This window comes from Vicugna pacos, chromosome 22 (assembly GCF_048564905.1).
Source record: "Vicugna pacos chromosome 22, VicPac4, whole genome shotgun sequence".
Classification (NCBI taxonomy): domain Eukaryota; kingdom Metazoa; phylum Chordata; class Mammalia; order Artiodactyla; family Camelidae; genus Vicugna; species Vicugna pacos.
The window spans coordinates 32,438,262-32,568,011 of record NC_133008.1 but is presented as its reverse complement, the minus strand read 5'-3'; the positions used below and the strand labels follow the sequence as shown (position 1 = coordinate 32,568,011).

Genomic DNA, 129,750 nt, shown 5'->3' with positions numbered 1-129,750 from the left:
TGAAGCCGGTGCCAGGTGGGTGGGTGGCTCCGGGTCCTCCCCACCCCACCTGCCTAAGCACCTCCAGCTCAAAGAACCGGCCACCGTGTCCGCTTGTCCCACTCTAGGGCGGCTGCAGCAAAGCACCAGAAACTGGGCTCCTTACACAGAAGAACCATGTCCTTAAGGTGCTGGAGGCTACACATTAGAGACCAGAGTGTGGGCAGGGCCTTGCTCCTTCCGGAGGCTCCATGGAGGGTCCCCCTGCCTCTTCCAGCTTCTGGGGGCTCCAGGCATCCCTGGGCTTGTGGCTGCCTCCCTCCCACCTCTGCCTCCGTCTTCATGTGGTTTCTCCTCGGTGTTTGTCTCTCCGCTTCTGTCTCTTCTAAGAACTCTGTCATTGGATTCGTCTTCATGGACTACGACCACATCTCAAGGTCTGTAAAGCAGCTGCAGCTGCAGAGACCTCTTCTCCATGTAAGGTCCCATTCACAGGTCTGATAGCAGCCAGAGAACCCACTGCACCATTCCATCCCCGCCCAGGTCCACGCTCCTCGTGCCCTAGACCCACAACACACATCAGACAAGGAGGACCCTCCCTCCCTCCCTCGCTGAGATCCCTGCCAGGGCTCCCTAGTGCCCTGAGGGCAAAATCTACACTCTCACTGCCAGTCACCACCTGGGGAGCAGCTGGATTTCAAAACTCCCTCTCAGAAAAATGCACATAAAAAACTAAGCTGGAACATTTTAGCGATGGACAGATGGGTGGGACAGAGCATGAAAATTCCATGCCCTCTCCTCTCCCCTTGTCTGTGAACTTGCAAGGTTTTAGAACAAAAAGTAGAGAGCAAACAAATCAAAACAGACACCCTACGACGGGACAGCGGCTGGTGTCCTGAGCACGAGGCCCCGAGACAGGACGGCTGGGGACTGTGTGGCATGGGAAAAGCACGCCAGGTGCAACCACAGCCCAGGCAAGGGCTGGGGGCAGGGAACAAGGCCAGCGAGGCTGGAGCTAAACCCCAGGGTAGAGGGAGGGCCTGAGGCCCCAGGGGTCAGCGGGTCCAGGCCTGGGGCTGCAGGAAGAATTTGGCTTTTGCTTTGAGAGCTGCTCCTTCCCTTTCTTGTGGGGCTGCCAAGCTGGAACCATGCCTTCCCTGCCCATCAGTATGAGGAACTCAGGGCCCCTCCCGGGAGCCTGCAGGCCTCCTCCAGTGGGGCAGGGTGGGGCGGGAAGACCCCGTGAAGATCTTGACTCACCCACAGCCCCCAGCTGAGGGCAGATGGGAAGCACCACCCAGCCCAGGCCCTGCTGTCTGTCTCTGCCCGCAGGCCCTGCGGACAGTGAGCCAGCAGGGAGCCTGGGATGCCCGTGAGCTCATGGAGAGTGAGTCGTGCGGTAAGTGGAGCCGCCGAGGGTGACTGGCCCCACTGCTCTCCGCAGCCAGGGTCAGAGGTGCCAGGCAGAGTACAGGACTGCAGGCCGGCCAGTGAGATCTGAACTTCTGAGGTACAACAGGCGATTTCAGCAGATGTATATGCCAGATACCACGTGGGACACGCTTATACTAAATCATGACTGATTTTTTAACAACGTGAAATCCACATGTAACTGGGTGTCCTGTGTTGTGGTCGGCTATGTCCAGCCACCCTGGAGGGGGTGATCCTGGAAGGCCTCTTCTTGACAGACGGGCACAGGACTCTCCTGCCCCGGAGTGGGGCCATGGAGTGAGCAGGGGCAGCGAAGGCTTTCCAGGGAGGGCACTGGACTACTGGTCTTCAAGGAGGCACAGCGTTGTTTTGTAAACACAGACAAAGGCTTCTTGCAGCCCTAATATTTCCCACGAGATCAGTCCCCAGCCCAGCTCTGGGAGGGCAGGGGGCGTGGAGTTCCGCCCAGGCCGGGAGGTGCTCTAAAGCCAGCTGGCTGGCTGCCTCCCTCATTCCGCACGTAGCCTTCCCACCCCACTGGGTGCAGCCTAGCAGAGCCTCACCGCCCCAGGCTGGGGCTCCGAAGTAGGCTGGGAGGCTCCTAGGCCCTGCGAGCAGGTCTCCGAGGGTGGAGCCCTCCCAAAGCTCACAGCCTCCTTGTCAGTGAGTCCTGGCCCGTCTGCCACATCTTTCCAGCCTTTGCCCCCAGCGTCCCCGCAGCTGACAGACTGTTCTCAGACTCACAGCTCACACCTTCCCTGGCTGCTACTCCCTCCTCATTCACATGTCACCTCCAATGGCATCACATCCAAGAGGCCACCTGACCCTTGATCTACAGCAGTGCCCCCTGACCCACATCACCTCATTTTTTAAATTGAGACGATTCACTTACCGGACAACCTCCCACTGAAAGCATAAATTCAGTGGGTGTTGGGACATGCACAGAGCTGGGCATTCATCAGTACGATCAGTTTCAGAATGTTCTCATCACCCTGAAAAGAAGCCTGGCCCCATCAGCAGGCACCACCACCACCACCCCCAGCCCCTGACGACCAGGAGCCCCCTCCCTGGGTCTGGGGACTGGCCTGTTCTGGACGCCTCACATCCGTGGACTCACACGCTGTGTGTCCTTCTGTGTCTGCTTCTCTCCCTGAGCACCGTGCTCTCAGGGCCCGTCCACGTGGTGGCAGGTGGCAGGGCTTCTCTCCTTTCCAAGGCTGAGTAATACTTCGGCGTGTGGACAGACACATTTTCTTTATTCTTTCAGTCATTGATGAGCATTTGGGCTGTGTCCACTTTTGAGTGTGGTGACTTGTGCTGCTGTGAACATTCCGGTGTAAGTGTCTGCGTGGATGTGAGTTCTCAGTTTTCAGACCTAGGACTGGCACTGATGAGTCAGGTAGTTGCGCCGTTTCACCTTTGCAGGAGTGGCTGCACCATTCCCCATCCTCAACAGCCCTGCACCGGGGTTTCACTTTCTCCAACTTGGGATTTTCTGCCCTTCTGATGACAGCCACCGTGGTGGGTGTGAAGTGGTGTCTTACCATGGTTTCCGCTTGCACTCCCCTCAGTGCTTATTGTTAACTTGAATGTCTTCTGGAGGCAGGTGTATTCAGATCCTTTGCCCATTTTTCAGTTGGGTTCTATGTCCTCTTCAAAAATTGGGTTGTCAGACTGAAAAATTGTGCTCTACACTGGAATCTGACACAACATTGTAAAATGATTATAAATCAATAAAAAATGTTAAAAAAATTGGGTTGTCAGAATATGAAAACGAATATATGTAAATTCAGGTATGACTGAAGCATTGTGCTATACACCAGAAATGGACATAACATTGTAAATTGACTATACTTCAATTTAAAAAGAAAGTTTAAAAAAAAAAGTTAAAAAAAAATTGGGTTGTGACGGGGGAGGGATAGGTTAGCGGTAGAGTGCGCGCTTGGCATGCACAAGGTCCTGGGTTCAATCCCCAGTACTGCCATTATAAATAATTAAAAACCTAATTACCTCCCCCTACCTGATGAAAAAGAAAATTGGGTTGTTTGTTCCTTATATATTCTAGATACAAGTCCCTTGTCAGATATGTGATTTCCCAGTATTTTCTCCTATTCTGTGCAGTTTTTTTTTCACTTTCTTCTTGGTGTCCTTTGAAGCGCAAAAGTTTTTAATTCTGATGAAGTCCAGTTTATGTCTTTGTTTTTGTTGCTTGCGCTTTTGGTGACACATGTGAGAAACCACTGCCTAATCCAGGGTCAAGAAGATAACGTACCCTGGTTTTGTTTGAAATTCTTTTGTCATTTAAAAAAAAGTATTTGTGTGAAAACACAGGGACCTCAGGGTGCGTTTTCCAGCCAAATGCAGGCCGGCCAGTTACATTCGATTTCCATTCAGATAAATGGTGAATACGTTCCTTGCACAACCGTGTCAAACCCCGCACGGGACATTTACACCAAGAACTTACTCATTCTCTACCTGAAAGTCTAACCTAACTGCCATCCAGGTATTTTTATTCGCTACATCTGGCAGCCTCGCCCCAGGGGACACATCCCACCTGTTCACAGGGATCCCCAGGGCCTCTCTCGATGCTTTAAAAATTTTTTTTGTACTGTGGTAAAGTACACAGAAATTGAGCATTTTAACCACTTTGAGCGTTCAGTTCTGATCTCACTTCCAACTTCGTGGAAGAAGGAAGAGAGGAGCGAGGCTCCCCGCCCGGCCTCGCAGGCCCCGCCCCCGTTTTCCAGCAACGTGGCCACGCCCCTGGGCCGAGGGCGCGGCCCGCCCCAGTGATCACGTGGCCCCTACCGATCGGCTTCCGTAGCGCGAGCCCGCCCGGGTCCTTGCCTGCGTTCGTGCTTCCGTGCGCGTGCGCAGGCGGTGGCCGTCGCGCCGTATGTGAGCCCCGCCCCGCGACGCCGCCTGCGTGCGCGCGCCCGCCGCCTGATTCTTATATCGCCGCGGGCGGCGATTGCGCGGGGAGAGCGAGACGGTGGGACGGGGACATGGCGGCCGTGCGGCTCATGGTGCTGGGGCTCGCGCTGCTGGGCGCCCAGGGCGGCTCCGGGGAAGGTGAGGGCCCCGCGGCGTGGCCCGCTGGCGGTGGGGGCGAGGAGCCCTCTAGTGGTCCGGCCTGGCTAGGGGCGGCCCTCGTCCGCTCCACAGGAGACCCTGGCCGTGTGGGTAGGGAGGGAGACCCCGGCCCCGGGGGTGGAGGGGGAGACCCCGGCTGAACGAGGGAGACTGGCCCGGGGGTCCGGGTGGGAGGCCCCGGGGCGGGAGGAAGACCGCCGGCCTGGAGCCGACCTGGTCGAGGCAGCTTAGGAGGCAACTTTCTGCTCGGTGTGCTGGGGAGGGGGGCGCAGGGGAACCCCAGGGCGCCTGGGCCCTGGCTGACATCCAGGAGGTGGGCTCTTGTCCCCAAGGGGACGCTGTCACCCAGGCATGTGACGGCTCCTGAGGCGGGCCGGAGGGATTGTCATTCTTCCCAGGATTTAGGTCCCGTGTCTTGCTCTGGCTATGCACCTGCCCTTGGGGGTCGCCCGAACGCTGAATTCCTTGTAGGAGGGCAAACGCTTCCTTTCCCTTTTGTCTGGTTTAAGGGTCTAGCAGTAGATGGCGGCTGGTCCACCCGCCTCCTTGTATAGGGGTGGAAACTGAGGCCCTGACCGGGAGCAGAGGTATTCCAAGGTCACCGTGAGCTACCCGGTTCAGAGCAGAAAGTGCTGCGGGACGGTTTTTACGGACTCTTCTTAAACTGTTTTCAGAGCTCTGGACGCGAGCGGCAGCCTGTTGGGTGGGCAGACGTGATTTAGAGAATGGTCACGGCAAAATGGATTAAGGTGTATTTTTCCAGGCGAAGGCAGGATAGCCTCTTTTGCCTGAAAGAGAGATTTTTTTTTTCTTGTATCGATGTAGACTTCCCCTTTGGTGCTGGGTTAACGATTTATAGTGACCTGCTTGTAGAGAACAAAGTGCAGATCAGCAGGGTCTCGGGTTCTTCCCAGGGGGGAGGTAGGAGCCAGTGAGCCCTGAGTCCCGGTGGCAGCTGTCCTGAGCCCTGATCAGGGGGCCACTGGGGCTTGGGCAGAGCCTGGGAGGGGCCTGCTCTTGTGGAAGCTTCACCGGCTTACTCCTGACCCACTTTCAGATCTGGGTCTGTCTCTTTCCTCTTCCTTATCATCAAAACAGCCATTTATTGACCACCTCTGGGCGTGGCCCGGGGCAGGCATGCTGCCCCGCTAGAAGCCCCAGCCGGCAGGGAAGGAAGGCCCTCGTCCTCATCAGAGAGGGTGGCCTGTGGGGCTGCTCTTGGGGACTCACCGTGTGGGTGGGCAGTCTTGGATTATTTACATTGTGTCAAATCCACCCGGGGCTGTGTCTGTGCTTTGTCTTCCTTTTTCACTTTCCACCTTTCTAGGGACTCTTGAAAACATCTGAAAGTCTGGGTCACTCGTCTTTTTTGCCTGGGATGAGTGAATTACTGGCAGTGTTTGCCTCTCCTGGCCAGGTCAGTTCTCCAGAAACGCTTCCGGGGACTCTGCCTGGAGCGGGGGTCCTCGGCACCCGTGTCAGCTGCGGCCCCAGGACGACCCTCCTGCTGGGGGACCCCGGCTCTCCAGGATTGTGCAGGGTCCCAGTGTCCTGGCGGGGCTAGTGGGCTGGGCTCGGGCTCGCTGGCTGGGTCCCTCTGAGCCTCAGGTGAGGGATTGGGAGCCCCCTCCTGGCAGGGTGCAGGGGTGAAGAGCCCTGTGCTGGCATCCTGGAAGGGGTGTCTCCTCCCTGAGCTGCCTGCGGTGGGTGGCGAGGATGGTAGGTGGGGAGGAGGGCGATCGTCTGCTGCCTCGTCCTGGGCGCTCTGGGCTGTTTACCACCAGGCCTGCTTGGCCCTGCGCCCCGGCCTGCCGCCGAGTGGGCATGGAGGAGGGCGGCTGTTTTTAGATGAAGGTGACTTTACTGGAGAACGTGGGTTCTGGTCACATGGCCAGAACTGAGCTTGCGCTGTTCCGGGGTGGAGGCTTGAAGGCAGCTGCCTGTGCCCAAGGGTCCCTGTGAGTTTGGGGTGCTCCCTCTGGGGGTTGCTGTGAGTGTACTTTTCACCCTTTTTCCGTCCTCGCCCCCTGAGGAGCATTTTGAGGCATTCTTCCTAGTGGCCTGTCCCAGAGACATTAGTGTCACACATGTTATATTACTTGTGACAAGTCTCTGTGGTGGCCCTGGGAGGGCCACAGACCCCGAACTACCAAGGGGCCCCGTTGAGAATGCACGACTGGGATGTGGCAGCTCCCAAGGGGCCCCTCGGGGGATGGGCTGGCAGGTGGCCAGGTGGGGCTTGGTTCGGTCTCCTGCTGCCCATGTGGCCCCTGGGCCAGGGCAGGGGTGTCGGCCTGTGGGTCCTGGACCAGGCTGGGAACTGCACTGGCCTCTGCAGACCCCCTGTGGGGGGCAGTTGGGGGCCCACCTTGGGCCCCTCTCTGAGAGCCCAGGCCCCGCCCTGCTCCCACCTGGAGTGGCCCATCTCCCACCACTTCTTTCCCCTCCAGCAGGCTGGGTGGGGCCTGGATAAGACCTGACTGGCCTTTCTCGCTGCCCTGGGTGAGGGGACAAGGGCACAGACTGAGGCTCTAGGGTGGAGACAGGCTGGCCGTGCCTGGGAGAAGGGCTGCCTCTGGCCTCACTTCCTGCCCTGGCTCACCACTCCCAGCTCTGCGTGGAGCTGCCGGTTTTGCAGCCTTGGAAAGTCTTGACTGGAGTGTGTGGGTTCCCAGGAGGCCATCCTTTGGGAAAAGTGGCACAAAGGTGAGCTTCCAGCTTCTCACCCTCGGGCTATAACTGCCTGGCCTGACTCAGCCTGTGAGCTGCCTGTGTAGGCCTGGCCTGGGGCCTCGAGGCCAGCAGCAGTGTGGCTCCACAGCCCGGGGCCCTGAGTGCATGCACCTGCGTGAGGGCACTGCTGTAGTGTGTTCCCCGGGGCAGGCTGAGCAGCAGAGGGGCCTCCTGGCTTTCCTGCCTGACTCACCGCCCTCTAGTTTGTGCCGATTTGTCAATCTCCTGGAGTTCTGAGACGCCGTGTCTTTTAAAGTAAGAGCCAGCAGATGGCCAGAGGTGGGGCAGTGAGGACTGGCCCCGCCTGGACTTACTCCTGTCCCTTCAAGGTGGGACAGGGTGGGGCCTGACCTCAGACACCTAAGAAGATGGTGAACTCTGCCCGCGGTCATTCCAGAAAGCAGACCAGCTGTGGTGTCTGCCCATTTTAGTTTTCTTAGCGGTAAGTGTCCGCATGTGGATGCCGGTGTGGTCTGTGTGGAGGGCCCCCTCTCCTGCGGTTAGGACTTCTTCCCTCTGGGCTGAGGTGCTGGGCATGGCACGGAGGTTTGCTGGTGTCGAGTGTCAGGTGGCCAAGATGACCGTCAGACGGGCCTCACAACCTCTGATTGGGTGTTTTGTCTGTGGTGGCCCAGCTCTGCCATCACAGTCACCGTGTGATCCCAGCACGGAAGCAGGTCTGGGGGTGCCAGAGCCCGCTGCCCGCCCGTCGTTTGCGTTCCTGTCCCTTCTGCTCTGGCGCTGCCTCCATGCTTGGCTGAATCGTCTAGGATTCGGTCTGGCGTTCTGCTCCTTCAGCTCCCCTCCCGAAGAAGGCTTCTCCCTGGGCTGATGCACATGTGCCCGAGTCCTGTGGGCACGGGCTTCTGGAAGGGCTGCCTTTGGGTGCATGAGTGCAGGTGACGGCTCTGGGGAAACACTTCAGATCAACTAACAATTGCGTTGACACCACTGTGCCTCGGACCTGGCTTTATAAAGTCCCCACCATCAGGGGATGGTGTGGGCTGGTTTGACAGGAGTTGTCCCCACAACACCTGCTCCCAGCCCTGGGATGGGGCTCTGATATGCCCAAGTGGCCTTCCTGCTCCACTGATGGTCAGCAGCTGGGGGTTCGGCCCTACCCGCAGCGGCAGGCTTCTCATTCTGGCCTGTTCTCCTGGCCTCCTGCCTGAATGCTTGGAGGTCTGGGGTCTACCACCTGGTCCCTGGAGAGAAGCTCTCCCCAGCTCAAGCCCAGTCTCCCGGCTCTCCAGAACCGCCTTTGTGTTCTCGGCGTCTGACTCTCAGTGATTTCACATTTCTGTTCTTAAAGAGAGCGCCCTAAGTGAATGGGGGAGGTTTGTCTGGTCGGAATTTGAGTGGAAGGTCTGCTGGCTGTTCCCAGGGCTGCTGGGAGTCCACCCCGGCATCCCGGACAGGCAGACAGATGGTCATCGGTGTGGAGGCTCTGTGGCCTGTGTGACCTTCTGGTAAACAGGCATCTCCAGGACAGGCCACCTGGAGCCCCCGTACCACCTCGGGTGGCCTGGCAAGACCAACAGGAGGAGTGGTGAGGTGGGCGCTGATAGACTGTTTCTAAAAGGGCATTCCGGGCCTGTGTGGGGCTGGACCCCGCTGTCTCAGTCCTTGTTCCAGGACCGGGGTGGGCGTTGCTCCTGTTCCCACACCTGAGGCCCAGCCAGTGAAGACTGTTCCCAGCAGAACCCTGCGTCAGGCAGGTCCCAGTCGAGGGCCAAGGGCCCTGAGGGGAGGTCTGTCCAGGAGCCCTGTGCTGTTCTTGGCTTTGTAAACCAGCCCAAGGCTTCTCTCCCACTGTGGAGGCTGTGGAGTTGGGGCCACTTGGCTGTGCCTTGGGGGCAAGTGGCAGGCCACTTGGGGTACTGGGTTCGGTCTTTTTTTCCCTGACCCTTTTCTGATGTCTTCTTTGGCTGCCCAGGGAGCAGGATCTGGACTTCCATAGACGATGTTGGCTCCAAGACACGCCTCACCTGCACCTTGAATCAGAGCGCCACTGAGATCGTGGGCCACCGCTGGGTGAAGGGGGACAAGGTGCTGAAGGAGGACACACTGCCTGGCCTGAGGACGGAGTATGAGTGAGTGAGGCCAGAGGCCAGACCTGTCCTGGCTGCAGAGCCTCTAGTCAGCCAGAGTGAAGGCTGTATTCAGGGGGCTGGCTTTGGACAGATGGTAGAAGCATGCCCTGACAGGGGTTTGGAGGCTCAGAGGCCTGGCATCCAGGGAGGCATCCAGTGGCTGCCAGACTCCACCACCTCCAAGACCCTTCCATCCTTTCTGGGGGCGGGAATCCCAGGGCAGGCTGTTCAGGCTTGGATGGTGGCCGGGTGCAGGGCTAGGGACGTGGGGTGAGCCTGCTGGCACCCCCCTCCACGTCCTGGTACCACCTTCACGGGGAGCAGGTGATATGGCCTCCGGCCCTGCAGGACCTGGTGGAGCCGCCCCCTTCACTGCAGGGGTCTGGATGGACCTGCTTTCTGGCTCACACCTCCCCCCTACGTCTGCTTGCAGGGTGGACTTGGATGACCGCTCGGGCCAGTACTCCTGCATCTTCCTCCCGGAGCACGCAGGCCAGACCAACCTAGAAGTAAAAGGTGGGGGCCACGGGGCAAGGCGGGAGGGGCGCATCCGCAGGCCCCACCGCGGAGGAGGGCGGTGCGCGGTGGGTAGGGCAGGCTCCAGTCAGCTCTTCTCCCTCCGGTAGGGCCCCCCAACGTCAAGGCTGTGAAGAAGTCGGAGCATGCCACCGAGGGGGAGACCGTGGTGCTGGGCTGCAAGTCGGACTCCTTCCCGCCCGTCACTGACTGGCTGTGGTACAAGATGAGCGACTCTGGAGACCAGGTGAGGCCTGCACCGGCGGGGGAGGATGCAGGTCCCGCCTCTGTCCCTCACAACGTCTGCCTGCCCCCAGGTCATCGCCAACAGCTCCCAGAGCAAGTTCTTCGTGGTCTCCTCGGAGTCCAAGACGGAGCTGCACATCCCGAACCTGGACCTGGAGGCGGACCCCGGCAAGTACGCCTGCAACGGCACCAACACGGAGGGCACCGGCCAGGCAGTCATCACGCTGCGCGTGCGCAACCGCTTCGCCGCCCTCTGGCCCTTCCTGGGCATCGTGGCGGAGGTGCTTGTGCTGGTCACTGTCATCTTCATCTACGAGAAGCGGCGGAAGCCGGACGAGGTCCTGGATGGTGAGCCTCAGTCTCACACACCTTCTGCTCCCCTTCTGGGTGGGGGGACCCCGGGCCGGAGCCGCTTTCCAGGAGTGTGGGCCTAAGGGTCTGCTCGCCTGCACAGACTCCCTCCTCCCCAACTGGGCTGCCAGCGGGCGTCCTCCAGGGTGAGTGCCCCCTCCTGTCTCTGGCTGCTTGGGACCCAGGGCTGTGGCACTGAGTAAGGCCCAGACCTTGGATGGTGGGGCACCCGGGGGCCGAGCGGGGTGCCTGCCTGCCTGCCTGCCTGCCTGCGGGCGGGTCGTGGGCACGGGCAGGGCTCCCAGGTGCCCCTCACACAGCCGCCTCTGACCACTCTTTTGAGGGCGCGTGTGCCTGGAGTGTGGCTGGCTCCCCTCGGAGCCCGGCAGGACAGGGGCCGCCCTGCAGGGATCACTGCTGACAGCCCTTTCTCCTCTCTTGCATGCGGCGGTACATCTGTTCAGATGACGACACCGGCTCTGCTCCACTGTAAGTCCCGGCCTCACCAAGGCAGGCATGCCCCTGGGCAGGGTCTTTGGGGGGTGGGTGGGCGGGCCGCTGTGCATCCTAAGGCCACAGAGCCCCTCCTGTCCGCAGGAAGAGCAGCGGGCACCACGTGAACGACAAAGGCAAGAAAGGCAAGAACGTTCGCCAGAGGAACGGCAGCTGAGGTGAGGGGGAGGGGAGAGGAGGGGAGGGAGCGGATCCTGTTCCGCCAGCCTGCAGGTCTGAGCGCCCCCTCCCCCACAGGCTGTGAGGACCAGTCTGCACAGGCGCCCAGCCTCCGCCTGGAGGAGCCCCGAGTTTCCCGGTGTTTGCACAACCCCTGCTCTTTCCTCTTAAGGAAAGCCACCCTGCGAAAGCAAACCAAGTTGTGCATTCAAATCACACGTTTTCTTTCCTTTTTAAAAAAATCTAAGCTGGGGTTTGTACGTGTAGAATTCTGTCCTTTAGGGGTTTGCTTTTCTTTTTTTAGACATTTCACGAGTACCCCAGGGTAGCCATGAGGTTTGTAAGGCCTCTGCTGTCCTCTCAGCCCATCCTCCGCCTCCTGCCTGTGCCCTCACTGGACCCCTGGCCTGTTCCTCCACTGCCCCCACCACCCCTCCCCTCATGTCCCCTGGGCCATGGGTCTTCTAGTCTGTCACTGGTTGGGGTGTGGAGGAAGAACGGGCTTCCCACCCCAGGTCCCTCTCCCGAGGCTGCTGGGCCATGTTGGGGCTGGAGCCAAGTCCCTGCCCTTGGTGGAAGGTCACAGGTCATGCGCAGGCCCAAGCACCCGCTGTAGGAAGCCAGCGTGTCGGTCACCGCAGGTCTGTGCTGTGGCTCCGGACGGCTCTGACGACACGGCCACCCTTGGGGGCATCTTCCTCACTGCTCCCCCTCATCCACCCACGTGGAAAGTGGGTGGTCTGGCCTTCCACCTCGGAGACAGAGCTGCTGTGATGGGCCTCCTCCTCAGCTGGGTGTGAACCCCCCACCCCACCTTCCTGCTCACCAATAAAGGCTGACCCCTGTCCTCTCCCGTCTCCTGTCTGCACCCGGCCTGGGTTTTACCAAGAACGCTTACGGGAGGTTCAGTGGGAGGGGCCAAGCACTGAAAGGTTCCGAGGCCCAGAGTGAGGCTGAGGTGCACGGGGCAGGATAGACGGGGAAGGCAGGAAGTGGGGGAGCGCCTGGCAGCAGCTCTGAGAGTCAGGATGTTGAGTCACCAGCTGGTTCTCCAGGCAGTAGCACTTTTCTCTAAACCTGCTTCCAGGCTTCAGAGGACCTGGACAAAGCCAGGGCATGCTTCCCATGGGGCCCCCAGGATGGGACAGGCAGTCCCCACACACAGCTGCCTGTCACCCACCCATCCTGGGCAGAATGCTCCCTGCAGCTTGGGAGATCCAAGGGGCCTCGCTCTGATGGAGACAGTTCTGTCCAGAAGGGTTAGCTGCCACTGGGGCAGCTGTGGGGATGCCCATCTTGGGTCTCTAGCTGAGGAGGGGTGTGGCCGAGGCCCAGAGACCCCAAGAGCAGCTCCACGGTGGAGAAGGCAGCCCCTCCAATTCACTGAGGATGGGGGTCACCTGCTTGCCTGGCCTGCATCCCAATAAATGGAGCAAAACGGGTGGGGTTTAAGGGCAGGAAGCAGGAGGTCGCAGGAGGCAGGGCCAAGCCTTGGGAGTCCTGTAGGCACCACCTAGGCCTCCCACGTGGTGCATCTGGGGAAACCAACTTCCAGAGGGGAAAGGGCTCATCTAGGGCCACTGTCCCCACATCTAGGGGGTGTGGTCACCCCATGTCCCCGCTCTGGACACAGGCCAGGCCTTCAGCAGGTCTGGGTGAGGGTCTCAGGCTGACTGCTGAGCAAGGTGTGGCAGGGGACTCCAGGAGTGTTGGGCCAGCTCTTCCTACATCTCCAGAGGAGCCAGAAATCTGGGCTTAGATGTGAAATCAGCATTTGTCAATGTTGACAAAAAAGTCCAACATACAGTGCCAGAAAAACTGAAGACACCCTTTGCCCACCAGCCACCAGTTTCAGGCTCAATGGGTTCTGGAATGGAACGGACAAGGCCCCTGCCCTGCAGAGCCCACAGGTCCCAGGGGTGAAACAGGCTGCTCTGTTTGCTGACCGAGTATCTGTGGGGAGAGTAGGGGGTCCTTAAAGGACCCTACTCCCTGTTTATGCTATTCCCTGAGGGGAACTGCCTGCCTTTCCCAGGAAGGGGGCGCCAGTCCCAGAAACCCCAGGCTCGGGGCTGGGGGCCCGTGGCTGCCCGGCCCTGCCCTCCAGCTACCACCAGGGGGCGCAACGCGCACACTCCTTAGCGGGACCTGGGGCCCGCGAGGAGTCGGGGGAGCGCGTGTTTACCGAGGGGTGTTGGGACGGGACGCACCTGCCTGGTACTGCGTGCCCCTCGCTGGATACACCCTGGCCTTGGGCCCTTGGCCCCGGGTACCCACCACTTAAACCTCTGGTTCATCCCCGTTTGCTCACTGGTCAGCGGAATGGGGCACTGACTGCCTGGGGCTGGGGATTCTGCGTAGACAGCCCAGTACGGGAGAAACCAACCCTGATGAGGTGACAAGGCTGACCCCTCACTGGGAATGCTGCCGGGTGCCAGGGTTCGGGTTCCACGTTGGAGGGCACGAGTGGGCGTTCTCGCTTGGGGTCTGTCACCCGCCCAGGCCAAGGCTCTGCCCATCTTGGTTCCTGCTGCGTCCCAGGCACCCCTGCAGCGCCTGGGGCTCCAGGACAGAAGTGGTTTCCTGGCGTAGACCAGCTGACCGGCCCGGGCCCCCAGAAAGGGACCCTGCTCACACTTAGAGGAATCTGATTAGCAAACATGGGGCCACTTGGCAGCTGGCTCTGTTCTAAGTATTCCCGTTAGTTTTCTCAGCAAGCACTCGACGAGTGCAGGCAGCATGCGCCCTGGGCTGCTGGAGTGGGGACCCCACTGGAGCCTGCCTTGGTTTCCCCAGGAGTGGGATGGAAAAGTCACAGCAGGGAGTCACAGGTTCCAGTGAGATCATCTTTGGCAAATGCTTAGAGGGTCAGGAATGGGGGTCCGTCTTTGGGACCCAGCCCGCTGAGGCAGAGGGCAGGGCTGGAACAAGCCTGCATTCCTGGGACTGCTTGGGAAGGTCCCACCCTCTTCTCTGGGCCCTCAGGCTGGGCTGCCCCACTTCTGTGGCACACTGCCCCCTGGACTGAGAGCCCTGTGAGGGCAGGTCTGTGGTGGGGGCCTCCCTAAGCCTGAGCCTCGTCTTCCCCTACTCTGCTGCCGTGATGCTGAAAGCACCTCTGCTGTATGCTGGGGGCACCCCCAAGGTTCCACAGTAGTTGACAGCAAGACAGGGATTTGGGAGTCTGACCTGGCAGCAGAGGGCAGAGCTGAAAAGGAATGAGCCGGGGGGCACCAGATTCTGGTCCTCCGATGCCCTCCCTGCCCTGAACAGGGGCCCAGGGGGAGAGTGAGCCCCACAGGGAAAGGAAATTCAGGTGAGTCCTGGGTCAGCAGAACTGCAGGCCCCGCCAGCATTTTGCAGATGCCGGGGAGACTGAGGCCGGGAGGAGGGACGCTCTGCCTAAGGTCGCTCGTTAGTGGGGGCTGGACACCAGGGCTCTGCCCAGCACAGTAGCATTTGTGTGGGCAGCTCAGCCCTGGACGGTGTCACCCCCATCTCTAAACCAGTGGCATCTGTGGGCCCCCAATCCTGTCACACGAGGCTGACAAGACAGTATTCTTGAGTGATTTGGTGGGTTTTCCAGGCAGCTCTCGAAGCTTAAGCTCTGGGGCCCCCTCTGGTCCGTGGCCTGCCCTGGTCTAGTTTTGTCTTCCTGGTCTTAGACTGTTTCTCACTCAGAGGGTCCCCAGACTGGGCTCCAGGGCTTCTGAAATGGACCTGCTCCAGCTGAGCAGGAAGTGCAGGCTTACAGTTGAGGCTATGGAGGGGTGGATGGGGGCAGGACAGGCTCCTCAGGGCCTGACGAGCTTGGCCTGTTGGAGACTCAGTGGGCTGGAGGCCTGTGTGCCAAGTCATCCAGTGCCGGAGAGAAAGAGTGAGGGGCAAAGGGGCAAACTGTGTGGGGAGGGACTGGTTTCCTGCCAAAGGCACCGGGAGTCTGGCAGTCTAGGGTGACAGACCATTGTGCACTGACTTCCAGTTTCATATGTGTCTGCACAGTCTAGTCCCACCCTGCCATCTCCGCGTTCTCATCTCCAAAACCCACCCCCATGTCCTTAGTATCCCTTTTTCTCACACAAGCCAGGCACTGTCCTGCACCAGGACCTTTGCACAGCCCATGCCTGCTGGATGCTCTTCCCTCTCACAGATGTCCACGTAGCACAAACCCCCTGCCCAGGCCTGGATGTGGACACACCTGCTCTGCGAGGATTCAGACATCACCCTTGGCAACTTCTTATCCCCCTTCCTGGCTCTGAACTGGGTAGCACTCACCACTTTCTAGCAGACAATACGATGTCCAGTAAATGTTATATCTCCTGTGCTGTTTCTTCTGCTTGCCTGTCACCACACCAGGGTTAGGGTGGCCTGTTAGGTTCACTTCTGAATCCCAGCCCCTGATCAGTTGCTCAATAAGTATTGAATGAATGAATGAGTGAATGAATGCAAAGAAAGCTCTGGCCTGGGCCAAGTGGTGAGAGTGGGTGGAAGAGATAGGGGAGGCTGGTACCGGCCTGGTCCAGGGCAGAACCTGTGGGCTGGGAAGCAGTCTTCAGGAGACAGGCTGGGACCCCCTAGTGCTCTGTGGCTCTTCTGACTCCCCCATGGCCAGGCGTGGTGGGTCCTCAGGCCAGGCTGTGGGCCCGCCTGCTCCCCGCGCTCAGCCGAGAGCCCCAGGGCTCTGGCCGTCTGCCCAGACTGACATCTCCCCAGGGCAAGCATAAAAGATTCCCCTTCAGCTGGAACACACATCTGCCTGGGGCAGGCCACAGCCTGGCACTACCACCTCTGCTGCCCTCCCAGCCTTGGGACAGACAGCAGCCCTGCCTGTCCACCCATCTGGCTGAGTGTCGGGCAGGGTCTGGCCAAGAGCTCGGCAGAGGTGGCCCCAGGGAGCTGGACCCTGCGGGTGGGGGGCCCAGAGATCCCCAGGTCTCAGGACAACCTGGAGGGGGCTCAAGATGGTCCAGCTCGGCCCACCCCTTGTCCACAGAGGCCCATTCCTCAGCCACTGTTGAGTTCTTACTGTCTACAGGGACATCTCTGCCCTCATGGGCCTGACATCCTGAGACATCAGGCCTGAAAGTGCTAAGAAGGCTGGAGGGTCCCTGGAGGCCGGGGTGTTCCTCCATCCCTCCCCTGTTTCTCTAGGCCCTTCCTTATCTCTCCTCCTGTCTCTCCTTTGTGTAGGTCTCTGTCTCTCCATCACCCTAGCCTTCTCTCATGACACCTCCCCCACCCCCTGGTTGAGCTGGGGTGGAGACTGGAGGCCAAGAACAGAGGCCTAGGTCTGTGCCCCCATGTCACCTGACACCAGCCTGGCTCCAGCCCCAGAGGCAGAGCTGGGGGCCTCGGGGCTGGGGGCCGGCTGGGGCCTGAGCCCAAGGGGGAAAGAAATGGGGCAGCAGGAGGGGCTCACATGGGGGCATCAGTAGGAAGGGGTGGCGGACCCTGGGTCTCCCTGTGTTCCCGGGCACTTCCCCACTTTAAAGCCCACCAGCCGTGTGGGAGATCCCAGCCCCCACTGTGCCATAGGGCACTGTTTGAGGGTAGGGATCACAGTAGTCCTGAGTGTTTCTTCCTATTGGCCTCATCTAGCCCATTGGGCCTCAGTTCCTCATATGCAGGAGGTGGGGGCGAGGGGGCCACTGTGGGACGTAGAGACTCTTGGCCTTGACCCCACTTTGCCCCAGACCACAAGTTCCTAAGGGTCTTTGTACAGGGCCTCAAGGGACAAAGCAAGGGCTCTTGTGGCCTTTTATCATGGAAATTCTCAAACATATAGAAAGGATAGAGGCTGGCATGGGGGCGGCCCCCCTTCTCTGAGCCCCAGCATCAGCTGTGACCGCCCTGCTGTGCCCTCTGGACAGAGGCAAACCCGAAGCGCCAGCAGAAGGCCCCTTGTCAAGGTCGCGCGCAGAGGCCCCAGCCCCGTGGCTGGGCTCTGTGACCTTGGGAACGTCCTTCTGCCTCGCGGGCCTCAGTTTCCCCGTCTGAGACTAGGCTTCATCGGGTCTCCAAGGACTGGAGACACGTGACCTTGGGCCGTCCCCGACCCCGCGGCCTTAGTTTCCTGGAGGAAGGACCGGGGCGGGGCGCGACGAGAGTGGGCACGGGCAGAGGATGGGCTCCCGCCCCCGCCCCTCCCCCGCGGCTCCGCCCCCCGCGGCTCCGCCCCGCCCTACCCCCGTCTCCCCCCCTCCCTCGGGCTTGGGCCGGCGGCGGTGGCGGCGGCTCCGCTCCGCACTGCCCGGCGCCGCCTCGCCATGGACGCGCGCGGGGGCGGCGGGCGGCCCGGGGAGAGCCCGGGCGCGACCCCCGTGCCGGGGCCGCCGCCGCCGCCGCCGCCGCCGCCCGCGCCCCCCCAGCAGCAGCAGCCGCCGCCGCCGCCCGCGCCCCCTCCGGGCCCCGGGCCCGCGCCCCCTCAGCAGCCGCCGCGGACCGAGGCGGCGCCCCCGGAGGCGGCGGACGAGGGCGGCCCGCGGGCCCGACTCCGCAGCCGCGACAGCTCGTGCGGCCGCCCGGGCACCCCGGGCGCGGCGAGCACGGCCAAGGGCAGCCCGAACGGCGAGTGCGGACGCGGCGAGCCGCAGTGCAGCCCCGCGGGGCCCGAGGGCCCGGCGCGGGGGCCCAAGGTGTCGTTCTCGTGTCGCGGGGCGGCCTCAGGGCCCGCGCCCGGCCCGGGTCCCGGCCCGGGCCCGGGGCCGGCGGACGAGGCTGGCAGCGAGGAGGCTGGCCCGGCAGGGGAGCCGCGGGGGAGCCAGGCCAGCTTCATGCAGCGCCAGTTCGGCGCGCTCCTGCAGCCGGGCGTCAACAAGTTCTCGCTGCGGATGTTCGGCAGCCAGAAGGCCGTGGAGCGGGAGCAGGAGCGCGTCAAGTCAGCGGGGGCCTGGATCATCCACCCGTACAGCGACTTCAGGTACAGCCACGGGGAGCGCCGGCGGGCCGGGGCGGAGGGGCCCCGCGCGCGTCCGCGCGCGGGGGCCGTCCTTGGAGCGCTTGTGGAGGGCGGGGCGGCGCGCCCCGCGGGTGACCTCGGGGCCCCTTGGTGACCTCCGACGCATCCGGGACCCGCCTGAGAATGACCTGGGCGCTGGAGGTTCTGCCCTTGGAAGGGCACTGGGAGGCGCACGCCGACTCCCACCGTGACCCTGGAGCGCCCCCTCCCACGCATCCTGACACTCCTCGCCCTTCGAGGTGGGCGCACGTCACGGGCCGCAGGACCAGGGTCTGAGCTCGAAGGGGCGGAGAGGACGAACAGAGGGGAACGTGGGCGCCGGGAAGGCGGCGGAGCGGAAGGAAGGAGGAAGGAAGGGCGCCCGGGAAGGACGCGCCTGAGAGAGGCTGGCAGAGAAAGGGTTAAGCGGACACGGCGGGTCCCACGGTCTCCACCTGCGCCCCACGCCACGGGGAGGCGCGTCCTGTGTCCCTGGGCCTGGGTATGGCGCGAGGAGGGGGCGCTGAGCATGCTGCGGTCCCCAGACTGTGTCTTCTTTGAGCCGCATCAGCTGGAGCTGCTGGGTGGTATGCCCAGGTGTCAGTGTTTGCGTAGATAGCGATGTGAATTAAGCCGGTTGATGGCTCCAAACAAGGCCAAGAGCAGGGTCACACCGTTTGTGTCTGCAGTTCTCTTTCTTGGGCGTGTGCTGTTGGCCTGCGAGTGTGAACGGTGCATATCACTGCAGGCTGCGTCTGTGATCACAAGCATGTGACCACGAGGGGAGCAGGGGTCCTGGGGGCGTGGGCCGAGTCATCTAGGGGGTGTGTCTGGATGGTGGATCACTGATGTGTATTGGGGAGAGATGGGCGTGTGTGTGTGCATGGTGTGTGTGTAAGGTGATGTGCCCGTGAGTGGGGTGTGTGAGCCAGGGTACAGAAAGTCTATGTGGCTCCCCAGGCCGCCTGGCTGCGGCCCTCAGGGCGGGAACTGTTTCAGCACCACGGACAGCAGTCCGGAGGCGGCCTGATCCTGTGACGCCGCGGCACTCCCTTCTCCCGGCCTGAGCCCCGAAGTCGGAGGTCTCTATTTGCTCCTGGACCCCCACAGCTGAGAAAGGGGTCTTTGGAACTCTCCCTTCCCTTGGCCTTTCCTCAGCCCCTGCGCTTGACAACTGGGGAGACGGCACACAAGTCAGGGACAGGCTGGAAGAAAGTCCAGTGTTCCAACTCCTTACCCCTCAGACCTCCTGGGAGGTGCAAACAATCTTGACCAGTAGCTTGGGCTATGGGAGACGCCAGCGGTGGAGGTCCTGGGGGGGTCCAGGTGGGGTGCCTCTGGATGGTCCCTACTGCATGGGCGCTCAGCACTCCTCTGTAGATAGTTCCGGTCTGTGAACCGAATGGACTTGGCTTTTAGGGCTCCCTGGCTTGCCTGGCCGGACTGTGAATGGGGAAACTAATGCTAGCTGGCTGGAAAGGGGCATGGATGTGTGGGCAGGTGCAGGCGGCTGCAGAAATTAGCCATCCCCCGTCCCCTCCAGCACGTCTGTGTGCTGCGTACCCCTGGTCTGTAGGTGCCCTGGACTTCCTCTTGGCTGCAGAAAGGGGTAGTGTGCGGCTCAGGGTGAGGGGTACTGGGAGAGGGAGCTGGGCATCCCCATCCTTGTTCCTGCTGATCACAGTCGCCTGCAGGTTCCTGCACAGGCTGAAAACTGGGGGTGAGCAGTGGGGTTGGGGGGGTGACTGTGACCCATAGTTGGGATCAGATGAGCCAAAGTAAGAAACTTAAGATACCAAGCTGGGGGTGCTGCAGGGCCTCCATGACCCCCCATGTTTGAAGAACCCTGCTAGACCACTCTGATTCAATGTGGAGACAAGCACAGGATCACAGCAAGGCCTTCAAGCCACCCCCCTGGGCCAGACACTGTCCCAGCACCTTAAGAATATTGATCTAGTCCTCACATCAGCTGTGGGGTGGATCCTGCTACCACAAAATTTTAGGTGGGGAAATCGGGGCACAGAGAGGTAAAGTCACTTGCCCAGAGCCACACAGCTAGTCCTGGGCAGAGCAGGGATTCATACATGGGCAGGCTGGCCCCCAGGTCCACACTTTTGACTGCCAGGCAGCCTGGCCGCTGGCCACGTCCCGTCCAGGCCAAAAAGAAGCTGGAGAGAGAAGGCCTCCTGGGGGTTATTCAGCTAAGGGGGCTTGGCCATGGGTCACCTCTGCGTTTATGTGTGTGTGTGTTAGTTTTAGGAAACTGTGGAGCAGTGGAGCAGGGCCTTTCTGGGTCTGCTTGCCCACACTTGCCTCCTTTGTCCTCATGACCTGATGGTACAGATATGTCCCTGGAATGAGCCCTGGACATGATTTAAAAGGAAAAGGGGGTGAGGCTCCCCGACCAGTGCCTAGGGCCTCACCCAGATCCCTGCCCAGGGCCGCGGTGTCTCCACTTCCTTGAACTAAGACTTTGTTCAAGTTGGCCCGGCACCCATCTGGCACAGAGGATGGGACAATCAGTGTTCGGTGGACTGGAACCGCCTTGGCCAGGCCTCGCTCTGCTCTGCATGGCCTGCAAGCTTCCAGGGAGGAGGAGCATTTGCAGAGGCCTGGGGAAGGAGGCTCTGGGCTGGTGGAATCAGCCTGGGCTCAAGCTCAGGTATCCAGCCAGGCCCTGGAGGGTGCTCCAGGCAGGTCTCCTGCCAACAACCATCGGTTTCCCCAAAGGCAAGGAGGTGGCAGCGAGAGGAAAGGGGGAGTCTGACCTTCACAGCCTGGCTGGCCTCACATCTCACACCCTTTCTCCTCCCCATCCTTGGGGCCTTGGCACAGTCAGCCCCCACCCCGCCAGGCATGCCCTTGCCCCCATCAGTTCTTCTGACCCTTCAACTTCTGGCTCACATGCCTCCCCCGTTTGGCACATGCACCCTACTCTCCTCCACCTGTTTTGTGTCTGCATTCTGAAGTGGCGCTTTTATTCACTACCACTTCCTGTAGGTCCACCCCCCGCGTGGCGTTCCAGGGTCTGGCACACCACGGGTGCCCAGGACAACTTTGGGAACTCACCAAGGAGCGCGTGTGAGGGCCAGGCAGAAGCCGGGCTGAACGGGAGTCTTGTTTCCCGGGCCACTTTTGACGAGCCCAAACCCGTTCCGTGGGGTTTCAAGGGCCCATGGGTAACACTAGAGCTGGTATGGGACACAGAACTTCCGTGGGGGGTGGGGAGTGGAGAAGCAGGATAGAGGGACGGTGGGGGGATTCAGGTTCAGGACGGTTGATTCTCCTTCTCTGCACCCCAAGGTTCACGCTGAGTCGGAACAAGTGTGAACAATATCACAGGGCAGAGCAGGGAGAGTGGCTGGGGGCTGCATGGAGGGTCACAGCCCGTGCCACTGCCTCCCTGGGGCGCTGGCAGGCTCTTCTGTTCCTTCCCACAAAATCTGTGAAAAATGAACACAGTTAATTCCTGTTCCTTCACCTGCCCCTGCCCCTGCCCCCCGGACATGGAAACATCTGAGATGCATGAAGGAGATCTTGGAGGAGAGGGTGGTGGAGGGCAGGCATGGGGGCCCAGCTATGACTCCCATCTCCCCATCCTGGACAGTCTGTTTTCTCTGCCACTTCCCTCCACTTCCTGGGATGGAGGTCACTTGGGGACCAAGGCAGCCCTGGCCAAGGAGGGGAGGCCTGGGCAGGTCTGGGGGGCAGAGGCCTCATCTCCCTGGAGAGAGAGTGTGGGCAGGTGGCTTCCTGCTGCCTTTTGGTCTATTCCAGAGTCTGTAAGTGCCTCTGAGTTCTGACTCGAGTCTCTCCTGCTGCTGAGAATTTTCAGTTCAGTGTTCCCGAACTGTCTACTGCTGGGAGGATTGGTGTGAGGGGCAAAGATAAGTGGGTCTCTTTCCTGGCCCTCAGAGCCAGGACCAGTGGATGCTGGGGTCCCCAAAGACCCAGGGTGGTGGAGGAGCAGACCTAAAAAACCTGACTGGGCTGGAGGCCTTTCCCCTCCCCAGACGGCACAGTGGATCAGCAAGAGATCAGGCTGCATTAGCTCGTGAGAATAAAGCAAACCCTGAATCATCTGGAGCTGGGGTGGGGGGAGGGGTGGGGTGAGAGTTTCCCTGGTTCCGCCTCCAGCATGAAGGCACTCCGAGTGGGGGGTGGGGGACAAACCCATCTTCCATGTGGGAGGACTGAGGCCCAGGGCCCACCCGGCTGGGAGGAAAGAAGGCCCATGGTCCCTGTGTGGGGACAGGGTCCAGAGGTGGCCAAGAACACCCTTTTTTCTCCAGGAGCTTCCTGCCAGAATTTGGAATTTCTGGCCCCTGAATTCCCTGCTTGAAAAGCTTCATATCCCCAAGACCCCTGTTTCAACATCCTGGGGCCTGGGCATGACCAAGGGGTTTAAGGGGATACTCTGGGGGTCCCTTCCTCAGCCACCCCAGCCACCCACTTGCTCACGACAGACCTGGCTTTATTTCCCCCATCAGCAAGCCACCCCCTCTCCTGCTGTGACGCCACACTCTGCCCCATTCCTGGCCTCCCGGCTGCCAGCAGGGGCATCTCAAGATACCCATTTGTCTTTCTTACTGGAAACCTGCCACGACCATGGCCCCCACGGCCCTGCAGAGCCTGACTCACACTCCCCTGGTCTCTTCTTACCTCTTCATACCCCAGCTCCAGCCGCAAGAGGGGAAACCCCATGCAGCCACAGGACCTTTGCACTTGCTGGTCCTCTGGCTGGGGTGCAGTGCCCTGCTCTCCACCTGTCGGCTCCTTTTCCATCATCCACCCATATGCTGCTTCCTCTGAGAAGCCCTCCCAGCCCACCCTGGCTGAAGTAGCCCCTCTGAGGCATCCCACTCATTTATCTGTCTGTGTGGAATGCCAGGCTGGAGCCCCGAGGGAGGGGCCCTGAGGGAGGGCTGGGTCTGTGTGTCACCATGTATCCTCCAGGCCTGGCACACAGTCAGCCAACAGATCACCCAGGAACGGGCAGCCTTCCCTTGCAGCCTCCCTTTCCTGATCCCTGACACCTGCCTGGGATCTGTAACTCACATCCCAGGGCTCAGGCCCCTAATCCCCCACCCCCTGCTTGTCCTTAATCTCCAACCTCCAGCCCCTAATCCCCTTGGATTTGCCAGATATCTGTAATTCCCCCACTTCCCGCCTGGGTCTTGGTTCTCAGACCTCGCTGCCCTCCTTCATTAAGCAGTGGCGTTGGGGCTTTGACCAAACTCCAGGGACACCCCTGCCCTTGGGTGTCGAGGCTGAGGTTCCCAGATGCTGGAGGATCTCACCCAAGTCTGGCTGCTGTCACCACGATCGTAGACCTTGGGTCCCTTCCAGCCTTTGGCTCTTGCAGACTGAGCTGCTGTGAACATCTTGTTACAAATCACTCTTTAATTTTTTTTCTTCCTCTTGGACAATTTCCTTGGGATCAGTTCCCTGAAATGGAAGGCCTGGGTCACCCTGCAGGCGTGGTGCTATGGCCCTTACCTCGCAGCACCGCTCAGAACTGAGCCAATTCACAGTGACTCCCGAAATAGGGAGCCACTGAAGCCAAGCCAGCGCCGGGGTTTATGGCTTTCTGTTTATTTGTGCTAATTTGGGAGAGTCCCTCTAGGACACTGGGAACCTCAGTCTCTTGTTCTATCCATCCGGGAGGAGCCCCGGCTTTGAGGGTCCTCCCGGCCCTGTCCTGCCCACACGTGCTGAAGCTTCTCCAAGTGGACGCGGGGGCTCTGGCCATGATAGGGAAGGCACTGGGCCTACGGGAGAGTCCTAGAAATCCTACCTTGGGGTGGCTGTCTCCCCCTGCAAAGTGACAGGCAAAAATCAAACAAATGACTCCACTCAAAATTTTAGACCCTCCTTTGTCTGAATCTGGATGGGGAGTGTGGGCTCAGACCCCTGATCTGGGGCAGCTGCTCATCACTGACACCCCCAGGCCATGAGATTTTCTTATATACATATGTGTGTGTGTTAACATACATAGAACATAAAATTTGGCATTTAGCCATTTAAAAGTGTACATTGTAAAAATGTACAAATGTCACGTGGCATTAAGTACAATTACAATGTTATCCATCTCCAGAACTTTCCCATCTTCCCAAACACATACTCCCCACCCCCTCCCCAGCCCCTGACAAACAGGAGCCCCCTCCCTGTGTCTGGGGACTGGCCTGTTCTGGATGCCTCACATCCATGGACTCACACACTGTGTGTCCTTCTGTGTCCGCTTCTCTCACTGAGCATCGTGCTCTCAGGGTCCGTCCGTCCACGTGGTAGTGAGTGTCAGTGCTTCTCTCCTTTTCGTGGCTGAGTCATGTTCCATGTGTGGGGAGGGACCACGCAATGTTTATTTATTCATCCATCCGTGGGCATTTGGGTTGTTTCCACCTCTGGCCATTGTGAATCGTGCTGCTGTGGACACAGGTATCCAAGCCCAGTTTGAGCCCCTGCTTTCAGTCCTGTGGGTGTACACCTCCGAGTGGAATTGCTGGGTCACATGGTGACTACCACCTTCTCGGGAGCCAACGCATGGTTTTCCCTTGGAAGGGTTTTGATTCAAGTTTTCTCGGTTGATGCAGCTCTGGGCTTTGCCGCATCTGTCTGTCCTTCAGACGCTTTACTCAGAACTCTGTGCCTGGCCATCAATAGATATTCCTCGAATGGATGGGCCTTTTTCTGAGAGTACTTCCCGGGTTGGGTGGGAGTTTTGAAATTGACTTTGCATCGGTCATGGGTCTATTTGGGAGAGGAAGCAACCAGTCACACTTTTTCAAGCACATTTATCACACTGAACGTCCAGACCGTGCCCAGTCCTGTCACTCAGGTTCTTTGGCCGACCCGGCCTCCACTCCGCTGGCCAGGCCTTGGTCTTCTTTCTCCGGGGACAGGCACCCCCTGCCTCCTCCTCAGGCGGCTTCCTGGAAGGGACACACAGCCATGCCCCCTCTCAGCCCTCCCGTGGTCCAAGGGGAAGCACAGCCAGGGTCAGGGTCCCGTAGCCCTGCCCTCAAGCTGTGCGCGTTTGGCTCCCAGCCTGCACCTGCAGCCCCCGAGACCACTCAGCAGGCAGACACTCCTGGCTCCCACCCCACCCTCCTGCCCTTCTAGCTTGGGGCGGTGGGGGAGTGGAGATTGTGCCTCCGTCTCCCCACCTGGCCTGAGTGCTTTTTGGACACCAACCTTGTACCAGGCACATTGGACCTTTTGTCATGGGAAACATTTAATCAATTTTTGAGCCTCCTCTTAGGCTCTTCCCAGTCTCCTGCTTCAAGAAGAGGCTAGAGTTGGGCCAGTGGGAGGGACCTGGGCTGGGGGAGCCCAGCAGGCAGTCGAGTGTTGTCTAAGGGTTGGGAGGGCTTTTTGGAGGTGAGGTCCACACTAGCCATGACCTGGGGCCAAAGTCTCAGCTCAGGCTGAGGAGGGGAGCTCTGGGCTGGTCCGTGAAGGCGCGTGTGCGCGTGGGCATGGTGCGGAAGGCACGCTTGGTGGAGGCCCCCCTGGGGCAAAGGCTGGAGGCATGACCCACTGCGCCTCGCCCCCAGGTTCTACTGGGACTTCACCATGCTGCTCTTCATGGTGGGAAACCTGATCATCATCCCCGTGGGCATCACCTTCTTCAAGGATGAGACCACGGCCCCATGGATTGTGTTCAACGTGGTCTCGGACACATTCTTCCTCATGGACCTGGTGCTGAACTTCCGCACGGGCATTGTGATTGAGGACAACACGGAGATCATCCTGGACCCTGAGAAGATCAAGAAGAAGTACCTGCGCACGTGGTTTGTGGTGGACTTCGTGTCCTCCATCCCTGTGGACTACATCTTCCTCATCGTGGAGAAAGGCATCGACTCTGAGGTCTACAAGACGGCGCGTGCCCTGCGCATCGTGCGCTTCACCAAGATCCTCAGCCTGCTCCGCCTGCTCCGCCTGTCGCGCCTCATCCGCTACATCCACCAGTGGGAGGAGGTGAGCGCAGCTGCGTGTGGACGCAGGGCAGGGTCGTGGGTCTGGGGCGGGGCTTAGGACGCAGAGACGGAGTCCTGATGGGAGACTCTGGGCGGGGCTACCAGGGGCCGGGGCGGGGCCACAGTGAGAAGACAAGCCCGTTACAGGCCTGGGAGTGGCGGCTGGCATTGGGTGGGGACACTGGGCAGGGGAACAGGGGCTGCATGAGGGGCCTAAGAATCTTAGGGGCAGAGCCTGGGCATGTAGGGCGTGGTCACAGGGGCCTCTACCTGGTGGTGTAGTGGGGTGGAGTCAAGGAAAGCCCAGCATGGACTCTTGAGATACTCGCACCCCTTCCCTTCCTTCTGCCCTGTGAGAGGAGGACTCCATTGCCCATTGGCAGTGGGGAAACTGAAGCTCAGAGACGCAAAATCACGCCCCTCTCCCCCAAGTCGGGACTCACCTCTGGACTGAGTGTGACCTGACTCTTGCAGCCTATGGCCACCACGGGGGCTCAGAGTCGCCACCGTGTCCGGCAGTGTCACCCCCATATTCCAGGGCAGCAACAAGGCTCCAAGGGGGGGGGTAGCGGGGGGGACAGGGTTGCGGGAAGAGCAGGTGGTCCTGGGAGAGGGCGGCGGGTGGCCAACCAGACACATAGATTTGGATTTCCCGGGGAGTAGTTTGGGCGGAGGGCCATGCGATCTATTCTAGGGCGCTTCATTCTCTCCAAAGGGGACGGGCCTCCCGGGAGCGGGACCGCAGTGAGGTGGGGGCGCATCTCAGAGCTCAAGGGGCAGCGGGCAGAGGCTTCTCCCTCACGCGGTCTGCGGCGCCCGCCCTCACGTGCGCCGCGTCCCGGCCCCCAGATCTTCCACATGACCTACGACCTGGCGAGCGCGGTCATGCGCATCTGCAACCTCATCAGCATGATGCTGCTCCTGTGCCACTGGGACGGCTGCCTGCAGTTCCTGGTGCCGATGCTACAGGACTTCCCGCGCAACTGCTGGGTGTCCATCAACGGCATGGTGGTGAGCCGGCCCCGCCCCCACGCTGCCTGCCGTGGCCCCACAGGCGCTGAGGCCCGAGAGCTAGCGTCGGGGACCAAACCCAGCACCTGTGCTCGGGGCGCATGGCGCCTGATACCGTGTTAGCACCCCTCTGGGCTGCTGTCTGACTTGGAGCCTTCCAGACCCCAGAACCAGCGAGATCCTTGACCATTTGAGGGCCCTGTGACAGCTTTTGTTCCCTAAGAGCGTATCATCTGCTTATTTTCTCCATTGATTCCACTTTTTTATTCTCATGAATTTATTTAAAAGACAGTTTTATATCATACCGCTCAAGTGGGAAAGTGGTATCATGGGCCACGAGGAATAAAAACTGGAGACTCAAGCACCTATTGCTTGCTGGCTGAAATGATCACTGTTAAGAGTGAGTTGGGTGCCCGGAGGTGTTGGAGCCGGCTTAGCACCACAGCGAACCTTAACCCCGCCAGGCACGTGGGGCACAGAGCAGGTGGGCGGGGACGGGCGGGAGCAACGGAGGGAAAACCCAGAGTGCCGGCCCGGCGCCTGGCACAGCTGCCGGCCTGAGGCAGCTCATTGTCTGGCCGGACACCCGGACATGCTGTCCTGTTTCCTGAACTGGGCCGACTGCCCCCTCCCCTAGCCAGGACAACTGAGGACTGGGAGGGGCGTACTCCTGGCCCTGCCTGATGCGGCCACCCTTCCTGCCTCTCAGATTGGAGTTTTTTTGTGTCCCCAGCTCAGTTCCTGAGGTCCTTGGGACTTCTGCATTCTCTTGGCCTCAGAGACACTCCCATCAGAGTCTGCAAGTAGTTGGGGGCTAGAGTCTAGCCCCTCTGAGCCTCAGTTTCCCTAGGACTGACATGGGGAGGTGCCTATATGCCTGCCCCCACTGCTGAATTGCTGTGGCACATGTGCATATCCTGAACCTGCCTGAGCCTGTTTCTCTTGGTTACCTCTGGGCACAGGGAGCTCACCACCCAGATGCCTGGGGGAGGATGGGCAGCTGGGGCCCTTGGGTCAAGGGGTGCCTTGGGGGCTGAGAGTGCCTGCCCACCCACACCCACCCTCTGTGGCCTTGCAGAACCACTCGTGGAGCGAGCTGTACTCCTTTGCACTCTTCAAGGCTATGAGCCACATGCTCTGCATCGGGTATGGGCGGCAGGCTCCTGAGAGCATGACGGACATCTGGCTGACGATGCTGAGCATGATCGTGGGTGCCACCTGCTACGCCATGTTCATCGGCCACGCCACTGCCCTCATCCAGTCGCTGGACTCCTCACGGCGCCAGTACCAGGAAAAGGTCTGGGGGTCCACCCTGCATCTCTGCAGCTCCATGCGGTGTGCTCAGGACAGGGCCCAGAGGGGATTATGTGTGTGTTGGGGGGCTGGGGGCCCCAGTGGGGTCTGTGGCTGTAATTAGAAGGAATGGAAGCCCCCTGGGCAGCTCCCAGAAAGACAGTGAGGAAGCTGAGGGACCTTAAGAGGAGGTCTGAAGCTTGGAGGGGGATGAGGCAGGAGAGATGGAGGGGGATATAGGCTGAGGAAGGTGACGAGAGCCGGGGGGGGTGCGGTCCAAACAGGATAGAGCCAGATCGTGGGATATCAGGGAGCTCCCGGGACAGAGACTCTTGGCCATCTCAGGGGCGTCTGGGGTGGGAAGGCCGGGAGCAGGGTCCCAGAGGCCTGGGGTTGCCCAAGGACTTAGGACAGATATCTGGGGGAGCAAGGATGTGCTAGGACTTGGCCTCAGTATGGCAACCTCCATGGGGCTGGTCCTAGGGCTGGGGGCTGGGAAGGGCTAGGGGAGGGCAGGTACAGTCCCCACTGGCCAGCCCTTGCTGGAGGTCAGCCCCAGCCCTCACTCTGTGCCTCAGTTTCCTCTCCCTAAGCCGAAGGGTGGCCTGGTTCCCTGGACAGTGCCCTGCACTGCTACCCGATGGCTGCCTTGGCTGGGCAGAGGCAACCCCCCCCCCCAGTGCCCAGCAGTCAGGTCGCCTGGGTCAGCTGGGCCTGGTGCCAGGCGCCCCGGCTGTCCGGAAGCCGCTGGCCTCACACCCAAACATGAGCTGGTGCCGCCACCCGCCTGCCATCACGGGTTCCGCTGAGCTCAGGGCAGCTGTGGCCAGTGGGGACAGGGGGGCTGGGGCAGAAGTGGGGCAGGGGCACCCCTGGGGTGCCATCCTGGGGACAGCAAGGCCCGGCACCCCCACCTGGGGCCCACACCTGCTGCCCGGCTCAGGAGGGGCTGAGCCAGTGATTTCCAGAAAGATCCTTGGAGAGGGGAGCCAGGGCCACCGGCAGTGTCTGGCACCTCTGGGCTGGGGGCGAGGCCAGCCCTCTGTCAGGGCCTGCGGTCCAGCTGTGCACCCCTCTCTCAGGCAAGGCTGCCAGATAACATTCAGCATGCAGGAAGAGCTAGTCCTGAGTGCTGCGGGATAGGCTTACACTGAGGGAGTCACACCTCACCAGGCCTCCTGTATTGTGGTTGTCGAAGCGAGGCCCCCAGGCTGAGGCGGGCCGGGAGCAGCCGCTGACTGCCACCCCCGGCCCCGCCCCGTTACAGTACAAGCAGGTGGAGCAGTACATGTCCTTCCACAAGCTGCCCGCCGACTTCCGCCAGAAGATCCACGACTACTACGAGCACCGCTACCAGGGCAAGATGTTCGATGAGGACAGCATCCTGGGGGAGCTCAACGGGCCGCTGCGGGAGGTGAGGGGCGGGGCGGCCGGGCCCGCGGGGGCGGGGCGGGCCGGGCTGCAGGAGGGAACTCGCCCTCCGCCAGCCTTCTCTCCTGCGTCTGCCGGCCCAACGGCCACCGACGCCGTCTGCCAGACTGGGGTCTCGCTCAGTGGCGGCGGCAGAGGAACGGCAGATGCGCAGGCGCCCTGCCGAGCCCCAGGGCCGAGCGGGCTCCGCTGACCAGCTGCTTCCAATCTCAGCTTGGCCCCCGCAGCTTGTGTGACATCAGGCCAGATCCCTGGGGCTGCCGTCATAAAGTCCTTAAAACAGCAGCAATTTACTCTTTTTGGAGAAGTAAACAATCGTGAAGGCCAGAAGTCTGAGATCGAGGTGTCTGAGGCCTGCGCTCCCTTCAGAGGCTGCAGAGGAGGGCCCGTCCTGCCCCTGCCAGCATCTGGTGTGGCCAGGGGCCTTGGCATCCTTGGCCTGTAAGTGCCCAGCTCTGATCACTGCCTCGTCTCCATGTGGCCCCTCTTTTACGAGGACGCCTACCGTGCCATCTGGGGCGTCCTACATGACCTCCCATGACCTCATCCATTTGCAAAGACTCTTTCCCAATAAGGCCCTGTCTTCACGAACCAGGGGTCAGGACTTCAGCGTCTCTTTTGAGAAGCACAGCACAATCCCCAACACTCACCAAGCAGCTATTGGGCGCCAACTGTGTGCCTTGCCCTCTGTCCTCAGGGAGGAGGGGCTGAGGGACCATGACGGTGAGTGACCAAGCTCCGAGAAGGAAGCGCAGCAGGGTGACTCCACTAGAGGTGGGGTGTGGGCACGGCTAGGAGGGAAGGAGAGACAGGACCAGGGTGGGGTGGGGAGGCTGACAAAGCTGGGGATTTCTTCTGAGGCAGGCACCTGGCTCAATCACTGTATTTAATAATTTTACTCATTCATTCATTCACTCGTAGAGATACACCTCGAAGACCACAAAATGCATAAAATTCAGGGGTTTTTAGAATATTCGCAGTTCCGCCATCATCCACACAGCCTAATCCCCAGGACACTGGGGCCCTCGCTCCCCATTTCCCCAGCCCCCGGCGACCTGTATTTGAGAATTTACATTTCCTCAATGTCAAATTTACAAAACCACGTATATTCAGAAAATGTCCATCTTCTGTCCAGTGCCTTACCGGTTTCCTTCTGCTCTACCCATCTGCTTTATTCTAACACAGAACGGAGGCATCCAGGTATCAGTGTTCACTGCCCACCCTCCCTCCCCTGGCCGCCCTCCTGACTCCCTGCGCCCCATGCTGCAGCTGGGGGCAGGGGCATGGAGGGCCAGGCCCTGTGGTTCCCTGCAGATTCTCTGAAGGCTCGCTGTCAGAGACACCTGTTCCCACTGGGAGCTGGTCCCCACTGCGCAGGTGAGAGGGGCCCCAGGGCTGCTCTCAGATGCACTTTTCTTGTTTTGAGCAGGTTCAGCGGCCTTTCACGGCCATCAGAGGCTGGTTTATTTGCGCTTCTTTTTGTGAACTGTGCATACCTGTCACTTGTTTTTCTATGGAACTTTTGGTCTTCATGCTGTTTTTTGAAGTTCTTTATAGACACACTTCAACTCTGTGATACAGATTTCCATTCTGATGGCCATTTGTCTTTCCCTCCTCATGGAATTTTTATGCTGTGCACAGCAGATGTACTAGCTGGCTGTACACATCCAGGTTTTCAAGGAAGTCATCCGTTTTCAACTGATCCTTGTATAGTTTCATCTTTTACATGTAGACCCTGATCCCTTTGGAATTCACCCTGGGTTACAGCATGAGAAAGGGTTCCTGGTTCATCTGCTGTGGGGCTGAAAGGTCTGGCTTGGCCCCGTGACTTCGTGAGGGGCACCTCACCTTAAACTGAAGTTCCTCCCTCTGTGCTTGGGTCTGTTTCGGGGCCTTTTAGTCTGTCTCACTGGCCTGTCCACTGTGTTTGACTCAGAGGTCTACAGTGTGTTGTAACGCCTTGGGCGGGGGAGGCTAGTCCCATCTCCCTGCTATTTTTGCTCGTTTGTTCCAAATGACCTTGCCTAGCTTGAGTTATGACGAAGCAGGCCGGGCAGCATTTCCACGGGGTGCGTTAAATGCAGACGCGAGCAGGGAGAATGGCTGTTGTTCGTCTTTATGGACGGTGAGCAGTGCTGGCTGAGGACATGAGGTGTTCACGGCTTCTGTGCCTTCCAGAAGTGTGTTCCCCGTTTCCTCACATAGGTCGGCACAGGCCCCGGACTTCCTGCCACGCTGTTCCCTGAGCTCTCTGTGTGGGTGGAAACGGGGTCTTCCTGCCGTTATGGCTCCTCGGAGTGGCTTTTGTCTGTATATACAAGAGCTGTTGATTTTGTTTTTAAGGTAAGCTTTCCTGGGTGCACTTGATGGATGCCCCATAAGGTGAAATCCCTATGAAACCCCCAGAAGCTTCTCTGCCGAGCATGCCCGGCGTCCTGACTTCTGCCGCCATGCATTCATTCTCAGGTTCCTGGGTTTTATGTTGGTTTTTTAAAAAACTACTTGCTATTTTGACTAACTTCCCTTGTTATAGTTTTCCATGGACTCGGGTTTTCCAGGCAGTCCTATTAATATAAACAGTAAAGAGAGTTTTATTTTTCCTTTTTCAATGTTTACGTCTCCAGTTGCTTCTGTGTCTAACTGCACTGGCCAGCACTGCCAACAGGAAGTGAAATAATAGGGAATCGTTGGCTGTCTTCTCTTGATCCTGTCTTTGGTGGCAAAACCTCCACTGTTTGCCTATTAAGATGCTGTCTTTCAGGCGAAAATGTTCAACCCCTTTCACAGAGGAAGATACCAAGGGTCTGAGAGGTGAAACGGTCCCCAAGGTAGGGTGTGATGGAAGCAAGGGCCTGATATGTGCCCTGATGTCACTGCTACAGGAGATTGTCAACTTCAACTGCCGGAAGCTGGTGGCCTCCATGCCACTGTTTGCCAACGCCGACCCCAACTTTGTCACAGCCATGCTGACCAAACTCAAGTTCGAGGTCTTCCAGCCGGGGGACTACATCATCCGCGAGGGCACCGTCGGCAAGAAGATGTACTTCATCCAGCACGGTGTGGTCAGCGTGCTCACCAAGGGCAACAAGGAGATGAAGCTGTCCGACGGCTCCTACTTCGGGGGTGAGCGGCTGCAGGGACAGGGTGCAGGGCAGGGGCGGGGATCACGGGGGAGGGAAGGCCTTGCAGCTGAGGACGCCACCCGTGGCCTCACACAGAGATCTGCCTGCTGACGCGGGGTCGGCGCACTGCGAGCGTGCGGGCGGACACGTACTGCCGCCTCTACTCGCTGAGCGTGGACAACTTCAACGAGGTGCTGGAGGAGTACCCCATGATGCGGCGGGCCTTCGAGACTGTAGCCATCGACCGCCTGGACCGCATCGGTGAGTGGGCGCAGCGGCCGAAAAGGGAGGCGGCATGGCCCTGCTGATCCTCAGGGCCCCTTCCGGTCCCCAGACCAGATTCTCTGACCCACGCTCTCCCTGGGCCAAGCACACCCCACTCCCCAGGGCAGAGGGAGCGTAGAGTGTTTCCAGTTGTGCCGAATGTCTCACTCAGCAAGTATCTGAGCATCTGGTGCCAGGAGATGCAGCTGGTGGATGAGGCTGACAGGGTGGAGGGGCTTCCCTGTGATTCTAAGTGGAAACCCAGGTGAGCAGGTGTTGCCAGCAGAAAGGGAGAGGGCATCTGCTAGGAGTGGATACAGCATGTGCAAAAGCCCTCAGCTGGGAAAGAGGCCTGGAGTCCAGGGAGTCAGGGAAGCTGGGAGGAAGGGCAGAAGAGGCCGACAGGCTTTGGGGGAGGAGTCTAGACTGTACATAAGAAGCAAAAGGGAGTCATGGGTGATTCTAGCAAGAGGGGGCCTGATCAGGTTTGCCTCCCACAAGGGTGGGTAGCATACATGGGGATTCAGCGGCCTGGCCTGTGTGGAGGGTTCAGGGAGAGGCGAGGGGGAGTCTCAGAAATGGTTGTGACGCAGGCTCCAGGACTTGCTGATGACTAGATGGAGGAGTCAGGGAGATGGAGGCCCTTGGTGCCGCTTGTGAGAATAAAGACAGTGAGTAGAAAAGCAAGACTCGGGGTGGGGGGCAGAGAGGAGCGCTGTCGGAAGGAAGCCGTCCCAGGACACAGGAAGCACTCCACACGTTCATGCACAACAGGCACTTTAGGTGTGCTGCATACAGCAGGTTCTCAGCGTGTCTGTGAGCAGCAAGCGCTGGGATGCACTTGCTGTGTGCGTGGCAGGCACGCAGCGTGTGGCTGTGCACCACTCCGGGCGTGCTCTGTACCCGCGGATGCTCAGTACCACAAGCTCACTGCGCACAGGAGGTACAGCGCGTGCTTGCTGTATAGAGCGCCTGATACCTGCGCTGTGCCCACAGGAGGCACATAATGTGTGCCGAGTGTATACAGGAAGCGTTCCATGCGTGCTGGTGGTATGCAGGTGTCTCGTGCCAGTTTTGTGTGTGAAGCAGGCATTCAGTGCGCTTGTGACACAAAGGCGCTTGATTCAACTCCAGCTTCCTATTCGCCCGTCTGCCACATGCAGCAGGGGCTCTGTGCTCAGCAGGCACTCAGACACTTGTGTCCTGTAGGCAAAGGGGCTGCTCCTGTTCCAAAAGCAGGAGCCTGCAGGCAGGCACCTCTGACACCCTGCCCCCTTCCCCAGGCAAGAAGAACTCGATTCTTCTGCACAAGGTGCAGCACGACCTCAACTCGGGCGTGTTCAACAACCAGGAGAACGCCATTATCCAGGAGATCGTCAAGTACGACCGCGAGATGGTGCAGCAGGCCGAGCTGGGCCAGCGCGTCGGCCTCTTCCCGCCGCCGCCACCGCCGCAGGTCACCTCGGCCATCGCCACCCTGCAGCAGGCGGTGGCCATGAGCTTCTGCCCGCAGGTGGCGCGCCCGCTCGTGGGGCCTCTGGCGCTTGGCTCGCCGCGCCTCGTGCGCCGCCTGCCCTCCGGGCCCGCGCCCCTCGCCGCTGCCTCACCCGGGCCTGCGCCTACCGCCAGTCCTCCAGGCGCGCCCGCCAGCCCCCGGGCGCAGCGGACCTCACCCTACGGCGCGCCGGGCTCCCCCGCTGCGCCCCGTGCCGGGCCCGCGCTGCCTGCGCGCCGCCTGAGCCGCGCCTCGCGGCCACTGTCCGCCTCACAGCCCTCGCTGCCCCATGGTGCGCCTGGCCCCGGGCCTGCGGCCTCAGCGCGCCCGGCCAGCAGCTCCACGCCGCGCCTGGGGCCCACGCCCACTGCCCGGGCCGCAGCGCCCAGCCCGGACCGCAGGGACTCGGCCTCGCCCTCGCCGGGCGCCACCAGCGGACTCGAGCCGCTGGACTCTGCGCGCTCACGCCTCTCGTCCAACTTGTGACCCTCGCGCGCCGCCCCGTGGGCCCGGGCGGGCCTGGCGGGGCTGTCATCCAGACCAAAGCCATGCCATTGAGCAGCCCAGGCCGCCCGACCCCGAAGCCATAGAGGAGACGTAGGTAGTTGTAGTCGGACGGACGGGTGGCCTGGGCCGGCGCACAGCCCCCTCCGCCCCCTCATTGCCCTGCGCCCACCCACATCGCCCCGCCTCCTGCGGCGTGCGTGCCTGCAAGGGGGCTCCCTTCACCTTGGTGCCTCAGTTTCCCCAACTGTGAAACCGGGACCAGGGCCGGCCTGTGGCCGAGGAGATGGCTGTGGAACCCTGCCCACCTCGTCCCCGTAGGTGGCCCGCGTCCGATGAGGATTGTTTTTTAAGTGCAATACTTGGCCCGCCGGCTTCCCGCTGCCCCCGTCACGCTCACGCAATAACCAGCCCGGTCCCTGTCCACACGCGTCCGCGGTGACCTCCCTGGAGCAGCAGGCACACCTGCTCCCTCAGTACCGGAGGACCGGCAGTCCTGGCCGTGCCCGGGCGTGGGGGCGAGGCCGGGGGCCCCGCCGTCGTGATGAATGTACTGGCGAGCCGAGGCAGCAGCACCCCCACTACCCACCACGCCCCACTCACCCCCACATCCCCATTCCGCGCAATAAACAACAGCATTGGCGCCCAGCCTGCCTGCGTCTGATTGCTCGGCGCCCAGGCCCAGCAGGGCGGCAGGCCCCCCCCCCGAGGCAGGCAGCAGCTCCCGAGGTGGCAGATGGAGCTTTATTTACACTATGGTACAGGTGGCCTGGGAGCCGCTGGGCCCTGGGGACTGAGGTGTCCTGCGTCAGCTGAAGAAGTACGTGGAGCGCTTCACCTGCTCCAGGTCGAAGGCCCCTGCGGAGCAGAGGGAGGCCGTGGGGCAGGCCCTGAGGAAGGCCCCACCCCCCACCCGCCAGAAGTGCCCCGCCTCCGGCCGCAGCCCTACCTGTCTTGGGCACCGACAGCAGCGTGTCCAGCAGCCGGGAGGCCCAGACGCTCTTGGAGACCCTGAAGCCAAGGGCAGGGTCACAGTGAGGCTCTGGTGGGATAGGAGGGGTGGGGCCACCGAGAATGGGCTGGGGTTGGCGGAGGGGGTCCTCACCTGGAGTCAGAGCAGAACCGTTTCACCAGAAACCTGGACAGGTCATGGAGGATGGGCTGGCTGTGCAGGCGGACAAACTGCTCCCTGCACACCTGGGGGGAACGGGTGTCAGAAGCCAGGAACCAGGGCCCCACGGGCAGGGAGAGGCTGGGCTTCCCTGCTCAGGCAGGGTCATCGCCCCAATGCCTGGGGTGAGCCTGGCGGCCCAGGGCCCCATGGGGTGAGGGCCACAAGACCAGGGGTGTCCACGACTATGAGGGGCAGGGCTGCACCTGGTTCATGACCGCGACATCAGCCGCGTGGGTCCAGAAGCAGTCGTGGACTGAGACGAAGGTCAGGCCCTTCCTGCAGCAGGAGGGAGGGACTCCGTGAAGATGGCCAAGCCCTGGCCCTGCTCTCACTTCAGTCCCCCTCCCCGCTCAGCTGGGGGGGCTCACAGTCCCAGGATGCCCACCCTCCTCTTACCCCCCAACTCCTGTGAGCTCCTGCAACTGTGTGCCACATGCCTCTTCAGCAGGCAGGTCAGAGGTTCGTATCTTAAGAAGTATCTCTGCTTCCTCACCCACCCCTGCCGGCTGCTGCCCAGATTCTCAGCTCCTTGTAAAGGGATGACTCTCCCCAGGGGTCCCCGAGCCAGGAAAACTTAGTGAACCCACGCCCCCCACGTTAGCAACTGTTTCTAACAGAACTGTGACATCTGGCCCCATCACCCCCTGATCCACCACCCCCGAGTCTCAAGAGAAACCCAGACACCTCTGCCTGCCCAGAGCAGAGCCAAACACATCAGGATGATGTTGGAGCCCCCCAGAGCAGGCCATACAGCACACCTGACCCAGCGAACGTCAGCTTCATACTCTGAGCCACGGGCCCTCCCCTACCCAGGCAGCCACTCCCAGGCCCACCTGGCCTCCCCGGCCTGCAGCCTCTTCTGGGCACCACATCCTACAGGCCCACACGGCTGGGGTCCTCGCCTGCTGGAGGGCTCTGGCCTGGCCTGCCAACCCTGTCCCTGGCTGGCAGCACCCACCGGCAGGACCCAGCCTCCCCACTGTGTGCAACCTCGGCACCTAGAACCCTACGGCTCACAGTGGGGGTTCCCCGCCTGTGGGGGCTGGGGCTCGGGCTGGGACTGCGGGGTGCACCTGTAGCAGTGCAGGGCCGTGAGCATCATGTGTGAGGAGTCCAGCGAGTGGATGAAGTTGGGGGGGAAGCCGTTCTTCTGCTTCAGCGTGTTGGGCTTCCTAGAGGTGGGGGCACTGAGTCAGGCATCCCAGCCCAGAGCCCTGCCCGGCCTGGCCCCTGTGCTGCCCCGCGCCATCCTGCACTCACTGGCTGGTGTCCCCACTGCTGCTGAAGGTAAGGCTCTGGATGCCACCTTTGATCTGCAGGGTGGGGTGGGAGGAGAGGGGGACATGAGCCCTGCCCTGCCAGGGTGGGGCGGGGATGCGGGCAGGGGCTGCACATACCATGACCTTGGAGTCACGGTGGTAGGGCTGGATGACCGGAATGCCAAGGGGAGTGACCCACTCCACAGCTGAACCCGTGTGGGAGATGAGCCGGGCACTTTCGGTCAGCCAGCGCTGAGGGAACAGGCACTGGGATCAGGGCGGGGCCGGGTCTAGGGAAGCCTGTGGGGGACCCATGCCCGAGGAGAGCGCCAAGGACTCACCTGGATGGACCGGGTGCCTGAGAACATCTCCTGGAGGCTGTTGAACACCTGGCGCACCAGGTAGTGCGAGGCCTCCCACAGGAACTCCTGAGGGGGAGGGAGACTGATGGGCGGGGCCCAGGCTCCCTCCATAACCCCTGAAGGCCCTAGGCCAGTGACCTGGCAGGAACGTCCCCACACCCTTGGAGGGGGCTGGCTCGCTCCCACGGGCCCCTCTGGGGGACCCGCTGGTGTGGGGAGAAGAGCCCCTCCCTCGGAGTCGCCTGCGCCCAGAGGCCTAGCCAACTGCAGAGGTGCAGCAAGTGTGGGCCGCGCACCTGGGGGAAGTTGTGGAGCTCCCGGAGGCGCTTCTCGATCTGCAGGCGGCCCCCGTAGCGGGTGACCCCGTACACCACAGTCATCACCGTCTGCTTGACCACCTTGCGGCTGATGAAGCCCTCCAGCACCTGGGCCACGTGCACACCCTGCTCAGCATCCTGCCTGCGGAACACCTCCACCTGCGTGGGCGGTGGGGGTCATGGGCGGGGCCCCGGTCTCACCCAGTGCCCCACCCCACCCCTTCTCTTCCTGTGGGCCTCACCATTCGCCCCTGATACCTCCCTAGGAAGTCTGGTCATGACAGTCGGAGGCCACGGCTGTCAGCTCTGCAGTGCCCAGATGTTCACAAGACAGGCACCAGTAGGTCTCGGGGATAAGAATGAGCTGGGGAACCATGACACCCACCTGTGCAGCCACTCCGCTGTACACGTCCTGCGGCAGGTCCGAGGGCAACAGGTTGACGGAGGCGGCCCCAACGCTGTCCCGGCCCAGGGCGGCATAGTGTTGCAGGCCATTACAGGAACCATCCTGGTGGGGGACAAGGGTGGAGAGTGAGGAGTCCGGCCAGGCCAGGCCGGTTGGAGGGTCTGCAGCTCGAGCCGGAGCTCCCATGCTTCCTCAGCTCTGTTCACGGTAAGAGCTCCCTGGACCCCAATGCCAACAGGTGCGTGCGAGCCCACCACAAAGGAGAACCGAGGAGCAGAGGGCTGGGCTGTGCTTGAACCAGCTGCGTGGCTGGGTCCCAGCAGGAACTGCAGCCAGCAGAGTGGGACCTGCAGGAGCTGAACACCGACGCAGCCCTGCGGACCTTGGCCCATGTGGGCTGGGCACACTCCACACCAGGGTCCCACCAGCTCACCTGGTGAACAGGGAAGTGGGAGATGTAGGCGGCAGGGTCAGGGGCACGTGTGGCCCGAGCGATCTCCATGCAGCAGGCCAGAGCTTGCCAGGGCTCGTCCGCCTCCATCCACCACCTCCGGCCCTGTGGAGGGCAGGCGGGCTGGGTGAGGCCTGGGTATCTGGGCCTGGTGGGGTCAGAGCAGGGCATGGATGGGAGCTGGGTGGGCCCAGGGGACTTGAGGGCACAACGAGGCCAGGATGGAGCCCCCTGGACAGCAAGGGAGGACAGGAGCTACAGACTGGGGTGGGACAGGCGGCAGCACCCCAGGAGGAGCAGCCCCAGGCCCGGATTGGTGGACCTGGACTGGGGGGTCCCGAGGAGCAGGAGATGGCAGAGCTGCAGACGGCCTGGGGCAGAGGGAAAGGCCAGGAGAAAGGATACCAGGGGAAGAAGTGGGGGCACCGGTGACAGATTTTGGCCCGAGGGACGCCCTGGAGGGAGTCCGCGGTGGGTGCCGAAGTGGCCAGGAGAGACAGCTGGGGAGCGGGGCGTCGGGGCCCGCCCTACTGTCATGGGCTGGTCGGCTGAGTCCAGGATGTCCTCCATCAGCTGGTCTGCAAAATCCCGGCGCGCCTGCAGCGACTCCCGCTTCTTCAGGCCGGTGAGGTTGACCAGGTGGATCTTGAGCCAGTCGAGGCCATGAGGGCCAAGAGGGCGGCCCTGGGCAAACTCCAGCAGGGCACGGGCCAGGTCGCTGCCCAGGTGGTTGAAGTGCGGTGGGCAGGGGTAGGTCCGGCCGCGGAAGTCCATGTTGTGTGGCAGCCAAAAGACACGGTGCCGCAGGTGCTGAGCCAGCGAGAGGCGGCAGAGCGCGTCAGCGCGCAGGCTCTGCATCTCCCGTGCCACCTTCAGGCGGCGGGCCAGCTCCCGCCGCATCTCCGCCTTGTCTGCCGGCGAGAGGTCGGGCAGCAGGCCACTCTTGGGGGTCTGGCGGCCCTGGGGAGGCCGGGGGGCCTCAGAGGGCGGGGCGGGCACGCCCAGGCGTGGGCAGCCCTTGTCGGTGAAGAGCTCCAGCACCAGGTCCAGCACGCGCCCGTTGACGCGCCAGGCGCAGTTGCCCAGCTGGGTCAGGGCGTCCAGGGCACCATGCAGCTGGGCAGGGGGACAGCGCTCCAGCAGGAGCTGGTGCTGCTGGGTGCCCTCCACCGAACGCATCATCTTGGTGGGGCTCAGAAGGAAGGCGCCCGAGTGGGGCGATGTCCAGGGCAGCGGGGGGCACAGCATGGGCACCTCAGTTGACTCAAACGTCAGCGTGCGCTCTGCCGCGGCCTCCAGCAGCTGCGTGAAGGCTGGGTGCGGCTTCAGGATCCCGATCTAGGGGCAGGGCGGGCAGAGACGGTCAGGAGGCCAGTCTCCCCCAAGGCACAAGTGGAGGAGGGCCTCAGGGTCCTGTCAGACGCCCTGACCCTAAGAGGGGCCATGGCCCACCAGGACCCCGGCAGGAGCCCGCCCCACCCTGAGCCCGCAGCCGCATCCCAGGCCCCTCCACCTCGCCCACCTGGCGAAAGCTGCGGAACGAGTACACGTGGTAGAGCACCGGGATGAGGGAGCCAGGGCCCCGGGGCGCCGCCAGGCTGCCGGGCATCTGCACCGCCTGCACCAGCACCTCTGCCAGCTGCTTGCCCAGCTGCACCAGCACAGACACGGGCCAGGGCTGCTCATGCGGGGCCTCAGGCATCCCCAGAGCTTCCCACCACTGCCGTGGCAGGCAGCGTTCTGCCACCTGTGGGCAGGAGTGGGGGTCAGGGGCCGAGAGCCCAGCACAGACTGGACACCCGCCACCCCCAGGTGAGACGACTACTCTCCCGATGTTAGATGAGGAGACTGAGGCAGAGTCTGGGGCACGCTAGGCTACCCGAGGGAGGGGAGTGGGGACAGCAGCTCTGCTCAAGTCCTTAGGTTCTCCAGCCGAGCCCCCCAGTCACCCCCTCCCGGCCTCACCTGAGTGTCCGAGGCCAGCAGATGCAGGTACTTGATGTAGTGCTGCTCCAGCACCTGCACCTGCTTGCTCAGCTGCTTCCTCTGCACGATGTGCCGGTTGAAGACGCGCAGACCCAGCTCATGAGCCAGGAAGAGAAGCGACTCTCCCTGCGCAGGCAGCGCCTGCAAGGTCTAGAAAGCAAGGCTGTAAGCCCCACGCACACTCTGTCCTAAGCCCCGCGCGCACAGCCCCCCGTGCGCACACCTGCAGCAACAGCCCCACGAACTCCCTCTCGCTCAGCAGGCACAGGTATGGGAAGAGCGAGGGGCGGCCTTCACGGGCAGCACGGGCCTCGCTGGCCTTGGTCTCCTGTAGCTCCTGGTACAGCGCCGTCTCCCACGTGGCGCGCAGGTCAGCTAGGGTCTTCCGCTGCAGGGGATGGGGGTGGGGAGAACACACGCGGAGTCACCACAGCACCCACCCAGCCTGGCAGACAGTGAGATCCCGCCCAGGAGATGCCCAGTTCAGCCTGGTGCGGACCACTCCCCCAGCCCCTTACCGCATGCAGGACCTCCTCGGTAGGCGGCTGGGCCTTCTCCACGGATTGCACGGTGACAGTGGTGGCCAACTCCACACGGAGCTGCTGCTGGAAGAGGTCCTGCAGCTTCTTTAGGGGCAGGTGCAGCCTCGGGTAGGACACAGGGCAGCCCTGCTGGTGCCCAAGGCTCATGGTGAGGCCCATGTGTCTGACCTCTCAGCCAGGGACCCCTGGGGCAAAAGTTGTCCACACCAGAGGTCCCGAAGAGCAGCTGCCCACCCTCTGCGTCCTAGTACCACCACCCAGCGGGCTCATCCATTTTTCCAAGTTGGGTCGGGGGGGGGAGCACGGTGCAGAACAGCATTTCAGAGACTAGGCTGGTTTAAAGGCATTTGTGTGGCTTCGCTGGGCGGGCAGGACAGCCCAGGGAGACAGTTCAGGTCCCTGGACGCTGCTGTTTTTTTTTTAAATTTGGAACTGTGTGAATGTGAGACCCATCCAAAAATAGGTAAATTAAAAATAGCAAAACCCAATACACTAAGAACCAAAAGTACACATTCACACAAAGACTTGTACACAGATGTCTACAGCAGCAGGATTCACAACATCAAAAAATAGAAACTGAAGTGTCTGGCAACAGGCGATGGATAAACAAAGTGCCCATCCACACACGGGAGCATCGCTCAGCTGTGAACAGAAGCCCTGACACCTGCTCCCACGTGGACATAGCCTGAGAGCACGATGCTCAGTGAGAGAAGCAGACACAGAAGGACACACAGCGTGTGACTCCTTGGATGTGAAACGTCCAGAACAGGCCAGCCCACAGGGGCAGAGAGGGGGCTCCTGGCTGTCAGGGGCTGGGGTGACTGCTGATGGGGACAAGGCTTCTTTTGGGGTGATGGAATGTTCTGAGCTTACAGAGATCAATGTACTAAAAAAAGAGACTAAATTATACTTTAAATGGTGAACACAGAAGACTTATATTCCAACAACAAGGAACATCTGGGAGTCACTCTTCTCTGCCCTGGGAAGCGGGTGAGGGTCTCCCCAGTCCTCTGCTTCTGTCCAGTCCTCGGGCAGGGACACCGGCTCAGCCACACCCCTGAGCACTGCCTGCAGCCAAGTCTCCATGTGGAAACCCAGAACAACACAGGGCAGCCTCCCCCGTGCCTGCACCTGCCAGCCTCAAGGCCCTGCTGAGGGCTGGGCTGGCCACATCTGGCTTGCTCAGTATCTGAAGGTGGGGGGCACCCACCCCGAAGAGAGACAAGGAGAGACCTCGCCACAAGCCCGGGTCTCACCTTAGCGTAGACCTCCCTGAGCAGCGGCGAGGTGTTGAGCTGGGGTGTAGGCGGCGGCGGTGGCGGGGGGCTGAAGGTGGGCTCAGCCTTGCGCACGGCCCGCAAGAGCTCGGCCCGCTCCCCCTCACCCAGCGGCACGGCTGTGAAGAGCCCCTGCAGCTGCAGCCCGTCCTGGGCCATCTGCTTCAGACACCTGCGGGGACATTGGGGTGGCCCTGGGCTCAGCGCGAGGCAGCCACTGGAGCCTCCAGGGGTCCCAGCCCCACTCACCTGCGGACGGTGCTGGCATCCTGGTCCAGACGCCCCATGCACTGCAGGACGGCCGCGTAGGATAGCAGGTCCGGGGCAAGGCCAGCGTCTTTTACCATGAAGAACACATAAACCAGCTCTTTGAAGGAGCCCTGGTGGGACAGAGGGGGTGAGGACCTGGGGGTGGCCTGGTGGGAGTGGAAGGTTGCTGGGGTGGGAGGCTCTGCCTGCCGTCAGCCTGCTCCTCTCCTGCATTTCCTGTGGTGGGGCCGAGCCTCCCTCCTCAGTGCAGGCGTCCTGCTACCACTTCCCTTGGGTGCAGCGCTGTTTTCTCCTCCACCCACCTCCTTCCCTGGCAACCTCCCCTCTGCCCTGAGAGGTTCAGGAGTGATGCTACAGACCCCCAGAAAAGCCCCGAGGTCCTCCCGCACCCTTGTCTGAAAGGCACTGCCACACAGGGTCCCCAGGTGCTCGACTGCATGACCTGCGGTGGGGGGCTGCCCTGTCCAGCCGTCACCAGCCACACACCGTCATTTAAACACTCAGTTCTTCAAGCACTCAGCAGCTCCAGGAGGCTGGTGCAGAGGAAGGACATATCCAAAGTCACAAGAAGTTCTACTGGACGCTGCTGGCCTGGAATGAGCCCAGCTACCCTATCTTTAAAATATCTGTAGTGATGTCACCACCACCATGAAGACACACATTGAACACTGTCAGGGACTCTCTGTCCCTCTCCTGAACACACACACGTGGGGCTAGACACCCAAGACTCCGGGCCTCACTCCTCCGGAGCACTGAGCAGGGCTCCCACCCCCCACTTCCCAAATGCCGAAGCCAAGCTCAGAGAGAAGTGAGTGGTATGGCGAGGGCGAGGGCGAGGCAGAAGCTCAGATCTGGAGGCAGCCCAGCAACAGCCACTCAAGAAGCCAGGCAGGCCCCCCAGCTCACATCCACCTGGGCCCTCAGAGGGTGCCCTCATTGGGAAAGCGGGTCTTTGCAGACATAGTTCAGACGACGCCAAGCCAGAGCACGGCTGTGAGGCTGAGGCAGCGATCGGGGGCTGCGGCCACTGGAGCCCCAGGAGCTGGGGAGGCGGGAAGGCCCCTCCCCTGCAGCCTCCGAGGGGAACGGGACCCTTCCAACCCTGACGTCGGACATCTGCCCTCCAGGACTAAGAGAAAACCAACTTCTGCTGTTCTCAGCCTCCCAGGGTGTGGTCAGCAGCCCCGACCGCCCAGGAAGCTTGTCTCGTCACCTGGCTGCGCACCAGGACTGCACATCCGTTGCAGCCCTGGCTGCGGGGGAAGCTGGAGGGCGGGCTCCTGGGAAGGGAGACTGACTCCTGGCACTGAGCACGCCTCCCGCACAACTGTCCGGCCACCTGGCTGCTCCGGGCGGCACTGCGCGTGCGAGTCAGCACAGCAGGGGCCCTGCCGCAGGCCCGGCCATGTGCCTCCCGTCTCTATTTCACACAGCCATCGCCCCTGCTCACCTGGCACTGAGCTGCCCCTGCTGCCCCTCAGATGAGGCTGCAGCCTCTCAGCAGACAGGGTGGGCGGGGTTTCCCTGCGGGGGACCGCGAGCAACCTTCCTGGGCAGCCCCGGTGCTCCGCAGGGAAGAGAGAGCCGCATCCACAGGGACATTCACTGCTGAGCGCAGGCATTAAAAGACCCCCACCTCTGGACCCAGACAGGATGTGCCAGACGCAAGGCGGCAGCCCTGAGGCAGGTCTGCAGTGCCCACGTACCAGAGCCCAGACGAGCCACCGGAAGGAACTGCCCGGAAAAGCGGCACCACACCTCCCTCTGGGCCCCGTGCATGCTCTCCCATGCAGCCCACGGGGGATCAGCGTGTGACGAGTCTGAAGAGGTATGAAAATGCGCAGGGCACGGCCCCCCAGCCCGGCCCCTCACCTCGCGAGCCCAGCCGCGCATGACCATGTTGTACATGGCGAGCGTGAGCAGCCGCTGCTGCCGGGACCGGCTGTGGTGGGTGACCAGCACGTGGTGGGCGAGGGGCAGGTGGCCCGTCAGCAGGCAGCACTCGAAGAAGGACAGGAGCCTCTGCCGCTGGCCCTCCAGCCGCACGTCGGAGCCCCTCACCGCCGAGGCCTTGGCCGCGTCGCCGCTCAGCCTCTGCGGGGCCTCCTGCAGCAGCCGGGCCAGCTGCTCCTCCCAGGGGCTCCGGGCCGCCCCCTGCTCCCAGCGCTGCAGCTGGTTGGCCAGCCTCCCACTCAGCAGCCGGGGCTCCACACGCAGCTGCCTCTGCCAGGCCAGCGTCCGCTCACGCTTCTGCAGCCTCCCCTCCAGCCGCTGCTTCCGCTTCTGCATCAGCCGCTGCTCCTTGTCCAGCTTCTGCGCCCAGCGGCCGCTGAGCTTGGGGGCAGCCCCCTCTGCCCCTGCCCGGGCCTTCCCAGGGGACTGGGCGCTGCTGGCCTCTGGGGCTCGAGCCACAACCACCCTCTTCACAGTCACCTCGGACACGCCCTCAGCCTGCAGCTGCCGCACCCTGGCCTGGAGCACTGTGGGGAAAAGGGGGATGTCAGGGAACCTGATGTCTGGAGAACCGAGCCTTCAGTCCTGCGTGTCTGCCAGCACCTTTGAACAACCTGGCATGCACACATCGCCCACCCACTCGGCACCTGAGCCTCCAAACTCGATGCCCCAAACAAGCTCCTGGTGATCCCTAAAACTGCTCCTCTGTGTCTTCCTGCCACTGGCAGCTCTGTCCCTCCAGGGCTTAACCAGGAATCCTGTCTACAACTCTCTCCCCAACATCCAGCTGGTCAGCACACCCTCCAGGCTCTGCGTTCAGAATTTACCCAGGTACCCCATTGCCCAACTGTCCTCACCACTGCCCCTCCCCCTTGCGAAGTCTACTCTAGTTGTGATGGCCTCAGGGCTTTTGCACCTGCTGTTCCGCTGCCTAGAAGGCATTCGCCGGCCAATTCACGGCCCACCCCACTCTGTGCCCCTTCACAGTCAGCTCCCATTAGCTGCAGCAGTTCTGTTCTATGAAGTTGCAAGACACGGAGCTGGTGAACAGTGGATCAATGATCCTGGGAAAACACTGGGCTCCTGAGAGCCTCTGGTCACATTTCCACCAACAGATCAACATACAACCTCTTTCTCTGAGTAACACCTCATTTCGTGTGTACTGTTGATTCATTCACCTCCGACTTGGGGCCAACACTGCTAGACCTCTCCCAAACAAAGCAGGGCTAACACACGTATTTTCTCCAAAGGTTGCTACAGCCTCCTTGAGCTCAGGACACTAGACAGCACACTGCACCATGCCTGGGGGCCACTTCAAACAGCAAAACCACCAACAAACATGCACAGATATGCAAAAACGTGGCACTACATATGTCCTGAGAAGGACACCCGTTTTCAGTGTCGCCCGACTGCCTCAGCTGGGAACGTGGGTGCCGGGCAGCTCCAGCTTCTGCTGCTCCACCCACGTCTACACACGACCGTGAAAGTGCCTCAGTAAACTTCAGCTGGGAGGAGATTGCAAACACAGAATCTGGGAACATGAGGGCCAAGAGTACCCATCTTCTGCCCGTGCCTCTCTCAATGAACATCCGCCCCAAGCAGAGACCAAGTGAAAAGTCAGCGTGGCCCCGGGCCCCAGGGTGCGCCCAAACTCAGAAGAGCGTTCAGAACACACACGGGGGACTGTCCGGCTGGAAAGGGCTGGGCAGGAACCGAGGCAGAAGAGGGACATGGGCACAGGTTTCCTCCCTTGCGCAGGGACACCCCAGCGCCCTGGGAGGTGCCCAGGACAAGCAGGTGCAAAGCCCCTGCCAGCAGAGGCCCAGGAGGCAGGCCAAGGCCCAGAGGGGTCTGTGGCCCTCAGTGGGAGTTTAGAGTTCATTCTGCGAGAGAAGAAACAGTTGGAGGGTTTTAGGCTGGAGAATGACATGAAGTGATTCAGTTTCCAGAAACTTTCTCCAGTTGAGCAAAATGATACCGGGGCTTTGCTTTACAATAATTAGGTGGGTGAGAAATGAAAGAAGGCTGCTCTTGAAGCTGGTGGTTCTTGTGTCTTTACTTCTATATGCTTGGCATTTCCTGAAATCAGGTCTTTCTTTCTAAAGGTCCCCCACCCTACTCCTGGCTGCCGGACACACATGGAACGTTGGGCAGGAGGGAAGTAGGAGACAGTGGACATCTGGGAGGAAGAGGATAGTGACGTGGTGAGAAAGAACAGATGCCCCCAGCTCCCTCTGGAGGCCGCCAGGACTTGGGCCACAATTTTGGGCCTTGACTACCTCATCTGGAAAGTGTGAGCGCCTGGCGGGTTCTGGGGAGGAGGGATCCAAGAACCCACTGCGCACAGCACACGCTTCACGCCATCAGCACAGCGGGCCCTCGGACCACCAGAGAGGTGGGACCATGTTAGTTACCCCACCTCACTGGGTTTACTGTGAGGAAGTAGGGAGGTGGCTCCCAGCAGCATGGCCGGCAGGGGGACAGTGAGGAAGGGGCTCAGGCCCCGAGTCTTGGGGGTCAGACTCACCCTCCAGCAGCTCCGCATGGCCCCAGTCCTTCCGGCGGTCCTGCTCACAAGGGCTGGCAGAGGAGCTCCTTCTATGGCCCCCGACGCCACCAAAGGCCTCTGCAGGAGAGACCAGGGAGGCTGAAGGGTAGGCTGGGCGGGGGTGGGGTGGGGGGGTTGTTGTGGGGGTCCTCATATGGACAGGAATCCGGGATCCAAAAGCAAAAGAACCCTAAAGTCAGTGGAAACTGTCAGTGGTCACGGGTCTCACGCTGGAAAGACAACAGGTCAAAAGTGAAAGAGACATCACACGCTAAGGAAAAAAGAAACTGGGGCTTTGGATCTAGGAAAAAGTTTCTCCAACTAAAGGTACAGAGAGTTCAAACGTTAAAATCCCTAAATCGTAAATAGTGGGTTGGGGGTTCCAAAAGAAACAAGAATCAAAGGTCAAGATGCCCTGACGACCTCGTTAGGACAGTGGGCCAAGGGCGAGTGAAACTGGGGTCGAGTCCCTGGGTTCCCCAGAACGCCCAACGCAAAGGGCAAAGGACGGGGGTAGCTGGATCCCAGGGGCCGAAAAGCCAAAGGTCACGGCCGCGGGGGTTGGGAGGACGGGGCAGCTGTCGCGGAGTCGCATCCGGGTCTCCCCTGCGTTACCTTCCTCGGCCAGGACGCGGGGGCGGCCGGCGGGCCACAGGGCCCGGCCGAGCCCCGCCGCGCGGCGGCCCCAACCAAGCGCCGACATGCTGCCCGCACGCGGGACCCCCGCGCAGCCCCAGCGCGCCTGCGCCGCCCGCGCCTGACGGAAGTTGTAGTTCTACGGCCTACGGCGGCCGCGAAGGGACTGCGCGCGTGGAGCTTATCGCTAGAACCACAACTCCCAGGGGTCAACGGGCCCCGGAGGCGCGAGAGCATGCACCGATGGAGCCCTCTGATTGGCTGTTCCCTATCGAGGAGAGGCGGGATAGGGCAGTTGCTTGGGCAACGCAGGAGGACGCTAAGCCATCTCTGGGAAGACTGGAAACCCGGATTTTGTTGTTGTTGTTGAAGGAATAGTTGCCAAGTAAGTAGACCAGCGTTCTCCAATTTAAAGACTCCAGTCAGCGATCTTCACTGGGGAAGGAACTATTACTATCTCCATTTTATTGTGGTGAAAGCTGGGATTCAGAGAGGTCAGTCAAGTTGTCCAAAGACCCACAGCCTGAGTATCAAAGAGACTGGAATGAAGGCACAGATCCGTCTGAGTCCAAGCCCTAAGGCCAAAGGTCAGGTAGGTCATCGTGTTCTCTGGACATTTCTCTCATCCGCTCCCTCTGGCCTCAGTTTACCCACTAGTTTCCGAGTTCCCAAGGCCAGGGGCAGAGCGGGGCAGGAAGAGCGGGCTAACCTATTAAACTGAGCTGCCGACAAGTGGAGTGAAATAACCCCTGGAGCCTGGAGTTTCCCAGGACCAGAGCTTTAGAATCAGACCTGGAAGCCACGGCCACCTTACCGTTCAGGTGGTCAGGCTGAGGTCAGGGTGTTAAAACAGAGAGAGCTAGATAAGAGCAAAGAAAGGGGGACACAGGCAAAATGGAAGGAATTGGGCAGAAAGGAGAGGCACAGGCCAAATACAGGAAACCCTATATCATGTAAGCACCAGGGGTCCCTGGGCAGAGAAAGAAAAGCAGGAATCTCTGGGCTGAAAAGTGGTCACACTTTTTGGGTGATGAGCAGCCTGGAGGCTGACAAAGAAAGGTGGGGAAAGGCAGGAATCTCCCATGTCCGAATGTAAACTTTTGCTTATTATGCCCTCATTTCAATAAAATTAGCCTTGCAGATTAAAAGTACCCATCATGCACCAACACCATGACACTTTCGAACCAGACTAAATACAGATAAAAATCACCTCTCCCTCAGGGAAGGTGGGTTTGGGGTGAAAATCAGGGAATACGACCCCAAACCCCTCCCTCCCCAATGAATATTCTGCCCATTCACTTCTCTACACTCTGTATAACCAGCTTGCCAAAAAAACTCAGGACAGCCACTCACCTGAGCCTGCCCGCTCCCCTTGAGAGTGTAATATCCATCCTTCAATAAGTCCTCACTTTATTTTCTTAACCTCCATATGTTGTCTCTGGATCCTTTCTGTGACAAGGCAAGAACCAGGACATGGGCTGCACCTACCTGCACCAGGGGGTAGCATCTACTCTGGGGTCAGCTGCACGTGAAGGGGGAGAACAAGAACATGTAACACAACTGTGCTGCAAGCAGCAGTCACAACAAGTGCAAAGGCCCTGAGGCAGGAACAGGAGTGGATACTTGGAGAGATTTCAGCAGCCTTTTTGGGAGAAGAGGCAGAGACAAAGCTGGAAGGGGGCTCAGAGGCCTTGGCTCAGGCTGCCCCTCATCCACAGAGGCTCAGACTTCAGTCTCCCCATGACCCAGGGTGGAGGCCAGACATGTGCTCTAGAAGGGCCAGACTCCCGAGTCTGGACGCCTCCTGACAGCACATTCCAGACACAGCTGCCCACGCGGGCCTGTGCACTGTGATGCCACCGGCTGAGAATGTTTGCAGCAGACGGCAGCGTCTGTCCTCCCAAACCCGCCCCAACCCACCCCAAGATGCCCTGGGGGGCCACAACCGCAGACCTGACTCATACCTAGGGTTGCCCTCTTTCATGGCCCCAAGGGTGCTGAATCAGCTGGGCCTGGCCCCCCAAGACCTATACACAGCCCCTCGTACCCCTGCAGTCTGGCAGAGCCTGGAACCTAGGCTGGGAGCCAGGACTTCTGAATTCTTTTGCCTGACTTCATGCCTCAGTTTCCTCTTCTCTTCGATAGGACGTCAGATGCCCTAAACCTGCACTTCCCCAAGCACCGGATCCTGGCTCTGAGCGGTGAGGAGGCCATTCTCCTTTGAGTTCCTACTCAAGCAGGGAGGTCTCCCTGGTGTGTAACTCCTGCCTCAGCTCCTGGGCTGGGATTCTACTAGTCAAAGAGTTTGTCTCATGGTCTCTTCTCTTTGTGTTTCTTCCTGCAGTTTACTGGCAATGTGTTAACAGATGGCACTGGTTGGTGACACTTCTGATAGTGACATCAAGTTTCCTTGTAAAACTTAAGCAAGAAAATATGAGTAACACACCTGGCAGGTGGAGACTGATGTTAACTGGAGGGACACAGCATCAGGATGCAGGGGGCTGGCCAGCATCTTGTCTCAGAAGCTGTTCAGATATGTCAGGTTCTCACCCAGAACGTTCCATCCAGATCAAACCATGAGACACTCAGATGAGCTGAGGTTGTGGGACATGGGGTGAGATTTCAGACATGTGGAGAAAGGCAGGGATCTGTAGATGGAAGGACATGGGACCTGATTCCTGGAGCTGCTGTAACAAGTTGACAGAAACTTGGTGCCTCAAACAACAGCAATTGATTGTCTCACATTTCTGGGGATGAGATATCCAGAATCAGTTACCCTGGGCTGAAATCAGGGTGTGGTCAGGGCCATGCTCCCTCCGGGGGCTCCCGGAGGCTCCTTTCTGCCTCTTCCAGCTCCTGGGGGCTCCAGGTGTCCCTTGATTCGTGGCCCCGTCCCTCCAGGCTCTGCTTCCATCGTCAGTGGCGTCTCCTTCTGTGTCTGTGTCAAACCTCCTTCTACGTCTCTCATAAGGATACTTGTGACTGCATTTAGGGCCCCCTACGACGATCTCCTCGCCTGAAAATCTTAACTTAATTGCAGCTGTCAAGATTTGTTTTCCAAATAAGGTGAAATTCACAGGTTCCAGGGACCAGAATGTGGACCTATCTTTGAGGGTCTTTATTCAACCAATCACAGCGACAAAGGGCGAACAGAGTGCATTGCGTGAGCCCTACCCAGGGTTGGGATGAGAAAGAAAGATACTCAAGGATGTCATGGTGACAACAGGGGACATTTGAGCACCAATGGAGGACTTGATTGCAGCTTGGCTGTGACAGAGTGCCTTGCCTTCAGAAGACTTGTCCGATGTTCTTAGGGGTGCAACAGTACCGTCTCTGACCCTGACTCTCAAATATCCACTTACATAAAGACTGCAGGTGTGTACTTTTTTTTTGAGGTATAACATGAACAATGCACACATCAAGAATACAGTTCCAGGAGGGAGGGTGTAGCTCAGTGGCAGAGTGCATGCTTAGCATGCACAGGGTCCTGAGTTCAATCTCCAGTACCTCCATTCAATAAATGAATGAATGAATAAATAAATAAATAACCCTAAATTACCCACAAACAAACGAAGAATACAGTTCCCAAAAAATACAGTTCAGGGTCTCTCTCCTGCCTCCTGAGACAGCCCTCACTCTCTCTATGGAGTGTGTGTCTACCTGTAATTTAACCAGTACCCCCGTGTACATCTATCTAAATAAATGTACTTTTACTCAAAAAACAAAAATACAGTTCAATCAATTTTCACAGACTGAACACTACAGTGTTCCAAAGAATACCTGGTCCCCAAAAGTCCCCCTTGCCCCCATCACTGCCCCTGAGGGTGACCTCCATCTGACAGTTCACACCATGGTTTGGTTTCCCAGAATGTCACCTAGACAGACCTCTGTGGTATCCGACTGCTTCTCCTCATTGTGTCTGAGACTCATCCCTTTTGTGTGTTTCAGGATTGTTCTTTATCATGGCTGCATAGTATTCCATTGTGTGACTGCTACAGTGTGTGTATGCCTTCTCTAGTGGGCAGAAGTCAAAAATAATATGTAGAACCAGGGGCTCCAGGGACAGGGTGTTCATTGTGCTCTCCTTACAACTTCTCTGTGGGTTTGAAGACACCACTTCACCCCATTAGGATGGCTGTAATCAAAACGACAGACAGTCACAACTGCTGGTGAAGAGGTGGAGGAACTGGAGACCTCGTGCATGGTTGCTGGGATGTAAAATGGCTCCGCTGCTGTGGGAAACGGTCTGGCAGCTCCTCAAAAACCTAACCATAGACTAACCGTATGAGCCAGCAGTTCCACTCCTAGATGTACATATGAGAGAAATAAAAACACATGTTTACACAAAAAAAACTGCACACGCACGTCCACAGCAGCACGACCCACAACAGCCAAAAGGTAGGAACAACCACGTGTCCATCGATGGATGAAGGATAAATGCACATGTCCCTCCACACACCAGAGCATCACTCAGCCATGAACAGGAGAGAAGCCCTGATGCTCGCTACCACGTGGACGGACCCTGAGAACACAATGCTCAGTGAGAGAAGCAGACACAGAAGGACACACAGTGTGTGATTCCATGGATGTGAAATGTCCTGAACAGGTCAGTCTCCAGAGACAGAGAATGGGTTCCTGTTTGTCAGGGGCTGGGGGAGGAGGATGGGCTGTGACTACTGATGGGGACAGGGTTTCTCTGGGGTGATGGAATGTTCTGGAACTAGGGAGAGGTAAGAGTTGACAGTTCTGGATGTACTGAAAGCACTGACTGCACACTTTCATGGGTGAATTGTGTGGCATGTGAATTATATCTCAATGAAATTGTTGTTAAAAGTACCAGGCCCAGCTGGCTTCCCAGGCGTGGATCCCCTTCCATCCCACAGGGCCCTGGGACTTATCCTCCTGGGGAATGGGGTAGGGATAATCTGGGAAGGGAAGAGGAAGTTTCTAGCTGGCAGGAAGTGGAGATGCTATTCTGAGTGCCCACGGAGGTCGTGGATTATCTCATTCCATCCTCGCAGCCTTCCCTCTCTCCTGGACCATTTTCCAGAGGAGAAACCAAGGCTTGGGAGGTGATGCATGCAAGTCCCCCAGGTGCCGGCCTCAGGGCTCGGAGTGTGGGAAGATAGGTTAGGCTGGGCTTGGGGTCCATAGGGTTGCCCTCTCCCAGTTCAGTCCTGGGGTCTGGGAGTTTGGGTGTCTGCCACAGCCCCTGTGTGACCCTCCTGGGAACAGGAAGAGGGATGGGGAAATCCCCAGAGCCACAGGAAGGCATCCTGGCGGTGGCATCCGGCTAGACCGGTTACGCCCCCAGCAGTCCATCAGGACAGACTTGTCACCTTGTCTTCACCCTACTATTTAAAGGTGCCGCCTGCAGCCGTGGCTGTAGGACTGAGCCGCCAGGAGCCCTGGGATCTGAGCCCTGGGATGTGTCCTGTGTGGGGCCTTAGGGAAGTCACTGCCACTCTTGGGTCTTTGTTTCCTCATCTGTTAATGAGGCCTCTTGGCTCTGAGTCTTTGGAGGCTCGCTGCCTTCACCTCCCTGGGCCCAGGGCACAAGGTGTGTCTGCAAATGATGAGCAGGTGTGGGTGTTAACAAGGTGGCCTCATTCCTACCATCTCAGACATGCAGAGCTGGGTGCTGGGGACGGGGTGCTGGCCTTGGTCATCGTCCCTGTCCCCCTCAGCTGGCCACAGACGGGCCCACGTGTCCATCCTCCCATCAGCCACCTTTCTGCCCACTGCGCCCTATCCACCCACTTGCCCAGACACCCGTGCACACACTGTCCCCCCAACAGGTCACCTGTTCCTCCACCCACACTTTTCCCCAAGCCACCACCCACTGGGAAGCTCCAGTTTGAAGGGTAGACAAGTCCCCACCTGGCATGCCCAGTCCAGTGGCCTGGCTGGCCCAGACAGACACTTGGGCAAGGACTTCCAATCCCAAACCCTGACCCCCAGGCAGCTCCATTTCTCCCTGTCCCTCTGTTTGACCTCTCTCTCTGTCTTTCTCTCTCCGTCTCTGTCTCGGCCTTGCCCGTCCTTGCCTGCGTCTCTCCATCTTTGTCTCTCCATGTCGCTTTATCTCTGTCTCTCGCAGACGAAGGTCTCCGAGTCTCCCTCTCTCTGTTTCTGTCTTTCTCTGTATCTCTTTTTCTGTCTCCGTCTCTGTCTCTGTGGCCCACCTCTCTCACACTCACACCCACGCAGCCCCTGCAGCCCAATCTGATGACTCACGGACAAGCACCGCGCTCCCCGCCCCGCAAGACAAACAAACACGCGCGGAAGCCGGAGACTTTTTTCCCGGATGGGCCCCGCTCCGCGAACTGGCCCCGCCCCGTCGCGTAGTTGCCCCGCCTCTGCGGCTCTGGCCCCACCCCCGAGGAGCCGCCTTGGCCTGTTCTGGACTCTGCATTGGCAGGCTCCCTGACCGCGGCCTCTCGCGTCAACCTGGCTCGTCCCCTGTGGCGATGGCCCCGCCCCCGAGTCTCCCTATTGGCCCGCGCGGGGCAACCCCGTCGGGCGCTCCGCCCCCTGATCGCGCAATGGCAGAGTCGCGGACGCGCGCGGGGAGGCAAGAGCTGGCGGGGAGCCGAGCGCGGGGCCATGCGCGGCCGCCTGTGGCTGGGCCTGGCGTGGCTACTGCTGGCTCGGGCGCCCGGCGCCGCGGGGACCCCGAGCGGTCCGCGAAGACCACGCAGCTACCCTCACCTGGAGGGCGACGTGCGCTGGCGGCGCTTGTTCTCCTCCACCCGCTTCTTCCTGCGCGTGGACCCCAGCGGCCGAGTGCAGGGCACCCGCTGGCGCCACAGCCCTGACAGTGAGTAGCCGGGGGCGCTGCCAGGGGAGTGGGGCGAGGGTACAAGGCAGACAGGCGGACAAGAACCAGGCACCAGTAATGATAGCGATGGGCGGGGCTTCTGTCTGTCTCTCACTCGAGGGAGGGTGGGGAGGCTCCTCTGGCTGCTCGGCGTTGGCCAAGTCACTGCCCGCAAGGGACCTCAGTTTCCTCAGCTGTAAAATGGGCCCAGCCCACATGGATGGAGGGTTGGACAGCTGAGGTGAAGGTCACAGAGAAAGCTCCCAGCTCTGGGCCTGGCTCAGCAGCAGAAGTGTCTTTGCGGGATAGTTGAAGTTGGGGTCACAGGGCCCATTTACAGAGGGGAAACCGGTTCCAGGAAGGGCACCTGTGGGCCCAGTACATAATGAGAGGTGTGGGTATAGCTGGGGTCTGAACTCTGAACTCCCCACCCAGGAAAACCAAACTCAGGACCTGCCTGAGTTGGGGACCCCTCTGTTTCTTCCTAGATCTACCCGTTTGGCAGATGAGAATCCGAGGCACAGAGAGGGGCAGTAACCTACCTGGGGTGGGGTGGGTTGGATCTGGGCTCCACGGTGCCCAGAATCTCACCAAGGCTGGAGTTACGTCCCTGCTGCCCTGCCCAGCAAACAGCAGGCACTCAGTGAGTGTTTCTGGACTGTATGGGGCAGGAGGAGACAAAGAGGCAATGAAAGAGAGGAGGAGGTTGGGGATAAGTCGATGACCCACAGGCCTGCCTCTATGTCCCCATAGGTCTGAAGCCCGGGAGGGGACGTGGGGAGCTGGGCCCAGTGCTGGCCATGGCCTGAATCACCACCATTAGGGCAGATAATCACCCCTGCCCATCCCAGCTGCTTTCATCTGGGGCTCTCAAGGCCCTCATTAGGCTAACCAGGTGAGGGCAAGGACAAGGGGACTGGCTGGGCCGGTCGCCTGGCCGTGGGCACAGCCAGGCAGGGTGGCCTCAGGCTGGGGATGAGGCCTGGCTCTGCTGGGTGACCTGGGACTGCTGCTGCTTCTCTGTAAGACTTGGTTTCCCCATCTGGGCAGCTGTAGGGGTGATGATGCTTGATGGTTAATTGTTAATTGGCCACCTCCTGTATGCTGTGCTGGGCACGGGGGACACGCAGTGACCAAGGCAGCCCACCTTCATGGAGCTCCCAGAGCAGAGGAGAAAGCTTAACAGCGGAACAGTGAGCAAGTAATATGATCATTTCCAAGGGGGCTGTGTCAGGGCTGCAAATAAAATGAAAAACTGGGGGGCTGCTTTATCTGAGAGGTCCAGAGGCTGTTCCGAGGAGGTGGGCTTGAGTGGAGCCTCATGTAGAGAGAGGAGCTGGCCGTGCACAGGAGGAGCTGAGTGCCTGGCTTAGGAAGTAGCAGGTGCAAAGGTCCTTTGGGGCAGGGGTGAGCTCCCCATCGTCTCAGGCATCCAGGTCCAGGCTGAACACCAGAGAGCAGGGCCCCGACTCCAGAGTAGGCCCTAGTGCCTGGGTGGGGCTCAGAGTGTGGGCTGTGGCTTCTCCCTTAGCCCCGCCTCACTGGACCAGAAACATCCATTCAGATCAGGCAAGGCTTGCCCAGGGTCACCCGTGAATAGACAGGGCCCGAAACTAGCTCTGTCACTTCCCAGGCCTCATGTCCCACCCTGGGAAGTGGGCATAGTCAGTACATCCCACCTGGGGCAGCTGTCTGCGTTTGATGGGGTCCAATGCTTGGCATACAGTCAGCGCACAAGCAGTGTTAGCCTGTGTCATTGATCTAAATATAGTGTGCTAGAAACACCCTATGTCCCACCCCTAGGCTGCTGCCTGGGCTGTGCCTCCATTTGGAGTTGTCTGCCCCAGAACCGGTCATGGCTGGGCTGGCGGAGCTGCCAGGGAGGGCTGGACGTGGAAACAGCAGTAGCAGCAGTGGGGACTGTGCTCATGCTAGGGTGTCTACATCTCTCACTCACTACTTGTCCTTACTGATAGCTGCAGATCACCTGGCAGGCACTCACCTCTTCTGGCTTGGTTTTCTTGCCCTTGACCTACAGAGCCCACCCCTGCTCCAAAGCTTGCTGTGGCTCCCCAGTGCCTTCCAGAGAAAGGCCTGACCCCTCCCCTTATCCCCTGACCCCCGACACACCGCTCTCTATCAGGCCAAGTCTTGCCTCAGGCCTTCGCACCCTCCCCAGTGTCTCTCCTGCAGCCTCAGGGCAGATGCTGGCAGGAGTCTTGCAGTCCCTGGTGCGTCCTCACACCCAGCACAGGGTCAGACATACAGTAGGTCCTGGGGGAACTTTACCCTGATGAATGAAGGGTGAGGGATCGAGGGCGTGGCTGGCGGGCGGGCCCTGACCAAGCCCCTCCCCGCAGGCGTACTTGAGATCCGCTCCATCCGCGTGGGCGTAGTGGCGCTCAGAGCCCTGCACACTGGCTTCTACGTGGCCATGAGCCGCCGTGGTCGCCTCTATGGCTCGGTGAGTGTGCGTGGTGGGCTGGGGTGCGGGTGTGCGCGTGTCCGGTGGGAGGTGTGTCCAGTGGCCTCCTCACGGCCCGGCCCCGCAGCGGGTCTACACTGTGCACTGCAGGTTCCAGGAGCGCATCGAGGAGAATGGCTACAACACCTACGCGTCTGTGCGTTGGCGCCACCGCGGCCGGCCCATGTTCCTGGCGCTGGACGGGCGGGGGGCCCCGAGGCGCGGTGGCCGGACACAGCGACACCAGCTGTCCACCCACTTCCTGCCTGTCCTGGTCTCCTGAGGCCTCAGGGTCGGTGAGGAACCGCCAGACTGAGATTCCGAGGATGTGGCGACTGGGTGGCCGGAGGCGGGAGGCTGGGGAAGGCCTAGGCCGCCACCTGGCATCTTTTCGGTCCCTCATTCGTTTCCCGTGCGTTGAGCGCCAGCGGTGTGCGAGCACTGGGGACACCGCAGGGCCCCCCAGATGTGCCTGGCCCTCAGGGAGCTCCTGGCTCCAAGGGGAGGGGGACACAGCTGAGCAGGGGCCGTGCATGTCCAACCACAAGTTTGGGGGATGAGGGGACCTCAGCAGGGCACCTGCCGGGCTAGAGACAAGGATGCAGCCACGTGGTGGCCAGATCTGGGACACAGCCTAGGCCGAGGCTCGGAGGTGGGAACCCATTGGGGTGTTTGAGGCAGCAAGGAGGTGGGGAGGCTGGGGCAGAGTGGGGGGGGGGCTGGGGGAGAGGGGGACACCAGCATACCATGGAGCGGCAGGTCCTAGCCCCAGGACCTGCAGACCTGTCACCTCACAGGGCAGAGGGGACTCTGCAGGTGGGGTTAAGTCTCCCGGGATGCAAGTGACCCTGGACTCCCGGAGGGCTCCATGTCATCACAAGGTCCCTATCAGAGGGAGGCGGGAGGTCAGAGTCAAAGAGAGACGGGGGATGCTGCGCTGCTGGCGGTGAGGATGCACCGAGGGGCCGCGAGCCAGGGATGCGGCGCCTCTAGAAGCTGGAAGAGGCAGGAGCCGCTTCTCCCTGGAGCCTCCGGAGGGACCAGCACCCCCCAGGCCTGGGTTTAGCCCCATAAGGCCTGATTGGAATTGTGAGCCCAGGATTGTGAGGTGATAAACGTGTGTTGTTTTAAGCCACCAAGTTTTGGTGATTTGTTGCCAAATCAGCTGCCCTCTGAGACCCACACATGGTGTCAAACTGAAGTCAGTCCTCAGAGCCCCTCAGATCTCGTGGGGTGAGCAGGGCTAGAGATGGGATGGGGTGAGCAGACCGGTCACCCACTGCAGCCGAGAGAGCCAAGTGACTCTGCCGGTCCGCCTCCGGGCTGGGGTCTGGGGGCTGCGGCCAGCTCTCTGCGCGCGCACAAGGAACACGCCAACCACCTGCTTCTCTTTCTAAGTAGGTGTATTTTTAAATAGCTTTCAAGATACACATATTTTTCTCCTTTAAAAAACGTCTGTCAGAGCAGTTCTGTCCTCGTGGTGCTGGTCATCCTGGTGGTCCCGAGCCACTGCACTCAGGGTGGGGAGTGGCGGCCTGTCCATGCAGTGCTGGGACCCCAGCCGAGTGGCTCCACCCTATGTCTCCACAGATCATGCAGGGCCGCACGTGAGCTAAAACGTCCGTTTATTTCAAAGCGGTAGCAACTGGAAGTTATAAAAACCTTTCCGCCGTTGAACACCTACAGGGTGAGGTCAGAGACAGACGGGAGGGGAGGCAGGGCGCCCGGGCGGCTGTGCCGTGTGCAGGCCCGGCCGTGGGACGTCCTTCTGGAAGGTCGAGCTTCCTCCGCAGCTGGAGGGAAGGGTCCTCCAGGCCTCTGCCCACGCAGGCAGGCCGGCAGTGCAGTCCATGGGGCACAGTGGTGTGGGGGCCGCAGCGTCCAGCCTGCCCCGCCAGCCCGGCGCTCACCCTGGGACCAGCCGGGGCACTCAGGAGCTGCCTGCTGGGTTCTCGTTGCTGGGCGAGCTGGAGGAGGAGGACGAGGAGGAGGAGAAGCTCACCCCGGCCAGGCCCGGGGGGTCGGTGGCTGTGTTCTGTCCGGTGAGGCTTTTCCGGCAGACGGGGCAGCTGTCGTGCTTTGTGGGGACAGAGGGGAGAGGGTGGGCGGTTCAGAGGCGGGCAGGGCCAGGGGTCGGGGCCGGGGCCGGCCCGCCTGCTCACCTGCTCCAGCCAGGGCACGATGCAGCCGTCGTGGAAGAGGTGGTTGCAGGGCAGCTGCCGCACACGCTCACCCAGCCCGAAGTCATCCTTGCACACGGGGCACTCCAGCCCCGAGCCTGCAGAGCGGAGGAGAGCATGACCCTGGGGTCCTGGGGGAGCCTGCTGGTCCAAGGTGCAGGGAGAGTCGGAAGGGTCTGGGCGTGGGCGCGTACCTACGTGCTCCTCGGTCACGGGGACAGTGGGGAGGGCCTGGATTTTCTCTTTGTCTGCGGGTGGGGGACCTGTGTTTTCAAACTGATTGAGGAGCTGAAAGACAAGAGGCCAGAGTGCAGGAAGCTCGGTCGGTGGGTGGGCCCCTCACCCATGGGTCTCTGAAATGCTAGGCTGGGTTACCTGCAAAAGCACCGTGGCCCCGTTTGTCCTGGGCCCGGGCCCCCTGGGGGGTCAGAGGTCAGCCGCCCCTTGAGGCCCAGCCACAGCCTTCTGCCTGTGCTCCTGCTCAGTCAGTGTCCCCTCATGGCCAGGGCAGGGCCAAGGGCCAAGGCTCTGCCTCACTGGGGGTCAGCTGCCAGCAACAAAATGCTCCGGTGGGTCACCACTGAGGTCATGGGAAACACCCCATCCCTGGGCAGGTTCTGGAGGTCCCACAGACCCACAGGGCCCAAGGCGTAGGTCTCCTGACCCACGGTACTGGGAGGAAGCCGTCTGGCTGGCTGGCACACCCCGGCTCAGGGTGGGGAGTTACAGAGGGCAGGGAGTGACGCCCATGTCCGCCATCCTCCAGGGAGCAGGGGCCTGTCACAGTCCTCATCCCCAGTGCCAACCTGAGGGAAGCCCCATACCTGCGTGATGATGGCATCCAGGCCGTTGGCCCCCCAGGCGTAGTCCATCGGGTTTGAGTGCAGGACTCCCCTGGGCAGAGAGGTCTTGGGTTCAAGTGGCAGAGGGGCTGGGCAGGGCACAGGGGGCCCCCCCACCTACTCACCAGGGGCCCAGGCCCAGGTTGGGGATGGTGGCCGGAGTGATGATGCCGTTGACCAGCTGCTGGATGATCCTGGAACAGAGCAAGGCCAGGCTGTGGTCAGTGCCCTCCCAGGGGAGGGGGCAGAGCAAATGAGTGTCCAGTGTTTAGAGGCTCGGCTGTCAACTAGTAAGAAAAAAGAACCAAACACGACAGATGCCCAGGGCAGGGTCTTCTCGAGGCCTGGATGGCGTCTGTGGACATACAACTGTGTCCAGTCCCCGTTTCACAACCGGGGGGGGGGGGATGCACCACACTGCATCCCAGAGGTCCTGGGAGTCATAGGGTCAGCCCTGCTGTCCCATTCGCAGCAGCCCTGTAACATGCCAGCCAAGGCCATGGTGAGCCCAGAGTATGGTGGCACCACCAGGCACAGGCTGTGACCTATGCTGGAAAGACCTCAACTCACAGGGAGGGAAGCAGCTCTGCGTGGGTTAAAATGCCGTTTCGGTGAGGCAGGAACTAGCCTGCCGACAGTCATGACAGTCATGACAGTCACGTTTTACCTACAAAGATGCACGGGAAGCTCAGGCCTGTCTCCCCTGGGGATGAGACAGGGCCTACAGAGGCTGCTGTGGGGTGCTGGCCCTGGGACGGCACCGGGATATGGATCAGTGCCCTGAGCAAATGAAGACACCGACAGGATGAAGGCCCCTCTCGGGACCACACTTCAGCCTCCGCCACCCCCCCACCCCTGCCCTGCTCCCAGCCCGGACCCACCAAGGACCCAGAGGCGGCCCCCGTCAGCATCCACACCTCCTCGCCCACAGAACCTCCTTCCTGGAAGGACAGATGGCTGGAAGCCTCAGAGTGACCCACCCGACCCGACAGCCCCCCAGGCCCCCTCACCCTTCCAGCGTGGGGACGCCTTCATGCCGGCCGGTGGCCCGCCGTGCAGTGAGGCGGGCGCGGGGCTGCCGGGCGCCATACCGGTGCCGGGAGTGCTGCTCTCTCTCCCGCCGGCTCTCGGGGTCCCTGCCATCATCGGCCTGAGCCCCTGGGGGGGACGTGGGGATCTCGAAGCTGTCATCAAAGATGCCGAAAGCAAAGTGCCCGGAGCCCTGTGGCAGCGTGAACAGGGGCTGGTCCACGTTCTGTGGAGAGGACGGCTGTGACCGCCATGGGCAAGGGCGCCAGGTGGAGGGCAGGTGGCACCCGGAAGGCCCTGAGGCTTGGGGGAAAGAAATGCCCCACATGGAGAGGGTCTCGGGGAGGGCAGGGCTGCTCACCTCGAAAGGCTGCCTGCTCTGGTCCGTGGAGGGGGCGGAGCCGTTCTCTGTACTCCTGGAAGGGCACAGCGCCATCAGCAGCGGGGGCGTCCCGCTGGAAAAGGGCAGGACCCCGCCACCCCCACGGGCCTCCAGGTGCTCTCCGCCACCCCTGCGTACGTCCCAAGGCAGGACGGCCAGAATCCTAACAACCTCGTGCCATCCTCAGACCACCCAGCCCCTGCCACCAAGGCCCCCCCAACACCGCCCCTGGCCCAAGGCCTCTGACCAGGGGCAGCCTTACCCGATCACTTCTGGAAACGCCTCAACAAAACCAGACTCACATCTCGGGCAGATGTAATCCTGCAGGAGGAGAGCAGGGGAGCGTGATCTCTGGGCCACAGCGGGTCCCAGGACAGGTGGCACCTCGAGGCCACCCATGTGAAACCACCAGATCCAAGGCTGGGTCCAGCGGAGGCCTGGGCAGGACTACAGGGTGACGCCCTCACCCACAGTTATAGCCTCGACTGCACCTCTCGCCATTGGGGCCTGAGCTCCCAGGTGATCTCCTTGCCTCCCATGCCCCCGAGCCCGAGCCTGTGCACCCCATGGTGACAGAAGTCAGAGTTTCAGGGCCTCCACCCAGCCACATCAGCTGACAAAGGCTCTGACAAGGCCTGCAGCAACAAGCCAGCTGACGTGAGTCCAGAGAACTTTCCTGACTGCGGGGACACGAGAACATTCTCTGAGTGACACCCCGGCCCTGTGCACACGTAAAGGAGACAAACGTGGCCCCAGGCAGGCTGCAAGAAGAACCAGCGGGGCTCCAGAGCAGGTCAGCTCCCAGGAAGGGGGCCACCGACAGTGGGAGGAACCGCCCAGGCAGAAGGACCGGCCTGTCACCCCAGACTGGAGCTGAGCTCTGTCTGCACTGGCCATGTCCCCTCCCAGCCCTCACTTGGCCCAGGGCCGCCAGCCAGCGGGCTGAAACCGTGATGTGTGTGTTGGGGGGGTGGTTACGGCAAGGCATGCGAACACCAAAACCATCCTGTGGTCCCAGAACAGGCCCAGGCCCAGGGCTCACACGTGTTCCCAAAGCCATACAGAGGCGAGACGAGCTTGAGGTGCTCCTGCCCAAGACACAGCCCGTATCCTGAGTGGGAGAGGCAGGGATGTGCACTCCGGGGGTCACAGTCCCAGGGAGCCCAGGGGGCGGCGGGACCACCACAGTGCATGCCCTGTCCCTTTACCTGCCATGCTGCCAAAAGCAAAAGGGGAGCTCAGAGGTCAAAGGACACCATCTGAGCCGAGGATGCAGGGGGACGTGTACCCAGAATTCTAGAGGAACTCGTACAACTCCATGACAAAAAGACAAACAACCCATTAAAAAGCGGCCAAAGGAGCAGAACAGACACTTCTCCAAAAATGCATGAGAGGCAACAAGGTGAGAGAGGAGGTGGCCGGCCAGACAGCAGGGAAGCGGGCCCGGGCCCGGGCCCAGGACCAGCAGGGCACGCCTCACAGCCACCCGATGGCCAGGCCCACGAAGCTGGCAGTGACCAGCGTGGCGAGAAGGCGGAGACATCAGAATCCCCGACATGGCCGGCAGGGGTGTGACACAGGGCAGGGCCCCCAACAGCTACAGTCACATGAGCCCACAAGTCCACACGGAACACCCCCACGCACGTCCGCAGTGGCCAAAAGGAGGACACAAGCCAAGTGTCCATCCATGGTCACACATGTCCCTCCACACACCAGACCCCATCACTCAGTCGTGAACAGGAGAGAAGCACAGACACTCGCTGCCCCAGGGGAGGGGAGAGACACAGGCAGACGTTGTTGCACGTGAGTCTGTGGTGACTGAGGTCAAGAAGCGGGGAGTCAGCAGGCCCCGAACACTCGTGCACAGACGACCGGCGCTCCAGCCCGCCCACAACACCCGGCCGGCCCTGGGTCGGCAGGAAGGTCTGGAACCCCACTGGGTCCTAGTGGAGCCTCGTCTCTCTCTCCCCTGAGCACCCGGCCTGCCCTGGGTCCGCGCCACACAGCCAGGCCTACCCTGACCTCGCCTGCCCCCCTGGAAACCAGTGTCCCCTCATCCACTACTGAGGCTTGCTGACGCTCCCGGGTGCCCTGAGCCTGTCACCCCACTGTCTTCAGGGGTCCCTGTGCCTCCCAAGCCCAGCTGCTCCACGTGTCACCTGGCAGCCCGAAACAACCCAACCTGGCCACTCCCACTGCCCCGTCCCCCCTGTCCCAGCAGACATCTACCTGGGTTGCCCCCTCTCAGAAGCTGGTCTGCTCAAACATCACCTCCCGGCTGCAAACCTCGGTCTCCCCACCTGCAAACGAAGGACGGCCTCAACCCCAGGCTCTGAAATCTGGCAGCCACCCCTGACCTGCAGCTCAAGTGCTGGCCATGATCAGGGCCCTGCATCTGTGTCCCCTGTCCTCACGCAAGCCCTGCGCCCTGGAGTGCACAGCAGCCCAAGCTGTGTTCGCAGGATGCCCAGGATTTCAGGCAAGGCCCCAGTCTCTGCCCGCAGATGGCGGGGAAGGGTCAGACCAAGGCCCTCCTCCTCCGAGGTCATGTCCCTAAGATGTCTATTCAGTTGGTGTGGTGGACGGTAGAAACCCCGAGACAGAATGTCTGCCTCCGCAGGGCTGGGCCCGTCTCCCTTGACGGGCCCCGGCTTGTGAGCACCTACCCCCAGCTGCCGGCTCCTTGCTTGTCTGAGGTGGGAGGTAGGGGCCATCCCACCACCACAGCAAGAGCAGCACCAGAGCTGCAGGGACAAGACAGGCGCACGCTATGTTCATGGAGCATTCCCCTGTGCGCTCAGCCTCCAGGATGGGCCCAAGTCACCTGGGGTCAGCTGGGGCGGCCCTCCGGGACGGGCACCACCCTTCACGTGCTCCTTCCCACAGGAGGCTGACCCAGGGCCTCCCGCCAGCTGAGCGAGGTGAAGTCGGGGAAACTGAGGTGGGAGCTGGAGAGACAGCAGCCTTGGCAGGCCAAGCTCCAGGTGCGGCGCAGATCCCAGGGAGGTTTGGGGCACAGAGCTGCACTAGGGGTATGAACTCAGGCCCAACATAGACGAGAACCCACGCCCCAGCAGCCCCTCATGTACCTAGGCCGGGCCCTCCAGCCCAAGGACGCAAAGGGCACCCTCAGATGTCTCTGGGCCCAGGGAACTACCCAGACCCTGTGGGAAGCTGAAGCTGACTGGGCCCCATGGCTGTCCCCCATCCCATAGCACTTTCTTCTGAGTCTTAGCAGCTACTCCCCATCCCACACTCACATCCAGTCTGTCCCTGCAGGCATCCATGATCTCCACGCACACTGCTGGGCACCGGGCTGTCACCTAGGGCCCTCTGTGTGCCTGCGACATGGCCACCACAGGGACCCCGTCTCCCACCAACGTGACACCTGTGCCCCCCATGCTGGGGGCTACACCTCTCTCAGCCTCCAACAGCACCACAAGGTTCAAGGGTGCAGCCTCCACCTAGCATCCCCTATCCAGCCACCTCTCTGGGGCTCAGCACACTTCCATCCCCACCAGATTCCGCCCCCCGGTGGCACCAGCCAGCTCTGGAGCAGCTGCAGGGCACCGAGTTGTAAGGCATGGGGTCCAGGGCCCCCTGGGTGTCCCTGATGCCCCGTCTCAACTCCACGCTCCGGGCATCTAGTACACTGCTGAAGCCAGTTCCACACCTAACCTCCCCTGGCCTTGGCAGCTGCAGATGGGGAGGGGACGTCCAATGAAGGGCCAGGACTCACAACACGTGCACAGAATGGGCAGGTGGCCGGAGGCCGCAGCTCGAGGCGAGGCCACGTGGTGCCTGGGGAAGGAGCCTGGGCCTGGGTTCCATGGGGAGGATGAGGCATGGGGAGGGCAAGGGCTAGAGGCCCTCCCGGGCCTCCCTCTTCACCCCTACAGCCCTTGGAGGCAGCTGCCAGACCCTGACTCCATCCCCACTCATCCACCCTCAGGGACACTTCTGAGGACGGTGGGCTGTACTACCACCAGGAGCAAAAGGCCTAAACAAGGCCACCAGAGGAGGCCACTGAACTGTGACAGCCCCCTGGCTGGCCAGCGCAGGGACGCTCCGCGTCCATGTCCCCCACACCAGCACGTCCCCCACAGCCCCCGCGCTTCCGCTTCCTAGGAAGCATCGAGTCTGGGCCTGTGCCCCACTGTAGAGGCCTCGAGTCAGCTGGCCTGTCTGGTTCCTGCTCCCACATGCCCGCCCTTCCCCAGCGTCCTGGGAGTCAGGCCGGGCTCCTCAACGCGCACGGTCACCTTGTCAACCCATCTGACCGGCAAGGAGACTGAGGCCCAGGCAGGCTGAGTGCCTCACTGGGGCCACAAAGCCGAGACGTTGTCACAGTTGCAGCCTGAGCCCAGAGTCCAGCCCCCAGCTGCGTAGACATGCCAGAGAGCAGGCAGGGCCGGTGGCAACAGCCAGTTCCGTTCTGTCGGGAGCAGCAGCTGCATCAAAACCAGGCCAGACTCCTTAGAGCAGACTGGCCTCGCAGAGAGTCTCCCACAAACAGAAGCCTCTGTTTCTGGGCTGCAAGTGCTGGCTGGGACTTCCACTGTCCCATCCCCAGGAACACCAGGTGTGCCCCTCACTGATCACTGTCACCCTGTCTACTGGGCCTCTTCAAATCCCACCTAAAGCTCACAAGCAGATCCCCTCACTGCCATTACTTGCTCTTACGGAATTTACCAACATTCCCAACAAGATATTTGCCAATTGCTTGCTCAGCGTTGGCTGGTTCCCTATAAACTCTGAGGGCAAAGATCACGGCTACCTTGTCACCACTGGATCCTGTGACTAGGAAGATCTTCATCCACTCAGCGACAGTGGGAAGAGTTGAGGATCCTTCTGGTGCAAGACCACATGGCCAGGACTGAGGCCCTGTGCTGGCCCTGGGAAGGGAGGCCCGAAGGGCTACCTACATGGACTGCTCAGCCCCAGACTTTCTCGTAGCTCTGGACAGACCACTTTGGGGTGAGCCTGAGACCCAGGGCCTGTCCTGGGGCTCACAGCAGCTGCGAGGGGCTGCACGCAACTAATCCAGGCTTAGGGGCTGTCCCATAGCCAGCCCCTTCCTGCCACAGTCAACCAGAACTGGGGCACACAGGAAGCCGGAAGAGGCAGAAGCAGGACTTCCGGGAGCCTGGAGTAGGGGCAGTGGGGCAAGTCTCGACTCCCCAGGTCGGCTCATGCACCGGATATTTCGGTTTATTTTTCCCCGCAAGCTGCTTACATCTGGAAGCCACACCACCCCTACCCTTTCTCTCCTCTTGGGCCCAGGCACCCCTCAATGCTCCAAACCCGGACTTTTCTACCTCACTTTCCTTCTCTGTGGCTGGGATAATGCCCGACCGACCCCTTCTCCTGGCTGCGCGGGAAAACCCACAGCTGGAATGGCAGGACTAAGTGTCCGGCTCCGAAAACAGCCAAGTGACCATGGAGAGCGGATGCTCAATAAAGCCTCGCCACCAGCAGCCCCTTCCCCCGGCCCCCTACACCCACACCTCCCTCTTCCCGCTCCCTGTGAGCTGGCCGAGGGGTAAACGTCAGGAGCCGGGCTGGCCTGGGCCGCCGCGCCTTCATTTTTCCACTTATAAAGCGGGGGAGGGTCGGCCGGGGCGGGGGGACACTGATCCCATCCCGGACCTCCCGATTCGGAACTTCAGGCAGAGGGGCCTGGAATCTGAGCCTTTAACAAGCAGCTCTTCCCCGGCATCCACCTGGGTCCAGGCCTCCGCCCCCGGGAGGCCCAAGAACACAGGCTCGGGCCGCTGTCAGGCCCAGGAAAGCGACGGCTCCCACGAGGAGCCCGCAGCGCCGCCGACCGCACTTGGGGCCGGCGCCCCGCCTCCTCCCGGCCCCGGCCCCTGGCCGCCGGCTCCGCTGCGCCACCAGGACAGGCCCGCTTCCGGGCCCTCCGCGGAGACCTCGGTTTCCCCGTCAGGCCGAGGCAGAGGGCCCCGCCCGCCTGGCCTGGGCCTCACCGGCAGGCGCGGCACGATCTCGAACGAGCAGCAGTGGCAGAAATACCGTCTGCAATGAGACCACGCCTCGGCCATGGCCACCACCGCCTCCTCCGCGTCCTCGGCCGTTTGCTGCTCCCTCGCCGGCCGACGCGCCCGCGCCCGCTCACGCACGGCACGCACGGCGTGAGGCGAGGCGGGGCAGCGGAAGAGGGGCTGGCGGCGCGCACGGCAGGCTATGGCCCGGGCGACGGTGGCTGCCGAGGGACAGACTACGTACGGCGCCGGGCAGGGGAGGGGCCAGGCTGCGGGGGAGACCGAGGGGCGGGGCCGAGTCTCCTTGGCAACCTGGACCGTGGTGCAAGGGTGGGGCTGAGGGCGGGGCGGGGCCAGGCCCAGAGGCTGCAGGGAAGGTCGGGGGCAGGGCCTGAGCGGGGCGGGGCGGGGCCGAGCCCCTCATCTTATATACAAAGCTGCGGAGGCTCCCACTTCTTTTATTATTGCTTCTTCGTCAAGTCCCACGGTCCTTTCACCTAGCTGTCCTCACTGCTCCTTGGACACTCCAGCGCGCTCTCACCTCCGGGCCTTTGCACTGCCTGTGCCGCTGCCTGGTGTACCGTTCCTCAGACACCCGAATGGCTTTCTTCCCCATGCCTTTCAAGTCTTTGCACTAATGTCTCATCTACTGAGACGCCCTCTTCAATAACATTTATTTCCACCTGACAAACTGTAGCGTCAGCTCCACAACAGAAGGGATTTTTGTATCCTGCTCTCAGCTGGACTCAGAGCCTGGCACGCAGGCTTTCCATAAACATTCGTTGAATGCACGCAGACGGGAGACCCATTCCTGGACCAAGGAGGCCTGCCCTCCCATGCCTCAGTGTGACGCAACGGCTAAGAGAGTCTGAGGCCTGCCAGGTGTAGCCTTGTTTCTGTGATGTTCTGGGATGAGGAGAGGGCAGATAAAGCTAAATCCCACCACCACCACCCCCAAATTAATCAGCAGGCCAGGATCATTTCTGAAGTTAGTTCCAGGCCAATCATGCATTTATTTCTTTATCCACTCAACAAATATTTATTGAGCACCTGTTGTATGCTATACCCTTTGCTGAGTGCAAGGACACAGCAGGGGAAATGACAGACACAAAGGCAATGAAAGTGGTTTTCTGAAATACTCCATGGCTGGAGGAGACCAGCCCCATGAGGTTGAGTCAGTGGATAAGCCCTGAGGATGGCCCTGGCTCTGCCTAGGGAGAGAGACAGGGCTTCCTAGGGGAGGGGAAATTGGAGACAGGGCTTTAAGGATTGAATAGGAGTTGGTTGGATATGAAGGGGGCATTGGAGCCAGGATGCCAAGGAATTAAAAATTGGAGCCTGTGTATAAAGGATCTTGAATGTCAGGAGGCTAGGAACAGGGACTTGTCTGCCAACCACCATCTTGTCCCTTCAAGTCTTGAGGTAATTCCAGGCCTTTCCTGCTCTGACCACCAGAGAACACCCCAGCCCCATTTCTGGGAATCCAGGCAAGCCCAGGTCCAGGGAAGGGCTGTTTGCCTCAGGTCTCTCTTGAGCTCAGCCCCTGGCCTGTTTCACACCAGCATTCACTCATTTATTCTGCATAAGTGTATGAGGTACCGCCCAAGAGGCCTTGGAGTCAGAAGGCACAGGTTCCCATCCCACCAAGTGACACTGGCTGTGTGACCCTTGGCAACTTACTTAACCTCTCTGGGTGGGTGGCAGAAACTGTCTCCCAGAGTTTTGAGATTGGATTAGGCGTAGGGCACCCATGGGTACCCAAAGCACCTCCTCGGTCCTCAGTGGGCCCTGCTGCCCACTCTGAGTTCATCTGCCCCTTTCCCACCCTCCCCAGGCAAGCCTCAAGCCTCAGTGGCCCCCATGGGTGGATCCCATCTCAGGGCCTTTGCCTGCCTGGTCCTACCCTGTGCTGGGAGTACCATTCCTACTGTCCTTTCTCTTTCCCTGGTTCTCAGGGGGCTGCCCTTCCTGGGGGAGCCCCCATCCCCGACTTCACCCAAATGCCCAGGGCCCTCTACCCTTCCTTCCCCCACAGCCATCCCCAGATCCACATGTTATCAGCAGGATCTCCCAATATGCGAAACCAATACCCAGCACCTAGTAGGACCCTTTACTCCCACTGCCACCACGCTGAACCAGAGGGCTCGTGGGCAGAGGGGAAGCTGTTCTGACACCCCACACCCATCTGAGTGTCTACCTGGAGCCCACCTCGGTTTCTTGGGCTGCCACAGGGCAGGAGACAACTCTATCCTCCAAGCAGAGTGGGCGAGAGACTGAGAAGCACTGAGCAGGAAGGACACTGCCCCACTGGGCAATATTCCGACAGGTGTCAATACAGTGCCAGCTGCTTACACATTTTTTGGTTTCCTTTTTAATTTTTTATTTCTGGATTTTGACTTATGTCCTTTTTTCTTTTTATTTATATTTGTTGGTTTATGTTTTTGATTTCTAGTTTCTCATTTGCATTTTTTTGTTGTTTTTGATTTTTTATTGATACTTTTTAACTCTTTTTTTTCCTTTATTTTTCCCATTTTGATTCATATATTCTGGTTTTTGTTTGTTTGGTTGGTTGGTTTTTTGGCGGGGGGTAATTAGGTTTATTTATTTATTTTTAGAGGAGGTACTGGGGATTGAACCCAGGACCTGGTGCATTGTAAGTTTGCACTCTACCACTTGAGCTATACCCTCCCCCCCGATTCATATATTTTGGTTTGTGGAATTGGTTTGGTTTTTAAACTTTGTTGTTGATGTTTGTTGGTTTGGAAGTAAAAACACACACAGTCACTCCTGAGAGTTCTGTTCAAGTGGCCTGTTCTTTTCTGTTCTGGGACTCCTGAGTCACCCACACCCAGACCAAGACCCAGGACACTGCAGCCCCATAATCTCCAATGTCCCCCAAGCCGTTCCCCCAGGGGGGCAGTCACGATCCCATTAGAGCAAACTTCCTTCATTTCTACCTGCTCAAGGAATCTGTCAGGAACAAGATGCCAGGACCAGGACCCCAGAAGCCGGTAGGGGAGTCGGACACCGCCACACTCTCTCCCCTGATTGATGCCTTTTCAGTGCTGCTAACTTCATCTTAGACAGTTTCTAAATTTCAAGAATACAAAAGGGCTCCATGCGTCCTTGACCCAGATGCACCAGTGGTTAAAGTTTTTTGCTCTCTGTGTGTGTCTGTGTGGAGTTTCTGGCAGAGTTTCTGCCCCCACACCCCTTTATCCCAAACACACCCACGTGTATTTCCAAAGCCAGGCCACTCCCTTTCCTGAACCAGCAGCAGGTTTACCAAATCAAGTAATCAGCACGGGGGGACACAATGCCACATACTGGTCCACGTTCATCTCTTTTCCCCGTGGTGGCATCTTGGTAGAGGCCCTCCACCTGGGACATGCCTCCCGGTGACCTTGACACAGGGATGGGCTGGGATAAGGTCCGTGGATTCCTTCTGCCTCCTCTTCCCATTCACAATCCCATCCCCAGCCCTGGAGACTTGAGTACGCACAGAAGATGTGCTGAGAAGATAAATGAATGGAGCAAAGAATGAATATGGGACAGAACAGCCCTCACCCACCAGCCACAGGCCCACCCTGTGTGTCATGGACGGGGGAGGAGGGGTCCGGTGGCCGCTGGTTCTCACATCCAAGGGGACACCTGCCCTCTTGGGGCCTCGCGGTGCTGAACGGAGGCTGCCACGCGTCACCACAGACACATTCACTTACCCAGCCACCCCTGGTGGAAATGACCACGATTCTCTCCATTTCACAGACGGGGAAACTGAGGTCCAGGGAAGTGGCACAAGGTGGTGGCAGCTTTGAGGGCTTGACCAGGGCTGCACCCCCACCCCCGGGAAAAGGGGTGGGATCTCTCCACCTCTCCTCCTGGCGGGGACGGAGACCACCAATTACTCCATCACGGGTGCTGATGCAGCATCGACTGTATGCCAGGGGCAAGAACACAGCCAGGCAGGACGCGGCCACAAATGTCTGCAAAGCCCGCCAGGCACTCAACAGCATCGAGTACTGTGATCTGCCGACTAAAGGCCCCCAAACACGTTTGATTTTGGCCCAGATCATCTGAAAGGTACGGTAATAAATGCGCTGTTCTAGCCGCTAAATTTGTGGCAGTGTGTTAGAGCAGCTAACGGCAGACCGATACACCGAGTTATCCTGGGTCACCTGCAGACAGTCCGCCTCCGCATTTGTGACTTTCCTCCAAGCCCCACCTCCTCAGAGTACCCCTCCTGTCATTGGCCGGAGCTGGATCACATGCTCATGCCTGACGTCACTTCGGCTCTGTTCCGCCAATCAGGATTCACCTCTGGGCTGAGGGCGGGGCCCAGAGCCTTCCCAGAGCCTGGAGAGTTTTAGGTACGAGTCCAAGGACTGTAGGTAGTAAGTTGACACGGAGTCTGTCACAAGCATCCTTCTGGCTTGAGGAATGTGGGATCAGGTGAGCCTGAGCATTCTGGACCAGGTCATGACCCGTATCCTGGGGGCAGTGCTTGGCATATCACGGTGTGCATGATTCCTGCAGCCCCTGCAGCACCCCTGCTCTGGGTCCTAAAGTCTTTGCTTGAATAAAATGTAAACAGAGTTATTGTAAGCTGGTTTTGTCCACTGCAAGTGACAGAAATGCCACTTAAACCAGATTTATCTTATTGAGAAGGAGGAGTTCAGGCAGAGCTGAATCCAGGATATCCAATAACAGCACAGGGAATTGCTGCTGTCTCTCTTGGCTCAGTGTCCCACTGGGCTGGCCCCTCCCCGGCCATTGGCAGGAGCCACCTGCAGCTCCAGACTCACACCCCTCCAGCTCAAGCAGGAAGTGGATGTCCCTTTCCCAGCAAAAGTCTCAGAGCTGACTCTTCCTGGTGTGCTGAATGTCAGATGATTCTGACTGGCTGGGCCTGGGTAGGCTCCTGCTCTGGGGCACATTGGAGCTGGGAGTGCAGGAGGCAATTCCCCGAAGGAAAATTTGGTGCTGGGACCAGGAAGGGTGCTGCCAGCCACAACCTGAGGGCTCCCTCTGATTGTCCCATTCAGAGAGGGGGGCATCCCTGCCCCAGGGTTCAGCACATGGGTCCTGGAATCTTGTTTACCTGGTGTGGACTCCATTCCCGACCCTGTGGGGCTTTGCGACCCTCGGAAAGCCATTTTCTTCCCTTCAGCCTCAGCTGCCCCCTCAGTAAAGTGGATGCCTGCTCACAGCATCGTGGTGTGGTGAGTGGCAAATTACCTACCCATTCCTTCATTAATAAGACTCTCTGCACCCATGTCAGGCCCCCCTGTGCACTGGGCACTGTCACTGGCATCCTGACTGGAATCTGCACTTCTGGGAACTGTGCCCATTTTACAGACGAGAGAATGGAGGCACAGAAAGGTCACATGTGACACGGCTGAGCTGGCACCACCTGGACTGGGCTTCCCCTAGATGCTTCCTTCTCCCTCCAGGCTTCAGAGTCACCTCCTCAGAGGCCCCGCAACCTTCCTGCTCCCAGGGTCTCTGTCCTGCCACTGTTTTCATATTTGTGTTCACTCCCCTGTTTGTCTGCAGCCAGGCAGGGACCACAGCACTACGACACTGAACCCCGCATACAGAGCCCCTTTGTACTTGCTGCTGTAACAAATCGACACCAATTTGGTGGCTTAAAACAACACACATTTTTCTCTTCCAGTTTTGGGGGTCAGGAGTCCAACGTGGGTCTCCCTGAGCTAAAATCAAGGTATTGGCGGAGCTGTGTTCCTTCCTGGAGGCTCCAGGGGAGAATCTGTTCCTGGCCTTTTCCAGCTTCGAGAGGCCGCCCACATTCCTTGGCTGGAGGCCCCTTCCTCCATCTTCAAAGCCAAAAACGGCAGGTCAAGTCCTCCTGTTACATCTCGCCGACCATAGAGGGAAAGGTTTCCACTTTCAAGGATCCTGTGATGACACTGGGCCCACCCAGGGAACCCATGATCCTTTTCCCACCCAAATGTCCTCAGCGTAATCCTAGCTGCCAAGTCCTTCTGCCCTGAACAGTAGTGACATATTCACAGGGTCCCGGGACTAGGACCCAAACATCTCAGGGGGTCTGTATTCAGGCTTTCTCTTACTTGTGGCACAAACAGCCTATTACTTCCTTTCCCATGTCCCCTCCCCACACAGTTCAGTCTACGTCAATCTAAATGTCCTCTTCTGAGGGGGGAGGGTCTAGCTCAGTGGCAGAGCACATGCCTAGCATGCACAAGGTCTTGGGTTCAATCCTTAGTACCTCCATTAAAAATAAATAAATAGAAACCTAATTACCTCTTCCCTTCCCCCCCAAAGTAATAAATATATAAAATTTTTAAAAAACCAAACTTTAAAAAAAAGTCCTTTTCTGAGAAGTCTGCCTTGATCTCCCCAGGCTGGGTCAGGTCCAGCATCCTCCATCACAGCTCTGATTACTTTGGACTGTCACTGTCTATCCACCAGGGGTGGTGAACAGGGGCCACAGGGAGTCGTGGTGGGGGTCTGAGCTACAGAGGAGCCTTACGGCAGGCACCTGGGGTGGGAAGCGGGTTGCAAGGCTGGGTCAGGATGAACTGGGGAAAACAAATGGGAGATATTAACAAGAGGACCCCCCAAGAGGGCCAGCGACTTGCTGAGGTCACCCAGTGCACAGCCTCTGGGTTGGGGAGACATATCCGGAAGGGGAGCAGGAGTCTGCTGGCTGCTGGCCACCGTTTCGAACCCACACCAGGCTGACAATGGCCCTTTTATTTGTACAGCCCAGGATGGGGTGGCCGAGCCATGGTGGGGTCAGGTCCTGGCCAAGGTCAAGCTGTCCAGCCCCGGCACACCCTTGGTGAGAACACAGGGTCTCATTCCTGCTTCATTTCCCAACCAGGGGAGAATCCCCTTGGACTGTCAGAGGCCAAGGCCAGGTCAAGACAGTTGGGAGCCCTTCCTCAGTGTGGCTAGGAAGTAATGTGGCCCTTGGCCACAGGACTGGGGGACACGGGCCAGGCTGGGCAGCTAAGGTACAGGAACGGGTCTGGACATGGTGTCTGCCAACAGCAGAGGGTAGGCTGTGCCTTCAGGGATCCTCTGTTTCTACACTTGGGGAGGGGGCAGGTGCAGGAATGGGCAGATGATGAGGCATCAGTGGCCCTGGGAGATAACCAATTGCTCTCAATCATTTTTATTTTTCCTAATAGCATTTACCACTCTTTGAAGTTATATATTAATTTGTTTGTCTATGTATTTTGCTGTCTATGGCCTCTTCAAACCATGAGCTCAGTGAGGACAAGACTGGATCTGCCTTGGTCAATCTGATACCCCAGCAGCCCCCAACAGTCCCTGTCAGCAGGAGATGGTCATTAATTCTTTCTTAGAAACACAAACATGGAGGGGCTGTCCAGGAGCCATGAGTAGGTTGAGATGCTCTCACGGTTTGGGAGGCCCCCAGGATGGAAGGGATCAGCTCCAAAATTGGAAAAGCATCCTGCTGCACTGAGGCCCCAGTGGACTCCATGCTCCCCAGGCCCATCCCGATGTCACCATCGTAAATTGTGGGAAACCCAGGATTCCAAGGTGGCCGAGAACAGGGAGCACTGAACCTTCAAGAAGAGGAGCCAGGAGGCTCTTGTTGATGTGGCCTGGGGAGTTTGGTACAGTCTCCAGGGTGTGAGGGGCAGAGGCCAGGCACACGCTGGGCACTTTGGAAGTATTGTGGTATGATTACTGCTGTCTGAAATGTTGTTGGGACCATTTGTGTCTCTGGGTCTCTCTGCCACGCCCCTCCGCTGCTGTCTGCCCTGCACCATCTTCCGCCCAACTTGTTCACACCCAGCTGTACCCGCAGGCTCCAGAGGCCAGGTGGCCAGGTGGGTGGCCTGAGCAGAGAACAGCTGGGCCTGAGGTCCCCGAGTGTGTGGGTGCGTAGGGACGGGGAGGACGGGCCAGGAGCCCAGACCATATTTGGGTCACATAAATGGCCACATGTAAACCACGACGTGGTGTACAGACTTGCAGACGTGCTCCCCGTGGGTCACCAGTTTGCTCAGCCTTACAGCAGAAGTCCCCTCAAACGCAGGGCGACACCTCGAACTCACATCCCCAGGGCCGGCTCCGAGGTCTGACCCCCGCCCTACACCAGCTGGCGCCCACATCGCGCGCGACACTGCCCCGCGCCCCGCCGTTCACGCGCCCCGCCCCGGCCCGCCGGCCCCGCCCCGCCCGCAGCCAGCGGGACCTTTATAGGGAGTGCCGGCCGCGCGCTGGAAGTCGGTGCCGCCGCCCTCCCTGCCGCCCGGCCGCCTGCCCGCCCGCCCGCCGCCCGTCACCCGCCGCCCGCAAGTCAAACGCGGGGGCCGCCGCCGCCGCCGCCGCCGCCGCCGCGTCTGCGTTCGCCATGCGTCCCGGGGCGCCGGGGCCACTGTGGCCACTGCCCTGGGGGGCCCTGGCATGGGCCGTGGGCTTCGTGGGCTCCGTGGGCTCGGGGGACCCCGCGCCCGGTGAGTGGGTCTGCCGGAAGGGGCGGGCGGGGCGGGCCACCCACGTGGGCCTGCCTGGAATGCGGGTCCCGGGAGGCGAGGTCTAGGGGGACAGCGGCGGTGGCAGCTGGGGGCAGAGAGAGGATCCCTGGCCTCTGCAGGTTCAATCAGGGAGGGCTTGGGGCTCCCCTCTCCTGGGCCCCAAAAGGCCTCAAGGAGGGTCACCAGGAGGTTAGATGTGACTCCTTCACAATTTATTAGCAAGAATCTGGTCACAATGACTGGTGACATTTATTGAGCGCTTAGTGTCTACCTCTTCCCTCTTGGAATTCGTGCAACAGCTGGATAGTGTGGGTCCTTTTATGCCTGTTTTCCAGAGGGGAAAACTGAGGCACAGAGTCATACAGCTTGTAAGGAGCAAAGCTGGGATATGAACTGGGATCATCTGGGTCCCGACGCCCCAGAGGCTGGGCGGGGCAGCTGGACTCGGGACCTCTAGCTGGGGTCTCCGATCTTCCCTGGGTCTGGCTTAGGCCAACAGGTGATTGGAATCCCATACCTGCCACTTGTTGTGGGGACGCCAGGGAAGTCACATCTCCACTCCTGGCCTCAGTTTCCCCTTTTATAAGGTGGTACCAAGGTGCTGGGTCCCCAGAACTGGTCCCTGGGAGGTACTCAGACAGCGCCTGGGAGCCCGTGAGCTCCCTAGATTGGGGGCTGTGGCAACTCCTGCCCCCCACTTAACAGTGCAGAAACGGAGAGCCATCTGCCCCCCACCCGACCCTGCAGCCCCACCCCAGCCTCGCACTGAGGGGAGAGCCAAGCCCCCTCCCCGAAGGCCGCGTCCCCGGGGAGACGGTGAGCTCATGCAAAGGGAATGTTCCCAAGTTGGAGTGAGTAAGAGGCGGGCCAGGCGAGGGGGGGCTGCCGGTTGAGGGGGCTCCGCGTGCCCTCGGGCGCTGTCTAGACAGAGGGCAGAGGCGGGAGAAGCGGCCCCAGGGCCCACTGACCCTGACAGTCCAGCTCTGGGCATTTGACTAGTTGGGCATGATGCCAGGCCCGGGGTGGGGGCCTGGAGCCAGGGGGGAGAGCTTCCCGGGATGGGTGGGGGTTGGTGGTGGAGCAGTGTAGGGTCCGGAGTGCAGAGAGGAGGAAGGATCCCTAAAGAATCTGGACCCAGGTGGGGACACCTGTGCATTCTCTGCCCCTCCTTCCCAGGTTAGGGGTAGATCATCCACTCTGTGATGACTGAGCACCGACTGTGTGCACCCCTGCAACCCAGGAGCCTGAGGGAGGGCAAGGCCGGGGTGTGGGGAGGGGCACAGGAGGGCCCCCCTGGCCAGGTAGGAACTGCCTTCCATGTCCACAGGTGGTGTCTGCTGGCTCCAGCAGGGCCGAGAGGCCACCTGCAGCCTGGTGCTGAAAACCGACGTGAGCCGAGCTGAGTGCTGTGCCTCTGGCAACATTGACACTGCCTGGTCCAACTTCACCCACCCGGAGAACAAGATCAGCCTCCTGGGCTTCCTGGGGCTCGTCCACTGCCTCCCCTGCAAAGGTGAGACCCTGGGTGTCAGCCACAGGCCAGAGTCACTGCGGCCAAAGGCGGGACTGCTGAGAGTGAGCTCTCCGTCTTGGGGGGATGAGGAGCTAGAGACTGCCGGCCAGAGAACCATGGAGGGGATCACAGGCTCAGAGAGGGGTGGGGGCCTTCAGGTTTCCAGGCCTCAGACTCCCTCAGCTGAGGATTCAGGAAGCTCTGAGGACTCCCCAGTCTGGTTTCCTGCCTCTAGGCCCTTGCTCACAAGAAGCTCTCTGCTTGGGTGGCCTTTCCCACCTGCACTCCATCTGGGGGAAGTACACTCACCCCTAACTCTGAGGAAGGTGGATTTTCCCCCAACTGGCCGTTTGGGTTTGTGACCCCACGTGTAGTGTTCCCAAACACTTACTGCCCTTCACACCTCAGATTCTGGGGTCCGCAGGTAGGGCCGCAGCTGCAGTTTAGCAAGCATGTGCCTTCTGTGAAATGCTGCCTCCTCCATCAGACTAGGAGCTCTCTGAAGGCAGAATGAATAAATGACTAAGTCAAGACATATTCTCTGCTCCGGAGAAGGAATGGGAACCCTCCTAGCCTCCTGTGCAAGGCTGAACCTGCAAGGACCCACTGGGCACATGTGGGAATGACTTGAAGGAGGTGGGCTTTAGAGCTGGGGTGTTGGGGTACAATTAGGAGTTTGCCAGCTGGGGACAGTATGGGGGAGAGCATCAGCAGAGATCATGGCCTGGGACTGGACCCTGGTGGGTGGGGTCAGGAAAGGGGAACAGGAAGGAGGCTAGAGCTGAGAGCTTTGTGATTAATCCCAGATCAGCCTGGCTGGGTGGTCCTGAACTCAACTGCCATGTGCCTTGGCTCCCTCCAGAAGCCCTTATGGCTTCTGGGAGGACAGACTTCAGAAAATGCCTGGACTGGGCATAAGATGGCCCAGGACACCCTCCCCCCCACCTCATCTGGCCTTGGGGACAGGAACTTAGCCCTGCCACTTCCGTTCCCGCTTGCGTGAAGCCGCCCGGGGGAACGTTTCCAGATGTGCGTGTGGGCGGGCAGCATGGGAGGCGCCCAGGTGCGGCCCACATGCCCTGGCAGAGGGACATGAGGGGCGTGGGCTAGTCTCTTAGGAGCATCTGTCATCTTATGCTCGCCCTGTAAGGTGGGTTTCCCCCATCAGCCCCACTTTACACACCCAGAAACTGAGGCTGAAATGTGAACTCGAGCTCAGGGTAGGCCCTCCAGATCCACCAGCCACAGAACTGGGGGTGCACAGGGTCTGGACTGGAGTTCTCACGCTGAGGTGCCCTGGCTTGCTCTCCTCTACTTAGCTGTGACGAGGCCTCAGTTTCCCCCGTCTGCAAAATGACAACAAAACGGCACCACCTTGTGGGGGCAGTAGGGAGGCTGAACTGAACCTGAGAGGCGAGAAGCAGCCATTAGTGGGGCTTGAGTGGGGGCGGGGACCCCGGGGAGAAAGACTTAACCCTAGCCAGACCTGTTTCCCTACCTGAGAAATGGGACTGCGGGGGGTGGTAATCCCTGGTTCGGAGGGCTCGGGCTGTGGAAGGCCCCCTCTCCAGGAAATGAGCCTCAGACCAGGCCGATGCCGCGCCCTCCCCGACGCCTCCTCCGGGGAGGTCCTGGCAGGCACCGGGAACAGACGCTGCCCGTCCTCCCCAGACCCGCGCCTGGACGGGGTGGAGCCCCCCGGGCTGACGCAGCTGGCCCCCCACCGGCCTTCCCAGAAACGCGCGTAAATCAGGAAACAGACGTCAGCCCGAGCGGGTGGCCCAGCTGCGGAGCGAGAACCGGACCGGGGGTGGAAGCCTTTTTCTGGACCTCCAGATATCGGGCGGAGACCCTCTCCCCGCCCACACTGAGCCCCACCCCTCGACAGAGGCCCCCGCCCCAGAAGCAGTAGCGAGCCCTGGTCCACTCGGGCTATGGCTGAATCTCACCCCTAACGGATCCTGACCCTATACCACAAACCAGTCCCCTGCCCCATGCGCCTGGACTCCGGACCGCCCCCGTCTCCGGCCCGGCCTCGATCCCTCATAACAGGAGGTGGGGGCGCGAGGGCTTCGAGGACCTCGGGCCTCCGCCGCGCGCCGCAGCCCACGCGTGCGTCCTTGTGTCCACAGATTCGTGCGAAGGCGTGGAGTGCGGCCCCGGCAAGACCTGCCGCATGCTGGGGGGCCGTCCACGCTGCGAGTGCGCGCCCGACTGCGCGGGGCTCCCGGCGCGCCTGCAGGTCTGCGGCTCGGACGGCGCCACCTACCGCGACGAGTGCGAGCTGCGCGCCGCGCGCTGCCGCGGCCACCCGGACCTGCGCGTCATGTACCCGGGCCGCTGCCGCAGTACGTTGGAGCCGGGCCTGCGGGAGGGGTGGGGCCCCCGGGCCTGAGTGTCCTGTGAGAGGCCGCCGCTACAGCACGTCGGGGCGGGGCCCGAAGGGCGGGGCGCGAAGCAGGGCCGCCCAGACCTGCGTGTGCTCTACCGGCGATGCTGCCGCAGTGCGTGGGGGCGGGGGCCTTGGCAGGAAGGGGGCGATGTCTACAGCCCAGGGGCCTATGATAGGTCTCGCTGATTTGGGCGGGGCTTACGGTAGGCGGCGCCTAGGTGCCGAGCGCGTGGGCGGAGCCTAGCAAAGGGAGTCTGTACTTCCAAGACAGTGTCACTGGATTAGGTCTTTTTTTTTTAATTGACGTATAGTCAGTTTACAATGTTGTATCAACTTCTGGTGTACAGCTGCATTAGGTCTTTTGTGGGGTCGGGAATGAGGAAGAGTCGGGTTCAGGTTTGGAAAGGGGGGTTCTGGGCCTCATGGGGCGAGAGATATAGGTGTCTCGAAGGGGCTTGTTGGTGCAGTCAGAGGGAGCGGAGGACTGATGGTGGATCTTGAGGGTGTAGGCGTGGCTCGCGCAGGGGATCTGGTGCAACCAGGGGGGCGGGTCTGAGAGGGGGACCTGGTGTGGGCGGGGTCGCAGCGGGGGTGGTGCCTGGGGCCGAGCCCGGACCTTGACTCGCCCCGGCGCCCCCCCCCCACAGAATCGTGCGCGCACGTGGTGTGCCTGCGGCCACAGTCATGTGTGGTAGACCAGACGGGCAGCGCACACTGCGTGGTGTGTCGCGCGGCGCCCTGCCCCGCGCCCTCCAGCCCTGGCCAGGAGCTCTGTGGCAACAACAACGTCACCTATATGTCCTCGTGCCACCTCCGCCAAGCCACCTGCTTCCTGGGCCGCTCCATTGGCGTGCGCCACCCGGGCAGCTGTGCAGGTGCGGCACGGGGCGGGGAGCAATGGCGGAGTCTAGCCCCCAGCGCCTCTCCGCGCCCCCGTTTCACTTTTCATCCCTCCCGTTCTGCAGGCACCCCCGAGCAGTTAGATGCCGAGTCGGAGGAGGAGGAGGAGAACTTTGTGTGAGCCCGTGGGGCCGGCCTGGGCCTGGCGTTCAAGGCTTTCCCGTTTTATTTATTGCCACAGCAGAGTCTAATTTATGTCCCACGGACACGTCCCAGAGCCTGGACCGCGACCATTTCGGAAGCCCTGGTGCCCGCCCTCCCCACTTGACGACACTTGGAAGAATTGAGGGAAAGAGGCCTGGGAGCAGGGCTGGTGGGAGGGGCCTCACCCCAGGCCCCCGGATCCCACACTTCTACTCCCTTGGGGGTAACTCTGTTAATTATCACTGCCACCAAGAGGGCTGGGGATTCCCTGCCAGCAGTTAATGAAGCAGCACCCTGGCCTTCTAGAACAGGGACCAGGGGGTGAGGAGGTGATTCACAGCCTGGGTGTGTGTAGCTGAGCATGCCCAGATCCCCCAGACAGGCCAAGGAAGCAACCACTGTCCCCCACCAGCCCAAGGGTACCCAAGGGGCTTACCTTCCCCCTGCCTCCAATTCCCCCATATGTCCTGTGAAGTCCCCTGAGAGAAATCTAGCTTGATCCCAGGGCCAGGGGCACTGTCTGTGCCTCCTGACACAGGCCTTGGTCGTGAAGCAGCCAGCATCCACCCAAAGCAGGGCATCATGTCCAGCGGTGCCCAGTTCTCTTGGCGTGGAACCTGGTGGGGCCTACAAGCCCCTGCTCACCCACTGGCCCAGGGTAGGGTGTAGATGACAAGATCCACTGCACACCCGGCACCCCGGAGCAGTGTGTCCAAGGGGCATCCCCAGTGCCTGCTGCCCTGTCCACAGATGTGGTCCAGACCTAGGACCCCTCAGTCCCTCGTGTCCTGCCCTGGCCAGGCCTCTAGGCCCAGTTCCCAGGACCCTCCCTGCCTGCCAGCTGGATGCTGGCGTTGGGCCGATTTACTCCATCCAGTTCGCTCCATCCGATAACCTGGGCTCTTGCTGCATCCCCTGCCTGTGCCTGTGTGTAGACTAGGTGCTCAGACAGGAGGGGGGTGCCAAGCTCCTCAAGTTTGGAGCGAGGGCAGGGGGGCAGCGGTGCTCATCCTCCCAGCTTCCAGGAAGTGCCTTACCTGTGACACCCAGAAAAGTGCCCTTGAGTAGCGGGTTCACCCGAGCCGCCCGACAAGGCAACCTCCCCTGCCCTGGGGTCCTGCCTCGCCTGCCAAAGGAATAAACACTGAAAAAGTCACTTTGGGTGTCCAGGCCTTGGTTTGCCCCTCTCTCTGAGACTCTGTGTGCCCCACTTTGGTAGGGGGTTACCAGCCAGGGGCCTGGGGTGCCATTAGGGTGTTGCATGGGGTTTCTGGAAACATCCAGAGGAGTGACATGGGCATATGTCCTTGGGACAGCTGCTACCAGTCCCTGGGACTCAGTGCCTGCCCTCAGGCAGTGGGCAGAGCTGGGGGAGGGGGAGACAAGTAGTGGAGAGGGTCCTCACCTCATGGGGCCGGGGAGGGAAAGGGAGGTCAAGATGACTGAGGGCAGCCCAGGAAGCCACCTGGCTTAGGGTCCAGAAACAGAGGCATGGGAGGATGGAGGGGCCCCAGGTCCTGTGGCTCAAGGTCTCTCAGGGAGGGAGTGGCAGAATAGGACCCTAGGCCACATGGAGGCCAAGGAGAGGCTTGGAGGAATATGGGTGGGCCCGGGAGGAAGACCATGACGTCTGGTTAGTTAGTTGACATTTTATTTGGTTATCTTGCCCTTTTTGTTTGGAACTGATGCCCTCCCGACTCGCCCCACCACCACCAGGCTTCCCAGGGTTTGCGGACCCCATGGACCCTCTGCCCCAGCCATGGAATTTTCCAGGCCAGAGCTATTTGCATCATTAGCCCTCTCATTCGTGTACTCAGTGCTGCTGTGGTTCAGGCCACTCCTGCAGGGACCCAGGTGGTCCTGGGTCAGGGCTGGGCTAGCGGCCATGCGAGCCCTGTTGAACCACATCCCAGATCCAGGTCACGAAGGCCGACACTTGCGTGTACACGTCGGGGGTCTTGGGGTCGCCGCACCAGAGGCCAGAGAAGGAGACAAGTCCGTGAGCCCGATTTCTGCACACCAGGGGTCCCCCAGAGTCCGCCTGGAAGAGAAGGCCAAGGTGAGGTCAGGGTCCCTCTCTAGACTTCACTTTCCTTGAAGGAGCTGATACGTGTAAGTCTGATCAGGATCCTCCTTGCCTCAAAACCCTTCCGTGACTCCCTAGTGCTCTTACAGGAAAGACTAAACTCCTCACTGCAGCCCTCAAGGCCTTGAAGATCCAGCCCCTACACACCTGTCTGCCCTCCTCTCCCCCTCTCACTTGGTTCCAGCCGTGCCAGCCTGCCTTGCTGTACCTGCAGCAAACCAAGCTCACTCCGATCTCTAGGCTTTTGCATATCCTTGAGGCCTGTTACTGCCCCCTCCTGGACACCACTGGTATAGGTACATAAGGCTGCAGCACCCTGTGCAGTGCACGACCTGCACAGCTGTCCACGGCAACCCTGTGACTGGTCTCTCTGCCTGGCATGCCTTCCCTCAGATCTTCTCAAGGCTCCTCCAAGTCTCAGCTCAAAGGAGCCCTCCTCAGAGAGGCCTCCCTGAATACTCACCCTGAAATCCCTGCTTTCTTCTCTCCCTTCACTTCCCCAGACCTATTTTCCTAATTGTCATCTGGAATCAGCTCTGAACCTGTGAAGCAGGTACTATTAGTGTGGCAGTTTTACAGATGGAGAAAGTGAGGTCCTGAGAAATGAGGTGACTTTTCCTAGACCGCACATCTAGGAAGTGGCTCAGTCTGAATTTAGACCCAGGAAGCTGGGCTCCAGAATCTGAACCTCTGTACTCTGTTGGCTGGAACAGAAGACCCCCCCACCCCCAGCTGAGTTTCTCTGTCCACACCAGGGCCAAATTTGCCATTAATACATACAGGGTCTTAGAAGCAGGAGTTTCTTCCTTGAGATCTGTTATTGCCTCCTACTGAACACTGCTTTTAAATACACAAATTGATAGCAATTTGTGCAATGCGCAACCTGCACAGCCATACATGGCAGCCTTATGACCCTGGGCAAGTCGCTGGCCTTCCATGGCCTCGGGCAAGGCCCACCTGGTCACAAGTGAGCTGGGACTTAGCCCCCAAGGCTCTGCCCAGCTCTGATCCTCTCTGTGGACCTCATTTTCCCCAGACAGGAGTCAGGCAGGCAGAGAGTATCTTACCGAGCAGAAGCCGCGCCGCTGGTGGTCCTCACTGCGGGTGCAGAGCATGGCAGGGCTCAGCTGCCCCCTCCAGGAGCTGTTGCAGACGTCCAGGCCCAGCACGCGGACCTCGGCCTCCATCAGCCCAGGTGGCAGCTCCTCAAAGTCGGACACGGAGCCCCAGCCGGCCACCTTGCACCGTGTCCCGGCCCTGAGAGGCCTGGCACCCCTCCGCGGCAGCCTCAGCAGCCCCACTGCGGGACCCAAGACGGCAGAGCGGTTCAGCTGCAGGGAGAGGGCTGGGTTTAGGACTTCGCCCAGCCACCCACCACTCCTATCTTTTTACCTTTCTGGGACACCTGGTCTCTTCTTGGCCTCATGGAGAGAAATCAGTGGTGGCCATCACTGGGCTGTTAGAGAGCCCTGCTGCTTTTGCCACCATGGGCCCCCACCCATCAAGCCTCATCTCCCTCAAACCAGGACTCCGGCCTCCCCCAGCCTCCAGGCCTCCAGGCTCACCCCCCTCAGCTGCCCAAAGGGTCTTTCTAGCAAGCGTCTTCCCTGATCTAAGCCCTCCCTCCTCCAGCTCCTCGTTGCCCTCAAGATAAAGCCTCTCGGCCCTCCCCTCCAGCCAGAATAAATTGACTGCCATCCCCCAGCCCACTGCCACACTTGCTCACACTGCAACACTGTAATCTCTTGGCTGGAACAGAAGACCCCTTCAGGCCGAATCTCTCAGCAGTGCCATCCCTATTCAGGTTTCAGCTTAGACACCACTTCCTCCAGGAAGCTTTCCCAGACTGCCAGGCTAGAACAGACACCTCCTCTGGGCTCCCACGTGCCCCTGTCAAGGCTGGTTTACCCAGCTGCCACCCTGTTAGACTGGGGGTTTCCATGGGGCAGCCTGGGGGCTGTTTGTTCATGGCTGTGTCCCTGCTGCCTAGCACACAGCTGGTGCTCAGTCAACAGTTATGGAAGGATGATTCAGGCCCCTGTTGTGGGTACTCCCTGACCTTAGGCACATCCCTGATCACCCCAGCCTCGGTATCACCTCTGCAGCACCGGACGGGTGAACCAGAGCAGGGGGCCCAGCCTTTGGGATTTCACATGCGAGCTTTGGCCGCCTACACTCGCTGCCCTCTTTGTATTTTGCTGCGAGAGCACCGCACCCCAGACCGTCCTGTTCCCAGGGGCCCGTGTCTGTCCTATGGATCATCTCTCCTGTTTGATTTTTCACCACATTTTGAGAGCAGTTTGGGGATGTTCTCTCTTTCAAGTAGAAGCCTCGGAGTGCCTGAAATTGAATTTGGGGCTCCTGGATGGGAGCTGCAGGAGGGGTGGTCCCCTGAGCAGGAGGGGCCACGTGGGGTCCAAATAGATGCACAGCTGTAGGCAGGGAGGAAAGCCACACAGAGGCCTGGGGAGGGGGAAGAGGGTGGGGTCTTTGGTGGCCCTAGAGTCTCATTTGTCAACTTTTTCAGCATGAACATTGAGCACCTGCGGCGTACCATGACTGGCCTTAAGCGAGAGCAAAATCCCTGCCCTCAAGGCTGGGAGGAGGCAGCGAACAACAGTGATGGAGCCAGTGGTGCAGGTGCTGCTAACAGGAGTGGGCAGTGCTGACACCGGAGAGGTGGGGTTAGGTGAAGAGATGGGAGATGCGGCAGAGCAGAAGGTGACAACTGAGCAAAGACTTGGAAGCCACGCAGAGTCTGGGGATGGGTGCACCAGGAGGGGCACGGCCAGTGAAAAGGCCCAGGGGTGGGAGCCTATTGGGAATGCTGGCAGCTCAACGAGGAGGGTGTCTGGGGGCCGAGGGGGAAAGCGTGGGAGGCGTGGAGGGCAGAGGGATGTGACCCGACTGTTTCCAGGTGTCTTTAAAACAGGTCAGGCCATTGCAGGGTGGTAGGGACAGGCTTCCCGCCCCCAGGAAGCTCACCTGCAGCAGACAGATGTCACTGGCATGAGTCGTGGGCTGGTAGTCGGGATGCGTGACAGCAGCCGAGATGCTGAACACCTGCTGTGTGGCCTCTGATGTGTTCAGGGCGTGGGCCCCCAGCACCACCAGGCCCATGTGGGGGTCTCTGCAGGTGGGGAGGGAGCGCTGTGAGCGAGACTGGGGTGAGGGCTGCCCAGCATGGGCCTTGGTGTCCCTCCATCTGTGAAACCGGATGGGGGGAGCGGGGGGTGGGGGAGCAAATCCGTTTAATCCTCCTGCCAGCTGAGATGATAAGCATTGCATTTGTTACCATTCCCACCTTGATGATTGAATTAACTCCAATCACTGCTATGCTAATTACAATGCTGATAAAAATACACTGAGAGTATCACACTCACTATATTTATATTTACTATAATTCCCACCTTAATTGTAGTCTTGCCTCCAATGATTGCAGCATTAATGTTGGTGACAGAACAGCGGACTCACAATGAACGTGCCAGTTGTAGCGCCGTGGGCACAGCGGCTGCTCCTCCTGTATTTCTCCTGCTGCCCCCACCCCACCGTTGTCTGGTAAAATGGGCCCAGCTCAGAGTTCCCTCTGCACAAGCCCCCGTCCCACCCGGAGCGGGTGGGAGGAGGACCTGGGCCGGGGCTCACCGGTGGCTGAAGCAGTGGGCAGCTGAGATGACCCAGCGCGGCCGCAGCAGGAAGCCCCCACAGTGGTGCTGGCCCTCGAAGCTCACAGACGCCATGTAGGGTCGGGAATGGGGGGTCACCTCGTGGCCCCCGATGATCCGTGCCCCCCAGGAGCTCGCAGGCAGGGGTGGGCTGGGGAGAAGGGCTGATGGAGACCGCTCAGGTGCCGGCTGGGCTGGGGGAGAAAGGGGCAGAGATGGAGAGATGCAGAGCAGGGCCTGGAGTTTGCTCGGAGTGGGTCCCGACCTCACAAAACTGGGCCTGGGCCTGACCAAGACTCCAGCTGGTCCTCCTGCCCCACTCCCAGTGGAGACCTTAGAGAACAGCCTTCTGGGGGATTGAATAGCTGCATCAGGCAGGGGCCCGCATGAGTGTACCTGGGGTTTCCCGGGCTTGGGCGGGGCAACAGGGGCGCCTCACCTGGGGGCCTCATGGGCAGCACCAGGGCAGTTGTCACAGCCAGCAGCAGGCAGTCCAGGCCTCCCACCCTGGGCCCCATGGCTGTCACAGGCTGGCGTCTCCCTTGAGAGCTCCGCAGGCCACAGCCCCCACCCTCTCTAACGGCCCAGAAAGGGGGAACTGGGCTGTGGCCTGTGGTCAGAGGCCCTGGCCCCGCCAGCAACGCCCAGTTCTGAACTGGTCCTGCCTTGGGGCTGTGGGTGGTAACCACACTGCATGGAGGCCAGGAGCCAGGGCAGTGGGGGACAGCAAGGGGGCTCTGGCTGCCTGGCCGTGTGACCCCAGAGGTCCCTCTGCTCTCCGTGCCTCAGTTTACCCAGCACGTCCCTGCTGAGAGTGTGCGGACCTTCCCACAGCACCTGGTATGCAGTTGGCTGCTGCCTCTCAGGGTTGGGAGCCAGCTCTCCGATTGAAGGAGGTAGGGTTCCAGCCCTGCCTGTCACTGCCTGAACCGGCTTCCCCACGTGCAACCCCATTCCCTGGGAAGCCCTGTGGTCACTGCTGCGTTTGTTGCATGTACTGAGTGTCTGCTGTATACCAGCCTCTAGTAGGTGCTGGAGATGGCTCACGGCGGTGTCAAGGCCCCCGCCGTCGCGGTGCTGACAGTTTTCAGGGTTGGGGGCACAGAGGCGGTGATCTGGGTCCATGGCTGAAGCAGGCACTGGTGACTCGAGAATACCAGGATTGTGGGGGTCAGTTCAGGGCCTTGAAGGAGGGGCTCAGGGGCTTCTCCTGTGGGGCGTGGGGAGCTGTGGAGGCTTTGGAGCAGGGAGGGAGTGGCAGGGCCTCGGGAGCCTGGGGACAGGCGGGTCGGAGGCTGTGTGCCGCTTGGGAGAGGCTTTGCTGAGGCCTTGTGCCTCCTCGCCTGTCTGTCATGAAGGAGGAGGCACAGCAGAATGTCCAGGAAGCAGGGGTCCCCGCACCACATCTGGGAGAAGGACCGGGGGCTGGGGCTCACCCTGCAGAGAGAGGGTGGCCAGGGTCACGGTTAGGGGCAGAGAGAGGGTGGGCCGGTGATGCCCACCGTGGGACAGAGGCTGCAGGGCGCTGGGCTGCACACATCTTGGAGCCTCGGAATGTCTCACATGAGGCCCCTCGCCAGGCCTGGGGAACCACAGCGGCCCCCGTCAGAGCATCACCCAGAAGCATGACTGCAGGTGCAGAGCGGGTCCCTCCTGGGCAGGGTGTGGGGTCGACAGAGAAGGAGGGTGGAGCTGGAGGTGGGGAGAGACCCAGGGACAGAGACAGAGAGAGAGACAGAGAGGCAGAGATAGAGTAAGAGAGAGAGAGGCAGAGGGAGAGACAGAGGAATAACAGGAATTACAGTAACGATGATCATGGCTGGAGGCCTCCCCAGCTCCAGGCTTTGTCCTGAGCGTGTTCACCAGCCTGGATCCTTCCCTTCCCTCCGAGGTGGGGTTTCCCTGCCTGGTCCAGCCAGCCAGGCCACCCCAAGGAGCTGGGGGTCTTGGGGTCTGGCTGGGCATCACACAGCAGGCAGGGCACAGTCGCATACGTTGTGTGGAGGAAAGCCAGTGGACTCAGCGTGGGCCAGCTTGGGCCCCAGGACCACCCTGAAGGTGCTGAGGCTCCTGCTGCCAGAGGTGCAGGCATGGGCTGCTGAGGCTGGAGCCCTCCAGACCTGCAGCCCACCCCTCAGGCAGCCACTCGCCAGGCCACCTCATGGTGCTCAGCACCCTGGCAGCCGCAGGAGGCGTCACACAGACGTGTTTCTCCCTGGCCGTAGGGGCACAATCCCACCTTTCAGGGTCCCTGTGGGGCAAGGTGGGTGAGCAAGGGCCTTCCACTGAACCCCTGAATATCGCCAGGCTCTCACACATGCCCGGCACTTGTGAGTGACTGTGAGTCTCCTGCCACTGCTGTAACGACCACCACAAACTTCGTGGCCTCAAACCACACAGATTGATTCTCCGATAGTCCTCGCGTCAGGAGTCCTGCTCGGGCCTCATGGGGCTCAATCCAGGCATGTGCAGGGGCTGGTCCCTCCGGAGGCTCCAGGGAGAAGCGGCTCCTGCCTCTTCCAGCTTCTAGAGGCGCTGCATCCCTGGCCCCCGGCCCCTCCCTCCATCCTCACCGCCAGCAGCGCAGCATCTCCCATCTCTCTCTGACTCTGACCCCCCGCCTCCCACTGATGAGGACCCTGTGATGACACCAGGACCCCTAGGAATCCAGGGTCACCTCCATCCCAGGGATCTTAACTTAATCCCCCCTGCAGAGTCCCTTCTGCCGTGAGAGGGGTCTGGGGACTAGAACGGGACATCGTGGGGCGGTATTTAGCCAACCTCTGTTCCCTGTGTTTCAGGGGTGTTATCATCATCCCTGCTTTACAGACAAGGAAACTGAGGCACAGCCTTGGAAGCGGCAGGGAGAGGGCGAAACCCGCTGGTCTGGGAACCAGCCCTGCTGGCCTGCAGACACCTGGGTTTTAGCCCAGTGAGGCCCACTGACCAGGCCAGCGAGTGTCATTCTGAGCCACTGGGTCTGCAGCGATGGTCACAGCAGCTGCAGGAATGCAGCACGGCCTGGGGCCGGGAGGAAAACAGGAACCACGAGGGCAGAGGGAGTCGTTTCTGGGGGCTCGGCTAGAGCCGGGCCCCGCGTTTCCCTCTGAAGTCAATGCCTCGGTAGTGGAGGGTTCCTTGGGAGACTTTGGTAGCTCCTGTCCACTCTGGACCCAGGCCTGGGGCTGTCCTGTCACTGCTCCCCCAACCCCAGGCCTCGTCACTTCCCCAGCCACACCCCCCTGGGGGCAGATAGGTACGAGTATTACCTGAAGCTGCAGGTGTGTGGAATACGTTCAGTCCTACAGCAACCCAAGGCTGTCAGTATTGTTTCTGTCCCCATGTTACTGACAGGGAAACAGAGGCACAGAGAGGTTAAGCCCTTGACGAGGGCTGCACAGCAAGGGAGCAGTGCGGCCAGGGTTGCAGCCTCAGGCCAGCCCCTGTTGGCTCTGCCGGGGCTGGTCGAGCCTCCCCACAGTCTGGCCTATTTCCTTCTTGTCTGCTGAGCAGTTGTGAAACCAGCAACCGTCCTTCACGTTCCAGACAACCAAGCCCCTTGAAGCCCTGAGGAGTGGCCTGGGTGGGGCTCAGTGTCTCCAGTCCCCAAACTGAGGCCCAGAAAGGGGAGCCCAGCTGGTCCGTACAGGGTCTTGAACCCAGAACTCCAAGACTGTCATCCCTGAAGAGTCTTTCCATGGAGGATTTGGGTGGCTTTCCAAGTCAGAGCCGACTCAACAACAATAATGGTGACAGTGACAATGACAATAATAATAATAATAGCTCCTTTTACTGAATGCTTATGCTTGTTATTGATTTGTTGGGGCTCTTTATATACTGAGGAGATTAGCTCATAGTCAGTTCCTGAGCAACTGAGTGGGGCATGCATGCAGAAGGTGCTCATCACCTAGCCCTGAGTGGGGCATGCAGTTGGTGCTCAGTAAGTGCACAGCCCCTTCCCACAGCCCAGAACAGCAGCAGAAGCATGGAGGGTGGTCAAGAACCCCTGAGAATTTGAGGAAAGCTCAAAATCTTCCCAGGAAACCCCAAGACTCAGTGTCGGAGCCCAGGGACCCCACCCCACCCCCAACTGGCTCCTGTGTGCCTGAGTTTCCTCGTCTGTGAGTGGGACTGGTGCTTGGAACAGGGCACAGGCCAGACGTCAGTCAGTGACACTTTTCCTTAAATCCCACACTTCACTTTTTAACCCCATTAACTCACATTCCAAGTAAATTGCTTCTTCTTTCTCGAAGTGGACAACAAGGCCTCAGGAATAAACAGCCCTTCCAACAGCCCTTCCAACCGCAGCCAGACCCACTCTAGATGGCAGCCAGGATCAGTGTGGGGTCGTGATGGACACCATTACCCCTTGCAGACCTTCTCCTAGGCCTGGAGAAAGGGTCGTGTAGGTGTGAGCACCTGGCACATGGGGGCCCTGACAAGCCCATTCCATGGATGGGTGAACCAAGGCCGGGGGGCAGAGCCTCACCTCCTTTACCTTGTCTGCCCTCAGAGCCTCCAGGATTTCTGCTGGGAGGGGCAGTGGGGGAAGCGGCTTGGCTACAGTTGGGGTCCCCAAGCTGCCCCCACAGCTGTCTGAGCCTCTGTCCCCTCCTCTGGGGAATGGGTGAGCCAGGTGCCTCTCTGAGGCCGCTGGCAAGAGCTCAGCCAGGGGCTGGGTGCTCTGGACGCCCTCATCTGTGAACTGGACACCAGCGCCATCCTTCCCTCGGGAAAGTCAGAGGAGACAGTGGGAGACTGGCAGTCATTCATCCCACGAGCGTTTACTGAGCGCCTGCTGTGTGCTGGCTCTACTGGCTGAGCGCCTGCTGTGTGCTGGCTCGGCTGGTGTGCCGGGGACACAGCTCTGCCTGGTGGAGCCAGGAAACAACAGCAAGACATCATCCGCAGCAGAATTAAGTGGGAAAAGAGCGACCAGAGTGGGTGAGGAGCACAGGGAAGGGGCAGCGTTTTAGGGCACGGAGGAGGCCCAGTGGCACTGGGAAGGTGGGGAGGGTGCTCGTGGAGGAGGGTGCGTGTCTAGGGCGGGGGAAGGAAAGGCACCTTCAAGGGCTCAGCTGGGCCCCAAGAGCCAGGCTGCAGGGCCCTGGGGAGTTATAGAAGTGTCTGAGTGGGGCAGGTGAGGGCGAGGGGAGGAGAGGAGAGGGGCAGGGAGACCCTGGGGGCTGTGGGCTGACCTGGGGTCAGGGCTGGGAAAGGAAGGGGTCTCTGACTCAGGAACAGGGAGGAGTGGGGTCTTGGGGCCCACACAGAGCCCAGTGTGAGACCCCCTGGAGTCCAAGGCGCAGAGGACGTTGAGGGTGGGCATGCCCGTTTTGTAAATAAAGTTTTATTGGCACACAGCCACACGACGTGGCCCATACGGCCTCTGGCCACTATAGCATTGCAATGGCGGAGCTGAGTCCTTGCGACAGAGACCCACTGGCCTGCAATGCCGAAAAGATTTACTGTCTGGCCCTTTACAGAAAAAGTTTGCCAACCCCTGAGTGAGCATGTGCTCGGCCCTGTTCCAAGTCCTTCGCCTATGCTCACTCTGTAAACCCTCCCAGCAGTCCTAGGAGGTGGGGAAGTGAGGCTCAGAGAGGTTAAGAAGCAGACCCAAGGTTACACAGCACACTTAGAGAAAAGCTGGCCCCCAGAGCCCTGATGGTTCACGGAGTCTTCATGTTGGTTCCACCTTGGCTCATTTATCTCACTGTTTTCACGCTAAATGGATGCACGGTCATTGTAAAGGGTGGGCAAAGGCCTGTGAGGGGGAAGGCAGCCCCCCACACCCCATCCCCCAGGGCTGGGGCATGTCCTGCCCCATCTTTCTCCAGCACTCATCCAAGGCTGTTTCCCTTTACACCCCTGGTGACTGAGCACCTGCTGGGCAGGTTTGTAAGACAGCAAAACCTAAGAGATTTGGAAGAATCTCTCTCTCTGCCCCCCACCCCCGCCCCACTGAGTAAGTGGGTTCAGGGCCTGAGGGCTCGTGTTCTTCTCGGAACATGTTGGTGGAAACAGGTCCTGCCTCAGTCCTGGTCGGTAGGGTCCACATGGTGACACATGTAGTATGAAGAACTCTGTCTACCCTAGGAACCGAGGGGGTGGCAGGGGACGGAGTTGGCTGTAACCTCTGTAACCCTGGGGAGCTCCACCTCTAGCCCAGTCCAGGACTCACCCTGAACCCCAACCTAGGCATCCAGCTGCCCACCCAGCATTCCCCACTGTCAAGTTCTGGGCACCATTCACGTCCGCGTGTCCTTCCAGGGGCTCAGCTTGCAGACGGGGACCCTGATGCCTGTCATCCCACATCCTGTCCAGTGGCAATCCTGTCATCTCCCCTTCAAGATCCATCCAAGAATCCACCCAGTTCTCAACCTGGTCGAGCCTCCGCCATGTCCCTGGGGGTCCTAGGTCAGTTCAGCCTCTTCTGACTCCAAGCCCTCCCCCTCCCCTGCCATTGGCCTCCTTCATCCGTTCCCCACCTGGCAGCCCCAGTGGCCCTCACACACATAAACTGAGGTGACTCCTCTCCTGCTCTAAACTCCGCTGTGGCTCCCCAGTGCCCTTTGTTCTCCCTACTCCCTCCATTATCCCCCTCTCACTCAGGCCTGTTGGTGCGGCAGAGCTGTGGGTCAGATGAAATTCCTTAAGCCTCGTCCACCCGGCTCGGCTCGGAAGACCAGCAGCTTCTCTCATTATGATTCCTCCTCATACAGGCCTGGCTCAGTCCCACCGCCGGCCTCTGGAGCTTGCAGGGCCGGCCACCTGGCCGCTCTTTGAAGATACTCCCGCAGATGGTCTCAGGACCCTCCTCCGGCTGCCGGCTGCAGGCTGCAGAGACGTCAGCCCCTCGGAGCGGCCCCCCCCCCCCGACCTCCCCGGGTCCGCTGTCCCCGTCCGCGCCCCCTTTGGCCCGGGAGCTGGGAGGGGCGGGATTGGTGGCGGCCTCGGCGGGGTCCCAGGCCGGCGCCCAGACAGCCTGGGCCTGAGAGTCGGCCTGGCACGGAGACGGAATGAATGAGTCTGGGGAGGCCCTGGGACGCGGCGCCGGCCGGGCCGGAGGTTCCGGCGGGACCGGCGGGCCGGCGCGCGGGGACCGCGGCGCTGCGGCGGCGGCGGCGGCCGGCAGGAGGCGCAGCGCGGGAGCCGGCGGGAGGCGGGGAGCCGGCGGGAGGGGGCGAGAGCGAAGCGCGGCGGCGGCCGCGGCGGCGGCCGCGGCGCGCGCGCCCAGCCCACCCCCCGCGCCCGCCGCCGCGCGGACAATAAACAGCCGCGCGCGGGGCGATGCCCGCGCCGGTGCCGCCGCCCCCGCGCCGCGCAGCCCCGGCCGCCAGGCCTTAGCCCGCCCGCCGCCGGCCCTCCCCGCGCGCCCCCGCGCGCCCCGCGCCCGCCCCCGCCCGGCCTCGCGGACCCACGGACCTCGGCGGGGAAATGGAGTGAGTAGGCGCGCTCCGGCCGGGGGCGCCCCGGAGGGAGGCTGAGACCCCCACTCCCCCCACCCCCCCACCCACGGCCCACCCCCGGGCCGTCGCGGTCCTCGCTTGGGGAGGTGGGTGGCGAGGGGCTTCCGGGACCCCTACTCGGCTGGGGAGGGACACGGGCTGCGCAGTGCCCGCGCGGAGGCCGCCCCCTACCCCGCCCTGGCGGCCCACGGGCTAATGGGGACTCGGGAGGCAGCGGCTGGGGGCAGCCCGGGACGCGAGCAGGGTGGGGGTGGGTGCTGTGTCTCTGCCCGCGCCCCAGGGCGGGCCGCGGCCTTCGTCCACCTGTGGGCCCCCAAGCGGGCTCCCTGGGGCCAGGGGGCGACCCCTCCCCATGGCACCGCCGGCTTTGAGCTCACTCCCCCACCCCCAACGTGAGCTCGCTGCTCCCTGCTGCCTGGACGCGGGCACCGGCCAGTCCTGCCTTGCCTGACTGCCCTCACCTTGGGCCTCAAGTGCTGTCTGGGGCCCCTGCTAAGGCCGGAGGTCCAGGCACCCCAGGTGCCGAGTTCTGTGGAGCCAGGGAGCTTTTCTCCAGGCTTCGGGGTCTGGGTTGGGTGTGAGACCAGAGGTCCTGTACTTTCGGATAGGGGAGCTTGGGTCTCATCCCCTCCTAGGAAAAGTGTCCCCAAGGTGGGGCCCCAAATGGTGTAGCCAAGAGCTGGCTGGCCTGGGTGCGAGCTGGGTGGGCGGCCTGGGTCTAGGGGTCTGGTGAGGAGCTGCTGGGTGGCAGCAGATTCCTGCAGGAGCAGGTGCCCAGTGAGTGTGAGTGGTCATTTCAGACAGAAGTCCTCTGTTCCTGGCATCAGGGAGTCCCCCATGCCCCCACTCCCACAGGTGGGCACTGGGGGGTTGTGGGGTGTGTTTATGTGCACAGGGGTGGAGAAGGGGTGTCTGGTGTCCCAGCAGCCCGCCTGCCCTGTCCCGGGGCCAGCGGCTGCCACTCTCTGGGCCAGGTCCCCACCCAGCCCGAGGCCCAGACACGGAGTTCCAGCCAGCCCACCCTGCCTGGCTGCCCTGCTCACCCCACTGGATGTGTTGTCTGAGCCCTCAACTTTCCTCCAGGGATTCACCCGTGACCGCCACACCCGCAGCGGGGTGGGAGTCACCGCCTCCTGCCCTCGCCGGGAAGGAGACACCCATGTCCTCTGCTTTTGAAAGCCAGACAAAGGCCCAGCCCGCTCTCCCCACCCAGCCCGGGAGCCCAGCCAGGGGCTCAGGGGAGCCAGGGCCCAGACCTGTCTGCTACATTCCCCCCACTTGTTTATCTGCTCTGCTCCCCAGGCCCAAGGGGAGCCTCTGGGCCTCCTGACAGCAGGCCCTGAGCAGGGTGTGGCTGTGGGGAGGGGGGCTGCCTCCAGGGAGGAGGGGTGAAGAGTGAGGAAACACCCACCCAGAGCAGAGGAATGAGATGTTCTGGATGGGCCCCATTGTTTCCTTTCCCGCCGTCCCTTTCATTTTCAGTAGGGCTACAGAAGCCCAGAGAGGGGCCACCGCTGCCCCCAGGTCCCAAAGCGCAGGGAGGGCCCACGGAGCTTGCCGCCCTATCGCAGGCCTTCTTGGTCTCGGGTCAGATACAGCGCCGTGGGCCCCCCACTAGGTGGATCACTGGCTTTTCTGGGTGCAGACGTGCAGCAGGACTTGGTGTTAACCACCCGAATAGTCCTGCAGGGGAGCTGTCCCCTTGGGTTGGCGAAGGGTGGGGAGGCTCCATCTGGTGCCTCCCTATGTGAACACCTGCCCCTGGTTCCTCGTCCTCTTCCACGAAGGCAGAGCCGGCTCCAGGCACGGAGGCAATGGCTCCTGGAACATAATCATTCACCTCCTTCCGTTTCCATGGATTCTGCTGTCAGAGTCACGGGAGATGGTGGCGGTTTGTGGTGGCGCTGGAAAGTTTCTTGTAGAGATAAATTGAAGAATTTGACAACATTTCATTGATTTCAGGATTAAACTAATTTTCGTGAATTTAAGAATGTAAGGAGTTAGCAAAAACTAGCCAAGAACTAACCAGTGGGGTGGTGGGAGGTGGGTGGTGATGTAAAGCTGGGACAAGGATGGGGCAGGGCGAAGGATGAGACACTGGGCGGGGGTCCGGAGCTGGATGCACATCCGACTGAGGGGGTCGCTGTGCGGCCCCAGGTGAGGGGTGCAGTGCTGCTCCTCTGGGAGCCTCAGGCTTTGGCTGGTAAAGATACTTTAGCTGGGAGCAGCTGTTCTCAGGTGCCAAGGTCCTCATCTGGGGTGAGGGCAAGTCTTGGATGCTGGGACGGGAGCAGGGGAGCAGAGTTGGGTCAGGACCCTCCCAGATTCCTTCTCGCCCTGAGGTCTGGACCTTTTCAAGGAGAAAGTCTCCTCTGAGTGCTAACGAGGTCCCACTTGCTAATCTCCCTTTTTAATGAGGAGCAGAACCAGTTAAAAGGCGACTGTATCCAGTGATAATTGAATTTAGTAAGTTTTTACTTTCATTGTGTCTTTTTTTTTTTTAATGTTTTCCCTCTGATGTTTGTGGCAGTGGCTTCTGGTCTTCATAGTCTTGGTAACAATTAACATCTCCTAGTACAAAGGAGTTTGATTCAAACAGAGAGTGAATCTGAACGCAGGGAGCGCTGGAGATGGTGGCAGGAACACAGGAAGTTGGTTTGAGAAGTGCAAGCGTCATTGATTTCCCAGTCATTGAGTGAGCACTTGCTGGATATTAGGCTTTGTACTGAGGGCTCTGTCCATATGACCGTGATTGTTTCTTACAGCAGCCCTGTGAGGGGGGAAACTGAGGCACAGAGCGGCGACAGAACGTTCCTGGGGCCACGCAGCAGGAAAGTAGTGGTGCTGGGGTTTTCTCCTGGGGTATCCTTTTAGCTGCCAGGGGAGGGTAGCTTTGTACCTTCCCAGGTCCCAGGAGCTGTGAGCTGGAGGGTCCTCCTGGGAGTCCTGACATTGGCTTTTCAGCCTGGGTGGTCTGCTGGGCCACACAGCAGGTGGCCTTTGTTGCAGTCTGGGTTCCTGGGGGCACCTGCCCGTGCTTCCGCCCCAGGGACCCCTTCTGTGACTGCTGACTCGGAAGTGGGGCATGGAGAGGGGGTGTCCTGACTCCCCTCTCTGGGCCTCACTTTTCTTGTCTGGTGAATGGAGACAGAGCCCACCCAGCCCCCTCCTAGACAGGGTGCCACGAGGGGCAGGGCAGGGGCCTTACAATTGGACCCTGTGAGTACCACCTGCAAGGATCTGCTCCAGCCCCGTGGTGAGGCCCATCCTCAAGGGCCTCGTATTTTGATGCAGGGAAACAGGCTGATTTTCTTACAAAACGTCACATCACCTCTTCTGGAGTCCGCAACCCTATTCCTTCCATCCTTTCTCTATCTGGGAAGCCTGTTGTCTGTTCATTTAAGAAATACACCCTGCTGACCATTTCAGCCCTGTGCAGGATCAGAGGGGCCTGAAGGAGCCCATTGGAGGGGTCTTCTTTGAGATGTGAGGAAGGTTTCCCGGTCCATTCTGTCATGGACCTTTTCTGCAAAAGATATTTCAGGGTTTACTCAGGCAGGCAGAAGGGCATACCTGGTGGAGAGTCAGGCCCATGCAAAGGCCCAGAGGTGGGAAGTGTTGGGAGAGGGGTGCATTCTTTGGTCTGTGCTCTTGGGAGTGGGTCCTCCCAGGCCTGTGGTGCCCAGCTGGGGATTCACAGGGAGCCATGGGTGGTGTCTGAGCAGGAGGGGAGTGAGGTTCCAACTCAGGCACCAGAAAGAGGGGCAGCTGAGGGCCCAGAGCAGGGAGAAGAAAGTCAGGGCTCAGCCTGGATGGGGCAGTGGGGGGCAGTTTGGGGAGAAGTGTGGGAGCTGGGAGGACCACCCCCGACCAGCTGGGGTAGACACAGGACAACCCCACCGGACAACCACCCCCACCCCACATCTGGGTAGGCGCAGATGAGACTTCAGAACTTGGCAGTGGTTGGAGCTGCCTGCAAGGATGATGGCCTAGTCAAGGAGAGATAGCCCAGTCCCTAGATGTGCTGGGAGGCCCAGTGGCCCTGCTCCAGAAGGGTCTTGGGGCAGAATGAGATGGCTGAGTAGAGGTCTTGGCGCCTGAGCATGCAGGCTTGGGCTGGGGTGCCTGTCTCCAAGGGTTTCAAGCAGGAACCCAGGGCAAGTCAGAGCCCATTGCTGGGACAGCCTAGACTGGGCTAGGAATTGGGAAGGGTTGCCCACGCCAGGCCCTGTGGTGGGCAGGACAGGTGAGGACCACCGTGAGAGCAACCTGGAGAGAAGGGTCATGGTGTGACAGAGACAGGCCTGGGGACCCAGCTGGGAGAGCAGGGTGGGAGTGGGGACAGCAGACTTGGCAGGCGCTTCCAGTGACACCTGTCAGGGAGCAGCCAGGTGATGCCCTGGTCAGTCTGTGCTCAAATCTTTCTGACCTGGAGAGTCTCAGGGCAGGGCCAGCAGGACCTTACAATGCCCCACAGCGTGGGTAGGACCCCAGCTCTGACTCCAGCATGGCCCTTGGTGAGAGAGTCAGTATTTCTGCTATATATATGTATGTATTTATTTATTCTTAACGAGCTTTTTTGAGATATTCACACACCACACAATCCACCTGTTTAAAGTATACAATTCAGTAGTTTTCAGTACATTCACAGAGTTGTATAACCATCACTTCTATCCAGTTCAAGAACATTCCATCACCCCCTGAAAAAAACCCATCCCCATCAGCAGTCACTCCCCACTCACTTCCCCAGCCCCTGACAACCGGGAGCCCCCTCCCTGTGTCTGGGGACTGGCCTGTTCTGGACGCCTCACATCCATGGACTCACACGCTGTGTGTCCTGTGTCTGCTTCTCTCACTGAGCACGGTGCTCTCAGGGTTTGTCCACGTGGGAGCAGGTGTCATTGTGCCTGATGTTCCCCTTTGTGGATGGATACATTGTGTTTATCCATCCCTCACTTGATGGGCATTTGGGTTGCTTTATATATTTATTTATAAGTCACTTTCAGGGTGGTTGGGGCTTGTCTCTTGTCCTCTACTGGATGTGGGGAGCCCAGGTCCTGTTTTAGATAAATTCAAAATTTTCTTTAAAGAGAAAAACAAAAAAAAAGGAAGCAATTACAGGACAAATGGTCCATGGAGGGTGGCAGGAGTGTGATAAGGATTGGGGAACCTTTGAGGGGCCCTCTTGAGAAATGGAAGGACCCTAATTGACTCGCTGGTCTATTGAACATTTATTGAGTACCTCCTGTGTACCTAGTGTGGGGGACATGGCAGGAACAAAAAGAGACCGTTACTGTCCTCAAGGGGAAATAAACAAAATAAGTAACATGATCAGGTGTTTCCTGGTGGTGAAGGCTGGCAGGGGTGGGGATGGAGGGCATGGAGGTGCTGAGGCTAATTGGGGGGGGTCAGAGGAGGCCTGAGTGAAGAGGTGATATCTGAAGACAGGCCTGAGGGAGTTAGTGAGCCCTTGGAGACCTGGAAGAGAGTGCACCAGGCAGGGAACACAGTCAGTGCAAAGGCTCCGAGGTGGCATGGCGCTGGGATGTTTGAGGTGGCTGGAGCAGAGTGAGGGGTGGGGAAGGACAGTGGGTGTCTGGGGCTGGTCTCTGCAGCTAAAGCCAGAGAAGGCCCAGGGCAGGGCCAGCTCCTCCCCTCCCCATCCCAGGTTAATGGACAACAGTTTTGCTCTCTTGGGTCTGTGGCCTGCTCTCTCGGGTCTGTGGCCTGCTCTCTCGGTCTCCACCATGGGGGTGACATCTCTCAGCTTTGAACCTTCTAGAAAGTCCATGTCTCATGGGCTGCTTACCTCACCAGTAACAGTAGTAATCCTAGAGGCTCACCTGTGCTGAGTGCTGAGGGGCTTTGAGAAGGAGTAATTCCTTCCTGATGAGGAGAGGAGACCCAGGAAGGCTTCCTGGAAGAGGCAGCTGTGTTTGAGCTGAGCCTGGAGGTGGAGGAAAGAAAGGGGAAGGCAAGAAACTGATGAAGGGTGAGGGGCAAGCCCCTGGGGCTTCTGTGGTGGGCTGAGAGGTAGAGGAAGTGTCTGGAGGGGGAAGGTGCTGGTGGGTCAGGAGGGACAAAGTCCCCGCAGGGAGCTGGAAACCAGCCTCCCCCGACTCCAGCCTCCATCCAATGAGGGAAGGGGCCCCTGGGCTCCCTCTCACCTCCCCCTCCCCCCGCCCCGTGTGACTCTGCCTCCCCCTACACACAGCCGTGGCCAAGGTCGTTGTCAGCTGTTTCCTTTCAATTAGTGCAGGAATGTTCCAGCTCTGGGCTGTGCGCCTGCCTGGGCCGGGACCCCCTCATTCCGGCTGGAGCTGCCCCAGCAGGGCCTGGACTCTGGAAAGACAAGCGCAACACCCCCACCCGCCTCCCACCTCCCGCTCCGGCCCCTTCTGCCCCTCCTGCCCGCTGGGTGACCTTGGGCCAGTTGCATAACCTCTCTGGGCCTTTAAAACATAAATGCCCGCAAAGCTGAGGCCTTGCTGGGTTTGGGTCTCATTAGCTCATCTCCTGGAGCCGGATTATCTCACGCGCTCGAAGCCGACGCCCTCGAGCCGCCCACAAGGCGGCTGGAGCCCAGAATTTGCTCCATGTGCCGTAAAAAATAACCGCGCAAGAACCAGACGCCTGCGCGCAGAAGGTGGGCGTCCTGGCGGAGGGCAAGTCTCTCCACCAGCAGCTGCGAGCTGTGGCCCATCGCGCAGCGGAGCCAAGGGAGGGCTCAGAGACGCAAGTGACTTGCCCGGGTCACACAGCCAGCGGGGAAAACTGCCCCGCCGCTCTAACCCCTCCCCAGTGCGTTTTAGCCAAAACTCAGCTTCTCTGCCCAGCTTCTAAGATCTTCTGTAATCTGGCCCTGCTTCCCTGAGCGGAAGTGAGAGTCTCCACCATCCTGTTCACCATCCTGCACCCTCCAGCCCCTGCTGCGCCCTGCCCCCCGCCAGACCTCCGGGAGACCCTGCACTCAGTGCGCTCCGGAGCCTGCCTGGGTCCAGGTCCCCGCTCCACCGTTCTGATGCTTCAGTTCATTCATTGATAAAACGGCCATAATCATCCCACGTGCCTCACAGGACCTTCAGGAGGTTGGAGGCTTAGCGAATATTTACAGGCCTCGCTCCTCCCCTGACTCAGTTTCCCCTTCTGTAAAGTGAGGGTGAGCCCCGCCCGCAGAAGATGGTGAGCTCTGGAGAGGATGTTTCTATTGTATCACTGTTTTATTAGGGCTCCATCGTCCTATTTTGTTTTATTTTTCGGATTTATGATGTTGAGCTTTATCTTGGCTTGACCTTGGCTGCCTGGCGCCAAGGGTGGGTCCAGACCCTTCCTGGATAGAAGCCCCTCCCTGGGCGCGGTCCTGAAACCAGAAAGGGGATCCCCCTCCCCTGCAGTGGGGGTGGGGTAGACCCCATTACCCAACCAAATCCCACCCTATTTAGGCAGCCCCTGAGGCCTAGGGCAGGAATCCCCTCAGCCCCTCAGCCCCCCAGCGCTGGGCCGGGGGCGGGAGATGCTCGGCGCCAGTCCCACCCCCGCGCGCCCGCTGGGCCTCGGCGTTGCCATGGAGATGGCGCGGTTACCAGGGCAACCGCCTCCCGCGGGCCCCGCCATCCATCACCCGCGGCTGCTGCGCCCGCCCGGGGCGGGGCCGGGTGCTATGGCTCTGGCGCCCCCAGGCCCGGGGAGGGGTATGTGAGGGAGACACACAGCCTGAGCCCCTCAGGCTGTGACAGCATCACCGGTGGAAAGGGATGGATGTTCTCTTCCTGAGCCGGCCCTCACCTCGCTGTGCCCGCCTGACCTTCCTCTGCCCTGGCTTGGCCCAGCAGGGACTGGCGGCCCCCGCGAGGACACTGCCCTCCTTGTCTCCAAGCCTGCCGAGCTGACCTCACCGCCATCCCTATGTCCCCGTGTCTAGCCTGAACGGCCACCTGGCCGCCGGAATGGGGACCCGACATTAGGTGGCTTGGTCCTTCTGCCTGCCGTGGCCCTGTTTGCACTGGGGTCTCAGCTGTTCTGCCCCCTCCCCCAACTCTGCCTCCTTCCTGGGTGGGTCCCTGGAGGCCACGCTAGAGCGGGAGAATGTGGTATGGCCTGGAGCTGGGCAGAAATCCCAGCTCTGCTACTTTCTACCTATGTGACTTAAGACAAGTGACTCACCCTCTCTGGGCCTTAGTTTCCAGCTATGGGAAGAGCATATCAGGCCGAGGGAACAAGTGCAAAGGCCCTGAGGTAGGAGTGAGTTTTGTGCAGTTTGGGCACAGCCCGGAGGTCCTGGTGGCTGGAACAGAGTGAACAAGAGGAAGAGCCGAGGGCACCAGGGCAGAGAAGTGGATGGGGGCTGGGCAACCCTGGCCTTGTGGCTTCTTTCAAGGGGTGATGGGGGCCAGGGGGGCTTGAGAGCCAGAGAGTGACTGGTTCAGATTCTTGTTTTGAGAAGCTGCCTCTGGTCGTGGGCTGTCAGGGGACAGGGTGGTGGTGAGTAATGGTAGAGGCCTAGGATGAGGTGAGACAGGTGGGGTTTTCAAGAAGAGAGGGGATGGGCTGATGTGGGGAACACAGGGGCTGGCCTCCTGCCCAAGTCACCCAGGGTGACTGGGCAGACCCAGAAATCCAGCTGATCTGGCCCTTTAGGAAGGGCAGCTGAGCCATCTAGCTGGATCAAGCCTTTCTTGAACTCCACCCAGCTGAACCTAGCTAGCTTCCCTGAGGAAGGAGAAGGGGAAGCTGCAGAGGGTGTGGCTGATACTGTTGGGCCCCTGGGAGGCACAGAGGGGCAGGTGCCTCCTGACAGGAAAGGAGGTGCTGGGTGGGGTCGCCTCGCTGGGGCATGGGAGCCAGATGACTTCACAGGCCTCAGCGAGGCCAGGAAACTGAACCTGAGTGGGGCGGACGGATGGGGCACTGCAGCCACAGGATAGATGTCCACTGAGCAGCTGCCTGGCAGGGCAGGGGCTTGGGTTGGGGTAGACACAGTATGTAACTTTGGGCCTACTTCACTTCTGACCCACAGCAGGAGGAGGGCATAACAGGGAGGGTTTAGATGGGGTGTGCAGGTGGGGTGTGCAGATGGGGAACTGAGGCCAAGGAGGGCAGAGGGTCTTTGGAGGCCCTGGGGTGGCTCCAGACCCTGAGACGAGGCCGAGGGGTGGGCGGGGTCCAAAGGACAGTGTGATTTCAGTCCCTGTGAAGATAAGGGGCTTGGGGCAGGTGGGAGGGTCTAGCTCCCCCCCCACCCCATGAGACTAGGCCTCCCATCAGCGCCTCCCAGAGTGGCCCTGTGATCACTGGGATTTGAGGCAGGCAATCTGGAAGCCCCCCACTTGGGCTCAGGAACCCTGCCCTCCCCCCATTTTTGCATTGTCACAGAGGCCCTGGAGCCATGAGGTGACTATTAAGCCCATTGCAAAGACTGTTCCAGGCTTGATTGGCGGGAGCATTTCACTCTACACCTACTGTGTGCAGCTCCAGGGACCCACCAGCGACCAGGAAGGGAGGGCCCAGGTGGAGAGGGGGTGCAGGAGAGGGGGGAGGGGCCGAGATGACTCATCCTCCAGGTCCTGGACCCCCTGCTGGCCCCTGTGCCCCACTGGAAGGCCCCAGATCCTCACAGCATGAAGCCCTGTCCCTTTAAGCGCACCTGGCAATACTGACATTTACCCCGCTCCTACTGCATGCCAGCTTAAGGCTGAACTGCCTTACATGGGCTCTCAAAAGACATTGACTGGGTGAGAAAGGGAGTCTGGGTTTGAATTTCAAGGGTTGGGAGGTGGGGCTGGTGGGTCCTTCCTCCTCCAAGTGTCCTTCCCAGGGCTGGAGAATGCTTGGTGGGAGGCTGAGGAGGGGTCTGTCTTGATCGGTCTCTCCATCTGGGCAGAAAGGTGATGCAGCTCTTCCTGAGACACTCTTCTCCAGGCTTTGATTCGTGGGGAACTCCTATGCATCCTTCAGAGCCCAGCCTCCAGTGCTCTTTCCTCCCCAAACACTTCTCGGGTCTCTAGGTGGAGCCTCACCTCTCCTGTCTCTTGCCCTCTCCCGGATTTATTGGGAAGATTTATCAGGAGAATTAATGAGATTGGATGGATGGAGAGACTGGTGCTGCCTCTGAGGTGGCGGGGAAGGGTCCCACCTGACAGAAGGGAAACTGAGGAGTTCACCCAGCTCAAAGACAAAGGTGGAGATTCAAACCAGATCTGCCGAAAGCAGGGGTAGGTTGGACCCTCGGCCTGACCTTCTCTGTCCCCTCAGGGTCCTGGCGGCAGAGACAACATCCCAGCAGGAGCGGCTCCAGGCCATTGCAGTGAGTTCTCCCCAGTCCCTGAGACAGTGTGGCCAGTGCGGGGAGGCTGGGGAAACCTGGGTTCTCAGGGGCTCCCCACACCCAACCTGGGGCCCCAGGTACTCAGAACCAGGGTGTGGTGAGGGAAACTTGAGTGCCTGCAGGCCTTTACCACAAAACGGAAATGCAGAGACCCCTTAGTCCTCAGAGTGTGGATGCTTAGCCCAAAAGTCCTCTTTGACCCCCAGCACAGCCCACCTGCAGTGGGGAGACTGAGGCTGGAGGGCAGGTGGGGGCCCCGGGAGTCACGTGGCCGCCATTGACAGAAAAAGCGAAGTCCTCCTGGGCACAGGCCTGGGCAGTGGAGGTGGGGCGGAGACGGGGCGGGGGCTCCACGGCCCATGCCGCCCTGAGCCCCCGTGCCGCCCGGTCAGGAGAAGCGGAGGAGGCAGGCAGAGATCGAGAGCAGGCGCCGGCAGCTGGAGGACGACCGGCGGCAGCTGCAGCACCTGAAGGTACGGGGCAGGCGTGCCCCTCGCAAAGCCGGTCTGGGCTTGGGGGGGACGGCAGTGCCCAGGGACCCCGGGCCTCAGCTCGATACAGGGGTTTGGGGGAGCAGGAAGGCTGGGGTGACCCTGACCCCGGGCCCCAACCTTGCTCTGACCCCGACTGTGCCCCTGACTTTCACCTTGACTCCTGCTGCCCCAGTCCAAGGCGCTGCGGGAACGCTGGCTGCTGGAGGGGACACCGTCCTCCGCCTCTGAGGGGGACGAGGACATGAGGAGGCAGATGCAGGAGGATGAGCAGAAGGCACGGTTCCTTGAGGGCTCCATCTCCAGGTGGGCGGGGCTGCGGGACCTGCCCCCTGCCGGGTGCTTGGGCTGGGCCGAGGCGGGAGACCCTCAGTGCTCGGGGAACACGTGGTGGGGGCAGGCCCCCCACCCGGGCTCCAGGGGCTGCGTGCGTCCCCTCCTCCCCTCGCTGCCCAGCAGAGCAGGTGTGAGAGGGATGCACAGTTCGGGCGGGTCTCCCGTCTCTCGCGTCTCTGAGGATGGGAGCTGCCTGCCTCCCTGGGGGCTTCCTGGCGCCAGCCCAGCTGGCTCTTCCTGGCTCTAATGGAGGCCATGGAGGCCACGGAGGCCCAGGCAGCTGGGCCTGCAGGAAGCCGGGGGGAGGGGGCAGGCTGGGGAAAGTGATCATCCCACTTCCCTGGGCTGGGACAAAAGGCCCAGAGCAGTTTCCAAGCACGCAGGTGGGCAGGCGGGAGGCCCAGGCTCAGTCCTGGGGCCGCGGGGTGAGGGAAGTGACAGCCAAATTTCCAAACGTCCGCTGGGCCAGGGAGGCCCAGAGATGTGTGCCAGCCCTAGGCCCCACCGTAGGCACCTTCAGATCCCATCCAGATGTGTCTGGTCTGGGAAACAGTTGGGGACTGGCAGCTGGCGTCCCCACCTTGGCCTCAGCTTCCCCATCGGTGACCTGTGCGCCTGGAAGGAGATGGGGCTGCGCTGGATCTGGGAAAGACAGCAGGGACTGACCAGGCAGAGGGGCACTGGCAGGTGGGATGGAAGGTCGGTGGGAGTGACCAGCCACCGGGGCTGGGACAAGGTGGGCTCCTGGCCATCCCACCTGCTGGGTGCCTCCCTGGGCAGGGGGAGGGTCTCCCATAAGCCCTACTGGATGGCTGGCTTCTGGGGGCCTTGGCTTTCTTCCTGTTGGGGCAACCCATTCCTCAGGTGATTCCATTACCTGCATTTTGCCCGCTCAGTGTTCCGGCCTGGACGCCTCCTCCAGGAGGCCCACCAGGCTGACCCTGCTGTATCCATCTTGCTAATCTGGGCTCACTGTGTTAGGGGCGGCAGACTCACTCCCCTCAGTCTGTCCTGAGCCTCCAGAGAGAATGCCCCCCTCACCCCCAGGCTGAGTGCCTTTAACACCTGCAGCCCAAAGCCTCAGGCCGGTGATACCTCGGTGGGAGTGAATATGCCAGTTTTGTTTTCACTGGGTGTACGGGCACCGTTATCTTCCAATACTTGGAAAGTGAAGTGATCTTTTCAGTTTCCCTGGAGAGATAAAACCTCCTGTAAAGATAAATGTATCTGAGTGGAAAAAAAGGAGAATCTCTTGGCAGCAAACAGAGGGGTGAACCCCAGCCCCAGGGAAGGGACCCATGGACCCGCCGGCCCAGGTTCAGGCCCCGCCTCTGGCCCTTGCTGGCTGCCCACATTCTCTGTCATGCCTGTTTCCCTACACATGAGCAGGAGTGAGGCAGCCCCCGGGGCTTTTAGTGAACATCCCAAGTCCAGGGGGCCTTACCTCCTGCACCCTTCCCAGGCTGGAGAAGGAGATTGAGGAGCTGGAGAACCCCGATGTGCTGCCTGCCACCAAGGAGGGCACAGCAGCCCCAAGCCCAGCCCGCGCCCCGGCCCCGGCCCCGCCCCCCACCCAGGAGGACCAGAAGGCAGAGGTGGTGCTGAATTCTCAGCAGGTAAGAGGTGATGGTTCCAGGGGTGCCATCCTGCTGGCCCCGCCCCAGAGATGTTCCAGCGCCTCCCTGTGGCTGTGGCCAGTGGCTCTAGCAGATGTTAAAGCCTTTGAATCCCAGCCTGGCCACCTCCCTGCCGTGTGCCCTGTGCACGGTGCTTTGCCTCCCTGGGCCTGTTTCCCCGCCCTCGGTGGGGGGGTGTCACGGAAGTAAGTCAGTCAGTAGATGGCAGCGCTTCACTGGTAGAGAGTTTTCCCCGAATACCACCTGCTTGTCATCCTTATGTTCCTCGAGCACAACAGGTGTCATCTGTCTAATCCTCAGGACGCCCTGCTCAGGTGGGAGCAGCGTTCCCATTTGGTGGAAGACAAAAACTGAGGCCCAGAGAGGTTGAGAGACTGTCTTAAGGCCACACAGCTGAAGAACGGTCTTTCTTGGGCTCAGCCATGGATTCTGGGGTCTGGCGTGTGTACCAGGCTCTGTTGAAACCAGACCCTAAAACTCTAGACCCAGAGCACATGTCCACCACAGCATGTTAACACAAATTCTGGAGGCTCCCAACCCCCTTTGTTGTCTTTGGGACTCAGAGGGCCTGGGGGACCCACTTCCTCTCCCCTCACCCATCCTCGCTGTCCCAACCCCGGAGGGGCTTCAGCCAGGAGATGCCACCCCATCTTGGGGCAGGGCCACGGAAGCTAGCATCCCTGCTTCTGTCCTGGTCCATCGCCAACTGCTGTTTGAGGGCCTCGTTCTGGAGCCTGCAGACTGGCCCTCATTTCTTGTGTCGGCTTGGTTGTGGCAGACCAGGAGGACACAGACCCGGGCCCTGGACTCCTTGGTTGTGCAGGCAGATGCAGATGTATCAGGCCACACCAACACAGGAAGGCAGTTGGACCTATTGTGGGGGAGCACAGGGCACTGTAGAGTCCCCAGTGAGGTGTCTGATTCATGGGAGGACTGGGCGCCCTTCCCAGAGAAGGTTTTGGAGGCTGAGCAGGAGTTTTCCAGGCAGGGACTTGAGGTGAGAGGGGGTTTCCAGTGAGGCTGATTGAGCGCAGACTGGCTGGCATGGTCTTTTCCTTCGTGATGCGCGCCTCCTGTGAGGAGACAGATACTGACAGGGCGAGTACCACAGTCACCTGGGGAACAGCCCCGGGATGGGGGGCGGGGAGCCACCTTTTGATTAGGATTGGGTGGTCCGGGAGCTCAGCGAGGAGCTGGCCAAGCGGAAACCCAGGAAGGGCCTTCCAAGTGGAAGGACATTGCACACAAAGGCCCTGGGACAGCAAGGAGGCCAGAGAGGCCAGAGGTGGGAGGCAGAGGGAGAGGCCAGTGGGCAGGGCTCTGCTGACCCAGGGCCTGGGGGTCACCAGGAAGGGTTGGACTTTGTGTTGGGGAATACTGGGAGCCGCAGGGACATTTCTGGCTGTCAATGGCTAGAGCAGGGTTGAGGGTAGGTCCAGGAGGAGACGGTGCCTGTGATGGGATCACCGCTGAGCCAGGCCCTCCCCAGGCTCCTGCCCCCCGCGGAGGGGACCCTCCGCCACTCCTGACCCCTCTGCCTTCTTTCTTGCAGACACCGGTGGGCACACCCAAAGGTATGTCGTCTGGAAGGGGCGGCCAGGCCCCAGCGCCCTCTGGTGGCCAGGGATGGGGTGGCAGGCCAGGGGGGTGCCTTCAAGGTGTTACTGTTGCTGATTAAGTAAAACAGTAGCACAATGGTTCTGGCTGTCCTTGTCCTCAGCGGCTTTGAGCCTGGCCCAGTGCCCAACATGGTCATTTCATGTAATTTTCACAACATCCCTGGGATGGAGTTTCTGCAGCATCCGTTACAGATGAGGGCTCAGCCCCAACCTGAGGCTCTGGGTCCAGGTGGCGTGCCCCCACCCCCGCCCCAGGGAGCCACACCCACCTGCTCTGAGCTCCTGGGCAGGTGGGTGGGCCTCGGTTTTCACATCTGTAAGATGGGGTCTGTGGGGGGTGAGAAATCATAGTCCTGGCTGTCCAGGAGACCCTGCACCATTTAAAAGGACAAAGGTCTCACACACACAGACGTGGAAGACCACCATCCAGGAAACAAAGAAAAAAGCTCAAAGTTTGAACTCTGGGACCCATTTTACGCCCCTCATAAGTTTATTGCAGGTATATAAATATACACATTTGCAAGTATTTCCTATGTATACATGACATTTAAATATATACATTTAGTTATAAGTTTACTAAATGTAATATTAAGTTATTAAGTATGTAAAATTCTACAGCATAAATTATATATTAAAATATATACTAAACATGTCTATTTCTGTGTCTAAAGCATGGAAGGGGAGCCACCAGCCAGGATTGGAGGTGGCAGCCAGAGCGCCTTGGGCCTGATTTGTCATGTGTTAATTATTCACAAGGAGAGAGTGTCTGCTTGTCTTACTGTGGAATTAAAAATTAATAATTAAGAAAAAATCCATGCAGGCCTCTCAGGGATCTTGTGAAAACCATTTGGACCAAGAGATGTGCAATGAATGGGCTGTGGGGCTGGAGTGTGTTTTCTTTTTAGGGAGGGAGTCTGTGTGTGTCTGGGGGTTCTGGGCATGCGCACCTGTGTGGAGGGTCTGGGTGTATGCATGTTTACGGGGAGAGGCCAGGTATCTGGCCAGGTGTGTGGGAGGGTTATCTGGGTGCCTGGGGGTCATTTTCACGTGTCTGGGAGTGTCCAGGAGTCTGGGGGTAGGGGAGACTGTGTGATCTCTCCTCTGACCTCTGTCTTTCCATGCTTTGCCCCCGAGCAGAGAAGAGAATCTCCAACACCCCCATGAGGATGGTCGAAGGCTCCACCATGATGAAGGCAGGTGGGTTGGCCCTGGGGCTCGGACCTGTGTCCAGCCACCATCCTAGGCCGAGTGGCAGCCCTGGGGGGCCTGGCAGGCCAGGGTGAGGTCGGGTGCAGCAGCACTTGGTGAGTGCTGTGGTTATGGGGGTGGCGGCTAGACCAAGGCCACAGCTCTGAGCCTGGGCAGGGCCTGGGTGCCCCCTCAGCTTTGGCACCTCCGTCACAAGCTGGCCCAGCTTCCCCGAGAAGATGGGCCCCCTTGCATGGTGGCTCTAACCTGACACCCCTCATGGCTTCCATCCCCTTAACCTCGTCGCTCGCTCCTGGGCTCGGTGGGAGCAGCACCCGCTCGCACACGCCTGCACTCGCTCCCTGCAAACCCCTCCTTCACCACCCTCGGGCTGCCGTTGGGGAGGGAGGGAGTGCCCATCCCTGGGGGTTACCAAGCAGGGAAGAGTTAGGGTTAGCACTCAGAGTTCTACAAGGTCAGGGTTCAAATCCCTGCTTGATCACATAATCTGGAGGGGTGGGATTGCAGAGCCATCTTGCCCAGGGCCCAGCACAGACCCCAGTCTGAGTGACAAGTCACAACAAACAGCAGAGCCTTGTTGCTGCCGCCGTTCTTACTAGAGTAAGTTTGGAGGCGTGAAACCCTGGAGGGGAGTGAAGACCAGGATGTGACCACACGTGGGGAGGGAGAGGAGGCCCAGGGTCTCCTGCCGGGTGCAGGGGTGTTGCCCTAGGAGGAGGGAGGTGGAGGGTAGCATTTCCCAGAGAAGGAGGGGCACCTGCAGGGCGTCAGTGGTGCTCACCGGCGCCCTCTGGTGGCGATAGGGAGAACAGGCTGTGGGCAGGGCTGGGAGACCGGGTCGGAGGGGACCGGCTGTCCCAGAGGGGCCGGGTTGGGGGAAGTGATGGTGAGAAGGTGGGGAGGAATAGTGGGGGCAAGTGCTCCCCCCCACCAGCAGGGACTGCAGAGGGACGAGCGGTGAGTGGTCGGGTCTGGGTGCCGTGAAGGCAGCGCCCACAGGGTTTGCGGATGGACAGCGGAGGGGCTGGGGGTGGGGGCGGTGAGACAGGCGGGAGAACGGACACGCCTGTGAGAACGCGCGGGTCAGGGGGGCTCTTGGGCGTGGTGGGGGAGGGGGAGGGGTGGGAGCTGGGGGCCAGGGGCTCACTGCTAGGCCCCGTGTGGTGTTCGTGGTGACGATTTCTGTAGAGCAAGGGCAGATGCTGGAGGTTGAGCTCTGGTCCTAGCTGATAGGGACCTCATTCAGTTCAGGAGGGAATCATCCCGTCTTCCCCGTGGAGTGGTCGACTTAGACGTGCAGCGCAGCGAGCACGAGCCGGCGGGCAGGCCTGGATGCTGGGCGCACAGGCTTGAGACTTGTGTTCAAATCATGGCTGGAGTGGGCAAGGCATGCCTCTCCAACTGACTGGACTCTAAGGCTTTGCAGACCGAGTGGGGCTACCAGGGGGCCTTGGAGGCCGAGCAGAGCGATTCAGACCCCACGCCCGTGGCACTCGGGAGCCATGGACGGGCGCTGAGCTGGGGAGGGCTGCATTGAGGGCACCCGCTGCTTGGCTCTGTGCTGCCAGCTCCCCTCCCTGGCTTGGCTGCAGCCCGTTGGGGGGCACGTGGGCAGGTGGGCCGCAGCGTAACCGGTGCCTCTCGTGCCAGCCATGTACTCGGTGGAGATCACGGTGGAGAAGGACAAGGTGACTGGGGAGACGCGGGTGCTGTCCAGCGCCACCGTGCTCCCCCGGGAGCGCCTCCCTCAGGGCGTCAAGGTCTACGAGGACGAGACCAAAGGTACGCGCCCCTCTCCCGCCTGGCCAGCGCGGACCCACGCTGGTTTGATGGGGCACCGTCCAGGGCTGGGTCTCATCCCACAGCCCACGGACCTGCAGACCAGCCTCCCTCCATCTGGGAAACTACCTAGGGGCCTGGCCAGCGCTAGCTGGGCTGCAGGGGCAAATCCTGAGCCAGAGGCACTCAGTCCTGGGAACTTCCCAGCCAGCCAGCCCTTCAATCCCAACCTCACAGACTACTCATTTAAATAATTGCTGTTGTGATAAAGACTCCAAAAAAAAAAAAAAAACCCAGAGATGCAGAGAGGGCCGAGACAGGATCCAGCAGGGCAGGGAGGGGACAGGGAAGGCTCCACAGAGGAGGTGAACAGACACACGGTGGGTGTGGGTACCAGCACACCTGGGTGAGGACAGCACGTGCAAAGGCCCTGAGGTGGGATGGAGTTTGCTGGGCTTCGGGAGGGGGTGGCGAGAAGAGCCCTTGGGGCTGATGCAGAGTGGAGGGGTGGGGACAGCGATCTTGGCCAGGGTGGCAAGGGCCTTGGTGCTGAGGTCTAATCTGGTTTTTAGAGTCCCCTCTTCCAGTGAGGAAACACCCACACAAGGAAGGTGGAGACAGGAAGAGAGGGCAGCCCTGGGGAGAAGTTCCAAAGTGCCTGCCTCTCTCCCCGCTTCCTCTCTCTGTCTCTCTCAATGTAATTCACGTAAGGTAAAATCCACTTTTTTAAACGAAGGAAAAGTTTCCTTTAAACCATGCAGTCCATCAGTATTTAAATGGTCTCATAAACATTGTGGCATTTAAACTTTTGTTCATTTCTGGCATGGCCTGTAGGATAGTATTCTGTCTATTCTGGGCAATATTCACAGTGATGCTAGAAAAAGGAATGAACCCACCTTAGTAAAGACAGTGTGTTAAGAAGACATTAAAAGGACATTTGGAATAAAGGCAAGTATTGGCTTTCTTCAAGACATGGAGTCCCCAGCACTGATCCCCTGAGTCAGGTGTAAAATTAACACAGCTCAGCTTTAGGGTCCATTAGTGAGTCCAGGAGTGCCACCCTCATGAGAAGATGGAAGAAGAAGGGAGAAGATGCAGGACCCCCACCCAATTCAGTGGGTTTTGAAATATTCACCATGTTGTACACCCTCACTATCTGGTTCCAGAATATTTTTCTTCCCCAAGTAGAAACTGCATCCTTTCCTGTCCCCATCATGGTAACCTTGAACCCACACTCCATCTCTGTGGACTGGCCTGTTCTGGATGTCTCACATCACTGGACTCACACACTGTGTGCCTTGTGTGTCTGGCTCTCACTGAGCATCAGTCCTCCAGGTCCATCCACATGGTAGCCAGTGCCAGTGTGTTTCTCTTTTTCACGGCTGAGTGAACTTCCCGTGTGAGGATGGACCACATTTTGTTTATCCAGGCATCAGTTGATAGACATGTCGGATGTTTCTACTTTTCGGTTTTGTGCTATACAAGTTTTTGTGTGGGCGTATGTTTTTATTTCTCTTGGTTAATACCTAGGAGTCAAATTGCTGAGTCATGGTGACTCTATGTTTAACCATTTGAGGAACTTCTGGGGTGTTTCTGCAGTGGCTGTATCATTTTCCTTTCCCACCAGCCATGCATGAGGGTTTCGATTTCTCCACATCCTCAACAACCCTTGTTATTGAACATTTAAAAGTTGTTATTATTATTATTGTCATCCTGGTGGGGTTGAAGTGATACCTCGTTGTGGTTTTGATTTCCAAAGAGGTTGTTCAGGCCTCTGGGACATCCAGAATGCTACTAGAGGGGTCCTGTCACAGCCCAGCCCTGTTGTGGCTTGGGGCTGTCGACCCAGGTGGAATCCTGGCTCCAGCTCTCACCAGCTATGTGGTTCTGGGCAAGTCCCAACTGCCCCGATGACAGCACAGGGCCAAGGGGCAGAGGATCCCTGTGCTCACAGAATGTCCTCACCTTGGCCACTGAGCCCAGCCTGGCCTAACCCCTAGGGATTCAGGACCTGACCAGACTGGCCTCTGGTTGCTTAGTAGTGGGAAAGTGATCCGTTTCCATGGCAGCCAAGGGCTCAGATTCCTACGCTGAGGCAGTGGCCAGTGGGAAATACCTAGCTTGATTCTTTGTGACCCAGGCACAACCACACCTGGGCCTCCAGTTCAAAGTCACCACAAGACCTTGAAGCGTGGGCACCCCTCTCCAGGAATATGGAAACTGAGAGTGGAAAGCACTTTCTTTCTGGCCAGAAGCCGGAGCCCTGACCCTTGGCCCGGGAGGAGATGAGGCCCTGGGGCATCTGGTGTGTCTCTCCCTCCCTCCCTCCCTCCCTAAGCAACTGGGAAGCAGTGTTTCTAGAAGGAGTTAGCCAGGCTGTGATCTGGGGCTGGCGTTGGACTGTGGCCGGGACTCCTCCCAGATGCTGAAGTCCAGTCCTTAGAGACTGCACTTCAGCTTAGAAAATGACCACTCAGAGAGACACAGATGACAAAAGCTGGAGAGATTTGGAAAATACTGCTTAACAAGTTTGATTGCATGTATAAAACTCTGCCCAATGGAGAATGCACGTTATTTTCGTAAACACAATTAGAGCATTTTCAGAAAGTGACTATATCCTGTTATGAAGTTTATATCTTACGTCTGTGTTCCTGGACCACAGACCCCCACTCTCCTCAAGTTAGAAACACTCTTCTAAATAAATCTTGACTTAAAGAAGCAATCAATCAAAATATCAAAATGGAAATTATAAACTACACTTGAAAGAGAATGACATACAGTAATCCATGAGCTGCAGCCAAAGCCGAATTCAGAGGAAAAGGTATAGCCTTCAGGGTGTTTACTAGAAAACAAAGACTGGGTGGATGAACTAAAGTTTAATTGAAGGTTATCTACAGGAACTCAATGAGAGGGGGAATCAGAATCCCTGCAATTCCTCATGAAGGGAAACATGCTTAGACTGGGAGAAAGAGCAGGGTCCAGCCCAGGCCAGCTGTGTGACCTTGGGCTAGTTACTTCCCTTCTGTGAACTCCATTTTCACCATCTTTGCAACAGCAAAAAAACAGACTTACTTTGTAGGGTGATCAGGTGGGTGCCAGTTGGCTGGGGAATATGAAGATGCTTCAAGATGCAAGACAATGAAAAATGAGTTCATTTTTTCCTTCTTGGTTCCTGTAAATTTTCCTCTGTGCATCAATTTGTCTGCATCCGCAGATCCCAGTAGGAGTTCTAATTGTCAGTCAGTTCTAAAGGTGCAATTTGGTTTATGATTTTCCTTTTGCCAAGGGATGGCTCTCAGCCCTACCAGCCTTTCCCTTCTGTCTGGGAACCAACTCATTCTCTCTCTCTCTCTCTGTCTCTCTGTCTCTCTCTCTCTTCCCCACCCCACCTCCCCCTGCCAGTGGTCCATGCCGTGGATGGCACTGCGGAGAATGGGATCCACCCCCTGAGCTCCTCTGAGGTGGACGAACTCATCCACAAGGCAGACGAGGTCACGCTGAGCGAAGCGGGGTCCGCGGCAGGGCCAGTGGAGCCCCGGGGACCACCGTTGGAGGAGGCCATCCGGACCACGCCCGCCAGGCGGGAGATCACAGGAGTTCAGGCCCAGCCGGGAGAGGCCACGTCGGGCCCGCCAGGCATCCAGCCCGGCCAGGAGCCCCCAGTCACCATGATCTTCATGGGCTACCAGAGCGTGGAAGATGAGGCCGAGACCCAGAAGGCGCTGGGCTTGCAGGACACCATCACCGCGGAGCTGGTGGTCATCGAAGACGCTGCTGAGCCCCAGGAGCCCGCCCCACCCAACGGCAGTGCGGCTGAGCCCCCTGCCACTGAGGGCTCCAGAGAGGAGAACCAGGTGGGGCCTGAGGCCCCCGCCAGTGACGCCCAGGACCTAGACATGAAGAAGCAGCGCTGTAAATGCTGCTCCATCATGTGAACCGCCCGGCCCCCCAGACCCCGGCCCTGCCTCTGCACCGGACACCCACAGCCTGGCCCTCACAGCGCCCGCCCACCCTCCACCCGCAGTCATGGGCCCAGGACGCGCTGTGTCGTCACGTGTTCCTCCTGAGTTGTCTTTCACTGGAAAGAGAGGGTCAGGGGTCCCCCGTCCCATCACCACACCCCACACCCCTAAACCACTGAGCCGTGCACCCATGCCTGGTAGGAGAAACACGGACGTTCCCGCTTCTCCCTGCACGAGGGCCTCTCACGTGGCGGCAGCTCCACAAGGTGGCTCTAGCCCACAGCGGTCCTGGCCGATGTGACCCGCGGCCTCCACACAGCCCCAGGCCAAGCTGCCACCTCTGGGCCTCCTGCCTGTGCCTTCCTGCCACCTCCAATGAGGTCCCTGAGGGGACACCCTGCCAGAGAGGGACTTGGGGAGCCAGGGGTTCTGGGGGACTGCTCTGTCCCCATTCAGCCTCTGAAAGTGGAGGCCGAGGCACTGGGTCCGGATCTTGGGCAGTCGGGGTGAGGCTGTGCCTCTCTAGGGAGACCAGGCTCGAAGTCTTAGAATGGAGCCCGGGCCCCTCGGGACACCCCAGCCTCATGTGCCCCTCCCCCCACACACTCTTTGGCGCAGCCAGCAGATGATGGAGCCTGGGAAGGGGGAGCCCTGGGGACACGCCTCCCATTCGGGAAGGGTGTGACCCCTGTGTCGTCTTCTGGCCAGGCCGGGCCAGGGGTCTTTGAGCTGCCTCCTGTACAAGGCAGGGCCACGTGAGCCCTTTCTTGTCCTGAGCGCCCATCCCCACTGGGCCCTCCTTCCTCCTGGTGCTAATTTGGGGACCCTGGGGGGCTGCCCCTGGCCCCTTCTCCAGCCTGCCTGGACCAGGATCCTGGGTCTCCCCAGCTGTAGCCCAGAGATCGGGCCCACCGCCAGCTCTGCGGGGCTTGGCGCCTTCTGGGCAGTGGAGGGGGACACAGCCCAGGGCAGGCAGCATCCCCTGGTTTGCAGCTGGAGACCGCCATTTGCTGCCCAGCCTGATGTGCGCCTGCCCCCTCACTGGAAGGGGCGAGGGGCGAGGGGCTCCCCTCCTGGGAGCAGCTGACACCCACAGATGTACACACATCTCCCTGGTTGCAGCCACACTCGTCCCCAGAGGCACATTCGTGCACGTGCTCACAGCCCCTCTCATGTGTGGGCTGTGGACAACCAGGCCCCATCACAGCCCCTCCCCCAGGAGCCTGCAGCCTGGTGCCCAGGGCGCAGGCTGCTCCTGCCTCAGCAGGGTGGGTGCAGGGGCTGCCCTGGACCACAGCCTGGGTCCCTATCTCAGCTCTGCCCCTGGTGGCTGGGAGGAGAGACCCTCTCTGAGGCGACCCTGGGCAGTGGCCATGGAATCCCCCCCCTACTCGAGTCCACCCGAGTCCTCGAGCTGTGAGCCTCCGCTGAAGTGCCCTTGCCGCCCCTCTGCTTTCGATGTGTGATGAGGCCCCGATGTTCTTGACTTTCCCAGAGAAGCAAATAAACAGTGTGAACAGCCCCAGGACCTGGAGTTCTTGGGTTTCACCTGGGTGGGGAGGGCGTGGCCAGGCCAGGGGTGGGGCCCTGCCAGGGCGATCTAGCCTTAAAAGGAGGCTCACGGAACCCAGGGGAGCTGGTTTCTCTTCTGCAGCCCGCACATCCCTAAGGCTCACCCCAGGGTGGTGTGTGGGGTGTTGGCGGAGTCCCCACCTGCACCTGTGTGCATCCAAGCAGCACCTGGGCAGGTAAGGCCTGGAGGTACGGGGGCAGCTGCCTGTGGCAGGACTTCCTTTCTGTTTCTCGTGGAGCCCTTGGGTCCTGCACCTGGCCCACCCCATCCTGTAGCTGGGGCTGCCCCTTGCTGAGCTCACATTCCCCTGGGGGGACGTGGGGAGGAGGCATTTCTGGGGGCTGTGTCTGTCTCACTGTGTGATCTGGGAGGAGTCGCTGCCCTCTCTGAATCTCAGTTTTCCCATCTGTATGGTGGGCTGTATGAACCCTGGGGGGGAAGCCACCCCAGTCTGGGAGCAGGAGATTGAATCCTCACCTCCACAGGGCCCCCAACATGCTGGGTGACCCAGTCTCTGCCCTTTGGGGTCTCCCCAATCCCCATAAGAGCAGGAAGGTGGTGAGTGGGGTGCAGAGACCAGGAGTGGGGCTCAGGTCAAAATCCCAATCCCGCTGCTGACACTCTGCCCTTCGGTGGGACTTGGAGATTTCTGTGCCTCAGTTTCCTTATCTGCAAAACAAGGATATGGGGGCCTTGGGGGTGCTGGGAGGGAAAGTGCAGCAGTGTGCCCCAGGTTTTCACAGACTTGGCACATACCATACACAAGTTGGAATTCTGGATTAGGCCCTTTCTCCAAACCTGTCCTAAAATCACCCCCCCTTGGGCAGCCCTGCCAGATTGGGAGCTGGGGGCCCATTTGATGGAAGAAGAGACTGAGGTTCGCAGGGGCCTCTGAGTCAGCCAAGGGGCAGGTTGGGACAGAGCCCCAGCCAGAGGGACAGACTATATCCCCTTCCCCATAGACTGACTGCTATGCCTAGTGGCCCAACTCCCCCAGAGACATTGGGCTCCCAGGGGTCCGGCAGGTCCTCTGCGCTGTGACCGAGACTCAGACGGGACAGCTGAGTGCCTGGGAGGACTGACCTAGCATCTTGAGCCTCAGTGCCTCCATCTGCCACTGGGGCCTCAGCCTCACCCATCCCAGACTTTGGTGTCCTCATCTGATCCTGTATGTGGAAGTGGGCTGATGTCCCCATTTCACTGAGGAGGAAACAGAGGCTCCCAGGGGTTAAGTGAGACTTGAACCTGGGACCAGCTGAACCTCCCAGAGGCTAGGAAGCCGGGCTTGTCCCAAAAACGGGCTCTCTGGGGAAGTGGCCCCAAAGGGTGGGCTGCGCCAGGTGGTGGTTTGGTACTTAAACCCCCTCTGAGAAACAGCCTCTGGATCGTGGACCTGCTGTGTGACCCTGGGCAACGGACAGCCCCTCTCTGAGCAGTGCTGAGAGGTAGCTGGAGGGCCAGATGGCAGCTGGAGGGTTTCGGTGGGGGTTGCAGCTCCAGCTGTGTGAGCTGGGGGCCTGGGGACCTAGGGGCAGTGCCCAGTGGGCGTGGTGTCCGCCCTCCGCTCTACTGGTGTCACCTTTCTCCTCCTCTGGACTTTGTTTCTGGAGCCTGGGTGGGGCCTCAAGGAGGGGTGCACCTGCTTCCCGGTACAGGGCCCTGTCCCCCGGCAACCTGGGGCCGGGCGGGGCCAGGAGGCCCCTGTGCCAGCCACGGAGCCAGAGCCAAGCTTGGAGGCTGCTGCGGGCTGAGAGCCGGTGGGTGAGGCTGGGGGGCCTGCGGGCAGGCTGGACTCAAAGGTTGGGCGGGCAGGGGTCCTGCGGAGGGGTGGGGTTGGCTTTAGGCAGGGGGTGGTGTGCTTGTGGCACCATCTGCTCACCTGTGGGGACTTCAGGGTACGGGGAGGGAGCCCCAGTCCCCACCCCACCCCTCTCTGGGCGCAGGGGGAGCCCAGGGGCTGGTGGAGGCTTCCTCTTGCTCTGCACCCCCAGGCTGGCTCTGTGCCCAGGGCTGTGTTCTTCCCACTCTGTTCCCAACTCTGAACCTTGCCGGGGCCCCAGTTTCCACCCCAGACATCAGGCCCCCAAATCCAAGAACCTTGAGCCCAGACCCTCTAAGGAAGGGGCCTGATTGGCGCCCCCCCAGGGCCAGAGGCACAGAGGCCTCACATTGGTTTTGGGAATTCTAAAGGGTTCTGGGGAGAAATCTTTCCAGCACCAGCCAGATCCTTGCTTGGGGGACCCTTGAGCGGCATATAACCCTGCCCCCTGCCACCATCAGGGTCTGGCTGGGACTCACAGGAGGGGGCATCCAGCCTCAGGAGGGCAGAGACTCAGTCCAGTGCTCAGGTGTGTCAGGGGTTGGGGGCTCTGCCCAGTCAGGGTCCCGGGAATGATAGCCCCAAGTGATGGAAGGAGACCCCCCAGGAGCCCCTCCCTGCTGTGTAACCAGCCCTGTCTGAGCCCCAGGCCCCTGTAATAGGCCATTGCCCCGAGGGCAGGAGGTCAGTTGCAGGGAGGAGGAAGTAGGTGTGCAGCACCCAAGGCCATAAACCCAGTTTCTGTTTGGTATCAACACAGTGCACAGTGGGCTGGGGAGGAGCAATCCAGGGGGCTTCCTGGAAGAGGAGGTGACTGACCAGGAGTGAGGGCTCAGGCTTCAGAAACTGTTGTCTTGTCACTCACTATGTGACCTCTCTCTGTGCCTCAGTTTCCTCTGCTGTAAACTGGGGACAAGAAAGGCTCCCTTGTCACAGGCTCTTAAGAGAAGCAGACAGGATGCTGGTGTGAGGTGCCCGGTTACGAGGAGCCACGGGAGGGTGCTGGAGGCCCTGTGATCACTATTACCACTCATTTGCACAGAGCGTCCTGGGCTTCCAAGAAGGCAGCTCCCCATGGGGTGCCTCTGTGCTCTGCGTCTTGGGCTTCCTTGTTACCCGCCCCTCCCCCCAGCCCTGTGGTGAGGGCAGCATTGTCTCATTTTACAGATGGGGAGACTGAGGCTTTGCAAAAGGGAATGCCTGCCCAGGGTCACTCTGAGATCAGTGGTGGATCCAGGGTTTAAATAATAATACGAGCCACCACTGTGAAAGCGTTTATCTAGTGCTTGCTGTATACAAGGCACAGAGCACCAAATCTGGATGGCAGACTTTTGGGGTGGTGGCCGCGTGCTCTGGACTCTATCTCCCGTCCAGATGTGGACACTGAGGCCAGAGGGGAGCTGAGACTCGCTCAGGGACACAGAGGACTGCGTCCCTGGGGCCTTCAACCCCACCCTGCTGGCCTCAGTGAATCACCCAGGAGGAATGAGCTGCCCCACCCACAAGGAGACTTGACACCCTCTGGGAGTGAGGTTCTTTTTCCTGGAGTTAATGTCCCATGTGGCTTATAAATCCTGCTGCGTGAGCTTCCGGCCACTCATTAGGCAAACACGCACTCCTGCCACGCCTGCCCTCCCTGGGGAGCCCCAGGGCATGGGGACAGAGTGGGAGGCAGACCTGCCCAGCCCTCAGTGTCAGAGCTCGGAGCCTGAGGGGAGGGGCAGCCAGATCTGCGGCTGGAATGAACCCAGACCCTGGGCCCTGAGACCACGCCTTGCTCAGCCCGCCTTTGTGGAGTGCCGGCTGTGTACCAGACCCTGGGCTGCAGGAGGAAATTCTCACCAGGGGCCCCTGGGAGGGAGAGAGGGTCCTGGCTGATGGCTTCAGGTGCGAGAAGACAGGTCTTAAATGACCGTATTCTCCTTTCAAAGACACATGCACCCCCAGTGACTTTCAAGGAAAAAGTCTCCACAGGGGACTGCAGGGTCAATGGACAGAGGCTCAGCCCACTCGGCTGGCACTAATCGCCGAAGCCTGCTTGTCTTTAAAATCGTTTTCCTAATGACAGTTTCAATATTTGATGTGCTGGAAAGACCGTGAGGCACTAGTGTGAGGATTGTAATGTTGTTCCCCACGATTGATTTTATGTTGCTTGATGCCACTTCTCCAGGTGAGGGAGGGTCTGCATTTTCGTTTACAAAACTACATTCAGCTTTTACAAGCAACTTGGTGTAAAAAGGCAGCGATGTGTCCAGCAGCTCTGGTGGTACCAGGGGGCCAAGGGCTGCTTGAGGAGTTGAGGGTGGTCCGCCTTCCTTCCCTTGGCTGTAAAAAGGCGATGCCTAATACCGTGCTAGGCCGGGTACACAGGAGAGGGCCAGGCAACAGGCTCTAAGGGCAGGGCAATCTGGAGGCTCCCTGGAGGAGCTGTCTTATGGGCTGTAGCTGACAAGACCGTGCAGGGGAAGAAAAGAGGGTCCTCCAGGCAGAAGGAAGAGGGAGAAGTTTGGGTCTGAGGTCTGGCGCCTGCAGAGTTGGAGGGTTTGGGCTGAGGCCAGATGGCAGCCTTGAGTGCCCTGGGCAGAGTTTGAGAACTGCATCCCGGAGACGCCGGGAATCAGGGAGGCATGAGAGCAGGTGTATGACCTTCACGAAGGTTCCTTGAGCTGTGCTCAGTGGGAACCCAGATGGTTGGGAGGGGGATTGGGCCAAGATGTCCCTTGGCCCAGCAAGACAAGGTCCAAGGCATTCCTTAGCTCATCCTGGCTTTATGGCACAAAGACAGGGGCTTGTCTGGGATGGGACGAGGTGTCCCACTGGGCTGGTGCAAGGGAAAGAACCAGTCTGTGCAGGTCTTTGCCAGTCATTAGCTCTCTCTGGGCCCCAACTTCCCCACTTGACATAACCCAGCGAGGAGTGGTCCCACTGGGGCCGTCTGCAAATGTTACATGACAAAAACCACGTAAGGAACCTCAGGGTGTACGTGAACCTGGGAGGGAGGCTGCCCAGGTGTGGCGCTGGGTCTAGACATGGCTAGCTGGGTGGGAGAAAGGAGGAGTGGAAGGAGAGGGGCAGAAGAGGCTGACTGCAAAAGGGTGTGCAGTGTCCAGGGGATGAGGTGGGAAAACGTTAAACACACGGGGAACAAGTTGTTGGGTCAGCACGGTGGTGCACAGGGATTCAGGTGTGTCTGGATCCAGGAGCTCAAATAATGTTTTCAGGACCCTGTGTTGGGGTTATGGATGCTCCTGAGCAAGCTCTGTCCATAGCGGACACACACGCCCCCCCCCCCCCCCGTGGTTCTCGGTCTCATCCCACCAGCCTAACAAGCCCAGCAGCAAGAGGACCCAGTTCTCCACACTAACTGCAAAGTCCCAGGGTTCTATGTCGTTGGCCAGGTTGGGTCACATGTCCATCCCTGAAGCAACTACAGAGGCCAGAGGGTGGAACGCCCTGATTGGCAGGGCTGGGCCACTTACTCATCCCTGAACCAACAGTAGCGGCCACTGGGACAGGACTCTGCCCTTTAAGGGACCGGGAACTGTGCCTCTCCCCAAGTGCTCTGAGCTGGTGACCATCACGCCCTTCTTTGCCCTCAGTGAGCGCAGATTGTCTCCATCCTGGGAGCCTGTTGTGGGCAGAGACCCCCAGAACATGGACCGAGTGACCAGATACCCCATCCTCAGCATCCCCCGCTCATCCCGTGTGACCAGTGTGGCCCTCGATGGGGATACCAGCTACACTATTGAGCTGGTGGGCGTGGGGTCCATGGCCAGTGGCTGGGGCCAGGATGAGCCACAGGCATGGCCCACTGACCATGAGGCCCGGCTGGAAATGGTGCAGACAGGGACGTCTCGCAGCCTGCATGCCTGCCCTGGCCAGCTGTCCCCATGGCCACCCTGCCCAGAGGACGATGAGGATGAGGAGGTGAAGGCCTACCACCTGGAGACCAGGGGCACCCAGCCCAGGCGGCCACAGGACCTGGAGCGAGAGCGTCGGGTGGTCATCCAGGGCCAGGCGGTCAGGAAGAGTGGCACGGTGGCCACACTCCATGGCACCCCTGACCACGGGGAACCCAGGACCCCCGGCCGACTGCAGGCCACGCCCCCAGAGGAGAACATGATCGACAGAGAGCAGATCGACTTCCTGGCAGCGAGGCAGCAGTTTCTGAGCCTGGAGCAGGCAAACCCCCCTGCCAGGCCAGCCTATGCGAATGCGGGGACCCCTCGGAACCGCCCATTCGGGCCCAGCCAGGCCTCCAAGCCCCCGAACGGGCCGCCCCTGCCCAATGGGTGTGTCACCCCAGTCAAGTCCCAGGTGAAGGAGGTGGTCGTGGAGGAGAAGAGGGTCCCTGGTTTGTCTGCCAGGTCTGGTGTCCCAGCCATGGACGACCCTGCTTCCCAGTCCCGCGCAGAGTCACCAGAGCCCCCCAAGGAGACGCCCATCGAGCGGGAGATCCGGCTGGCACAGGAGAGGGAGGCGGACCTCCGAGAGCGGAGGGGGCTGCAGCGGGTGTTCAGCCAGCAGGAGCTGGTGGAGATCCCCGCCAGGCTGCTGCTGACCAGGGTGAGCCTGGCTGCAGCCCCACGGCGGGGCAGGGGGCGCCCGTCTCTCTACGTGCAGCGGGACCTCGCGCAGGAGACGCAGCGCGAGGAGGACCACCGGCGGGAGGGCCTGCAGGTGGGCCGGTCGGCCACGCCTGACTGCTTCTCTGAGGGCCCGCCACCTGGACTCAGGAGAGCCCACAGCTCAGACTCCATCCTGGGCCCGGCCCCCGATGCCAGGGCGGCCAGCCCTGCTCCCGAGGTGAGGAAGGTGAACCGCATCCCACCTGACGCCTACCAGCCGTACCTGAGCCCCAGAACGCCCCCAGTAGAGTTCCCAGCCTTCCGTGCGAATCTCAAGCCCAGCAGCCTCCCTGCAGATAAGGCCAGGGCCGGGAGCGCTCCACAGGCTGCAGCGGCTCAGAGCCTTCTCTCGGAATCCTCTGGAGAACCCTCGGGCGCAAGGCAGGTGCCCCCCAGGGGCCCCCTGCACCCCAGAGGGCTTGTGCGCCACGAGTACTTCCTCCTGCGCCCCCTGAGGTTTGCGGTCCCGGGTGTGCCTGAGAAAGCTGAGGCCCCCCGAGTTTGGGGCTGGGAGGTGGCGGGGGCCCCGGCGCTGAAGCTGCAGAGGTCCCAGTCATCTGAGCTGCTGGAGAGGGAGGTGGAGAGTGTCCTGCGGCGGGAGCGGGAGGTGGCCGAAGAGCGGCGGAGTGCTCTGTTCCCTGAGGTCTTCTCCCCACCCCTGCCGGATGAGTGCTACGACCAAGACTCCAGGAGCTCCTCCCAGGCATCTGGTAAGGAGGGATCCCGGGCGTGGCGGGTTTGCTCGGGGCCTCAGATGTGGAAGTGGAGGGGTGGGGGGATGTCAGGAGAGGCTTTGGCTGGGGGGACATCTGCGGGGGGGCAGTTGTCCCCTACCCCAGTTGGCTGGTCTGTCTGCCTGTCTGTCTGATTCAGCAGTAGATTTTGGAGAAAGTAGTCGACTTGCCTTGGGGTTTTTCATTTTATGGGTTTTGATACTTTGTTATTAGGCGCATAAAGGTTTACACGTGTTCTATCCTCTTGGTCAATTTTCGTCAAGACGAAATTACCCCCCCATGCCACTTTCAATGTTTTTCTCCTTGTACGGTCAGCCCATCTGTCTGTCCAGGCTATTAGTTTTCCCAACCAGCTGCCTGTTCCGTCTGTCTGTCTGTCCACTTACCCATCTCGTTAACTGGCCCAGCCTCTCAGCCAGAGACTCCATGCCTCTCCGGCTGGAGTCTGGCTCTGGGACCCTCCCTGATGTTCCTTCCTTCCCCTCACCCCCAGGCATCACAGGCAGCTACTCAGTGTCTGAGTCACACTTCTTCACCCCAATTCACCTGCACTCGGGCCTGGCGTGGACAGTGGCAGAGGCCCCGGCCGAGGCTGCCCCTGCACAGAGGAAGAAGAGGGAGCAGTGGGTGAGTCTCAAGCCCTGCCATCCCCCTGGATGCCTGGCCAAGACCGGACGCCCCTCATTAGGACCAGGGAGGCTCCAGTGTGAGCTGGGTTTGAGCCCTGCCTTCTTCATGGCCCACCCCCAAGTGACTGTGCCTCCGTGTCCCCCACACGTGAGGAGCAGAAGGGGTAAACGGGGCATCCCTTCCTGTCTGGACTGCGTGCAGACGCAGGGTCCCCACGGTGAGCCGAAGGCTGAGGTGAGCTCTTCTTGGAGGAGGAGTCAGTGCAATCTATCAAATCATCCTCATTATTTCAATGTGTTTATTACCACCGTCATTTGGGGGGGGGAAGGTAATTAGGTTTATTTATTGTGTGTTTGTTTGTTTATTGGAGGCACTGGGGTCTGAACCCAGGACATCGTGCATGCTGAGCACGCGCTCCACCACTGAGCTACACTCTCCTCTCCTTGTTATTTTTGATTATTACCTGCACCTCACGTGGGACGTGCTCAGGGGTCTGCACGTGCTGTGGCTTTAACACCCTGGACAGATGTTTTGTCCCCAGTTTTTTTAGAGAAAGCCAAAGTCACGCACACGCAGGGTCACATGGCCAGGTCCCCGAGCCAGGACTTGAGCCCAGGCCTGGCTCTGAACCCCACATTGGCAGCCACGAGGCTGCCTCCTCCCTGGGTGGGTATTGTTGGCACCAGGGAGAAAAACATCGCCCCCAGGCTCGCCCTCCTGGCGGTCACAGCCTGTTCTGGTGGTTTGGGGCAGAGTGGAGCCCAGGGACCTGGGTTCAAGTCCCAGCCCTGCCACTGGCTGGCTGTATGATGTTGGGCCCCTCTCTGACCCTCAGTCTCCTCCTCTGTAAAATGAGCATGGTAATGAGAACAGACTCCTTCAAACCTTCGAGGGCCTGGTGGCAGCAAGAGCTCCATAAATGTCAACTGTCTTTATTACAAGGAAGTTTACAAAGAGAAAACAGCTGCAAATGGTGGCCCAAGGCATCCCTAAGGGGACTAGTGTGAGGGAACAGCCTGGTGGATGGCTCTGAGTTTGGGGTGACCAAGCGGCACTGGGGGGACCACTGTGGCCCGGGATCGCTTCCCTTCTGCCCTAAGTGGTGACTGAGTGGGCTCTGGGGTGGGACAGGGTGGAAGACCCCAGGGAATGACGTCTGTTCCTCCCTGCAGTATGCTGGCATCAGCCCCTTGGACCACATTAACTCGGAGGTGAGTGTGCTCCCAGGGGCAAGGACCCCTCTGCCCAGGAGGGAGGAGGGCTATATGGCTGGAGCGGTTCCCTCCCGCATCTGTGCTCCCTGCTCAGGTGCACTGGGGCCACCAGAAGCTTTTCTTCTGGATGGTGGGGGTCAGGGGGCTTCCCTGGATGGCTTCTCGATTTAGTGTCTGCCTATGGTGCATTTTGCTGTGATCCACTTTTGATGAAAGGCAGTCCATGGGCTGCCTGTTTACTAGATGGTTTGGGGGCAGATGTGGCATAGGACAAGGGCATTTCCTTTGAGGGATGGGCTCCCCTGGGAGTGTAGGAGGCCAGGAACCTCCGTGGATTTGTGGGATCTGGCGTGGCCCTCTTTGACCTGGGCATGTCCCCTGCTGTGGAGCTGGGCAGGAGTGAGGACACTCCTGGGCACTATTACGAGGAGCAGAGGGTCTGACAAGAGGAGGGGATGGTCCTGCTTTACCCTGTTCTAGGCCTCTCCTGTGAGTCAGCTGTTGGGGGAGATGTCTTGGGAGGTTAGGACCTGATGGGGACCCCGTGCCTCCTCTGGCAGGTCCTGGAAGCCACGCGGGTGACCCGCCACAAGAACGCCATGGCTGAGCGCTGGGAAGCCCGCGTCTACACCAGTGAAGACGAGGGCTGAGCCTGGGGCCGGACCCGCGCCCGCCCTGCCTGCCTTGTGGGAGCGGCCAGCACCCGGCCTTGGGACACGGGTCCCTGTTCAAACCCACAGATCCCCTGCCCACAGCCCTGAGGGCAGATACACTTGGGGCTGGGGAGTTCTCTTTTCCATTTTCCTTTTCCTGGAGAAATTGTTGTGCTTTCTGGGTCTCGAGTTGGGGATGACACTCTGCTTCTACGATTTTGCCAAATGCTTCTGGGGCCAAGAAGGAAGGAGACCAGCCGCCTCACGTCCAGATGTAATAGTTTCTGCTGGTCTGAGAGGGGAGATGCTCGCCCCCTCCCCTGGGGAGCCTCTAGTCTGAAGGCAGAGGCCTGAGCGCCCCACCTGAGGGTCTCTGTGCCGCTTTCAAGCCCCCTCCGAGGCACAGCATGGCTCTGACGTCACAGGATCCTGTGGGGAAGCCCCCCTCCCTCCCTGGCTGAGGAAAGGGCTGGATTTGGGGGCTGAGGCAGGTCCTTCCCCTCCACCTTGAAATAAAGCAAGTTTCTGGCCCCTGGACCCCACCTGGCGTGGGTGGCTGTGCTGAACCTCCCCTCCGTCTGTGTCATTTCTCTTGGTGACGCTCACTGCTTCCAGGCGGCTGTGTCCTGTCCCCGCCCCACCACAGGCTGTCCCAGTCACCTCCCAGCGTGTGGCCTGCAGAAGGTGCTCAATCCGCGCTTGTCCAGCGAGCGAGTGAATGTCTTCGGTAACACCAGGCCCGTTCTTCTCCCTGTGGCTGAGTCTGTGTCCCACCCGGCTTCAGGGGAGGTTGGAGGGGTCGTTAGCTGGCCCTGCCTGGCAGACAAGATGGTTCTGGGTAAGGCTGTGGTGTTGGACCTAAACCCGGCTCTGCTGTCACCCGCGGTGTGGCCGTCCCACCACCCTGCCTTGGTTTCCCTGCCACACGCAAGGATGGGGTTGGGACCAGCCCCTGGGCAACCTGGACCTCAGGTTGACCCCGACAGCAGCCCCACACCACTGCCCCGATGGCCTCAAGCAGCTGGTGACAACCCACCCTGGCAGGGCGCGTCCCCTCCTGCTGCCCCTGGCCCCGCAGCCTCCTTCCTGTGCCTTCCTCTGCAGCCCCCTTGGGGAAAACCACTTACAGCTATTTTAAGAGCTTCAGCTTGAAAACAGCCCACACTGGGCTCAGGAGGCAGCTTGGCTTGCAATAGGTGAGGTGGGGCAGGGCTCTGCGAGCCCCAGGGCGCCCAGGGCAAGGGGGTAGGTGAGGTCGAGGGGGGGCTGCGACAGACAGAAGAGAGACAGCCTCAGGGAGGGGGCGGGGTCTCTGTCCGGGGGACCCCAGACTGAGGGAGGGGGCGCCTGCTGTCAGGGAGACCGCAGTCTGGGAAGGAGGCAGGGTCCGTGTCCGGGGAGAGCTTGCAGCATGCCCCTCGGTGGCCAAGATCAGCCTCTTCTCTGGGGTTCGGGCAGTTCTTCCCCACCCGCCCTTCAGGAAGGCAATTTTGAAGCCCCAGATACAACCTGTCAGAGTCTCACCAGGTCCTCCACAATCGCCTACCACGTCCTCTCCCTGGTGCCGATGGGCCTGTCCCCTGGTCGCACTGCTCTGAGAATGTGCGTCCTCTGGGGCGGATGGAACAAGTCACCACAAGCGGGTGCGCGCAGATCTGCTCTCTGACGGTCCTGGAGGTCCGGAGTCTGACTCGGGCCTCCCGGGGCTAAACCCAGGCCTGGGCGGGGCTGTTCCCTCCAGAGGCTCCAGGGAGAAGCGGCTCCTGCCTTCTCCAGCTCCTAGAGGCGCCGCATCCCTGGCTCGCGGCCCCTCCCTCCATCCTCACCGCCAGCAGCGCAGCTTCCCCCGTCTCCTTCTGATGAGGACCCTGTGATGGCACGGGGTCCCTCAGGATCCAGGGTCACCCCCATCCCGGGGAACTGAACTTAACCCCACCTGCAGAGTCCCCTCTGCTGTGCGAGGTGACACGTCCTCGGTTCCCAGGTGCAGGACAGGGACATCTTTGCAGCTGTTATTCTGCTGACCAGACACAGGAAGACAAATACTGTCTGAGTCCTCTCACAGGAGGTCTCTGGAGGAGACAGGAAGTAGAGGGTGGGGCCGGGGCTGGGGGAGGGGAAGGGGAATGTTTCATGAAAACTGAATGTTTTCAGTTTAGGAAGATGAGAACGTTCTGGAGATAATGGCGGGGAGGGTCACACGACAATGTGTTTGTGCTTAATGACACCAAGGTGTGCACTTTTATGTGTGTAATTTACCATAATTAAAAAGAGAGAGAGAGGAAAGGGTTCTCCCTCCTGAAGCCTCAGAAGGGTCTTGGGAAGGATCCAGGGACTCTACCGCTTAATGCCTTAAGGACATGAGGGATGTCCCGAAAATCGCGTCCTTGACATTCTTCATTCATCCTGGCCCGCAAGCTGGATG

At 60.2% G+C, this 129,750-nt stretch overlaps 9 protein-coding genes and 3 long non-coding RNA genes across 28 annotated transcripts; 7 read left to right on the top strand and 5 right to left on the bottom strand.

Moving 5' to 3' along the window:
- Positions 1-4,324: 4,324 nt before the first annotated feature.
- On the top strand, positions 4,325-11,374 carry BSG (basigin (Ok blood group)). The gene is made up of 8 exons (XM_072948160.1): positions 4,325-4,482; positions 9,173-9,329; positions 9,763-9,845; positions 9,956-10,092; positions 10,163-10,439; positions 10,907-10,931; positions 11,040-11,113; positions 11,193-11,374. The coding sequence occupies exons 1-7, from the start codon at positions 4,416-4,418 to the stop codon at positions 11,110-11,112; spliced, it is 819 nt and encodes a 272-aa protein (XP_072804261.1). The 5' UTR covers positions 4,325-4,415; the 3' UTR covers position 11,113; positions 11,193-11,374.
- Positions 11,375-17,315: 5,941 nt separating this feature from the next.
- HCN2 (hyperpolarization activated cyclic nucleotide gated potassium and sodium channel 2) lies at positions 17,316-35,798 on the top strand. The gene is made up of 8 exons (XM_072948153.1): positions 17,316-18,033; positions 25,608-26,031; positions 26,880-27,041; positions 28,120-28,338; positions 29,602-29,748; positions 32,648-32,888; positions 32,984-33,148; positions 34,435-35,798. Exons 1-8 carry the CDS (start codon positions 17,381-17,383, stop codon positions 35,130-35,132), a joined length of 2,709 nt encoding a protein of 902 aa, XP_072804254.1. The 5' UTR covers positions 17,316-17,380; the 3' UTR covers positions 35,133-35,798.
- Positions 35,799-35,880: 82 nt separating this feature from the next.
- POLRMT (RNA polymerase mitochondrial) lies at positions 35,881-48,468 on the bottom strand. Of its 4 annotated transcripts, none has more exons than XM_072948149.1 (21): positions 48,311-48,468; positions 47,675-47,773; positions 45,067-45,674; positions 43,174-43,304; positions 42,904-43,096; positions 41,624-41,776; positions 41,329-41,493; positions 41,085-41,255; positions 40,642-40,866; positions 39,651-40,457; positions 39,102-39,224; positions 38,648-38,770; positions 38,242-38,421; positions 37,925-38,011; positions 37,722-37,835; positions 37,585-37,637; positions 37,398-37,496; positions 36,528-36,600; positions 36,256-36,347; positions 36,100-36,161; positions 35,881-36,008 (listed from the first exon to the last, which is right to left on the bottom strand). In XM_072948149.1, the coding sequence occupies exons 1-21, from the start codon at positions 48,396-48,398 to the stop codon at positions 35,959-35,961; spliced, it is 3,696 nt and encodes a 1,231-aa protein (XP_072804250.1). In that variant the 5' UTR covers positions 48,399-48,468; the 3' UTR covers positions 35,881-35,958. The 4 variants fall into 4 exon arrangements, with proteins under 4 accessions (XP_072804250.1, XP_072804252.1, XP_072804251.1 ...); XM_072948151.1 differs by having other exon boundaries at positions 38,242-38,370; XM_072948150.1 differs by having other exon boundaries at positions 41,624-41,773.
- Positions 48,469-48,563: 95 nt separating this feature from the next.
- On the top strand, positions 48,564-51,588 carry LOC140688527 (uncharacterized). 2 transcript variants are annotated; one of them, XR_012063277.1, is made up of 3 exons: positions 48,564-48,923; positions 50,477-50,532; positions 50,676-51,588. It is a non-coding gene; the product is annotated as an uncharacterized lncRNA (long non-coding RNA). The 2 variants fall into 2 exon arrangements; XR_012063276.1 differs by having other exon boundaries at positions 50,477-50,584.
- Positions 51,589-54,855: 3,267 nt separating this feature from the next.
- On the top strand, positions 54,856-58,750 carry FGF22 (fibroblast growth factor 22). Of its 2 annotated transcripts, none has more exons than XM_072948159.1 (3): positions 54,856-55,151; positions 57,512-57,615; positions 57,727-58,750. In XM_072948159.1, the coding sequence occupies exons 1-3, from the start codon at positions 54,938-54,940 to the stop codon at positions 57,913-57,915; spliced, it is 507 nt and encodes a 168-aa protein (XP_072804260.1). In that variant the 5' UTR covers positions 54,856-54,937; the 3' UTR covers positions 57,916-58,750. The 2 variants fall into 2 exon arrangements, with proteins under 2 accessions (XP_072804260.1, XP_015096442.3); XM_015240956.3 differs by having other exon boundaries at positions 54,857-55,151; positions 57,704-58,750.
- Positions 58,751-59,000: 250 nt separating this feature from the next.
- Positions 59,001-68,222, bottom strand: RNF126 (ring finger protein 126). 6 transcript variants are annotated; one of them, XM_072948154.1, is made up of 9 exons: positions 68,036-68,222; positions 62,311-62,369; positions 62,028-62,082; positions 61,648-61,907; positions 60,763-60,831; positions 60,620-60,689; positions 59,990-60,083; positions 59,778-59,893; positions 59,001-59,582 (listed from the first exon to the last, which is right to left on the bottom strand). In XM_072948154.1, exons 1-9 carry the CDS (start codon positions 68,108-68,110, stop codon positions 59,268-59,270), a joined length of 1,113 nt encoding a protein of 370 aa, XP_072804255.1. In that variant the 5' UTR covers positions 68,111-68,222; the 3' UTR covers positions 59,001-59,267. The 6 variants fall into 6 exon arrangements, with proteins under 6 accessions (XP_072804255.1, XP_072804256.1, XP_072804257.1 ...); XM_072948155.1 differs by having other exon boundaries at positions 61,648-61,892; positions 68,036-68,218; XM_072948156.1 differs by having other exon boundaries at positions 61,648-61,859; positions 68,036-68,218.
- Positions 68,223-76,301: 8,079 nt separating this feature from the next.
- On the top strand, positions 76,302-82,650 carry FSTL3 (follistatin like 3). Its single transcript, XM_072948148.1, has 5 exons — positions 76,302-76,524; positions 77,873-78,058; positions 80,191-80,406; positions 81,098-81,325; positions 81,416-82,650. The coding sequence occupies exons 1-5, from the start codon at positions 76,422-76,424 to the stop codon at positions 81,469-81,471; spliced, it is 789 nt and encodes a 262-aa protein (XP_072804249.1). The 5' UTR covers positions 76,302-76,421; the 3' UTR covers positions 81,472-82,650.
- On the bottom strand, positions 78,450-80,422 carry LOC140688525 (uncharacterized). Of its 2 annotated transcripts, none has more exons than XR_012063274.1 (3): positions 80,328-80,422; positions 79,242-79,404; positions 78,450-78,557 (listed from the first exon to the last, which is right to left on the bottom strand). It is a non-coding gene; the product is annotated as an uncharacterized lncRNA (long non-coding RNA). The 2 variants fall into 2 exon arrangements; XR_012063275.1 differs by lacking the exon at positions 80,328-80,422 and adding an exon at positions 80,139-80,271.
- A 542-nt stretch (positions 82,651-83,192) lies between the features above and the next one.
- PRSS57 (serine protease 57) lies at positions 83,193-94,094 on the bottom strand. Of its 2 annotated transcripts, none has more exons than XM_072948147.1 (5): positions 93,857-94,094; positions 87,226-87,439; positions 86,566-86,710; positions 84,648-84,911; positions 83,193-83,535 (listed from the first exon to the last, which is right to left on the bottom strand). In XM_072948147.1, the coding sequence occupies exons 1-5, from the start codon at positions 93,948-93,950 to the stop codon at positions 83,371-83,373; spliced, it is 882 nt and encodes a 293-aa protein (XP_072804248.1). In that variant the 5' UTR covers positions 93,951-94,094; the 3' UTR covers positions 83,193-83,370. The 2 variants fall into 2 exon arrangements, with proteins under 2 accessions (XP_072804248.1, XP_015096703.1); XM_015241217.3 differs by lacking the exon at positions 93,857-94,094 and adding an exon at positions 87,685-87,796.
- Positions 94,095-94,414: 320 nt separating this feature from the next.
- PALM (paralemmin) lies at positions 94,415-117,596 on the top strand. Of its 4 annotated transcripts, XM_006206447.4 has the most exons (10): positions 102,412-102,952; positions 104,402-104,448; positions 104,969-105,020; positions 105,434-105,514; positions 105,708-105,838; positions 107,331-107,484; positions 109,058-109,079; positions 110,262-110,321; positions 111,984-112,115; positions 115,515-117,596. In XM_006206447.4, the coding sequence occupies exons 1-10, from the start codon at positions 102,803-102,805 to the stop codon at positions 116,045-116,047; spliced, it is 1,362 nt and encodes a 453-aa protein (XP_006206509.3). In that variant the 5' UTR covers positions 102,412-102,802; the 3' UTR covers positions 116,048-117,596. The 4 variants fall into 4 exon arrangements, with proteins under 4 accessions (XP_072804247.1, XP_072804245.1, XP_006206509.3 ...); XM_072948146.1 differs by lacking the exons at positions 102,412-102,952; positions 104,402-104,448 and adding an exon at positions 94,415-94,690; XM_072948144.1 differs by lacking the exon at positions 111,984-112,115 and having other exon boundaries at positions 102,408-102,952.
- Positions 117,597-117,725: 129 nt separating this feature from the next.
- On the top strand, positions 117,726-127,386 carry MISP (mitotic spindle positioning). Of its 2 annotated transcripts, XM_072948143.1 has the most exons (5): positions 117,726-117,822; positions 123,066-124,804; positions 125,322-125,455; positions 126,631-126,669; positions 127,233-127,386. In XM_072948143.1, the coding sequence occupies exons 2-5, from the start codon at positions 123,121-123,123 to the stop codon at positions 127,320-127,322; spliced, it is 1,947 nt and encodes a 648-aa protein (XP_072804244.1). In that variant the 5' UTR covers positions 117,726-117,822; positions 123,066-123,120; the 3' UTR covers positions 127,323-127,386. The 2 variants fall into 2 exon arrangements, with proteins under 2 accessions (XP_072804244.1, XP_072804243.1); XM_072948142.1 differs by lacking the exons at positions 126,631-126,669; positions 127,233-127,386 and having other exon boundaries at positions 125,322-125,924.
- LOC140688523 (uncharacterized) lies at positions 126,371-129,375 on the bottom strand. The gene is made up of 3 exons (XR_012063273.1): positions 128,850-129,375; positions 128,453-128,591; positions 126,371-128,141 (listed from the first exon to the last, which is right to left on the bottom strand). It is a non-coding gene; the product is annotated as an uncharacterized lncRNA (long non-coding RNA).
- Between the last annotated feature and the right edge of the window lie 375 nt (positions 129,376-129,750).

What these genes read in the sequence shown, in the direction of transcription:
- BSG (XM_072948160.1), top strand. Translation starts at nt 4,416, where the DNA reads ATGGCGGCCGTGCGGCTCATGGTGCTGGGGCTCGCGCTGCTGGGCGCC. An exon ending in CCAGGGCGGCTCCGGGGAAG is followed by an intron (nt 4,483 to 9,172) that starts GTGAGGGCCCCG and finishes TTGGCTGCCCAG; the next exon opens with GGAGCAGGATCTGGACTTCC. An exon ending in TGAGCGACTCTGGAGACCAG is followed by an intron (nt 10,093 to 10,162) that starts GTGAGGCCTGCA and finishes GCCTGCCCCCAG; the next exon opens with GTCATCGCCAACAGCTCCCA.
- HCN2 (XM_072948153.1), top strand. Translation starts at nt 17,381, where the DNA reads ATGGACGCGCGCGGGGGCGGCGGGCGGCCCGGGGAGAGCCCGGGCGCG. An exon ending in CACCCGTACAGCGACTTCAG is followed by an intron (nt 18,034 to 25,607) that starts GTACAGCCACGG and finishes CCTCGCCCCCAG; the next exon opens with GTTCTACTGGGACTTCACCA. An exon ending in TGTCCATCAACGGCATGGTG is followed by an intron (nt 27,042 to 28,119) that starts GTGAGCCGGCCC and finishes GTGGCCTTGCAG; the next exon opens with AACCACTCGTGGAGCGAGCT.
- POLRMT (XM_072948149.1), bottom strand. Translation starts at nt 48,398, where the DNA reads ATGTCGGCGCTTGGTTGGGGCCGCCGCGCGGCGGGGCTCGGCCGGGCC. An exon ending in AGCAGTGGGGACACCAGCCA is followed by an intron (nt 37,497 to 37,584) that starts GTGAGTGCAGGA and finishes CCCCACCTCTAG; the next exon opens with GAAGCCCAACACGCTGAAGC. An exon ending in CGGTTCTGCTCTGACTCCAG is followed by an intron (nt 36,162 to 36,255) that starts GTGAGGACCCCC and finishes CCTTGGCTTCAG; the next exon opens with GGTCTCCAAGAGCGTCTGGG.
- FGF22 (XM_015240956.3), top strand. Translation starts at nt 54,938, where the DNA reads ATGCGCGGCCGCCTGTGGCTGGGCCTGGCGTGGCTACTGCTGGCTCGG. An exon ending in CTGGCGCCACAGCCCTGACA is followed by an intron (nt 55,152 to 57,511) that starts GTGAGTAGCCGG and finishes CCCTCCCCGCAG; the next exon opens with GCGTACTTGAGATCCGCTCC. An exon ending in GTGGTCGCCTCTATGGCTCG is followed by an intron (nt 57,616 to 57,703) that starts GTGAGTGTGCGT and finishes CCGGCCCCGCAG; the next exon opens with CGGGTCTACACTGTGCACTG.
- RNF126 (XM_072948154.1), bottom strand. Translation starts at nt 68,110, where the DNA reads ATGGCCGAGGCGTGGTCTCATTGCAGACGGTATTTCTGCCACTGCTGC. An exon ending in AGATCGTGCCGCGCCTGCCG is followed by an intron (nt 62,370 to 68,035) that starts GTGAGGCCCAGG and finishes CTCCTCCTGCAG; the next exon opens with GATTACATCTGCCCGAGATG. An exon ending in AACCTGGGCCTGGGCCCCTG is followed by an intron (nt 60,690 to 60,762) that starts GTGAGTAGGTGG and finishes CTCTCTGCCCAG; the next exon opens with GGGAGTCCTGCACTCAAACC.
- FSTL3 (XM_072948148.1), top strand. Translation starts at nt 76,422, where the DNA reads ATGCGTCCCGGGGCGCCGGGGCCACTGTGGCCACTGCCCTGGGGGGCC. An exon ending in GTACCCGGGCCGCTGCCGCA is followed by an intron (nt 80,407 to 81,097) that starts GTACGTTGGAGC and finishes CCCCCCCCACAG; the next exon opens with AATCGTGCGCGCACGTGGTG. An exon ending in CCACCCGGGCAGCTGTGCAG is followed by an intron (nt 81,326 to 81,415) that starts GTGCGGCACGGG and finishes CCCGTTCTGCAG; the next exon opens with GCACCCCCGAGCAGTTAGAT.
- PRSS57 (XM_072948147.1), bottom strand. Translation starts at nt 93,950, where the DNA reads ATGAGAGAAGCTGCTGGTCTTCCGAGCCGAGCCGGGTGGACGAGGCTT. An exon ending in TGCCGCACCAACAGGCCTGA is followed by an intron (nt 87,440 to 93,856) that starts GTGAGAGGGGGA and finishes TTTCTCCCCCAG; the next exon opens with CCCAGCCGGCACCTGAGCGG. An exon ending in GTGACATCTGTCTGCTGCAG is followed by an intron (nt 84,912 to 86,565) that starts GTGAGCTTCCTG and finishes CTCTCCCTGCAG; the next exon opens with CTGAACCGCTCTGCCGTCTT.
- PALM (XM_006206447.4), top strand. Translation starts at nt 102,803, where the DNA reads ATGTGGTATGGCCTGGAGCTGGGCAGAAATCCCAGCTCTGCTACTTTC. An exon ending in AGCGGCTCCAGGCCATTGCA is followed by an intron (nt 105,021 to 105,433) that starts GTGAGTTCTCCC and finishes CCGCCCGGTCAG; the next exon opens with GAGAAGCGGAGGAGGCAGGC. An exon ending in CTTGAGGGCTCCATCTCCAG is followed by an intron (nt 105,839 to 107,330) that starts GTGGGCGGGGCT and finishes CACCCTTCCCAG; the next exon opens with GCTGGAGAAGGAGATTGAGG.
- MISP (XM_072948142.1), top strand. Translation starts at nt 123,121, where the DNA reads ATGGACCGAGTGACCAGATACCCCATCCTCAGCATCCCCCGCTCATCC. An exon ending in GAGCTCCTCCCAGGCATCTG is followed by an intron (nt 124,805 to 125,321) that starts GTAAGGAGGGAT and finishes CCTCACCCCCAG; the next exon opens with GCATCACAGGCAGCTACTCA.